The following is a 144,179-nucleotide window of genomic DNA, read 5'->3' as shown; positions in this document are numbered from 1 at the left end:
CATTTACTTAAGGATGTCATAATATTAGACGGGAAAAAATCACGAATGAAAAATTGTCCTTTGAAAAATCAATTAATATATTATAAAGAAACAATTTCCATGTTTATTTTTTATAATATATTCTCTCTATAAGGATAAAAAAATAATGTGAAGGGTAATATGTTGAAGAAATTCTCACACATTGGTGCAAAATCTAGAGTAAAGTGTTGAAATGATTACCTTCAATAACTTCATGGGACATTTGGTTAGCTAGAAATGCAAGGATATTTGAGAACATCGATATCCTTCTCATCCAATGTGCTTCTCACGTTAAATCCATTTTTGCATATTTAAAATCCGAGATGCAAACCCTTGTAATGAGATACTTATCCCATGCTAAAATTAACAAAATAGGGGCTTGGGGGTACTTTGACAATGGAAGTCAAGGTAATCTCCCCAAAAGGAGGAGTTGGTGGTGCTATTTTCCTTAGTGGTACACATAAATCCTATTTAAGATTGGTTTAGGAGATGTTACAAACAATATTGTAGAACTACTTATTTTGAAGATCCTCTTAAGATTGGTTACTCAACTAAGAGTATAAAAAATGTAGATGTTTATTAACTCAATTAAAGTAATCAATTGAATGAATGGCTAGAATAGAATAACAACTTTGATTTTAATATAGTAATTTGATATAATAATAGTTTCTTTTTTCAATCTCCATTTAAGAACCTCGTAAACAACAAGACTTGTAATAAAACTATGCTTGTATCCTTAGGAAACTCAAACTTCTAGAGCTATACATATTTTTACATAGATCTTCTCCACAATTTATATAAGAAATATGTTTTTTTTTTTACTGGACATTAAAAATGCTTGCGTTTCTTTATAATAAATGTTTATATTTATATTAATTATTTACATATAAAATTGGTAATCAATAATAAATATCTTTCATTTAAATATTTTGGAATCCATATTCCTCCTAAGCTCAATTGGAGTTATAGTATTGAAATAAATGGAGGGTGAACAACTTATGATGAATTTGAAAAAAATTGTAAATTAGCAAACCTTTACACATGTGATAGAAAAATATTCATATTTGATACTTTTATCACTCTTTTTATCTTATACGATATGAAGCTTGGTGATGAAATATCTCTAAATTTTTTTGGAGAAGGATACGCGAAAGAAAAGTAATTTTATAATTTGTAAATTACTATTCAAAGGAATGCACGCTATTTTATCCTCCTTATAAAAGCTACCCTCTCCCCAGTGAGTCCAAAGTCATGGTTATGCCTTAAATCTACAAGAAAAAATAAACTACATGAATGACAAGAGGTTCCCCAAAATTGCTTCCAAGGCTAGCCATAATCACTAACAACTCATGTTAGAATAACATACGAGGCTAGGTCTTAGCTAAAAATATCATTACATTTGAATTAAAACACATATCCTAAACCCAAATTAAAATTCAATTTAAAAATATTTGTTACAATATAATATGGTAATCTTGAAAGGCTCTTTTTTTTCCTAGAAATAAGATTTTAAAAAGTTTTATGTAATCTTTATCTCTTTTAAATTTCTATAAACTAATTATAATCTCAAAAACTTGATGATAATTAACATCATAAATTCAACATATTACATTAATTAATTACTAAGGTACTTATATAAATTAAATCATTGGTAAATGTCCAGCTACATCAATCCATGAAAGAAACTCTTGGCAAGGGTTTTTATGGAGGTGAGTTGCATTTGAACCACTGGGTGATGGTCAATAAAATAAAAAAATTTACCTTTAATATTTTTGGACATTCTACTAAATTGCTAATGATGAATGTTCCTTTACATCAAACCTAATTTTTTTTATTATTAAACATTAAACAAGACTATGTATTAAGTGAGTTTCCTGCTTTTTCATCCATGAAAAAGTTATAAATGTAAGCAATTATATCCAAAAAATCAAGAAATTTACCTTTGATATTTTGGACATTCTACTAAATTGCTAATGATGAATGGTTCTTTGCATCAAACCTAAAAAAAATAAAAAAAGAATTAAGCATTAAACAAGACTCTGTATCAAGGGGAATTTCTGCTTTTTCATCCATGAAAAAGTTATGAACGTAAGCAATTATATCCATATAAATATTTTCACATGTTTTGGAATATATTTAATTATATTCATAGAAATATTTTCAAGTTTATCATATTCACTTAGGTAAATAAGATTTCTTATCAATATTTTCTAATCTTAAAATTTATGTAAAATTTGTCTAAGATAAATATAAACTTAAATAGTTAAAGTTTCAAATTTAATTTTAAGGACTAAGCAACTTTACACCTTCTTTATATTCAGTTAAATAAACATATTTACTGAAAGTTACTGGTCTACAAAATTTAAGTAGAAAAATTATTGAGGTAATTAATTTTGGTATAAATTTAAAATTTAACAATTACAATTAAAAGTAAAGATAACGATTGATTAAATGAATCTCTTTTTCAGAAGAAAAAAGCGTAATATATTCATTAAAGAAGATTACATAGCGCATATGCAAGAAGCAAATGCAGAAATGTGGCCCAAGCCACATGCAAATTTGCTAAAAACAAATCCCAAATAAAGTCCCCAAAGGCCAATATTGCCCCCCAGAAGGCAACCCATAGACATGGACCGAACGACATGCTAATCTGTTAAAACAGATCCCAAATAAAGCCTCGAAAGGCCAAATGTTGCCCCCCAGACAAGGCAACCCATCATAAGTTGCAGAAAAAGCACCAAGAAACCAAGCAGACAAGCAAAAGAAGGAAGAGCATCATGATCTGACCGCCCAATGTGGAGGGAGAGGCACGAAATGAGGAAGAGAGCAACAAAAGAAGCCACTCCTTTCCCGCCCCCTCAAACTCTCCATCCAAATCAAACGAGAAACAGAGGAAGAATGCTGACGCAATCCTCAGCATCTGCCTGCAGAAAAGACCAGCAGAGTCATCCATAGAAGCGGCACGAAACAGGGCAGAAGCACCGCTGTTCCCTCAACGCTCCAAAGGATGTGCCGTGACGAGATCAAGCCTGACTGCCGCCGAGGAGAAAAAGACCCACCGGAGCAGAGGCAACTCCGGGGGCAGAGGCGGCAAGGGAAGCCACCTCGCCCCCGCTTTGAGAAAACTAAAAGACCAGAGGAAGAAACGAGTCTTCAGATGAAACCCTCTCTGTTGCCTTTCGCCGCTCGACTCAGGAGTCCCCGGAGAAGCCCACGCAGATCCCCACTCGCCTTCTGGTGTTGACCTTGCTGCTTCGCCGAACGCCGCTCAGGAGAAGCCCAGACCCGCCTCTAACCGCTGAGCTGTCCGCTGACCCCTGTCTGCAAAGTTACTTAGTAAACCGCTGCCCCTGTCTGGAAACAACCCCTGCTCACCGCTCCTGTGAACGCCGCTCCTCGCCGCTCCTGCTCCTTCAGCCCATCTAGCTCGCCGCTTCTGCTCCTGCACCCAAACCCCTGTTCGCTGCTCCTTGCTTTCGCCGCTTCTGAATGTTACAGCTCGCCGCTCCTGCTCCTTCAGCCCCCTGCTCGCCGATCTAGCTCTAGCTCGCCGCTTCTGCTCCTGCACCCAAACCCCTGTTCGCTGTTCCTTTCTTTTGCCGCTCCTGAAAGTTACAGCTCGCCGCTACTGCTCCTGCACCCAAACCCAGCACCCAAAACCCTGTTCGCTGCTCCCCAAGTTCGATGCTTGCTCTACCCATTCAATCTTCCTTCGAATTTTTAGAAATACACTGGTTCTATAAAATTTAAATACAAATACGACCTCCCTCACAGTAAAGGAAATTAAAATAGTTACGGATAGATTGTGATGAGTTTTCGCTGGTAAAAAATTGTGGACACAAACTGCTTGCACTCATTTCTTTTTAATTTAAATACAAATACGACCTCTCTCACAGTAAAGGAAATTAAAATAGTTACGGATAGATTGTGATGAGTTTTCGCTGGTAAAAATTGTGGACACAAACTGCTTGCACTCATTTCTTTTTAATCCTTCTCGTTTAAGATTAAATTACATAGACTCAAACTTCTGAAGATTACCTGTCCAGCATGATTTTCCCTAAAACATGGGACATTCCAAAACCCTACTGTCATTAGTTCTTTAAACTCTAGCACTCGGTTTTTGAATACTCCCCCTGCTTTGGATCAGTATTCCATCAGAAATGAGACCAATAATTCGTAAACTGTTAGTTGTTAGATATTAATGTGGATTGAAAAGCAAGTGGGCACGGCCCGCTGGAAGTGAAATTGTGAAACAACATGGGACCCTTTGGGAGAACAAACACATTGCAGCCCCGCAAGTCAAGTTGTTTCGTATGAATGATTAATTCTCTGCGTTATGTCAAGTTGCTTCCCAGCGGATTCGTACGAAGGTTTTAGTTGTCCCTTTGACGTCAATATCAAATTTCAGAGCCGAATATTACAAATATTGCTTAATTTATTTGCTGGACCAAGGACCGCGTAGACATGTCATTCCAATGTCGAAGTCCATGGTGACAATAAGTCAGAAAACAAGACAATCGACTTTGGCGGCAACGCTCATTGGCCACCGGCCCGGCATCAACACGGAGGGCCGTCAAGGACACTGGCCGCCAAGGACACTGTCATGAGGGCCGTCAAGGACACTGGCCGCTAGGGACACTGTATGATGGCATCAACACGGTGAGGGCCGTCAAGGACACTGGCCGCTAGGGACACTGTATGATGGCATCAACACGGTGAGGGCGAGGGCCGTCAAGGACACTGGCCGCCAAGGACACTGTCATGAGGGCCGTCAAGGACACTGGCCACTAGGGACACTGTATGATGGCATCAACACGGTGAGGGCCGTCAAGGACACTGGCCGCTAGGGACACTGTATGATGGCATCAACACGGTGAGGGCGAGGGCCGTCAAGGACACTGGCCGCCAAGGACACTGTCATGAGGGCCGTCAAGGACACTGGCCACTAGGGACACTGTATGATGGCATCAACACGGTGAGGGCCGTCAAGGACACTGGCCGCTAGGGACACTGTATGATGGCATCAACACGGTGAGGGCGAGGGCCGTCAAGGACACTGGCCGCCAAGGACACTGTCATGAGGGCCGTCAAGGGCACTGGCCGCCAAGGACACTGTCATGATGGCATCAACACGGATAAATTAACTTTTTCACTAAAGCGTTCTATTTTTCCTTTCCTAGTTTATAATGCATAAAGTTAGGAGTTGAAGTATTTTCCACTATTTAAAGTATTTTTGTATTTCTTTGGTGGGTTATCATGTAAAAAGTTAACCCTTGTGTACATTGAATGTGAACGAATAAGATTCTTCACTATCTAAACTCTTTTGTAAAGTCTTTTGTTTTTGTTTTGGTTGGTGATAATGCATAAAATTAGGTATCTGTAAAAGTGGGTAAATAATTTTTTTCACTATTTAAAATTTTTTGTTTTTTCTTTTGTAGTTTATAATGGATAAAGTTAGGAGTTTAGCCTAGGGAAAGTGGATTAATAGTAAAATAGATGAATGAAGTCTTCACAAAGAGTCTAAAAAGTAAATGTTGAGTTCATTAGAAGGGATTTGGAAAGTGCATCCTTGAATTTTCAAAGAATTAGCTCTCCAGAAGAAGTGTTGAAGTTTTGAGTCATCCCATCATTTTGTTGATATTCTATTTCATAATATAAGTATTAAGTATTTGTGTTCATATTTATGTTATGATAACACTCTTATATGATGTTTGGATAAGATAAGACTTATATATTCTTATTTATTATTTATATTTTGTGACATAATTTTGTTTTGTTATAATTTGTATATATATATTTTTAGTATAAAAATAAATTTATATGTTAATTTTTATTTTTGGGTTCAATTTATCTTCATAAATTGATATCAAAGCGAAATGTTGTAATTTTCTTGCCATATCTATATGTTTTAATGTTTCCTCATTTCAATTTATCAAACTCAATTTTTTCTCTTTTCCCTAATACTTGTTGGTTTTCAAAGTAGTTTTGTATCATTTTATATATTCTCTAATCCATTCACTTTATGTTTCCCAAATTGGTATTAAAGCTAGATGTTGTAACTTTCATGGTCTACTTTTACCTCCTAGTCATATATATATATATATATATATATACCAAATAAAATTTGAAGTTTTCATTTCTTTTAAACAATATCAAATTTGAGTTTCACTATTTCATTTACATTTATAAATACTTCTAGGCCTAATAGTTGATACAAATATCACTTAATTTATTTGTTGGACCCAAAAGCAATGTAGACATGTCATTTCAATGTCCAAGTCCATGGTCATAAGTCCAAAAACAACACATCGCCATGTTGAGGCCATCAGGATGCGCCATGCTGAATCAACAAAGGGAGGGGCTCGTCATGTCGCCATTCTAGCATTTGTACCCGCCACTCTGCATTGTTGTCCATGCTTAATCAAATTAGGGTGTGTTTAATCATTCGTTGACTCACACTAAGGTATTTTACCTCCAGAATTCTCCCAATATCCCCTGTTATTGCCTGCTTGAACCACGGTTCTCCATCTTCCTCTATTCTGCATGCCTTGTCTTTGATAAGCCCCTGTGACCCAAACTTGTCCAAAACAAAGTCTCCAAAAATGAAAATATCGTGGTTTACCCTCAAATTAATCACAAACAAATGAGAAAAATTATTAGAGACTTACTTGTGTCAAGATTATTTAATCCTTTGCTAAAAGGGTCTATCAAGATCTTAGTGAGTTGGATCGAAATAATCAATACCAATTCACTAATGCCAACATTGATAGGATTTTAATGATTCAGACTAAACCTTGTTGAAGCACTTTTTTTTAGTTGTTGCACCATATCCACCATTCGTACTTGTCCCATACCCTGGTGTACTTCCATACCTAGTAGGTCCATAGCTAGGGGTTGCAACATATGGAGGATATCCAGTGCCTGCAATAGGCAAGCGTGCTCCATAAACCCCAATAGGAGTTGGTTCATAGCTTTGCATCTATTGTGCACCAAAACTATCTCCACGTCCTACATAGCCTCTTGTATTTCCAGGAGACATGTCCTGGGGAATGACCAACTTCACCTCCATAGTCTTTTCCTCGAGCTGGTGAAATATTTGTTGAAGAAATTTGTCCACTGTATCCTCTTAATCTTAAGTAATAAACCCAAAACTACGATGTGTTTGTGTAATGTGATCATGCCTTACAACTACATCTATTTTATTACCAAACTGCTCAAAATACTTTCTGAAGTCATCCTTAGTAATAGTGGGTGCTAACCCACCAACACAAATCTTCTTAGTCCTAGGTCCCACCATATTACTATTCCTCTAAACATTTTGTTGTTCATCCCTTGGTACAACCCTTTTAGCTTCAACCTACGCACAACTATACTACTTAAGCAAGGAAAAAACTAACAATGCAAACCTCTTGCAATCAAAGAGGCAACAACAAGCAAACATTGAAAGAAGAAGTACCCACATTGCCCTTCAAAAATTCATAAAACTGATGGGAAGATGTATATAATACATAATTGAGAAATCAAACAACTTTTTGAAGGCCAATTTACATAGTGATATAGACACAATAACTACAGTGAAAGGGCCAAGAAGAAGCAAGCATTCACATAGGAAGCACCCACACCCCACCCTTAATTAGTTGAACCAGAAATTGATGGAAGATGTATAATACACATAATTAGAGAAATTGAACAACATTTTTTAGGGTCAACATGTATATTGACCTAGAGTCTAGACACAGTAACTACAAACATTTTGAACCACTAAATGTTGTAGGTTGCACACTTTTGGGTTTCTTCTGACTTCTTCTCAAGAGTCAAAACTCACTAGAAATAACCATGTTGGAGATATGAAGCACTTGAAGCAAGCTATCATCTAAATATAATGACTATCTTTTGAGGAAAACAATATGAATAACAAATTTGAAATCTTTAAGATCTTGTGATATTTATGGAAACCCATCACATTTGAGAGATTCAATAAATTCCAAAATAGAAAATACTAGGAAATTACTTCCATACTGAATTTTAAACATCTACATTGAAAGAGATTCAAGAAAATTATATATTAGAGGATTTTGGTATACAAAAAATTGATAGTCAAAACCTAAGTGTGCTTTATTGATGCCAATATACTTTTAACATCTTTTCCTACGTGATTAAGTGATGATTGTGGCAATATTTAATTATAAGCTACAATTTTGGAAAGCACAAAGACACAACCAACTAAAAACCTCACAATTTTATGGGAATATCAGCATTGAGGTATTGAAATTATGAGGACATTGTTAACTTAACAAATGCAATTTGAAGACTCAAGAAGAGCGTAATGGGTACTTGACGGAACCTCAAATGCATCTTAGTGAGAAACAACTAGTCCTCTCTCAAATTTCTGGAATTTGTATTGCGATATTGAAATTATCAAGGCTTATACAACTTGGAGACTAAAGAAGAATGTAGTAAGTACTTAGAGGAACCTAAAAAGAATCAGTGAATAAAATCTCGTCCTCATTATTAAGATCTTCCAAAAGATTATAATTTTTCAAAACCACACTTACCTTATGAAAAACAACATCTTTTAAAGAAAAATTTATTTATTTCCCAGTACAATGTTTTAATAACTATAATTTCAGGCATTGTGAGGTCGTGTTAGTAATGTCACATGTAAATGTTAGTAGATAAAATCAGTTGACTACTTAGTGGGAAGCCACTGTGAATAATGGAAATCAACAATTTGGCCAAGCTCATTATTAAGTGCTTCCAAAAACTAAAACTTTATGAAACTATACTAAATTTATGAAAGCCTACATCGTTTAAAAGAAATTTTATTTATTTTCTAGTACAATGTTTTGACAACAATATTATCAGGTGTTGCTAGGTGTTGATAGTAACGTCACATGTAAGTGTTGGTAGGTAATGTTCATAGAAGTCAGTTGACTACTTATCCAAAAACCTTCCATTTGAAAAAACAACTATATGGATTAGCAAAAAACCTAAGGTTTGAGACTTTGAGTTCCCCTATTCATTTTCCAATGACCTGTGCTACCTCTACAAGTATTCTTAGCTTTTCCTATTTTTCCATTGCCCTCGTGACTCTTCTACTTTTCTTATGTGGGGTCTTGTCAGTTTTTGGAGCTTATGGTACTTATTTTGTTAACAACCCCTCCTTATCTCTAGCAGGCCCTACTTCATTTTCATATTTAATGTGAATAGGCTCCTTAAGCTTGGGATTCAATTTAACTTTCAATCCCTACCATAGTTTGTTTGTGGGTATGGTTCTTGGCCTCCTTGAATATTTTATTATATGGACACATTCCTTAGGATCTTCACCCTTATTTCTGCCTTCCTCCATGGTCTCATCTTCCTTAGTCTCTTATCCTTCTGACTGGTGTCCTTTAGTGCTCCTTCTATAAACCCTAGGGATTTTTATCCTATTAGGGTTTTCTTATGTTTGTCCAACAACTTGTTGACTGCTCTTAGCCTACATATCAAGAGTCTTCTTCTAATTATTCCTTCTAGGAAAGGGGTGTCCCAATGTCCTCCTCCTCGACTGTTATGCTTTCTTGTTCATTTCATGGGTGTATAGGATCCATATCAAACTGTGGTGTTGTACATTATGCGGGTACCAAACCCTCCTTTTTCTTGCACAAGACACCATCTTAATCAAACTTTGATGTAGGTAAAAAGGCATGTCCATCCTGTTAAAACCAACAAAATGTACCAGAAATCTCATATGGTATAAGAAAACTTTGGAGAAACAACCATCACATTAAAAAAAAACCTAAATCATCCTCATAGGATGTTATCATTCCAATTTTAAAATTATTGTTGTGCACCCCAATGCTCCAACAAGGATCATGGGAATCGTCCTTTAAGAATAATTGAGATTTACTCCTTGCACCATATTTTTCTTATACAATCTTCCCCCACAACCGATGTTTTCATTTCCTCCATGATGCTTTCTTCAATTACTTGAAACAACATCCTTGAACCCTAGCACTAGTTCCATCAAACGAGTCAATGAAATTAGAGGTGAGCTCAAGATCATACTCAGTGAACAGGTGAAAAATCGGCTCCAAGCTTGCTTCTTTGAAAATTGGCAACACTTCAGCCCCATACTCCTTAAAGAGTGTTGCTCCATCTGGCTCATACTTTCTGAGGTTCCCACTTTTTCCCATATGTCCAACTAGCAACAGGTCCCGAGAATTGACCGACTGAACTGTTTCCCTGACGCTGCAAACTAGCCCTTGCGTGCTCCACTTCCTCAGAAATGGTTACCACCGTTTTGAAATTTCGTTAGAATGAGACCCCTCTTTGATCTAACCTTGTTTTCTTGTCATTTTCTTTTGTTCTTCTTCCTTGGCTTCCTTTCTATAATGCTACAGTGCTCCAAGAATTCTCTAAGTGTGCAAGAGTATGAGAGAACCAAACTAGAACCGACAAAAGCTAACAAAAATCTATGAAATGATCATGAGAATCCTTTTTATCATTGACGCCTCTAATTTCTTCATTTTCCTCTATTTTTCCTTCAATTTCCTCCTCATGCAAATTTGTGACCCTTCATCTCCCTTTTCTCCTATTTTCCTTTGTTTTCATAAATAAATGCCAATTAACTCCTCTTTTCCTTTCCAAAGCCTTTGCAAATGCCTTTGCCAATTTCCTTTGCCAATTTTTTGCATTCACTTTTGGTGATTTTAAGAACAAAATTTTCACTTTTAGTAGTTATGTGGAACATGGCGGTTCAACATATGATTTTGTAATTCTAGTTAAGGAACTACAATTGTATTATAATCCAAGGATAATGGACCGGGGGTTTATGAATATTGCAGTATATGCATATTGTATTGTAACATTGTAAAATAGAATATACTGAAAAATATTTATGGTTTTCCGAGTTTGGGTTTCTAGGGTAAAATATCTATGTTAAATGTCTGTGTGTGTGCATGGACAACATTGCATCTTTTATAATTTTATTAATAATTTACTTGCATCAATTAATTTTACATGGGTAAAACCAAAAATTGGTATTAGAGTGGTTTGGCTTCAAGGGGACACCTTTATGGCTAAGGATTTTGGCTCGATCTTGTGGAAAACCTTGTTAAAGTGGAAAATCTACAGTATCAATTATTGTGGTGAAAGGAAATCATGATCAGTTCAAAGATAGAGATTGATAAATTCAATGGGCAAAGTTTTGAGTTGTGGAAGCTCAAAATGGAATATCTTTTGGTGGAAAAAGATCAATGGATCATTATGGATCCATGCACCATATCGACAAAGATGTTGGCAGAAGACCGGACCAAGTTGTATCAAAAGGTAGAGAACACAATACAATTATGTCTCCCAAATTTGGTATTATGGAATGTTTTAAGAGAAGTTATAGTAAAGGCATTGTGGAACAAGTTAGGGGCTTTGCAATAGTTTAAGTCCCTGGTGAACAAATTGTTCTTGTGGAAGAAGTTGTATAAGTTGAGGATAAAGGATGGAGAATAGAGCATATGAATGCCTTCAATACTATGGTAAGTCAACTATTATTTGTTGATATTAAGATTTCTAATGCGTATTTTTATGAGTTTTTTGTGTTCTTTATTAGAATCATGGGATAATCTAATTTTTGCCATAGGTAGTAATGCGACTACTTTAAGTTTTGATGAAATAATCTCATCCTTTTTATAGAAAGAGATGAAATGAAAAAATATGGAAAGTTAGAATGCAAATGCCTTATCTGTAAGAAGATGCTCTCGGGATAGAAATAAGAATATGTCCATAAGAAGGAGATCTAAATCTCTTTGAAAAATTGTAAATCTATACTAGATATGTGGAAAAGAAGGGCATTACAAGAAACATTGTAGATTCAAAAGTGTTGCGAAAGGGAAGGGATTCATTGGTGCTCCTTCTGAAAAAAGAAAAAACCTCCTTAGATGAAAAAGTGGATGTGTTCTTGGCTTCTTCAAGAACACATACAAATCATGAGGCGTGATTGGATGAATTAGTTTCATTTTTTCATATAAACCATCATAAGGAGTGGTTTTTTGAATAAGAAATGTATGATGGCGGTGATGTTTTCGTAGGAGATGACTCAGAAAATAGAATCATTTGACAATGAAAAGTCAAGTTGAACTCATGGATGAAAGGATTAAAACACTCCTTAGTGTTTTGCACATCCCACTATTGGCCAAAAACATTATTTTTTTTGTAAGCAAGATGAGCGGTGCATGTGTAAAAATAGTGTTCGAAATGGAAACTTGTAGGATGATTCGAATTACAATGGTATTACCATTGTAAGGTATACACAACCTACTATAGTGGATTCCACGATTAAACTACAACACAGGGCCTACATAGGAATATGTCCTAGGCCCACACTAGAAATGATTCTTAGATCCATGGTTGAGGTTCTTTAGCATCTGAGTGGGACTCTTCATGTTAAGGTTCACTACTAGATGCCTAGTTTAGGGAAAAGTATAACAAAAGTATTCGACCAATATCGGTTACCAAGAGGAGTAATTAGTGACCAATATTTTCCTTTCTTACCATTAAAAGGATGAAAATCTCTTCTTTGATATAAGATCAAAAATTGATTAGTATTCCCTTATACTTTCTTTCCCAAATTTGTGACAAATTATTTCAAATCATGAAAGGAGGAGAATCAACATATACTTCAAGAATACTAAAACTAGGATGAAGAATGGAAGGAATGATAGGAAATTGATAGTAAACATGTGATCTTATCCAACATGGGAAAATATATCAACATGGATAGTTGGAGAAAAGCAGGGAAGAGAAGATGAGTAGGTTGCTCAGAGGGTGAGCAACAATTTCAGCAAGGGGCTATGATGGGCCTCCAAATTACATACAAATTAAGACCCATATAACCTTTATTAGGAACATAAAGGCTATATTAAATTTCTCCTTATGCACTTAATATTTTTTTTAGCTCTAAGATGTTCATTAGGAAGGTTTAGAGATAATTGCATATTATGTGCCTAATATTATTTATTTTTGTAGAATATTGTGAGAATATTAGGTAGATTCTGAAGATTTGGAAAATGAGATAATATAGGGACTTTCTCCCTGCTATAAGATGGACCAAGATTGGATAATAAATGAGCAAGATGTGATGAAATAATTGAACAGATTCTAGAGATCCAATGATTTAGAATATCTAGGAATGATTGAGAAAATCTAGGAGATCCCTGTCATTGAATGAAGTTTCCTAGTGTTGGGAAGTATATCCACTTTTTGATAGATTTTGGAGGGGAAAGATGCTTCCTTTCAAGGATGATTATTCCTCACCAATTTTTATAAGTACCAATTCAAATTAGCCTCTAGGGGCATATATTTCTTAGTCTTCTTGTGAAGAACACTTGTTATTTAGCAACTCTAGTTTCATTTCTAGCAAGGATGTACTTGGATTGACACTGATAATGAAGTTTGTTATCATTTTCGACTTATAAGGCTCAGTTTACTTCATAAATCCTTGAGCTTAGCCATCCCATGAGCCTCATAGTCTTGTTGTACAATTTCTTTATCTTTTATGAATGTCTTTTTCACTTGCATGTATTATTTATGTATTTAATATTCATGCTTCCTTTGTTGTAGGTTATATTGGTTAAATGATTGGAGTTATTTTTTTTGTAGATTATTTACAGAGTCACAAGCATGATTCATCCTTAGAACAACCTTGCAAATTCATATCCATGGTTGATCTACTTGGATTGGTTTACTAGTTCATAATTCTGGAATTTCTGGAAGTTTCCTGTAATAAAATAGTAGTAATATTTTTTTGAATTTTAGCACATGTTAATGAATCTATTTTGATTTGTTTCCACTTGGATTGAGTCCTAAAAACATTAAAATTAGTAAAAAAAATTATCCCACATCATTTCACTTGATTAGCTTAAGCATATGGTCACTTAGATTGGCTTAATAGTTCATTTTCCTAAAATTTCCAATTTTAGTAATAAAATTTTAGCACGTGTTGATGAGCTTATTTTGAGTTGATTCCACTTGGATTGAAGCCTAAAAAAATCCAAATTAATAAAAAAAAATTACCCCATAGCATTTTCAATTGATCAAATTAAGAATTTGGGTGCTTCGATCAACTTACATGTGGGAGATTCAATAAATTCCAAAATATAGAATACTAGGAAAGTACTTCCATACTGAATTTTAAACATCTACATTGAATGAGATTCAAGAAAATTATATATTAGAGGATTTTGGTATACAAAAAAATGATAGTCAAAACCTAAGTGTGCTTTATTGATGCCAATATACTTTTAACATCTTTTCCTACATGATTAAGTGATGATTGTGGCAATATTTAATTATAAGCTACAATTTTGGAAAGCACAAAGACACATCCAACTAAAATCCTCACAATTTTATGGGAATATCAGCGTTGAGGTATTGAAATTATGCGGACCTTGTTAACTTAACAAATACAATTTGAAGACTCAAGAAGAGCATAATGGGTACTTGACGGAACCTCAAATGCATCTTAGTGAGAAACAACTAGTCCTCTCTCAAATTTCTGGAATTTGTATTGCAATATTGAAATTATCAAGGCTTATGCAACTTGGAGACTAAAGAAGAATGTAATAAGTACTTAGAGGAACCTACAAAGAATCAATGAATAAAATCTCGTCCTCATTATTAAGATCTTCCAAAAGATTATAATTTTTCAAAACCACACTTACCTTATGAAAAACAACATCTTTTAAAGAAAAATTTATTCATTTCCCAGTGCAATGTTTTAATAACTATAATTTCAAGCATTGTGAGGTCGTGTTAGTAATGTCATATGTAAATGTTAGTAGATAAAATCAGTTGACTACTTAGTGGGAAGCCACTGTGAATAATGGAAATCAACAATTTGGCCAAGCTCATTATTAAGTGCTTCCAAAAACTAAAACTTTATGAAACTACACTAAATTTATGAAAGCCTACATCGTTTAAAAGAAATTTTATTTATTTTCTAGTACAATGTTTTGACAACAATATTGTCAGGTGTTGCTAGGTGTTGATAGTAACGTCACATGTAAGTGTTGGCAGGTAATGTTCACAGAAGTCAGTTGACTACTTAGTGGGAGGCAATTGTGACAATTCCCAGTGTATTGTGTTTTTATGTGAATGTGCTTGGTAGAGAAGGCACATTTTTTGGGAGGATAAAATCACTTTTTCGGCTTACACACTACTTTCCATCTCCTTGCTCAAGCAAGAAGTGTAACATTTTTGCTGGAGGAACATTCATCACTGTGTTCAATGATTTGACTGACGACCTTTTTTGGTCTATTCAAGCTATTCATTATTGATATTTTGGTACATATGGAGAGTAGAAAATGTTCCAACTAATATATAGATACTCATAGAATTTGAGTGACTACTTATCCAACTATTTATCCATATTTTTTTCCTCAAAACTAACACAAAATATATCTTGAAGAGTATATACGTTTTTATTCTCTTTGTAATTTCCCAAAACTAACACAAAATATAACTTGAAGAGTATATACAATGTTCATATAACCTTTTATTCTCTTTGTATTTTCCCCAAAAATGACACAAAAGATAACTTGAGGAGCATAGGGACCCTTATTGGTTCAATGTCAAGGTATAGATTGCTATTTCCAATACAACTTGATTAGTGTGAGAAACCAACATGTCCAACTTATCTCCACAGGAAATTTGAGCAACGACATTTGGAAATCATAATTTAGCATTGAAATTTATTAAAACATAATTGATAACAATTTGAAGTACTTTTCAGAATACATTAACAGTTTAGATAGCAATCTTCAGGACTTTGGTAGAAATGCTAATATATCCATTGATAACAATATGAAACACTTCTCATAATACATGAACATTTCATTTAGTGATATTCATAACTTGCAGAAAAACAATTATATCCAAAAATTGATTTACGAAGAGAGGGAAATATGTCATTCAATGTAGCAATATATATGACTTGGCCTACATCCAAGTCTGCTAGATTCAACCTTTATTTGTAAAAATCATGCCAATTTGCTTCACTCCAAATCATTAGAGAAAATAATTTAAAGATTTTTAGAATAGTTATTGTGTGAAAAATGCTCTAACCTACAATAAAATCACAGTTAGAGGAGGTATGAACTGACCAAAAATATATTTTATGTAGCCCATGAATTGTATCACATAACCAGAGATAAGAGCAGGACCAACATAACACCCACCAATCAAAATATTCTACTAAGAAAAAGAGAGAAATCCAACTGCATATCTTATTCATTGTATCACATAAAAATAGATAAGAGTAGGTCCAACATAACACCCATTTGGGAATTACAAATCCTTAATAAAAAAAGGAAACTAATGTCTTCGACAATGCAAACCTTATGGATCCTTAATAAAAAAAGGAAACTGATGTCCTGGGAAATGCAAATATTATGGATCTTGAATGGAACTGGTGACGACAATGTAACCATTATCATTAGTTTTTATCAAAACCAACTATTGTTACAAAGAAAGATAATAGCAACAACTCTTGACACCATTCACAAAGAGGAAACACAATAGTTTGTAATTATCAAATTCCTAGATTAATATACCACCAACAACACATTCTACCCACCTAGAGGCAAAAGCCTTTTCAATCTTGATTGGTATATTGTAGGTCAACACCCAAATAGAGGAAACAATCTTTAGACATACACAATTATGGTTGTTTTATCCAACGTGCATTTAAACAAGGGTGTGTACCTTATTTCTCCTTGAAACACTCTACACGGAGCACAAAACCAACAAATATAGTTCTTAGCATCAAATTTGAACACGAAATGAAAATAAGAAAATCATATAATTATAGTAGTTTCACTGACATCCACAATATTCGGAAAGATAATTCTAGTTTCATAATACATAACTTTGTACATTCTTAAAATAGTGTTTTATTCTTGATCTAGTGAGATGTCAACATGTACGAGATAAAACCTGGGAATCTAATTGAAGGAGAACCATTAAAAATTCTTCGATACATTTTGAACTGATCCAAAACCTTCCATTTGAAAAAACAACTATATGGATTAGCAAAAAGCCTAAGGTTTGAGACTTTGAGTTTCCTTATTCATTTTCCAATGACCTATGCTACCTCTACAAGTTTTCTTAGTTTTTCCTATTTTTTGATTGCCCTCGTGACTCTTATACTTTTCTTATGTGGGGTCTTGTCAATTTTTGGAGCTTATGGTACTTATTTTGTTAACAACCCCTCCTTATCTCTAGCAGGCCCTACTTCATTTTCATCTTTAATGTGAATAGGCTCCTTAAGCTTGGGATTCAGTTTAACTTTCAATCCCCACCTTAGTTTGTTTGTGGGTATGGTTCTTGGCCTCCTTGAATATTTTATTATATGGACACATTCCTTAGGATCTTCACCCTTATTTCTGCCTTCCTCCATGGTCTCATCTTCCTTAGTCTCTTATCCTTTTGACTAGTGTCCTTTAGTGCTCCTTCTATAAAACCTAGGGATTTTTATCCTATTAGGTTTCTCTTATGTTTGTCCAACAACTTGTTGACTGCTCTTAGCCTACATATCAAGAGTCTTCTCCTAATTATTCCTTCTAGGAAAGGGGTGTCCCAATGTCATCCTCCTCGACTGTTATGCTTTCTTGTTCATTTCATGGGTGTATAGGATCCATATCAAACTGTGGTGTTGTACATTATGCGGGTACCAAACCCTCCTTTTTCTTGCACAAGACACCATCTTAATCAAAATTTGATGTAGGTAGAAAGGCATGTCCATCCTGTTAAAACCAACCAAATGTACCAGAAATCTCATATGGTATAAGAAAACTTTGGAGAAACAACCATCACATGTCAGAAAAACCTAAATCATCCTCATAGGATGTTATCATTCCAATTTTAAAATTATTGTTGTGCACCCCAATGCTCCAACAAGGATCATGGGAATCGTCCTTTAAGAAATAATTGAGATTTACTCCTTGCACCATGTTTTTCTTATACAATCTTTCGCCCACAACTAATTTTTTCATTTCCTCCATGATGCTTTCTTCAGTTAATTGAAACCACATCCTTGAACCCTAGCACTAGTTCCATCAAATGAGTCAATGAAATCAAAGGTGAGCTCAAGATCATACTCAGTGAACAAGAGAAAAATCGGCTCCAAGCTTGCTTCTTTGAAAATTGGCAACACTTCAGCCCCATACTCCTTAAAGAGTGTTGCTCCATGTGGCTCATATTTTCTGAGGTTCCCACTTTTTCCCATATGTCCAACTAGCAACAGGTCCCGAGAATTGACCAACTGAATTGTTTCCTTGACGATGCAAACTAGCCCTTGCGTGCTCCACTTCCTTAGAAATGGTTACCACCGTTTTGAATTTTCATTAGAATGAGACCCCTCTTCGATATAACCTTGTTTTCTTGTCATTTTCTTTTGTTCTCCTTCCCTGGCTTCCTTTCTATAATGCTACAGTGATCCAAGAATTCTCTAAGTGTGCAAGAGTATGAGAGAACCAAACTAGAACCGACAAAAGCTAAAAAAAATCTATGAAATGATCATGAGAATCCTTTTTATCATTGACGCCTCTAATTTCTTCATTTTCCTCTATTTTTCCTTCAATTTCCTCCTCATGCAAATTTGTGACCCTTCATCTCCCTTTTCTCCTATTTTCCTTTGTTTTCATAAATAAATGCCAATTAACTCCTCTTTTCCTTTCCAAAGCCTTTGCAAATGCCTTTGCCAATTTCCTTTGCTAATTTCCTTTGCCAATTTTTTGCATTCACTTTTGGTGATTTTAAGAACAAAATTTTCACTTTTAGTAGTTATGTGGAACATGGCGGTTCAACAAATGATTTTGTAATTCTAGTTAAGGAACTACAATTGTATTATAATCCAAGGATAATGGACCAGGGGTTTATGAATATTACAGTATATGCATATTGTATTGTAACATTGTAAAATATAATATAGTGAAAAATATTTATGGTTTTCCGAGTTTGGGTTTCTAGGGTAAAATATCTATGTTAAATTTCTATATGTGTGTGCATGGACAACATTGCATATTTTATAATTCTATTAATAATTTACTTGCATCAACTAATTTTACATGGGTAAAACCAAAAATTGGTATTAGAGTGGTTTGGCTTCAAGGGGACACCTTTATGGCTAAGGATTTTGGCTCGATCTTCTGGAAAACCTTGTTAAAGTAGAAAATCTACAGTATCAATTATTGTGGTGAAAGGAAATCATGATCAGTTCAAAGATATAGATTGATAAATTCAATGGGCAAAGTTTTGAGTTGTGGAAGCTCAAAATGGAATATCTTTTGGTGGAAAAAGATCAATGGATCATTATGGATCCATGCACCATATCGACAAAGATGTTTGCAGAAGACTGGACCAAGTTGTATCAAAAGGTAGAGAACATAATACAATTATGTCTCCAAAATTTGGTATTATGGAATGTTTTAAGAGAAGTTATAGTAAAGGCATTGTGGAATGTTTTAAGAGAAGTTATAGTAAAGGCATTGTGGAACAAGTTAGGGGCTTTGCAATAGTTTAAGTCCCTGGTGAACAAATTGTTCTTGTGGAAGAAGTTGTATAAGTTGAGGATAAAGGATGGAGAATAGGGCATATGAATGCCTTCAATACTATGGTAAGTCAACTATTATTTGTTGATATTAAGATTTCTTATGCGTATTTTTATGATTTTTTTGTGTTCTTTATTAGAATCATGGGATAATCTAATTTTTGCCATAGGTAGTAATGCGACTACTTTAAGTTTTGATGAAATAATCTCATCCTTTTTATAGAAAGAGATGGAATGAGAAAATATGGAAAGTTAGAATGCAGATGCCTTATCTGTAAGAAGATGCTCTCAGGATAGAAATAAAAATATGTCCTTAGGAAGGAGATCTAAATCTCTTTGAAAAATTATAAATCTATACTAGATATGTGGAAAAGAAGGGCATTACAAAAAACCTTGTAGATTCAAAAGTGTTGTGAAAGGGAAGGGATGCATTGGTGCTCCTTCTAAAAAAAGAAAAAACCTCCTTACATGAAAAAGGAGATGTGTTCTTGGCTTCTTCAAGAACACATACAAATCATGATGCATGATTGGATGAATTAGTTTCATTTTTTCATATAAACCATCATAAGGAGTGGTTTTTTGAATAAGAAATGTATGATGGCAGTGATGTTTTCGTAGGAGATGACTCAAAAAATAGAATCATTTGACAATGAAAAGTCAAGTTGGAACTCAAGGATGAAAGGATTAAAACACTCCTTGGTGTTTTGCACATCCCATTATTGGCCAAAAACATTATTTTTTCTGTAAGCAAGATGAGCGATGCATGTGTAAAAATAGTGTTCGAAATGGAAACTTATAGGATGATTCGAGTTACAATGGTATTACCATTGTAAGGTATATACAACCTACTGTAGTGGATTCCACGGTTAAACTACAACTTAGGGCCTACATAGGAATATGTCCTAGGCCCACACTAGAAATGATTCTTAGGTCCATGGTTGAGGTTCTTTAGCATTTGAGTGGGACTCTTCATGTTAAGGTTCACTACTAGATGCCTAGTTTAGGGAAAGGTATAACAAAAGTATTCGACCAATATCAGTTACCAAATCCACATGAAAAATAACTTTAATCTCTTCCAATTGATATGATAGTTTGGGCATGGACTGAAAAGAAAGAAGATTGCAAGAGGATCACGAAAAACAAATGTGGCATAGATGTTGTAATTCATCTACTTTAGGATGTCATGATATTAGATGGAAAAAAATCACGAATGAAAAATTGTCCTTTGAAAAATCAGTTTATATATTATGAAGAAACAATTTCCATGTTTATGTTTTATAATATATTATCTCTAGAAGGATACAAAACTACTGCGAAGGTGAATATGTTCAAGAATTTCTCACACATTGATGCAAAATCTAAACCAAAGTGTTGAAATGCCTACCTTCAATAACTTCATGGGACATTTGGTTAGCTAGAAATGCAAGGATATTTGAGAACATGGATATCCTTCCCATCTAATGCGCTTCTTAGGTTAAATCCATTTTCTCATATTTAAAATCTAGGACGCAAACCCTTCTAGTGAGATACTCATCCCATGCTAAAATTTAAAAAATAGGGGTTTGGGGGTACTTTGACAATGGAAGTCAAGGTAATCTCCCCAAAAGGTGGAGTTGATGATGTTATTTTCCTTAATGATACACTTAAAATCCTATTTAAGATTGGTTTAGGAGATAGTACAAACAATATTGTAAAACTACTTATTTTGAATATCCTCTTAAGGTTGGTTGCTCAACTAAGAGTATAAAAAATATAGATGTTTATTAACTCAATCAAAGTAATCAACTAAATGAATGGCTAGAATAGAATGACAACTCTGATTTTAAGCCTTATATTTGATGAAGTAAAATCATCGTTATAGTTTTCTAAACTCTATCTACTTGAAACATATTTCAATGAATTTAATAAAAAAATATAATATGTATACAAAATTATTACATTAATATAGTAACTTGCTGTAATAATAGTTTCCTTTTTCAATTTCCATTTGAGAACCTCTGAGACAACAAAACTTGTAATAAAATTATGCTTGTATCCCTAGGAAACTCAAACTTCTAGAGCTATACATATTTTTAAATGGATCTTCTCCACAATTTACATAAGAAATATGTTTTTTTCTTTTTTCTTTTTTTCTTTTTTCTTGTCTATGCGGCATTAAAAATATTTGTGTTGTTTATAATAAATATTAATTGTTTTTATACAAAATTGATAATCAATAATAAATATCTTTCATTTAAATATCTTGGAATCCATATTTTTCCTAAGCTGAATTGGAATTATAGCGTTGAAATAAATGGAAGGTGAACAACTTATTATGAACTTGAAAACAAGTATAAATTAGCAAACCTTTACACGTGTGATAGAAAAACACTCATATTTGATAGTTTTATCACTCTTTTTATCTTATAAGATGTGAAGCTTGGTGATGAATTATCTCTAAATTTTTTTGGAGAAGGATAAGCAAAAGAAAAGTAATTTTATAATTTATAATATTACTATTCAAAGCAATGCACCCTATTTTATCCTCCTCATAAAAGCTACCCTCTCCCAAGTGAGTGCAAAGTCATGGTTAGGTCTTAAATGTACAAGAAAAAATAAAGAACATGAATGACAAGAGGTTTCCCAAAATTGCTTCAAGTCTAGACATAATCACTAACCGCTCATGCTAGGATGACATAAGAGGCTAGGTCTTGGCTAAAAATATCATTACATTTGAATTAAAACACTTATACTAAACCCAAATTAAAATTCAATTTAAAAATATTTGTTACATTATAATATGGTAATCTTGAAACATTGTTTTTTTGGCCTAGAAATAAGATTTTAAAAGAATCTATGTAATTTTTACCTCTTTTAAGTTTCTATAAACTAATTATAATCTCAAAAACTTGATGATAATCAACATCATCAATTCAATATATTATATTAATTAATTAATTCAATTCAATTCAATAGATTATATTAATTGATTATTAAGGAAATTATATAAATTAAATCGCAGGTAAATGTTTATCGACATCAATCCTTGAAAGAAACTCTTAAAAAGAGTTTTTATAGAGGTAAGTTGTATTTGAACCACTTAGTGATGGTCAAAAAAATCAAGAAATTTAGTTTAAAAGTTTTGGACATTTGACAAAATTACCAATGATGAATGTTAAACAAAATTACCTAAAAAAATTTATGTTAAACATTAAAAAAGATTATGTATTAATAGAATTTCCTTCTTCATTCATAAAAACACTATGAATGTAAGCAATTATGTTTATATAAATATTTTCATATGTTATAGAATGTATTTAATTATATCCATAAAAATATTTTCGAATTTATCACATTCATTTAAGTAAATAATATTTTTTCCCATATTTACTAACTTTAAAATATATATAATACTTGTTTAACATAAATATAAACTTAAATAATTAAAATTTCAAATTTAATTTTAATAAATAAACAACTTTACAATTAATTAAACGTATTAACTAAAAATTACTACCTCTCAAAAATTTATACAATTAAATATGGTCATTATTGAGAAACTTAATTTTCAAATAAATTTAAAATTAAACTATTAGAATTAAAAGTAAAGACCAGGAATGATCAAATAAATCTCTACCATTCAATCTACCTTCCAATTTAAAAATATGCACGTTCTATCCCAACTAAATACAAATACAACTTCGCTACCAATAAAGAAAATTAAAATATTTATGTAAGGATTATGATGGTTTTCCCAATGTTACAAAATTTGTGGACACAAACGGCTTACACTTTGTTATTTTTAATATATTTTCATTTAGAATAAATTACATCGCTATCAAATTCCAACCTGTGTAAATGCCCTCTTATTACAAAAACTCAAACTCGGAAGATTACGTGTCAAGCATGAATTTTGTCTTTTAAGCATTCTCTGGAGGTATTTTTTTGTCTTTAGAGTGGAATCATAGCTATATATTTTAATGTTCCTCTTTCCAATTTATCAAACTCAATTTTTTCTGTTTTCCTTAATACTTGTTGGTTTTCAAAGTAGATTGGCTTTTGTTTTTTCATAGGATTCAGATCAAACTATGGTGTTATACATCATTCTGGTACCAAACTCTTCATTTTCTTGCACAAGACACCATCTTAATCAAACTTTGGTGTAGGTAAAAAGGCAAGTTCATCCTGTTAAAACCAACCAAATGTACTAGAAATCTCATATGGTATAAGAAAACTTTGGAGGGATGACCATCACATGCCATAAAAACATGAATCATCCTCATATGATGTTCCCATTCCGAATTTAAAATATTGTTGTGCACCCCAATTCTCTAGCAAGGATCATGGGCATCGTCCTTCAAGAAATAATTAAGATTTACTCCTTGCACCATTTTTTTCTTATACCATCTTTCCCCCTCAACTGATGTTTTCATTGCCTCCATGATTCTTTCTTCTATTACTTGAAACAACAACCCTTGAAACCTAGCACTAGTGCCATCAAACGAGCCAATGAATTCAGAGGTGAGCTCAAGATCATACCAAGTGAACAAGTGAAAAATTGGCTCCTAGTATGCTTTTCTAAAAATTGGCAACGCTTCAGCCCCATACTCCTCAAAAAGCGTTGCTCCATTTGGCTCATACCATTTAAGGTTCCCACTTTTTCCCATCTGTCCAACTAGCAACAAGTATCGAGAATTGACCGACCAAACTATTTCCCCGATGCTGCAAACTAGCCCTTGCATGCTCCACCACCTCAGAAATGGTCACTACCATTTTGAAATGTCGTTGGAATGAGACCCCTCCTTATCAGATTTATCAAAAATTCACTTTATGTACTTTCTTTTCATAAAATGTTAGTATATAATTTACCAAAGTTCTAATGTTTTAGTCTATTAAACATTACTTTATCACCCTCTACACATTCATGATAAAGGTTTTTATTTTAAGTTTCACAACTAAATCTGCACCAATTTTATCAGCTTCATCATTTGCCAACACTGTTATAGGCGTTGGAAAACGATTTTCTAGTGCTCCTGTAGGTGTTGGAAAATGATTTTCCAGTGTTCCTATAGGTTTTCCAGCACTTTCTAAAATAGATTTTCAGGATTTTGGACTAGAAAACTGTTATTGGGACAACATTTCTAACTAGATGGTCGATTTCTGGTTATGAAATGAAAGAAATAATATACCCCTTGCAACCTTTCAATCGATAACTTGAACATAGTACACTCATTACCTTAGGACCTTTCAACGAAATTTCTGATTTAGTAAATAAAACAAACCTTATACTTTGGAGAAAAGTTTTATATACACAGGACAATCCTGAAGCTTCCAAGGTATCAAGACATAACCGTGGAACTTGCAAGGACAAATTACAAAACAAAGCACTTTATCAAGTATAAAAAAAGTACTTTACCAATACTCGGTGAAATTTTCAAGTGAACTAAATTTTGAATGACAATATCTTGTTGCTTGCCACTTCTGCATTGAATGCTATGGTGCTAGAAATTATGTGTGATAACAACATACAAATTTGTCAGAACTTCATGCATTGTCTTCATGAATAGTAAGAAATAAAGTATTCTAAAGGACATTTAATTGCATTTATGAGGGCATGGTCCAAATTTTCATGGTACAAATGTTTCACAACCTAGAAGCTCACTAGTAACAACACATGACTTATCTCACTTTGGACTAAGCTATCCCCATCATATTAGGCTCTCTACAATAAGGTGATTTCAATAGTCTTGATGAGACCAAATAACCATGCTAGTCAAAATTATGGCAGTGAATAGTCACACATTCAGACCTATGTCCTTAGCTTGAGGTAATATTTGATCCATTAAGAAGTGTACAGAGACATACTTGCACCCAAGGGAAGAACACAGATTGAAGTATATTTGGATAAGGGTTGTAGAATATGGCATAACATAGAAGCTTGATTTTGAGTATATAAATTTCCTAATGAATCCCCTAATATCTTATTCCCCATCGTTCAAATCATCTATTTAGCCATAATGATACTGCTGATATGTCTAACTCTACAAGATCCAAAAAACTTCCCCTAAAAGGTTGAGCCAATGTAGAACAATTGTCTCCAACCTGAAATTCCTCTTGAGAAATTGCAAGAATAGATTGAAGTGTTAGAATTACCATTCAAGCATAATTATAATACAAAGAAGTAAAATTGTACATATTCCCCTTAGTTTTCTAAATGGGCTATAGGAGATTACAAACTTACCTCAGACTTGATGCTCGAACCTCATCTACAAAGGAATGGTATGAGGAACCCAATGTCTCAATTTTAGAATCCAAACCCTATTTTTAAGAGAGAATCAAGAGTATAGGTTTTAATATTTTTATTTTAGAAGGGAGGGATCATACTAGGACATAAGGCACTGTACTAAAGAGTGTGGTTACATTAAGGTGTCCCTCAGTGCGACCCCAAAGGAATGGTAAGAATTCTATTAAGTTGTGCAACTCGAAAATTTAGTACTAGACTTAATGTTTCTAAACTACCTCTTACATTCTTGTTAGTGTATTTACCTCTCACATATTCATCTTGGCTCTTAAAGCTATAATAACCTCTGTGTTTTCTTTCTATCCTCACAACCATTATTTGGTTTAGAGGAGGTGATGGAGTAGATGAGAGTTGGGTGAGAACAAAACTAAGAGTGGGAAGAGACATTGATTAATAAGAAATAACATATAAAAGAGCAGTTAAATACTACGAGAGAAGGAGTTCAATAATGCACATGCTCCAATGAGATTTTAGACCAAGGATAAAATTTCATCACTCCAAGTGTGATTAGATATAAATAGAGGCCATGTCAGATTTCCTTCATTATGACATTATGTAAGTGATTTAAGAGAACTATGATTCCACATGGAACATGACTACATGAACTCCTTTTTCTAGTTGAAACAATTCTTGATAGTTACATGACACATTTCCAAATTTGATTTCATGATTACTTTCACCCAAAACCTTGGGGAGGGGGGATATTTTTGTAATGCTATATATATGGGTTGTATCCTTGTGATTAGGGATTGGTAACTCCTTTCTATCTATCCTCCTTTTTCTCACAACATGCTGCCCGATATTCTTTAGTTCTTAAAGTCTGACAAGATTTAGTAGGTAATCACAAGCCCCACAAGTTATCCCCTTCATCACATAACTTGTTGCGCCATTTTCTAACATCACTATGTCATACAAAAGACAACAATTTAGTGGAACAACACACTACGAGAATCCAAAAAGTAATTTATAGTTACAATTATGCCATTCTCATATTAATTATAGGCACAACTAGTTAATATATTTAAACAACATATGATATTTAATAAGTAATATTAAACCCCTTATATTATTTAAATCAAATTATTTTCAATGTTATTTGTATAGGGATTTGAGTAATGAAGAAGTGGGAGTTGATTAATGAGCTGGAGGTTGAGGACTCGTAAGATATGAAAAAGTTTTTAGTGGAAGATTTGACATGGATAGAAGTAAAGGGAGACCAAGTCACAATTATTCCATATTGTCAACTTGAGGATTTTATAAGTGGAGAGAAATTGAGGGAAAGTGCACCTACACAATTTGTTGCTAAAACTCAACAAAGTAAAGATGTGAAGGATATCAAGAAGATGAATTCTTTGACATATCTAGAATATGTTATGCAAGTCTCTCTCTCGATATATATATATATATATATATATATATATATAATTTTTATTTGAAGTTCACTATGTCAAACATGCATAAATATTTTTTTTAATTTGTTGTTAATTCTTGATATATAGATATTGTTGTGCCTATGGTATGAATCATGTACAATCCAGTAATGTAGTTGTACTTGAATCTACAAATAAAAAAATGTCTTCCATGTCACAATATTAAAGTTGGTTGCCAATGTCACTTCATTATGTGATGACTTACTCATAGACCAACTGATGTTGTTCTAATATATACATGCAGACATATTGATGACCCAAAATTTGTTTGTCATGGAAATGAGGCAACAAACATGCCCCAGAAATTCAATTATGTGTTGCATTTAACAGAGAATATACGAAGCAGTGTCGAATATTTGATTCAAGGTGGTTTGAATGCTATAATGAAATGGAATAAGTTTATCTATTATGTAAGGTATGAATCTGTTGAGTTGCTCACATGAACACCTCAAGATGCTTTTATGACATGACAATGTGTGTTAAACATCTACAATAATATCAGAATGCTAGACTATGTGAAGAATGAAAGTGATCCAAGGAGTGTGGTTTGTTGGGTTAATGAGTGCCCAGAGAGCTTTTTCTTCTACTAAAAACAAAATGTTGTTAAAAACATCACTTTCAATGTAGGCATACAAACAAAGTGGATGCATTCAAATATGGTCAAACACTTACACAACAACATGATATCAATAGAATCCACATTCAACACTAATAAATACAGAGTAAACATATTTACCAAAACTTCATTTATTCAAATTCATTTCAGTGTTTCCCTCTTGTATACTCAAAATTATGTTTTATTTTTAGTTCAATATCAATTTTAAATCTTAATGGTTTGTTATGATCATCGCAATGGGATTTCGGTAGCTTGGGGAATATCAACACGAAATAGTACATATGATATTTGTAAATGGATGTCATCATTATTTGCAATTGGAAAGAAAGAATGTCTAAATTGGCATGTCCAAGCTTTCATCATAGATGATGCGGCAACGTTAATTGAGACATTAAGGTTAATGTTTATTCTTTTTAGAAGAGATAGGAAGTAGTAATGTTTATGGATATTCTCTTTTAATGTTATTTTATTTCAGAACTTGCACAAACTCTACACTATTATTGTGTGTATGGCATGTTCATCGAGCATGGTTGCAGAATGTTGTAAATAAAGTCAAGGGAAAGGAAAATAAATTTCATATGTTTATTGCTTTAGGAGAAATTATGCATTCATGTAAAGATGATGAATCTATACAACATGCACTTGAAAGTTTTTTTGATGAATTGAAAGAATAAACTGTGTTTTTGGATTATTTTACAACCACATGGTTAGCCAACAATAAATTATGTAATTTTTTTGAAGTTGGGGGTTATTAGTTCATGTTGTAATGGACCATTTTAACTTGTTTCTTAACATATAATATATGTAATATTTTTTATTTTTTATTTCTTTTTCCAGATATGTGGGAAAAATCATATAGAGATTTCCCACACTCCAATCAAGACACAGATAATGCTATTGAATATTATCATCAATATCTAAAAAAAAGAAATCTTCGCGAGAAGAATATTGCATCCCATAGAAGGGTAGATTGGCTACTGCATTTGTTATTGAAAAAAGGTTGAACTATATTACATTCACAAGCAATGTTTAAAAAATACTGGTTTTGTATGAGCTACAAAATATGAGCAACAATTAAATGCAAGTGCAAAGAAAAGAACATCCCAGATGAAGAATGTGTGGCTAATCGAAATAGTAAATATGAGCATTTGGTTCGTTTCCGAAAATGGAGACTTGTGGTACATGGTATAATGTAATCTATAAATGGTTCGATCTACACTTTTGTAATTGAAAATGGACCCTAAATGGAAATATTTGTAAACATGTTTTAAAAGTTGAGATGCTAGTGACTAGCAATGTTTTGGGGGAAAATGTATTGCCTAATATCTCTTGTTCTATTATCGAAAGGCCTAGAATTTTATTTGATTTAAATAAATTATTGTAATAACCCTAGAAATTGAAACAGAGCTTCCACTTTATCCTTCCAATTTTATGTGTCATAATGAAAATCACATTTATGATGTGGATGATTTATCATACCATACTGATTCAACCATTGTAAGACTAGATAGTGCCATAACTAACGATGACGAAATTAGGCTTGTTATTTCATCAACTTATAAGAAAATGAGGGGTTTATGACAAATAACATCCACAACTTTGGAGCCGACATATGCACTGAAGAAATTGGTAGCAAATGTAAGCCAAGAGTACAATAAAAAAATATTGGTGCTCTAACTCCATCCAAAATCACTATAAGGAGATGACATAGTTTCATGAGCCCAATCAAAATAAAGAGAAACATGATCATGAGTTGAAAACAAGAAAAGATGAAACATAGATTCTAAAGTTTGGATGGGATCGTGGAAAGAAAAGAAGCATGAATGAACAATTGGAGATATCTTCTACAAAATAAATAAATTTAGACCACCATCTAGAAGGGTACAAAATTATATTCCACACAATATTGGTATGGAAATTTCAATTTAAGTATCCTTTTATGTGAAATGAAAAATATCATTATCTTCATCACCTCCATGCAATTGCATAAATATGTGCAATTTTTATTATTACAACTGAAGTTTCTACATCTTACAATATTTCAAGTTGTCAAGTTCAAATATTTGATGAGAATATTAGGGAGAGTAACTCTATGTTTCTAAACATCGGGAGTACATTGATTCCTTTTACATTTGATTCACTGCGTCCACCCCTCCCCTTTGATCATCAAACCCCCTCGTTGTTTCAACCATATGCACCAAGTTAATTCATTGGTCACCCTACCTCAACCCTTAACATTTCGGTTCCACACCCTAGGGTGATGCCCCCTATCATACAAAAAGTCAAATTGTGTCATTTCCCACACCCTATAACTTGTTCATTTATGACACCCAACATGCCTCCATACATTCCCCCCCCCCCCAACCCAACCACTTATCTATTACACACTTCCAATCAACGATTTACCCATGACTACACCATCTATCAAGGAAGGACAATACTCTCACAAATCCAATGTTGTAACTGTCCCCTACAATCACTTCTATTTTATTTCTCTCCAGGTTGAGTTCCATGTCCCTTCTCTACTACATTAAGCATCTTATAAGGAGGAACATTTTATTTCTCACCTACATCCTAAGGTCTTCCATTCTTCGGTGGCCACTTTCCTTTAGTCTTGTCATTCCATTTTGACTCAGAAATATGCTTTGATTTCTCATAACAATGCTTCAACTTCCCAATGACTTCCTCTAGTGACCGAGGCTCATCATAATCAATCTGATCCTTGAATGCTAATAGAAGTCCATTGATAAATCTCTGAACCCTTTTCTTCTCATCCTTAATATAAGGTACATACCTCAAAAACTCTAAAAACTTGGTCATGTACTCCTCATCTGTTATATATCCCATTTTCAATTCATAGAACTCCTCAGCCTTACCATCATATTATCTCTCTAACAAGTACTTTTTTCGAAGAGAATTTTAAACTCATGTCAAGTCAACTCCTATGTCCTTATGTCTCTGACACATTTCACATATTCCCACCATATTTTCAATTTTCCTTTAAGATTGAAAATAACTATTGTTATGGAACCAGCTCAAGAAAAAGATAGAAAAGATAGATCAACACCTTAAAATTCAGCCTCTTCGAGGGGGCAACCTCCTTTACATTACATAAATGAACAATTCTTGGATGATACAAATGAAAAGACCTACTTTCTATATATAGGAGTCTAAGGGGTCATAACATAATCATAGCCGACATAACAATAATAATGTAAGGGCACAATAATAACAATAGTGGGCTTCTATGGGGCACAATAGTAACAATATGGGCACTACATGGGTACATAAATATAATAAGTCGGTTGTACTAATAACAATAAGGGGTTACACTAGTAGTATAGGGGCCTAACATGCCTCTCTCCTTCAAAAAGCGTTGTCCTCAACGCTCTAGTAGTTCTTGATGCTTCTGTATAAAATTCTTGTCCTCCCATGTGGAATCTTCAGCGGGTAAGTTCTTCCACTTGATGAGATACTCTGAAATTGATCGATTTCGTAGCTATCGGGTTCTTGTTTCTATGACTACTCTAAGTTCCAATATGATTTTTCCTGACTCTTCAATTTCTGGCGATATTGTTTGAATTGGGATCTTTTGCAACTTTTGAATAAGTGGCCATACTTCTTTTTCCTTCTTCCATTCATCCCTTGCTTCGTTTATCCAATCTGGTTGGATAATAGAAATAGCACAAAACAATGCTTCCACATCTTCATCCTTGAAGAGTCTTCCCATTTGGTAAGGTTGCAATTTTTTAAGTGCATGTAGTATTGCCAACATTTCCTTCTCATAAATAGCTTGCTTGAGATGTAGCAGTAAAAATACCCAATCACCTACATCACAACATTTTTCACTATGATGTTGATCTACCTGTTGTTTCATTTGATTTTACACCGAAGTGGCGTTATCCTTTAAAAGTTGGAGAACTTATTGTTGATGCTCGATGTGATCTTTCACTGCTTGAATCTTTTTCTTCTTGATATGTCCTTCTATCTCTAGAGTTTGAGGAGTGGTAATTTCTTCCAATCCTTTACACGATATGGTCGGATTCATTTCTTGATGCTCGATGTGATCTTTCACTTCTTGAACATTTTTCTTCTTGATATGTCCTTCTATCTTGATAGTTTGAGGAGTGGTAATTTCGACCAATGAATTACAAGATATGGTTGGATTCATTTCTTCTTTCTCGATGTGATCTTTCACTTCTTGCACCTTTTTCTTCTTGATATGTCCTTCTATCTTGAGAGTTTGAGGAGTGGTAATTCTTGCCAATGCTTTACAAGATACAGTCTGATTCATTTCTTCTTTCTTTGGGGTGGGGTCCTGGCGTATATCCGCTTCTTTTGATGTTTTTTGATCCTTTTCTTCCTCCTCTTCATATTCTATGTAAAATAATTTCTTCTTAGCACACTTATGACCTTTAGTGCTTTTGCTATCACAATTGTAACAAAGCCCTTTTTCTCTTTTTTCTTCCAATTTTTGTGGTGTAACCCTTGTAGGTTGTGGAAGGCTAGAAGAAACAACACTTCCATCTTTATAGTTGTGAAGGGTAGACTTCCTTGCTACCATAATTGTACTTTCCATTATGTAACAAGGCTCTTTTACTCTTTCCAATTGTTGTGGTGTTGCTCTAAAGAAGTTGTTGCTCTTTGTATCCTCATAATGTGCTATCATTTCCTCCGTGAAAATTTACCACGTAACAAGTTGTTTACGAGAACAAAGCCCTTCATACCATAAAAATAGATCCGGTTCTAAATATGAAGATGCAATACATACTTTTTGTAATAGTGGTACACCATGTAGATCAAAATATTGCTCCATCTGAAGTATCCAATTTACCGGATCCTTGCCATCAAACTTACTCATCTTGCTTTTTCTTGATTTTAGGAGCTCGATCTTGAAACGACTTTAAATCTGTACTTTCGGATCTTTAAGTTCTGAAATTACAACGTGCAGTAGTCCTATGTGTCCTCTTTCCAATGTCACCAATATGATCTAAATTGGATTCTCCAAGGAAGAGTTATGCCAAATCTCCCACATTGACCTGATTATAGACTAGTTCAATAGGGCGAACTTGTACGACGTGCCACGTGTCATTGTTTCAACCTTCGGCTCTAAAAAATATATACAAGAAACAACAATCCGTCCTCTTTCTGTAACTTCTTACAAAATTTCAATATAATGCTCAGAGAGAAAGTTATGACGATTTTCCCCAGGTCACCTGTTTGGAATGTAATTCAAGAGTCTGCAAGAAGACCAACTTTCTCAGATCATATCTCTGCAAATATAGCGCAAAAATTTCTGAAATTCGGATCCAAGATTCAGCATGATTTCTTCTCAAATGGGTTTTTTTTATCTTATGAAACGTCGTAGAAAAATAGTTATAGCGAAAATGTCACGATGACCTGTTTGGAGCAGCAAAACCCTAGAATCCAAAGCTCTGATACCAAATGTTATGGAACCAGCTTAAGAAAAAGATAGAAAAGATAGATCAACGCCTTAAAATTCAGCCTCTTCGAGGGGGCAACCTCCTTTACATTACATAAATGAACAATTCTTAGATGATACAAATGAAAATACCTCCTTTCTATATATAGGAGTCTAAGGGGTCATAACATAATCAGAGCCGACATAACAATAATAATGTAAGGGCACAATAATAACAATAGTGGGCTTCTATGGGGCACAATAGTAACAATATGGGCACTACATGGGTACATCAATATAATAAGTGGGTTGTACTAATAACAATAAGGGGTTACACTAGTAGTATAGGGGCCTAACAACTATCTTGGATTTCATATTCTCTGTATAATCATGCAGCTCAAAGAATTTCTTCATCCCAAACATCCATGCCTCTACATCTTCCAGTTTCTTCATCTCTCCATTAAGCATAGGAGGTCTAGCTTTCTTGAACTCATATGGAAAGTACTCCCTCTCACTCCTCCTGTAAGGATGATAATGATGATGTCCATTATACCTTTCTGAACCAGAACTAGAGTAGAACCCATAGCCACTACTTCTCCTGTCAGGTGTATCCAACCATCTACCACCTTTGACCATGTCATCCTTGTCAAACATGTGCCCTCCATTAGACATTCTACCATATTCCCCATTAGTCCTATCCTCCTATCCATAATTGATACATGGTTTTCTATGTCTTGATAATTATTATAGGCTCTGAAGGATAACTCCATTAACCTCTGCTTGTTTTTCCTATGCCCTGGCAAGTATTTCTTGTGACTAAGTTATCTTATCATTATCTTTTTTGAAACTTTTGATTTTTTCCTTTAGACTTCTCAAGGTATACGATATGTAGGAGAGTACTATTCCCCATGTTGCTTAGTTGATCTATAAAGAAAGTCACATGAATTATAAGCCACCATTCTTCTAGTAATATCCAATCTTCCTCTTCCTGCAAACATACCATGTCAGATAACCAAATATAAACAAAATAAACATACCTCAGTGAAGTTCAGGGGAGACTATCTTGTCTACAAAATCAGTCTAGATTATCACGATACATGTATATACATAATCATATCAATATATCGACATCATGCATGATAACATTAACTACATACATTGACCTCATGCATGATAACCAATACCATGACAATGCATGCATAACGACATGCATCTATCCCATCCAGTCCAAGTATTTCAACCATGCTCTGATACCACCCTGTGGTATCAAATATCACCCAAAGAGAACATAAACCCACTCTTATACTAGCCAGTAACCACCTCCTCCCAGATTTACCCACTTTAGCTGGCCTTCTAGGGTAAACATGAGCTGAGGGCTACTATGACATGAACTTAACTCCTAATTCCAGTTAAGGAAGTGGAGTAAAAATATTGAAACTTTGTTGACCTTACCAAGGAGCTACAAGACACTTAGAGGCCAGGGAACCACCCCAAATGGCCAATCCCTGAGGTGAGTCTCTTTTTCATTAAGAAAACTTCCCAAATGCATGCTTGATATAAAGGCAAGGTAATGATTGTGAGCTTATAACCACATTCATAAGTCTACTTCCCAACATTTTTGACCCAAAAGCTACAGTTAAGAGGGTACGGTTATAGATTTTGAGCCACCATTTCAAGCTAACCTCCATACCACTTCCCATAAATCAATGCAACTTTCTAGAATGATAAATAACAAAAGGGAAAAACCATTCATAAGATACTTGAACAAGAACTTGACCTAACCAAGCCTAACCATAACAATCATTTCGTCAAACACATGGTAAACATGTAAGCTACAGGTCATGAATGCATATCAGATCATCGAAGTCTGGAAATTATCTAAGAATCACCAAGAAGGTCTAATTCCCTATCATAATATCTGCAATAAAACTTTTTAGCCATGCATTCAGTAACCATCAAATACTTATCATATCCTGAAAAAAGCCATAAGTAGAGCACATAATAGATCCATGCTTATAAACAACATATAATGGAATTATTAAACATGATATAACAACCATCAAATCATCATAATCACAAGTACAAGTGCTCATAGATTACCATAAGAAAATAACTCTTATTAACTGATGCAAAATCCAACCAAGTTAGGGAATTCCATGTACCACTTTACCATGTATTAGGCTGAACCAAATATTTCTTTAAACCAATCACCCTGGTGCCAAATTCTAAGCATGAATGTGGGATCTTAAGACATAAAAAACCAGGGATTCCTGGAGATTAAACCACCTCCACCCTGATTCTACCACAATCACAAAAAAACTGGTCAAGAGATCACATAAGAAAAGAAAGACATGAACAAACAAGGCTTCTCGAAGATTAAACCACCTCCACCCTTAAGCTATCTTAATCTCACCAAAATTGATCAAGGGACCATTAAGCCCAAAACAAACTTGGATGCCTCAGAATTTCTTCAACATTACCTTGAGTAATTTTTCTATGTCCACCCACCTATTGAGGGCTTCCCAGATATTAAACCACCTCCACCCTCAACCCTTGGGAATTTTCCTAAGACCACCTCACCCATTTCCAAAACCTTTGTGCAATCCAAATCTCAACCAGAAAATAATCCCATCACACCATGGATATCCAAGAAATGACAAGGCAAGGATGAAACCACTATCTAACCAGGAAAAACACATGCCAATGAAAACAAATGTACCAAATGAGCAAATGCATGAACCATGCATTCACACCTCAGTTAGGAAATCACACATGCAATCTATTACCTGGAATATTCTCTTGTTGATGCTGCTTTATCTAACCTTCTTTTCTTATCCTTTGCTTTCGTTGTCCTCCCTTGGCTTCCTTTCTCTAATGCTACAGTGCTCCAAGAATGCTCTAAGTGTGCAAGAGTATGAGATAACCAAACTATAAATGAAAAAAAACTGACAAAAAGCTATGAACTGGTCCTCAGAAGCCTTTTTATCATTTAGACCTCTAATTTCTTCATTTTCCTCTATTTTTCCTTTAATTTCCTCCTCATGCAAATATGTGACCCTTCATCTCCCTTTTCTCTTACTTTCCTTTATTTTCATAAATAAATGCCAATTAATTCCTCTTTCCCTTTCCAAAGCCTTTGCAGAAGCCTTTGCCAATTTCCTTAGCCATAATAAACAAGCTATGCCCACTAGGATGTTTTACCCAACATTCATCTTGGAATATGTGTCCCATGACCTTGGTCTTATTTTGCCTTTATTAATATTTATTACATGAAATTTTAACTCGGGGTTGTTACAAACATGGTTAACTTATCCGAACAATAATCATATGAAAATCGTTTTCAAAAAAATAACATGGTTAACTTTTTTTTTATACACAAGAACCATGCAACCTTTTTCAAGAGGATAACACACAAGACCCATGCAATTTTTTTTGAAAGATATTAACACAATAATTTTATCTTTCTAACCATATAACCATGCAATGTTTTAAAGAAACAATAAACATATTTAACCTATGTCTTTTTACACAAGAATTCATGGAAGTTTTTCCAAGAATTTAATATAAGTAACTAGTCCTTGCGTACAAGAATTCATGAAATAATTTCAACAAAGTAAACCTAGTTTACCTATGTCTTTGTGCACATGATTTAATAGATATTTTTCAAAAAACTTAATATAATTAATGCATACCTCAAAAGTATGGTCAACTAACCTCTTCATGGATATTCATGGCATTGTCCTTGGAAGTGCTAAATGGTAGCATGTAGAAGAGAGTGGAATATGTCTTTGACCTCATCAACTAGTGTTAGATATGTTAAATACCAAATATTGTGGCATCCCAACTCTGCACATATGGGATTTATTCACACATATGACAAATCCATTACTTTTAAACCTACCCACATGCCTGCTCTATTCATCAACATCACATCTCACCTTGTACACGAGATATTTTTGTCTTTATAAATCTTGCAAATTGAGTACCCATCTGCCAGTGTAACATAGGAAAACGTGGAAGAGAAATTGGGATATCAAAGGAGTGGCTATGGAGTAACCACCGAAACCATCGAAACCCCAACATAATCACCATACTTCAAGAAAATGCAAATCTCAACTAAAAATGAATGCTTTTCCACCACTGCATGGATACTTATCATCACTTGAAGTTACTATTCAACCATTATAGCCAATAAGTCCAACCAAAATTGAATCTAATTACAAGAAACATTATCTATCCAAGGGAAATGTACCTATCATGGTAATTGTAAGCGATTAAGAACCCTAACAGATTCTTGATGCCCACCATAGCATGTTAAGGGAATGATAACATGTCAAACACACTAAAGTAATATCATTTTCTTATTATATAAATAATAAACGTTAATATGCAATTCTAGGGATATTACAACTAGTCACTTAATAAGTTTAGATAACTTCATGTTGGAGTGAAGTAGCATATTAATGAAGGCCCAACAATATTGTTACACTGAACAATCCCTCTTGTGGACAAGAGCGATCTGCCTAGATCCTAAATGGAAACTAGAAACAATCATGAAAATTGAACTTAGTCCTTCCCTAAGTTGAACTCGTTCGAATAATAAGCAATATAGCTAATGGATCAACCTATTACCTATTTCATGAAATTCCTGATGAATATCCCTTGCTACGACTTGATGCATTTCTTCAATTCTTGATAAGACCTGCAAACATAAACCACAAAAGGATCAAAATAACATGTGATATAATAATCCAAACAAGCTAGCCTATGATTAAGGAAATTAGGGATTGAATTTGACTTAATAAACATTATAAAAAATTGTAGACCATTCATCATTCACACAAGACAAAATCAATAGGATAAAGTGTTCATTTGTATTAATCAGTAAATAAGAGTAGCCTTACAACCGTCGCCTTGATTCCATGAGGTCCCTTCCAAATGCCTTCAGTCTCCTCCTTAGATGACAAGCTTTCCAATCTCAAACCAAAAACACAAGTTTGTTTTCTCTCAATTCTGACCTGCTCAATCCCTATACCCTCTAGTCATTTTATAGGCCAAGAGGAGGAAGTTTCAAATCCATGAGAGGAGGATGAGACTCCTTTATTGAGGGATTAGGTTACCATGAGAAAAGGGATGGAGATGCATCTTCTGAGGTTTATAGTTCGAATAGTCATCACCTGGAAGCTTTTAGTTGGGAAATATTCGACCAACTATGTTTCTATATAAACCCTATATACGTGTTAGTGGTTGGTATGAATAAACCCTAATTATTCATAAATCAACCTCACCACATGAACCACTACACTGTAAGGCTATACAAATCTAAATGTTAATCGTTTAGAGCCTAGAGATAAAGGGCCATGACAATGCACATCCAAGTATCTAGACATTTGGTTATATATAAGTGGGCCTTCTTTAGGGATCCAAAATAGGGATCTATCACAGCTAATCATTTAAGATGTGGCCTTGGCTCAAGTTCATGATGGCTTGATGGCTTAGCCTGGGAGTTGGTCATCAATTGAGTATTTGGGAGTTTAGGTATTATCAAGAGTGTCACCCTTTGTATACTCATTGTCTACCAAAATTTATATGTCTTTTTAAAATTGATTATTCTTTGATGATGGAACATTGGTTGAATATTGACTTGATGTTCAAATTAGAATGGATTCCACTGAGTTCATGTGCTTCACTTATGGTGATGAAGTAGATATCATCATAACATTCATCTTGTAAGGAACTAATGCAGTGACTAATTGATGCCTATGTTTTTCCATACCCATATTTGTCTTTGATCTTAACCCATTGAATTTTTTCAAGGGGCTAATCCTTTGTATCAAACTTCTTTTCAAGCTTCCATTTTTTTTCTATCTTCAAAAATTTTAATGAAAATAATAATTTGACAATCCTAATCACACTATACAATCAAAAATATTGAAACAACATTTTTTTCTAGTATATGACACTTCTTGTGTACAATGAACCTTATTTTTAAGAGACAATGTCGTTATGCATTGTGCCCTTTTATTTTATTCCAACAAAATCACACATTATTATTAACATGTGCATGCTTTTAACATGCACATATTGTTTTTATAACATATAAATTGGCCCGAAAAACATTAGAAGGAACTTTGTACAAAATATGTGGTCCAAGAATGGAATACGAGACTTATTAAAAGGCTTGGCATACCAATATTGGGTCTCTTTGTCTAAGTCTTGGTTTGGGTTAAAACTTAGTGGCTTCTAATACACTATAGATTGTTTCCTAGGGCCACAATAGCAATTATCCTTTAGGCCATGGTTAGAATTCTTCAGCATTTAGGTGGCATACCATGGGAAGTATGACATAAATAATAACCTTAGGTCCTAAACATATATTCTCATGCTTAAGCACCATGAATGTGTCCTCAGGCCACCACATGGGACATGTATGGGATACAAGTCCTTGACCATCATCAAAGAATGAAAACGACTACCTTAGCATCTCATTAAAGCTTCTCATGCTCAATAACCATGAAAAATTCCTTGAACCAACACATAGGAAAATTATAGGGGCTATTTATCCTTCAAGTGGGACACATGTGCCATTGAGTTTTGTGCACTAGAAATAGATGCCAAGGTATAAACATGTTTAGGTGGAATTTGAGTTGAATATGAGTACCATTGCGAGGCCTTTTGCATTATGGATTGCTCTCATGTCCTTAATAATTATTAAGAGAGAGAAACAAGATACTTTTGGTGTGTATGTGTTATATTCTTTGCGTGCATATCTCTCAAATAAAAACTAAAAAAAAAAGGTGATTTTTTTCATTCACTCTTGGTTATTTTAAGCACAAAGTTTTCACTTTTAGTAGTTATGTGGCACATGGTGGTTTAACACATATTTTTGTAATTATATTTAAGGAACTACAATTGTATTATAATCCAAGGATAATGGAATGGGGGTTTATGTATATTGCAGTATATGCATATTGTATTGTAACATTGTAAAATAGAATATACTGAAAAATATTTCTGGTTTTCCCAATTTGGGTTTCTAGGGTAAAATATCTATGTTAAATGTGTGTGTGTGCATGCACAACATTGAATCTTTCTAATTTTATTAAGAATTTAATTGCATCAATTAATTGTACATGGGTAAAACCAAAAAATGGTATTATATCAGTTTGGCTTCAAGGGGACACCTTTATGGCTAAGGGTTTAGGCTCGAGCTTGTGGAAAACCTTGTTAAAGTGGCATATCTACAATATCAATTCTTGTGGTGAAAGGAAATGATGATCAGTTCAAAGATAATGATTTATAAATTCAATGGGAAAAGTTTTGAGTTGTGGAAGCTCAAAATGGAATATCTTTTGGTGGAAAAAGATCAATGGATCATTATGGATCCATGCACCATATCTACATAGATGTTGACAAAAGACTAGACTAAGTTGGATAAAAAGGTAGAGAACACAATACAATTATGTCTCTCAAATTTTGTATTATGGAATGTTTTAAGAGGAGTTATAGTAAAGCCATTGTTGAACAAGTTAGGGGCTTTGTAATAGTTAAAGTCCATGGTGAACAAATTGTTCTTGTGGAAGAAGTTGTATAACTTCAGGATAAAGGATAGAGAATAAAGCATATGAATGCCTTCAATACTATGTTTTTTTTTTTCTATGTAAAGGCTAGTTCTATTATAAAGAAAGGAAAAATATGTACAATGGTTAGACCTTCCGAGGAGGCCGAGGCCAGTCCTCAAACAGTAGAAGCTGGACTATACTGTCTATCTGCTTTAACTGAGTTACAAAACACAGTCCATAATGATTTTTCCTGGACTTCAGATAACCTGGACTCGAACTGACAAAAACACCATTGCTACTGGCAGGACAGAACCAGTTTACATCATTGACTCTAATACATAGAGAGCATACCGTAATAGCCTGAGAATTACAGCAGTAGATAAACTGAGACCTTGGACTGAAATGAAAAAAAGGAAACAACAACATTGTCATCGACATAATTGCAAAAAACTAGACAGAGCACCCGAAGAGGCTTAGGCAGGCTGGCTGGGCGACGTTGGCTGCTTTCCCTTGTCCAGACTGGGCAAGTCGAGCTAGATGACCAGCCCTTCCGCGTCCTGAAACAGCTCTCCTGATCCAGGCTGAGCATGTGCGTTGAAGACTTCCCTTTCCATGGTCGAATTAGGTGGTGGCAGAACCTCTTGCACGGAAGCAACAAGACCCGAAACCTCCTGAGCCGGTGCTTGCTGAACCAGGGCGTCCTGGGCCGGGGCCTCCTCAAAACGGTGAGCTCTATACACCAGTCCATTCATGTCGCCCAGGAGAATGTCACTGTCCTGAACACTTGCAGAGGCAGGGGAGGTTGAATTGGGATCTCTGGGCTCTTCCTCAGAAATGTAAACCGTGAGATTGACAACCACTTCTGGTCTGACGAGCCGGCTAGGAAATCTGAGACGAAAAGTCTGGTAGGTGCCTTGCGGAACAAGGCATTCCTGCTCTGAGCTAGGGGACGAGGGCGGAGCGGAGGCCATGGGCGAAATTGGATGCAGTTCTTCCAGTTCAGGGCCAACTCGGATACCAGACCTCCCTCCCCGCCTGGGCACGCCTCTGCTTCTCGGCATGGTGCCTAAGGCCAGAGACCCCAAACGCTTATCAATTCTTCGAATGCTGGAAGCCTGAGTAACCCCGCTCAAAACACCAGCAGCAATGGGCAAGTTCTGTTCGTTAATTGGCATGGCGGTCCTAATATAAGGCGTGGCAACCATTATCACCGCGGGGGGAAAGCCTTGAGCCATACTCCTGGTCTGCATCGAGTCCAGAGCTACCATGCTCGGCTTGAATGCGCCGTCCCTTCGTCTCTGCTTCAAACTGAATTCAATTGCCATTTGCATTAACTGATATTCTCTTTTGCAGGCCTCCGCGTACAAGTGCCGGCCTTCCGTCCTACCCCCAGGTGTCGAGGCACGTGCCATGCTTAATGGCAAGTAAAAGCACCCGCATCCGGGTGCCTTCAATACTATGTTAAGTCAACTATTATTTGTTGATTTTAAGATTTCTAATGCATGTGTATGATTTTTTTGTGTTATTTATTAGAATCATGGATAGTCTAGTTGTTTCCATAGGTAGTAATTCAACTACTTTAAGTTTTGATGAAATAATCTCATCCTTTTTATAGAAAGTGATGAAATGAAATAATATGGAAAGTTAGAATGCATATGCCTTATATGTAAGAAGACACTCCTAGGATAGAAATAAAAATAGGTCCTTAAAAGGGAGATCTAAATCTCTAGGAAAATTTGTAAATCTATACTAGAGATGTGGAAAAGAAGGGCATTACAAGAAACATTGTAGATCCAAAAGTGTTTCAATAGGGAAGGGATGCATTGCTGCTCCTTTTGCAAAATAAAAATTCTCCTTGGATGAAAAAGGCAATGTGTGTGTTTTTTTCTTCTTCAAGAACACATACAAATCATGAGGCGCGATTGGATGAATTAGTTGCATTTTTTCATATAAACCCTCATAGGGAGTGGTTTTGTGAATAGGAAATGTATGATGGTGGTAATGCTTTCCTAGGAGATGACTCAAAAAATAGAATCATAGTGCAAGCAAAATTCAAGTTGGAACTCATGGATGAAAGGATTAAAACACTCCATGGTGTTTTGCACATCACACGATTGGCCAAAATATTATTTTTCTGTAAGCAAGATGAACAATGCATGTGTAAAAATAGTGTTCAAAATGGGAACTTGTAGGATGATTCGAGTAGCAAGGGTATCATCATTGTAAGGTATATCCAACCTACTATGGTGGATTCGATGGTTAAACCACAACATAGGGCCTACATAGGAATATTTCCTAGGCCCACACTAGAAATCATTCTGAGGTACATGGTTGAGGTTCTCTAGCATCTGAGTAGTACTCTTCATGTTAAGGTTGACTACTATATGCCTAGTTTAGGGAAAGGTATAACAAAAGCACTAGACCAATATTGGGTAACAACTCCCCATGAAAATGAACTTTAATCCCTTCTAATTGATATGATAGTTTAGGCATGGAGGGAAAAGAAAGAAGATTGAAAGAGGATCAAGAAAAAATAAATGTTGCGTAGATGTTGTAATTCATCTCCTTGAGGATGTCATGAGATTAGACGAAAAAAATCATGAACGAAAAATTGTCCTTTGAAAAATCAATTAATATATTATGAAGAAACAATTTCCATGTTTAACTTTTATAATATATTCTCTCTATAAGGATAAAAAAAAATAATGCGAAGGGGAATATGTTGAAGAATTTTTCACACATTGGTGCAAAATCTAGAGCAAAGTGTTGAAATTCCTACCTTCAATAAATTCATGGGACATTTGGTTAGCTAGAAATACAAGGATATTTGAGAACATGGATATCCTTCCCATCCAATGTGTTTCTAAGGTTAAATCCATTTTTGCATATTTAAAATCCGAGATACAAACCCTTGTAATGAGATACTTGTCCCATGCTAAAATCAACAAAATAGGGGCTTGGGGGTACTTTGACAATGGAAGTTAAGGCAATCTCCCCAAAAGGAGGAGTTGGTGGTGCTATTTTCCTTAATGGTACACATATAATCCTATTTAAGGTTGATTTAGGAGATGGTACAAACAATATCGTAGAACTACTTATTTTGAAGAACCTCTAAAGATTGGTTGCTCAACTAAGTGTATTAAAAATATAAATGTTTATTAACTTAATCGAAGTAATCAATTGAATAAATGGCTACAACAGAATGCAAACTCTGATTTTAAACCTTATATTTGATGAAGTAAAAGCATCATTATATTTATTTTAACTCTATCTACTTTAAACCTATTTCAATGAATTTAATAAAAAAATATCATTTGTCTAATTTTTTTTTACATTAATATAGTAACTTGCTATAATAATAGTTCTTTTTCAATCTCCATTTGAGAACCTCTGAGACAACAAGACTTGTAATAAAACTATGCTTCTATCCTTAGGAAACTTAAACTTCTAGAGCTATACATATTTTTAGATGGATCTTCTCCACAATTTACATAAGAAATATGTTATTTTTTATTTTTTCTTCTCTAGGCGACATTAAAAATATTTGTGTTTCTTTATAATATATGTTTATGTTTATATGAATTATTTACATATAAAACTGATAATCGATAAGAAATACCTTTCATTTAAATATCTTGGAAGCTCAATTGGAATTATAGTGTTGAAATAAATGAAGGGTGAACACCTTATTATGACCTTGAAAACAAGTATAAATTAGAAAATCTTTACATGTGTGATAGAAAAACACTCATATTTGATACTTTTATCTTATACGATGTGAAGCTTGGTGATGAAATATCTCTAAATTTTTTTGGAGAAGGATAAGCAAAAGAAAAGTAATTTTATAATTTATAATATTACTATTCAAAGTGATGCATTGTATTTTATCGCCCTCATAAAAGCTACCCTCCCGAGTGAATGCAAACCCATGGTTAGGTCCTTAAATGTACAATAAAAAATAAACAACATGAATGACAAGAGGTTCCCCAAAATTGCTTCCAGGTCTAGCCATAATCACTAGTCGCTGGTGCTAGGATGACATAAGAGGCTATGACTTGGGTAAAAAAATCATTACATTTGAATTAAAACACTTATCGTAAACCCAAATTAAAATTCAATTTAAAAATATTTGTTACAATATAATATGGTAATCTTGAAAGACTCTTTTTTTGCCTAAAATAAGATTTTAAAAGAATTGATGCAATATTTACCTCTTTTAATTTTCTATAAACTAATTATAATCTAAAAAAGTTGATGATAATTAGCATCGTCAATTCAATATATTACATTAATTAATTACTAAGGTAGTCATATAAATTAAATCATTGGGAAATATCCATCTACATCAATCCGTGAAAGAAACTCTTGGCAAGGGTTTTTATGGAGGTGAGTTTCATTTGAACAACAGGGTGATGGTCAATAAAATCAAGCAATTTACCTTTAATAGGTTGGGACATTCCACTAAATTGCAAATGATGAATGTTTCTTTGCATCAAACCTAAAAAAAATTATGTTAAACATTAAACAAGACTATGTGTTAAGGGAATTTTCTGCTTTTTCATCCATGAAAAGGTTATGAATGTAAGCAATTATATCCATATAAATATTTTCATATGTTATGGAATATATTTAATTATATACATAGAAATATTCCCAAGTTTATCATATTCACTTAAGTAAATAAGATTTCTTACCAATATTTTCTAATCTTAAAATTTATGTAAAGTTTGTTTAACATAAATATAAACTTAAATAGTTGAAATTTCAAATTTAATTCTAAGGAATAAAAAACTTTGCACATTCTTTATATTCAGTGAAATAAGCATATTTACTAAAAGTTACTGCTCTACAAAATTTAAGTAGGCAGATTATTGAGGTAGTTAATTTTCGTATGAATTTAAGAATTTAAAATTGAACAATTACAATTAAAAAGTAAAGATAACGATTGATCAAATGAATCTCTTATTTTACTAAGAAAAAAGATATATTTATATTATCAGATGGATCATGTACATCATAGCTACATTCATTTACTCGTATCATCATAAAACACCAGAAAATTTGGGTTGCGTGATTAGCCAACGCCTGTAAAGTTCCCATATAAAGAGATGTACATACAAAGAGTGTATAGCCAAATAAGTTCTGCATATTGAATAATCAAATATATGAGAGAGTACTAAATTATTTAATTACGTGAATATAGCTTTGTGATGAAACCATATCATCCTATATTCATAATGTATCATATAAAAACCATATCGCCATCTGATTCCATTGTTACCTGTTACATACAAAAAAAGAGAAACATTTATACAAAAAAGATCATTAAGTATATGCAAAACTATCTTGGAAACGTGAACTCCACAACACCCAGAATATTTCCCTCCATAAATATATCCATATGCACTTCTTTCACCATTCCTTGAAGTCCTTTATTTGAGAGCTCATCCGCAAGCTGGTTATGCTCTCTATCGATGTGATTGATTGGGGGGTTCCCGAGTTGAAACCAAAGACCTTCAATTCTCCTTAACCAACTAAGAAGAGTTGATTTCTTGATCTGTGCCTTGCCATTAACATGGTCCATGATAATCTTTGAATCCCCATATATGGATGTCGGGGATATTGAGAAAACTTGTGAGCCATAAAATGCCCCATAGAGCCATTGCCTCTGCCTTGTTATTCGATCCCATACCAGCATTCCATTGGACTCTTTATTGTAATTCATTTGACATTGCTATGTAGAATCCACAACCATAGACATTGGTTTGTGCCGCTCCATCAAAAGAACCAATCTGGCACACCATGTGTGGGTAGTTGCCCCTTTGTTGATTTTTTTGGGCATATTCACATGTATAGGAAACAGTGTGTATAATGATATGATATTCTCATATACCAGTTCGAAATCCTCGGGAGATTTCTCAAATATGTGTTTATTTCTCCATTTCCATATAGTCCAGAAAAATAGGAGCAAAATTATCCTCCATACAGGTTTCTGTTTACTCCACCACCCCATACAATCGGCAATGTCAAGAAAATGATTATAAGGAAAATCGTAATGCATTGCCAAATTTTCCCATACCTGGATCGTGCAATGGCACTTGAGGAATAGATGATCATTGTTTCCCCCTCCTGTTTGCAAATTGTGCATATGCTTGGTCCGTGTCATTTTCACTTTTGCAAGTTCTCCCATGTAATGTTTTTGTTGTGGAAAACTAACCATGAGAATAGAATGATTTTGTTAGGAATGTGAGTTTTTTAGAAAGCATACAATATCGGATCTTCCATACACCTGCCACCTCTACCACTCAGAGAAATATATATGTCAGCCACCATAATATTTATGGCCTTCATTCTTCTCGACCACACCAAACTACCACATTGTTCCTCCTGGCATATACCCATTTCTTTTAAAATGACACTAATTTGCATCCATTCCAAAGCCAGATTACCGACTATCCCCAGTTATTGTGGATTTTTCTATATAGGAGATCTTTCCCACCATGAATTAGTAAGTCGGTTCTAGAAATAAATGCCTTTTCCATATAAAAACCAATTAAAAATTTAGATATAAAACAATCCCTGCCGGATCCTAGAATTTGATCCACTCCAATGATGATAGAGTGACCAGATCCCATATTCCACACCAGGTGTTGAATAAAAATATTCTTCAACCTTTTGAAAGCTGCGCCATATGGCTGATCCACACGAAATACCAATGTTGTGCTTACAGAACCAATATAGAAAACTCGGGTCCTTCAAATATTTTTGTTTGATCACATTGCTCCATATATCAGACCCAAAGATAGCTCGCTATAAGGATTTCATCAGCAGCGAACATCCAAATGTTCTGAGGTTCATAATACCCTAGCCTCCCATTCTTTTTGGCCAAGCAATATGTGACAATTTGGTTAAGTGGAATGTATTATGTCCATTGCAGCCTGCCCAAAATAAAATTAGCAATAGTACGATTAATGCTATTAATGATGGCCTGAGGAATGTGAAATAAGTGTACCCAATATACCCCTTGTTGGGTAAGAACAACCTATGTGAGCGTCCACCCAAAGACAAGCAATGATATTGCCATCCAGAAACTCGCCTGAAAAACTAGTTTACCAACCATTGTCATTCATTGTTTCTATAGAAATTTGGTTTTATGTGATATCTGAGATATTTCATATCATTTTGCACTGGTTCTACCTCAATACCAAACATATTATTAATATATTCAATGACCTCCATATCACCCAAATCATGATAAACAATAGATTTGTGCATGTTCATATTCAAACCAGTTGCTATTGAATTTTTTTTTTTTAAATATGGTGAATATTCAGCCATGAGAGGCGATTCAACATACCCATGATGAGCACATCATCAATGAAAAAACCATGTGATATTTTTATATTGTTCCCTAATACCAGTGCCTAAAATTTATCATCATCCACCGCTTTTTTGGTTTGCAAACTTGAGCCATCCATAGTGAGGATGAATAAAAGAGGAGAAAGTGAGCAACCTCGTCTCAGTCCTCGTCCAACCTTGAAGAAGCGAGTAGGATATCCATTGATAATAACCACGTAATTTAAATTCAAGGCACAGGGCATGTCCCATTCCACGCATCTGGGTTGCATCCCGATTTTATGCAAGACCAGTTGAAGATAGCCCCAATCTAAACAGTCATATGCCTTCTGAAGATCCACCTTCATAATGGCAGCATTTAAGTGCTTTGTATGTATCGAATGCATACATTCATGAGCAATGACAATGACATCATGTATTTTCCAATCCTGTAAAAAACCATATTTCTTAGGTGATATAAATCTAGATAGAATGTTCCGCATCTAGCTGGATATGGTTTTGGAGATGATCTTATAAATAAGATTGCATAGTGAAATGAGCCTGCAGTCATTAAAAGCCGTGGATGGGCACCACTTTGGAATGAGTGCTATATATGTTGAATTAATGAGCGGGTGGATTTTCCCCATAATCCTTGACTCCTCCACCATATTCAGAAGGTCTCTTTCAAAAATATATATATAAAAAAAAATATGAGTGAAAATTTCAAGAGACCACCTGTTTGGTCCAGGGATTTTATCCCTTTTAAATGCTTTGAAAACTTCCAGTATCTCCTCTTCAGTGACTTCATTGTAAATATTTTCATTATCTTCGTCATCAAACATAGTGGGATATAAGTCCATTGCCCATAACATGGCTCTCGCATCAGCCTCCCCCTTTCGTTCATATGCATTTTGAAAATGTGCTACATCGGCCATACTTATCTCCTCTTGTGACTGTAGGAACTGACCATCTTCATCATATATTTCCCAAATGGAATTTAATTTCCACCTATGATTTGCATAGCAATGGAAGAACTTCGTGTTTTTATCCCCTTCTTTTATCCATAGTGCCATGCTCTTCAGATGCCATGTGGATTCATTAGTTGATAAAATACCCTTCTTCTTGAACTCTAATTCATGTATACGAGTCCTGATATCATCAGGAAGTACATGAGAAATCATCTAGGGCAGTAATGAGTCCAGTTCCTGCTGAATATCCCTTAGATCCTTCTGTTGTTCCTTAACCTTCTTTTTTTGCCAAGCTTTAACTTCCCTTTGAAGGATGCCCAACTTTTCCAGAATGTGTTCCATAGGGGAAGCCCCCGATATATGATCCCAACTCCATATATTATGAACAAAAGTATTAAAATCCTGGACTTCTAACCATGTTCGGTTAAATTCAAATGGCATCTCGTGCCTATAAACCTCCTTCCACCATTGCAGAGTAATGGGCCTGTGATCAGAGAGATGGTTATTGATAACTTCTGCATGAACGTTTCCCAAATGCTCCATCAAGCTCACATACAGAATGAACCGATCCAGCCTTTTCGCAACATATGTCAAACCCTTTATACCATTTTCCCATGTGGGAACCATATTCGATGGACATATATCAACAAAATTGTGCTCAATAATTTCCTCACGAATCATACCCACCAATGGGTTGATTTTCCTAGACACCCCCCATACTTTGTCCAAACCAACAGTGCAATTGAAATCCCCCACAATAATAAGTGAAGAAAGATCCATAATACCAGATGAAAACAACTCATCCCAGAAAACCATCCTATTCATATATGGACCATATAAGTTCAAGATGTGGATACAATCCCTTTGCCCACGGAAATATCCTTCAATTAAGATCCCGACCGAACATGAGAAAGACTTAGCCCGAACCCAGTGTGGATCCCATGATACCACAAGACCTCCAGATAGACCAGCTACGGCCATGGTAGCAATGTACCATTCTAGGAACATTTTCTGGATGTATGCAATAACATGTGAAACCAAATGCATAGTTTCTTGAAGTAAAATGATGCAAGGATATACAGAGAGAAAAATGTGTTTAAGAGCTAGGAACTTAGAGGGGGTTCCCAGTCCTCGAATATTAAGCGATAAAATGGAAATCATGGCACACCCTGAGTGGGCATCAGTGCTCCAAGGGCCGAAGAGGTAGGTATATCGGTGATACCACATCAATTAAGAATCTGTTAGTAGGGGAATTAGAAGTATTTTGTCTAGCATGACCCCTCAAATGACGAATTCCATGGTTGTTCTTACATCTGACAGTAATGTTTCCAGCTGAGGTGGGATTGATATGAGGAGAAGATATTCTCGATGGCTTATGAATGGTAAGAGTGCACAAGTCTAGGGTTTTCCTTTGTAGAAGATAGTCCAAATCACTACCCACAGAGTTAGTGGGAGAGTCCAGTGGGGTATTTGGAGGGGTACTACTAATGCAATGTCCCTGTGATTTAGGAATACGTGGAGGTGACAGATTATACGTAACATATGATGTAGAGGGGATTTCATGAGTCAGAAATAGTTTGGGAATGTCATGACAAGGAGGAGTGATTCCTAGGGAAGGAGGTCGAATGGTCTGACCGAGAAAGTTAGGTCTAGGTAAGACTAATTTCTCAGAGGAAAAAAGGGATGAAGGGATGGTGACGGTGAGGTGTCGTATCTCAAGGACCCATGAACAGAAAGACACAAAAGATGAGAACCATGATTTGTACCTGAGTTTCGTTGAGGACCTCTTCCACGATAAAATGCAACACCTCGTTATGTCTTCATCGACGACCCCATACAATTCCAACCATTGAATTAGCCACCCATGCATCGTGGACAATGAGCCATAACGTGCCTGGTGTGATGGCAAAGGGAACATCGAAATGGAACCCCCCAATAATCTAGTCTCTGTGTTAGATTAGTCTCCCCCCAATGTAGCACTATATGGTCCAAGAAGACTCCCCTATACTCTTTCTCAATAAGAATCCATGCTACTTGTTTATTAGGAGCCCCCAGGCACCGGGGATCCACATACACAAATTTCCCTATAGCGTTCCCAATGTCCTCCAAAGCCTGCTTCGTCCATAACTTGATAGGCAGTCTGGGCAGCTTCACCCAAATTGACTTATTTTGCGAGGTTCTCTTAAGTGAATTAAAGTTGATAAACCAAGAATGAAGTTCCAGAAAACTGCTCCCATCAATCCATGGGATAGCTTTAATCTTCTGCAAGTCTTCTTGGCTAAGGAAGTGGAAGCTATACCAGCCCCGAAGAATCTACACAACTATCGGTATGTATCCCAGGATAGTTTTCCACTTCTTTTCTACCCAAATTCTCATATCTGAATCACACCTTTCCGAGAAATGCCAACGACCAACAAGGGCACGTTTCTGCAGACTGGTAATTCGGTCGTTTAACTTCACAATGTCGAAAACCAGGGCGGGTGGTGGGGACGTTGTTCTAATAGATCGAACATAGTTCTTGGATCGTCATTCATTCCTTGCATGCGTGCCACCAAGCGAATTTAGGGATGTATGGTCACCATCTGGCACAAATACATCCCCTAAAATATTGTGCCAGTCATCTAGTGATTGAGTGCCACACCGGTGCCCGCCTCCATAAACATTCTGCATGTGTGACTCAGCCTCCATGGTGGCCTTAATGAAGGCCTCCTAGATCAACGTGTCCGAATCAATGACATCCATACCCCCAAACCCGAAAATCCATGACAAGATTAGCAAATGTGTGTAATTAAATTCAGATATTAGGAGATTGTGACAGCTAGTAGATGAACGCAATAAAGAGTAATAATACTAGTGACCCTCCCAAGTGCAATGCTAAAATACATCATAGGCTTTGAGGCATTTACACGAACATGGAATAATTCCACTTAAGGATACGTCAGCATAACATCTCCCAAAACAGAATAAAAAGGATATGTTAGGTTATAATAAAGATATCTCAGATTGGAGAGAATGCCGAGAAACCCAACATAACATGGAAGGTTGACCCAAATCACTGCAGGTATATTATGGCATGCGTATAAATATATGAGAAGATATATGGCCACCTACCACCCTGGAAATATTGAAAATTCTGAGGAGATATCGGAATACGATGCTGGAAATCTCAGAAATACCGAAGCCGAGTATCAGAGACTGTAATGGAAGTAGTAACTAGAGAGCCCAAACCACCTATAGAGGAATTAAAAGAGCTAGTCTCCGACACAGCAACAAAGACAGTAGAAACCCATACATGTCAACCATGTATCACCCAAACGGAACCCAAATTGTTTGCATGGCCGGGAGATATAAAAAAAATTTAAACACTTTCGACCAAGAAAATGTAAATAAGAAGTAAACAGACAAATTTTCTCCTCAAGTGATTCAGGCAAGCAGTAGCATGAGAAAGACTTAAATCCAGAATGCATGAGAGTGCCTAAATGTAGGATAAAATGAGAAATGTATATACAATATAGGATGAATATGGAAATGTCTAATAACAATAAGATATGTAACAATTCCAACCACAAGACACAAATACAGAGCCTAAAAAACATACCCGGATAATAATGTCGGCTAGCCAAGTAAATGTTATGGCATCTTAAATCCTAGAAAATCACTAATTTCATATACATCCTCACATATAAGACACCCATTGCCATATGTAATCAAACTTGGTCATATTAAACGTCAAGGATCTAGTAGAGTCATGACATTCCAACATCTCCATCTCTTGTTCTCATTGGCTTGGCTGCAACACAATCCTCTGAGTTACCTATTCTCTATAGTTAACCTTAGAAATATCTCTGTTCATTCACACTGACTTGACCCATTCAATATCCCTTTGAATTATTTAGAAATATACTGGTTCTATCAAATCTAAATACAAATACAACCTCTCTCACAATAAAGGAAATTAAAATATTTACGGATAGATTGTGATGGGTTTTCTAGTGTAAAAAAATTGTGGACACAAATTGCTTGCACTCAGTTCTTTCTAACTTATTCTCAATTAAGATTAAATTACATCTTCCCTCTTATTACAAAAACTCAAACTCAAAAGATTACTTGTCAAGCATGAACCTTGTCTTTTAAGCATTCTCTCCAGGTCTGTGAAGATTTCTCCCCATCTACTAACTTTAATGCATTTAGGGTATGCATTGTGTATTCTACACTTGGTAAATTGTTTGAAAAAGTATTTTGAAGTACTCGGTCTACATTATGGTCCAATTATAGTGAATCATTACATGGGACATACTTTAAACTCTGGCACTCAGGTTTTGTATAGTCCCTCTGCTTTGGATCAGGATTCCATCAGAAATACACTACAAATGAGACCAAGAATTCGTAAATAGTTAGTTAGATATTAATGTGGATTGAAAGGTGACAATTGAAAAGCAATTGAGCACGACCCGCTGGAAGTGAAATTGTCAAACAACATGGGAACCTTTGGGAGAACAAACACATTGCAGCCATTCAAGTCAAATTCTTTCGCATGAATAATTCTCGCAGTTATATCAAGTAGCTTCTCAACAAATTTGTACGAAGGTTTTTTATATAGGTGGGAAATTTATCATAACTCAGTTGTCAAATCAACAATGAATACAACCATCTCTAGCTGCTAACAACTAATGAAGGATGACTCATGATCGTTAATTACCTGGAATAACAAGCTGGTGGTTCTTAAGGGGCAAGCTTTCACTCTTGCTAGATATATCTGGATCTTGGGCCTTTAACCTGTTTCCTTACCTCCGAAAAAGACTAACTCTCAACCAATAAAAAACATTATACTCCAGGCCAAAAAAAAAAAAAAAAAATGACCCATCCCTTTGATGTTTTACATTTTTTATTTAACCATTAAAAAAAGCCTTTCTACATTATGTCAAATTTGAGAGTCGAATATTACAAATATTACTTAATTTATTTGTTGGACGTGATTCCAATGTCCAAGTCCATGGTGAGAAAACAAGACAATTGACTTTGATGATAATGCTCATTGGCCACCGGTTCGACATCAATACAAGGGTTGTCAAGGCCACTATTTTGGAGAGGCCACTCAACAAAGTGTAGGACAAGTGATCCATGTTCCAGCGATGATGAGTCATGACAATCTAGAAGAAACTTATTCTAGAGCTGAAATTGACAGCGAACTACAGGCACATGATCTGAATGATGTTTTACCGCGGAAAATATTGTGCAACGCCTAGGTGGTGTCTTGTCCTCCTACTTTGTGTCTTTTCATATATTTTGGTAGACATTCTTTATTTTAAAATAGATTAGTTGAAATTTTACTCATAAAGTTTTTCTTTCATTGGTTTTTGTTGGGTTTTTTCACCATTTAGTAGTTAAAGTTTTTTGTTTTTCTTTTAGGGTTTTTCTTCTTTTTGTTTTTTTCCTCATTGAATGGGTGGTGTCATGTTTTTTTTTGTTTTTTTTTTCCAATGTGCTTCTCAAGAATCCATTTTTTCATTTTTAGAATATGGGATGCAAATCCTTGTAATGAGATACTTGTCCCATGCTAAAATTAGAAAAATATGGGTTTGGGGTAGTTTGACAATGGAAGTCAAGATAATCTCCCCAGAAGTAGGAGTTGGTGATGTTATTTTCCTTAATGATACACACAAAATCCTATTTAAGATTGGTTTAGGAGAGAGCACAAACAATATTGTAGAACTACTTATTTTGAAGATCCTCTTAATATTGGTTGCTCAACTAAGAGTATAAAGAATATAGATGTTTATTAATTTAATCAAAGTAATCAACTAAATGAATAGCTAGAATAGAATGACAACTTTGATTTTAAACCTTATATTTGATGAAGTAAAAGCATCATCATACTTTTTTAAACTCTATCTACTTTAAACATACTTCAATGAATTTAATAAAAAAATATCATTTGTAGAAAAAAATATTACATTAATATAGCAACTTGCTATGATAATAGTTTCTTTTCTCAGTTTCCATTTGAGAACCTCCTAGACAACAAGACTTGTAATAAAACTATGCTTGTATCCCTAGGAAACTCAACCTTTAGAGCTATACATATTTTTAGATGGATCTTCTCCACAATTTACATAAGAATATGTTTATTTTTTATTTTTTCTTCTCTTTGGGACATTAAAAATATTGGTGTTTCTTTATAATAAATGTTTATGTTTATATTAATTATTTACATATAAAATTGATAATCAATAATAAATATCTTTCATTTAAATATTTTGGAATCCAAATTCCTCCTAAGCTCAATTGGAATTATAGTATTGAAATTATTGTAGGGTGAAAAAATTATTATGAGGTTGAAAAAATTATAAATTAGCAAACCTTTAGACGTGTGATAGAAAAACTTTCATATTTGATACGTTTATCACTCTTTTTATCTTATTCCATGTGAAGCTTGATGATGAAATATCTCTAAATTTGTTTGGTGAAGGATAAGAAAAAGAAAAGTAATTTATAATTTATAATATTACTATTCAAAGCAATGCACCCTATTTTATCCTCCTCATAAGAGCTACCCTCTCCCCAGTGAGTCCAAACCCATGGTTAGGTCTTAAATGTACAAGAAAAAATAAACAACATGAATTACAAGAGGTTCCCCAAAATTGCTTTCAAGTCTAACCATAATCACTAACCACTCATTCTATAATGACATAAGAGGCTAGTTCTTGGCTAAAATTATCATTACATTTGCATTATAACACCTATCCTAAACCCAAATTAAAATTCAATTTAAAATATTTTATTACAATATAATATGGTAATCTTGAAATACTGTTTTTTTGCCTAGAAATAATATTTTAAAAGAATTTATGTAATCTTTACCTCTTTTATGTTTCTATAAACTAATTATAATCTCAAAAACTTGATGATAATTAACATCATCAATTCAATATTACATTAATTAATTAGTAAGGTATTTATATAAATTAAATCATTGGTAAATGTCCATCTACATCAATCCGTGAAAGAAACTCTTGGCAAGGGTTTTTATGGAGTTGAGTTGCATTTGTGGAGGAAGTTGTATAACTTGAGGATCAACGATGGAGAATAGAGCATATGAATTCCTTCATTGCTATGGTAAGTCAACTATTATTTGTTGTATTAAGATTTATGATACGTATGTGTGTGTATGAGTTTTTTGTGTTATTTGTTAGAATCATGGGATAGTATAGTTATTGCCATAGGTAATAATGCGACTACTTTGAGTTTTTATGAAATAATATCATCCTTGTGATGAATTGAAAAAATATGGAAAGTTAGAATGAAGATGCCTTATATGTAAGAATATGCTCGTAGGACATAAATAAAAATATGTCCTTAAGAGGGAGATCAAAACCTCTAGGAAAGTTAGTAAATCTATACTTGAGAAGTGGAAAATAAGGGCTTTAGAAGAAACATTGTAGACCCAAAAGCGTTTCAAAAGGGAAGGGATAAGGGCTTTAGACGAAACATTATAGACCCAAAAGTGTTGCAAAAGGGAAGGGATCCATTGGTTCTCCTTCTACAAAAGAAAAAACCTCCTTAGATGAAGGAGGGGGTGTGTTCTTGGCTTGCTCAAGAACACATACAGATCATGAGGTGTGATTGGGTGAATTAGTTGCATTTTTTCATATAACCCCTCATAGGAAGTGGTTTTGTGAATAGGAAATGTATGATGGTGGTGATGTTTTACTATGAGATGACTCAAAAAATAGAATCATAGGACAAGAAAAAGTTAAGTTGGAACTCATGGATGAAAGGATTAAAACACTCGTTGACGTTTTGAACATCCCATGATTGGCCAAAATATTTATTTTTTCTATAAGCAATATGAGCGATGCATGTGTAAAAATAGTATCCAAAATGGAAACTTATAGGATGATTCAAGTAGCAATGGTATTACCATTGTAAGGTATCTCCAACCTACTATAGTGGATTCCATGGTTAAACCCCAACATAGGGGCCTACATAGGAATATGTCCTAGGCCCACACTAGAAATCATTTTTAGGTCCGTAGTTGAGGTTCTTTAGCATCTAAGTAGGACTCTTCATGTTAAGGTTGTACTAGATGCCTAGTTTAGGGAAAGGTATAACAAAAGTATTCAACCAATGTCAGGTACCAAATCCCCATGAAAAATAAATTTAATCTCTTCTAATTGATATGATAGATTGTGCATGGACTAAAAAGAAAGAAGATTGCAAGAGGATCAAGAAAAAATAAATGTGGCATAGATGTTGTAATTCATTTACTTGAGGATGCCATGTTTATTTTTTATACTATATTCTCTCTATAATGATAAAAAACTAATGCAAAGGGTAATATGTTGAAGAATTTCTCACAAATTGGTGCAAAATATAGAGAAAAGTATTGAAATGATTACCTTCAATAACTTCATCGGACATTTGGTTAGCTAGAAATGCAACGATATTTGAGAACATGGATATCCTTCTTATCCAATGTGCTTCTCACGTTAAATCCATTTTTGCATATTTAAAATCCGAGATGCAAAGCCTTGTAATGAGATACTTGTCCCATGCTAAAATTAAAAAAATAGGGGCTTGGGGGTACTTTGACAATGGAGGTCAAGGTAATCTCCCCAAAAGGAGGAGTTGGTGGAGTTATTTTCCTTAATGGTACACACAAAATCCTATTTAAGATTGGTTTAGGAGATGGTACAAACAATATTGTAGAACTACTTATTTTGAAGATCCTCTTAAGATTGGTTGCTCAACTAAGAGTATAAAAAATATAGATGTTTATTAACTCAATCAATGTAATCAATTGAATGGATGGCTAGAATAGAATGACAACTTTGATTTTAAACCTTAAATTTGATGAAGTAAAAACATCATTATTATTTTTTTAACTCTATCTAGTTTAAACATATTTCAATGAATTTAATAAAAAAATATCATTTGTCTAAAAAAATTATTACATCAATATAGTAATTCGTTATAAGAATAGTTTCTTTTTTAGATCTCCATTTAAGAACCTCCTAAACAACAAGACTTGTAATAAAACTATGTTTGTATCCTTAGGAAACTCAAACTTCTAGAGCTATTCATATTTTTACATATATCTTCTCCACAGTTATATAAGAAATATGTTTTTTATTTTTTATTTTTTTCTTTCTTTTCTACTAGACATTAAAAATGTTTGTGTTTCTTTATAATAAATGTTTATATTTATATTAATTATCTACATATAAAATTGATAATCAATAATAAATATCCTTCATTTAAATATTTTGGAATCAATATTCCTCCTAAGCTCAATTGGAATTATAGTATTGAAATAAATTGAGGGTGAGCAACTTGTTATGAGCTTGAAAAAAATTATAAATTAGCAAACCATTAGACATGTGATAGAAAAATATTCATATTTGATGCTTTTATCACTCTTTTTATCTTATACGATGTGAAGCTTGGTGATGAAATATCTCTAAATTTTTTTGGAGAAGGATAAGAAAAAGAAAAGTAAGTTTATAATTTATAATATTACTATTCAAAGAAATGCACCCTATTTTATCGTCCTCATAAAAGCTACCCTCTCCCCAGTGAGCCCAAAGGCATGGTGATGTCTTAAATCTACAAGAAAAAATAAACTACATGAATGGCAAGATGTTCCCCAAAATTGCTTCCAAGTCTAGCCATAATCACTAACCACTCATGCTAGAATGACATAAGAGGCTAGGTTTGTGAAAAATGCCATTACATTTGAAATAAAATACCTATCCTAAACCCAAATTAAAATTCAATTTAAAAATATTTGTTACAATATAATATGGTAATCTTGAAAGAATGTTTTTTTGGCCTAGAAATAAGATTTTAAAAGAATTTACGTAATATTTATCTCTTTTAAGTTTCTATAAACTAATTATAATCTCAAAAACTTGATGATAATTAACATCATCAATTGGATATATTACATTACTAAGGTAGTTATATAAATGAAATCATTGGTAAATGTCCATCTGCATCAATCCCTGAAAGAAACTATTGGCAAGGGTTTTTATGGAGGTGAGTTGCATTTGAACAACTCGGCGATGGTCAATTAAATCAAGAAAATTACCTTTAATATTTTTGGACATTCTACTAAATTTATAATGATGAATGATTCTTTGAATCAAATCTAAAAAAAATAATGTTAAACATTAAACAAGACTATGTATTAAGGGAATTTTCTGCTTTTTCATCCATGAAAAAGTTATGAATGTAAGCAACTATAACCATATAAATATTTTCATATGTTATGGAATATATTTAATTATATTCATAGAAATATTTTCAAGTTTATCATATTTATTTAAGTAAATAAGATTTATTACCAATATTTGCTAATCTTAAAATTTATATAAAGTTTGTTTAACATAAATTTAAACTTAAATTGTTGAAGTTTCAAATTTAATTTTAAAGAATAAGAAACTTTGCACATTCTTTATATTCAGTTAAATAAACATATTTACTAATAGTCACTGCTCTACCAAATTTAAGTATGCAGATTATTGAGGTAGTTAATTTTACCATGAATTTAAAATTTAACCATTACAATTAAAAGTAGAGATAATGATTGATTAAATGAATATCTCTCCATTCAATCTCCCTTCGAATTATTTAGAAATATACTGGTTCTATCAAATCTAAATACAAATACAACCTCTTTCATAATAAAGGAAACTAAAATATTTATAGATAGATTGTGATGGGGTTTTCCATTGTAAAAAATTGTGGACTCAAATTGCTTGCACTCATTTCTTTTTAATTTCTTCTCATTTAAGATTAAATTACATAAACTCAAACTCGGAAGATTACCTATCAAGTACGATCTTCCCTAAAACATGGGACATTCCAAAACCCTATGGTCATTAGCTCTTTAAACTATAGCACTCAGGTTTTGAATAGTCCCCCTGCTTTGGATTAGGATTCAATCAGAAATACACTAGAAATGAGACCAAGAATTCGTAAATAGTTAGTTAGATATTAATGTGGATTGAAAAGAAACTGAGCAGGGCCTGCTAGAAGTGAAATTGTGAAACAATGGGACCCTTTGGGAGAACAAACACATTGCAGCCCAGCTTTTCATGTTGTTTCATATGAATAATTCTATACGTTATGTCAAGTTGCTTCCATTAAAATATTGATGGGATAACCTGTTCAGAGTTATTTAAACCCAATGTTTCAGACTATTATGTGAGTCCATCATTATGGGAATGCCTAGATTCTTTGAGAAGATTGATATGGATTAGGGCAAGGAATAGGTAAGGATATATATACTAGATGAGAGGAATAATTTATGAGGGGAATGACTTGGAGTTGGCTGATAGGGAAAATTTCGGATTGAGGCTGTCGTCTATGCAATGCTTGAGAAAGGTTAGGTTCGATATGTATTTTTCCATGGATAACCAGAGTTTCTCAAAGAGGGTAGTGTTATCCATCATGTCCCTTCCATGGTAAGACTAGATGATTTTAAAGAGAGAATCCATACAATATGATTTTAATTTGACTCACCTATATGGATTCTCTCTTTAAAATCATCCATCCCTACCACGGAAGGGACATGATGGATAACACTGCCCTCTTCGAGAAAATCCGATTATCCAGGGAAAAATACATATCGAACCTAACCTTTCTCAAGCATTGTAGAGACAACAACCTCACTCTGAAATTCACCCTATAAACTGACTCCAAATCATTCCCCTCATAAATGATTCCTCTCATCTAGTATATATATCCTTACGTATTCCTTGCCCTAATCCATATCAATCTTCTCAAAGAATCTAGGCGTTCCCCTAAATATGGACTCACATAGTAGTCCAAAACTTTGGGTTTAAATAACTCTGAACAGGTTATTCCATCAATATTTTAAAAGTACTTCCATACTGAATTTTAAACATCTACATTGAAGGAGATTCAAGAAAATTATATATTAGAGGATTTTGGTATACCAAAAATTGATAGCCAAAACCTAAGTGTCCTTTATTTATGCCAATATACTTTTAACATCTTTTCCTACATGATTAAGTGATGAATATGGCAAGATTTAATTATAAGCTACAATTTTGGAAAGCACAGAGACACAACCAACTAAAAACCTCACAATTTTATGGAATATCAGCATTGAGGTATTGAAATTATGAGGACCTTGTAAACTTAACAAATGAAATTTGAATAGTCAATAAGAGCGTAATGGGTACTTGATGAAACCTCAAATGCATCTTAGTGAGAAACAACTAGTCCTCTCTCAAATTTCTAGAAGTAGTATTGCGGTATTGAAATTATCAAGGCTTATGCAACTTGGAGACTAAAGAAGAATGTAATAAGTACTTAGAGGAAGCTCATAAGAAAGAGTGAATAACATCTCATCCTCATTAATAATATCTTCCAAAAAATTATAATTTTTCCAAACCACACTTACTTTATGAAAAACTACATCTTTTGAAAGAAAATTTTATTTATTTCCCAGTACAATGTTTTGATAACTATAATTTCAGGCATTGCGAGGTGGTGTTAGTAATGTCACATGTAAGTGATAGTAGATAAAATTAGTTGACTACTTAGTGGGAAGCCACTGTGAATAATGGAAATCAACAATTTGGCCAAGCTCATAATTAAGCGCTTCCAAAAACTAAAAATCTATGAAACTACACTAAATTTATGAAAGCCTACAATGTTTAAAAGAAATTTTATTTGTTTTCTAGTATAATGTTATTACAACAATATTGTTAGGTGTTGCTAGGTGTTGATAGTAACGTCACATGTAAGTGTTGGCAAGTAATGTTGACGGAGGTCAGTTGACTAAGTGAGAGGCGACTACGACAATTCATAGTGTATTGTTCTTTTATGTGCTTTGTAGAGAACAAACATTTTTTGGGAGGATAAAATCACTTTTTTGGCTTACACACTAGTTTCCATCTCCTTGTTCAAGCAAGAAGTGTAACATTTTCAGTGGAGGAACATTCATCATTGTGTTCAATGATTTGATTGACGACCTTATTTTGTCTATTCAAGCTATTCATTATTGATATTTTGGTACATATGGAGAGTAGAAAATGTTCCAACTAATATATAGATAATCCTAGAATTTGAGTGACTACTTATCCAACTACTTATCTGTATTTTTTCCTTTATATTTTCCTCAAAACTAACAGAAAATATATCTTGAAGAGTATATACTTTTTTATTCTCTTTGTAATTTCCCAAACTAACATAAAATATAACTTGAAGAGCATATACAATGTTCATATAACCTTTATTCTCTTTGTATTTTCCCCAAAACTTACACAAAAGATAACTTGAGGAACATAGGGACCTTTATTGGTTCAGTGTCAAGGTATAGCTTGTTATTTCCAATACAACCTGATTAGTGTGAGAAACCAACTTGTCCAACTTATCTCCATTGGAACTTCGAGCAATGACACGTGGAAAGCATAAGTTACCATTGAAATTTATTAAAACATAAATGATAACGATTTGAAGCACTTTTCAGAATACATGAATAGTTCATATAGAAATCTTCGGGACTTGCATAGAAAAGCTAATATATCAATTGATAGCAATATGGAGCATTTGTTAGAATACATGAACATTTCATATAGTGATATTCATAACTTGTAGAAATCCATTATATCCAAAAATTACTTTATGAAGGGAGGGTAAAATGCCATTCATCATAACAACTTATATGACTTGGCCTACATCCAAGTTTGTCATATTCAACCATTATTTGTAAAAATCATTAGAGAAAATAATTTAAAGACTTTTCGAATAGTTGTTGTTTAACAAATTCTCTAACCTACAACAGAATCACTGTTGGAGGAGATCTAAACAGACTAGAAATATATTTTATGTATCCCATGCATTGTATCACATAACCAGAGATAAGAGAAGGACCAACATAACACCCACCAATCAAAATATTCTACTATGAAAAAGAGAGAAATCCAACTGCATATCCTATTAATTGTATCACATAAACAAAGATAAGAGAAAGTCCAACATAACACCCATTTGGGAATTAAGGATCCTTAATTAAAAAATGAAACTAGTGTCTTTGACAATGCAAACCTTATGGATCCTTAATAAAAAAAGGAAATTGATGTCTTGGGAAATGAAACTCTTATGGATCCTGAATGAAACTAGTGACTTGGGGAATGTACCCATTATCATTAGTTTTTATCAAAATATTCTATTGTTACAAAGAAAGATAATAACAGCAACTCTTGATACCATTCACAAAGAGGAAACACAATTGTTTGTAATTATCAAATTCCTAGATTAATATACCACCAACAACACGTTCTACCCACCTAGAGGCAAAATCCTTTTCAATCTTGACTGGTATATTGTAGGTCAACACCCAAATAGAGGCAACAACCTTTAGATATGCATAGTTATGGTTTTTCTATCCAACGTGCATTTAAACAAGGGCTTGTACCTTATTTCTCCTTGAAATAGTCTACAAGGAGCACAAAACCAACAAATATTGTTCTTAGCATAAACTTTGAACACGAAATGAAAAGAAGAAAATCATATAATTATTGTAGTTTCACTGACATCCACAATATTCAGAAAGATAATTCTAGTTTCATAATACATAACTTTGTACATTCTTAAAATAATGTTTTATCTAGTGAGATATTTATATGTACAAGATAAAACCTAGGCATCTAACTAAAGGAGAACCATTAAAAACTCTTCGATGCATTTATTTCCTTTAGAAGAAAATACCGAAAAGATCACTAGAAATCAGGAACTCTTGGAAATTTCCAACAAATTCTTCAACCGTTCCCCTACCTTGAACTAATCCAAAACCTTCCATTTGAAAAAAAAAGCTATATGGATTAGCAAAAAACCCTAAGGTTTGAGACTCTGTGTTCCCCTGTTCAGTTTTGAATGACCTCTATTGTCTCTGCAAGTATTCCTAGATTTTCCTATTTTTCCATTTCCCTTTTGACTCTTCTACTTTTCTTTTGTGGGGTCTTGTTAGTTTTTGGAGCTTATGGTACTTATTCTATTAACAACCCCTCCTTATCTCTAGAAGGCCCTACTTCATTTCCATCTTCAATGTGAATAGGATCCTTCAGCTTGGATTCAGTTTAACTTTCAATCCCAACCTTTGTTTGTTTATGGGTCTAGTTCTTGGCCTCCTTGAATATTTTGTTCTATGGCCACATTCCTTAGGATCTTCACCCTTCTCTCTGCTTTCCTCCATAATCTCATATTCCTTATTCTCCTATACTTTTGACTAGTGTCCTTTAGTCATCCTTCTATAAACCCTAGGGATTTTTATCTTATTAGGGTTTTCTTATGTTTGTCCAACAACTTGTTGACTGCTCTTAGCCTACATATTAAGAGTCTTCTCCTTATTATTCCTTCTGGGAAAGAGGTATCCCAATATCCTCCTCCTTGGTTGTTGTGCTTTTTTGTTCATTTCATGGGTGTATAGGATCCAGATCAAATCGTGGTGTTGTACATCATGCAGGTACCAAACCCTCCTTTTTATTGCATTAGATACCATCTTAATCAAACATTGATGTAGGTAAAAAGGCATGTTCATCCTGTTAAAACCAGCCAAATGTACCAGAAATATCATATGGTATAAGAAAACTTTGGAGAAATGACCATCACATGTCAGAAAAACCTAAATCATCCTCATAAGATGTTATCATTCTGATTTTAAAATATTTTTGTGCACCCCAATGCTCCAATAACGATCATGGGAATCATCCATTCAAGAAACAATTGAGATTTACTCCTTGCACCATCTTTTTCTTATACCATCTTCCCCCCTGAGCCAGTGTTTTCATTGCCTCCACGATGCTTTCTTCTGTTACTTGAAACAACATCCCTTGAACCCTAGCACTAGTGCCATCAAACGAGTCCATGAAATCAAAGGTGAGATCAAGATCATACTCAACGAACAAGTGAAAAATCGGCTCCCAGCTTGCTTCTCTTAAAATTGGCAACACTTCAGCCCCATACTCCTTGAAGAGTGTTGCTCCATCTAGATCATATTGTTTGAGGTTCCCACTTTTTCCCATCTGTCCAGCTAGCAACAGGTCTTGATAATTGATCGACCGAACTATTTCCCTAGCGCTACAAACTAGCGGTTGCATGCTCCACTGCCTTAGAAATGGTTACCATGGTTTTGAAATTTCGTTGGAATGAGACCCCTCCTTGATCTAACCTTCTTTGCTTCTCCTTTTATTTCATTGCCCTTCCTTGGCTTCCTTTATCCTATGCTACAATGCTCCAAGAATTCTGTAAGTGTGCAAGGGTATGAGAGAACCAAACTAGAACTGACAAAATATGACAAAAATCTATGAAATGATGCTCATAAGCCTTTTTATCATTGACGCCTGTGATTTCTTCATTTTCCTCTATTTTTCCTTCAACCTCCTCCTCATGCAAATTTGTGACCCTTCATCTTCCTTTTCTCCTATTTTCATTTATTTTCATAACTAAATGCCAATTAATTCCTCTTTGCCTTTCCAAAGCCTTTGCAAATGCCTTTGCCAATTTCCTTAGCCATAATAAACAAGTTATGCCCACTAGGATGTTTTTCCATACAGTCAACTTGGAATATGTGTCCCATGACCTTGGTATTATTTTGCCTTTATTAATATTTATTAAATGAACTTTATAACTCGAGGTTGTTACAAACATGGTTAACTTAGCCGAATAATAATCATATGAAAATATTTTTCAATAAAATAGCATGGTTAACTTTTGTTTTTACGCACAAGAACCGTTTTCAAGAGGTTAACACACAAGAACCATGCACTTCTTTTTCTAAGAGATTAACACAATAATTTTATCTTTCTACCCATAGAACCATTCAATATTTTAAAGAAAAAATAAACATATTTAACATATTTCTTTGCACACAAGAATTCATGGGAGTTTTTCCAAGAATTTAATATAGGTAACTAGTATTTTCATGTAATAATTCATTAAATCTTTTCAGCAAAGTAAACCTAGTTTACCTATGTCTTTGCACACAAGATTTCATGAAATATTTTTACAAAAGTTTAATATAATTAATGCATACCTCAAAAGTATGGTCGACTAACTTCTTCATGGATGTTCATGGATATGTCCTTGGAAGTGCCTCATGGTAGCATGTAGAAGAGAGTGGAATCTGTCTTCGACCTCATCAACCAATATCAAATATGTTAAATACCAAATATTGTGGCATCCCAACTCTGCACATATGGGATTTATTCTCATAGATGAAAATCCATTGCTTTTAAACCTACCCACATTCCTACTCTACTCATCAACATCACATCTCACCTTGTACACGAGATATTTTTGTCTATATAAATCTTGCAAATTGAGTACCCATCTTCCAGTGTAACATACGAAAACATGGAAGAGAAATTAAGATATCAAACGAGTGGCTATGGAATAACAATTGAAACCTTAGAAACCCTAACATAATCATCATACTTCAAGAAAATGAAAGTTCAACTAAAAATGAATGCTTTTCCACCACTGCATGGATACTTATCATCACTCGAAGTTACTATGCAACCATTATAGCCAGCGAGTCCATCCAAAATTGAATCTAATTTCAAGAAACATTATATGTCCAAGGGAAATCTACCTCTCATGGTAATTGTAAGTGATTAAGAACCCTAACAGATTCTTGATTCCCACCGTAGCATGGTAAGGGAATGCTCACATGTCAAACACATTAAAATAATATTATTTTCATATTATATAAATGTTAAACATTAATATGCAATTCTAGGGATATTACAACTAGTCCCTTAACAAGTTTAGCTAACTCCATGTTGGAGTGAAGTAGCGTGTTGATGAAGGCCCAATAATCTATTTGGCCTTGGTTTTCAATCCTTTATCTTTAATTATAATACTTTTTCATGGGTTTGACATTTTAAAAAATTGTATATGTGTGCGTTAATAATTGATTCTGACAATACATGATGGCTTACATTACAGTATTCTGAATGAGTATTCTTTCCAATTGTACTGAAGGCGACATAAAACCCACTAACAAAATGATTACTGGTCTTTGAACTTTTAAACATTCTTATGCCTAAAATTTCCTAACAATAACTAAAGTGCATAGATTAACCAAGCCAATAATAATAACTTATATCTTGATACATCACCTTTTTATTCAAAATACTCTAATATTTTTTATGCATTGCCAATCAATATTTAATTTAAGGAACCTTCTTTTAAGGATTTTTAGGGAAATTTCATTTACATGAGACACCCAAGAGTTCTTCATCATGCACTAGATAGATGAGGCAAGGAAGTTGGACCCTAATTCTAGAACCCATCACCATGACAATGTAGAAGTTCACTATGAGATCATAACAATTCATTTGATTAATATTGGGAGTGCAATATACTTGCTTGTGGTTGGTATGAAGAAAACCTAATTACTCATAAAGCAACCTCACCACATGAACCACTTCACTGTAAGGTTTTACAAAATCTAAATGTTAGTTGTTTAGAGCTTGAGCTAAAGGCCCATGACAATCCACACCCAAGTATCTAGACATTTGGTTATATAAAAGTGGGCCCTCTTTAGGGATCCAAGATATAGATCTATCATAGCTAATAATTTAAGATGTGGCCTTGGCTCAAGGTCATGATGGGTTGATGAATTAGGCTTGGAGCTAGTCATCAATTGAGTATTTGGGAGTTTAGATATTATAAAGAGTGTCACCCTTTGTATACTCATTGTCTACCAAAATTTATGTCTCTTTTTAAAATTGATTATTCTTTGTTGATGGAACATTGGTTGAATATTGAATCAATGTTCAAATTAGAATGGCTTCCACTGGGTTCACTTGCTTCACCTCTAGTGGTGAACTAGAGATCATCACAACATTTATCTTGTAAGGAACTAATGTAGTGACTAATTGATGCCTATGTTTTTCCATACCAATATTTCTCTTTGATCTTAGCACATTGATGTTTTTCAAGGGGCTAATCCAATTTATCAAACTTCCTTTCAAGCTTGCATTTGTCTTCTATCTTCAAAAGTTTTAATGAAAATAAGAATTTGAGAATCCTAATCACACTATACAACCAAAAGTTTTGAAACAATAATTTTTTCTAGTAAATGACATTGCTAGTGTATAATGAACCTTATTTTTAAGAGACAATGTGGTTATACTTTGTGCCCTTTTATTTTATTCCAAGGACATCACACATTATTATTAACACGTGCAATCTTTTAACATGCACATATTTTTGTTATAACATATAAATTGGCTCGAAAAACATTAGAAGGAACTTTGTACAAAATATGTGGTCTAAGAATGGAATATGAGACGTATTGAAAGGCTTGGCATACCAATATTGGGTCTCTTTGTCTAAGTCGTGCTTTGGAGTCAAAATTAGTGGCTTCTGATACACTATAGATTTTTTCTTAGGCCTATAGTAGGAATTATCCTTTAGGCCATGATTAGAATTCTTTAGCTTTTGGGTGGGATACCATGGGAAGTATGACATAAACAATAACCTTAGGTCCTAAACATATATTATCATGCTTAAGCACCATGAATGTGTCCTTAGACCACCACATGGGACATGGATTTGTTGCTTGTCTTTGAACATCATCAAAGAATGAAAATGACTACCTTAGCATCTCAATAAAGCTCCTCATGCTCAAGAGGCATGAAAAATTCCTTGAACCAAAACATAGAAACATTATAAGGGTTATTTATCCTTCAAGTGGGACACATGTACCATTGAGTTTTGTGAACTAGAAATAGATGCCAAGGAATAAACATGGTTAGTTAGAATTTGAGTTGAATATGAGTACCATTACGAGGCCTTTTGCATCATGGATTTCTATCATGTTCTTAACCATTATCAAGAGAGAGAAACAAGATCCTTTTGGTGTATATGTGTTATATTCTTTGCCTCAGTATCCCCTGCCGAAAAATAATAATAATAATAGTTGATTTTTTGCATTCACTTTTGGTGATTTTAAGCACAAAATTTTCACTTTTAGTAGTTATGCGGCACATGGTGGTTCAACAAATGATTTTGTAACTCTAATTAAGGAATTACAATTGTATTATAATCCAAGGATAATGGAATGTGGGTTTATGAATATTGCAGTATATGCATATTGTACTGTAATATTGTAAAATAGAATATACTGGAGAATATTTATGGTTTTTCCTGTTTGGGTTTCTAGGGTAAAATATCTATGTTAAATGTTTGTGTGTGTGTGTGTGTGCATGCACAACATTGCATCTTTTATAACTTTATTGAGAATTTACTTGCATCAATTAATTTTATATGGGTAAAACCATAGATTGGTATTAAAGTTGGTTTGGCTTCAAGGGGACACCTTTATGGCTAAGGATTTTGGCTCGATCTTGTGGGAAAACTTGTTAAAGTGGCAGATCTACAATACCAATTCATGTGGTGAAAGGAAATGGTGATCAGTTCAAAGATAGAGATTGATAAATTCAATGGGCAAAGTTTTGAGTTGTGGAAGCTCAAAATAGAATATCTTTTGGTGGAAAAAGATCAATGGATCATTATGGATCCATGCACCATATCAACAGAGATGTTGGCAGAAGACCGTACCAAGTTGGATCAAAAGGTAGAGAACACAATACAATTATGTCTCCAAAATTTGGTATTATGGAATGTTTTAAGAGAAGTTATAATAAAGTCATTGTGGAACAAGTTTGGGGCTTTGCAATAGTTTAAGTCCCTAGTGAACAAATTGTTCTTGTTGAAGAAGTTGTATAACTTGATGATAAAGGATGGAGAATAGAGCATATGAATGCCTTCAATACTATGGTAAGTCAAATATTATTTGTTGATATTAATATTTCTAATGCATATGTTTATGAGTTTTTTGTGTTCTTTATTAGAATCATGGGATATTTTAGTTGTTTCCATAGGTAGTAATGTGAATACTTTAAGTTTTGATGAAATAATATCATACTTTTTATAGAAAGAGATGAAATGAAAAAATATGGAAAGTTAGAATGTAGATGCCTTATCTGTAAGAAGATGCTCCTAGGATAGAAAAAAAATATGTCCTTAGGAAGGAGATATAAATCTCTCGGAAAAATTATAAATCTATACTAGAGATGTGGAAAAGAAGGGCATTACAAGAAACATTGTAGATCCAAAAGTATTGCAAAAGGGAAGGAATCCATTGGTGCTCCTCCTACAAAAGAAAAAAACTCCTTAGATTAACGAGGGGATGTGTTATTGGCTTGCTCAAGAACACATATAGATCATGAGGTGTGATTGGATGAATTAGTTGCATTTTTTCATATAACCCCTGATAGGGAGTGGTTTTGTGAATAAGAAATGTATGATGGCAGTGATGTTTTCCTAGGAGATGACTCAAAAAATAGAATCATAAGACAATGAAAATTCAAGTTGGAACTCATAGATGAAATGATTAAAACACTCCTTGGTGTTTTGCACATCCCATGATTGGCCAAAAATTATTTTTTCTGTAAGCAAGATGAGCAATGCATGTGTTAAAATAATGTTCAAAATGGAAACTTGTAGGATGATTCGAGTAACAATGGTATTATCATTGTAAAGTATATCCATCCTACTATAGTGGATTCCTTGGTTAATCCAAAACATGGGGCCTACATAGGAATATGTCCTAGGCCCACACTAGAAATAATTCTGAGTTCCATGGTTGAAGTTCTTTAGCATCTGAGTGGGACTCTTCATGTTAAGGTTGACTACTAGATGCCTAGTTTAGGGAAAGGTATAACAAAAGTATTCGACCAATATTGGGTACCAAATCCCCATGAAAAATAACTTTAATCTCTTCCAATTGATATGATAGTTTGGGCATGGACTGAAAAGAAAGAAGATTGCAAGAGGATCACGAAAAAACAAACATGGCATAGATGTTGCAATTCATCTGCTTGAGGATGTCATGCTATTAGACGGAAAAAAATCACGAATGAAAAATTGTCCTTTGAAAAATCAGTTTATATATTATGAAGAAACAATTTCCATGTTTATGTTTTATAATATATTCTCCCTAGAATGATAAAAAACTGTTGCAAAGGGGAATATGCTGAAGAACTTCTCACACATTGATGCAAAATCTAAAGCAAAGTGTTGAAATGCCTACCATCAATACCTTCATGGGACATTTGGTTAGCTAGAAATGCAAGGATATTTGAGAACATGGATATCCTTCCCATCCAATGTGCTTCTCAGGTTAAATCCATTTTTTCATGTTTAAAATCTAGGATGCAAACCCTTGTAATGAGATACTTGTCCCATGCTAAAATTTCAAAAATAGGGGCTTGGGGGTACTTTGACAATGGAAGTCGAGGTAATCTCCCCAAAAGGAGGAGTTGGTGATGTTATTTTCCTTAATGGTACACTTAAAATCCTATTTAAGATTGGTTTAGGAGATAGTACAAGCAATATTGTAGAACTACTTATTTTGAAGATCCTCTCAAGATTGGGTGCTCAACTAAGAGTATTATATATATATCTATATATATATATATATATATATATATATATATATATATATATATATATATATATATATATATATGTTTATTAACTCAACCAAAGTAATCAACTGAATGAATGGCTACAATAGAATGACAACTCTGATTTTAAGTCTTATATTTGATGAAGTAAAAGCATCATTATATTTTTTTAAACTCTCTCTACTTTACACATATTTCAATGAATTTAATAAAAAATATCATATGTATAAAACATTATTACATTAATATAGTAACTTGCTATAATAATAGTTTCTTTTTTCAATTTCCATTTGAGAACCTTTGAGACAACAAGGCTTGTAATAAAACTATGCTTGTATCCCTAGGAAACTCAAACTTCTAGAGCTATACATATTTTTAGATGGATCTTCTCCAAAATTTACATCAGAAATATGTTTTTTATTTTATTCTATTTTATTTTTCTTTTTTCTTATCTACCAGACATGAAAAATATTTGTGTTTCTTTATAATAAATGTTTATATCTATATTGATTAATTTGATATAAAACTGGTAATCAATAATAAATATCTTTCATTTAAATATCTTGGAATCCATATTTTTCCTAAGTTGAATTGGAAGTATAGTGTTCAAATAGATAGAAGGTGAACAACTTATTATGAACTTGAAAACAAGTATAAATTAGTAAACATTTACACGTGTGATAGAAAAACACTCATATTTGATACTTTTATCACTATTTTTATCTTATAAGATGTGAAGCTTGGTGATCAATTATCTCTAAATTTTGTTGGAGAAGGATAAGCAAAAGAAAAGTTATTTTATAATTTATAATATTACCATTCAAAGAAATGCACCCTATTTTATCCTCCTCATAAAAGCCACCCTCTCCCAAGTGAGTGCAAAGCCATGGTTAGGTCTTAAACGTACAAGAAAAGATAAAGAACATGAATGGCAAGAGGTTTCCCAAAATTGCTTCAAGTCTAGCCATAATCACTAACCGCTAATGCTAGGATGACATAAGAGGCTAGGTCTTGGCTAAAAATACCATTACATTTGAATTAAAATTCAATTTAAAAATATTTATTACAATATAATATGGTAATCTTCAAAGACTACTTTTTTGCCTAGAAATGAGATTTTTAAAAAATCTATGTAATTTTTACCTCTTTTAAGTTTTTATAAACTAATTATAATCTACTACATGATCCATGTTCCAGTGATGATGAGTCATGACAATGTAGAAGAAACTACAGCTGAAATTGACAGCGAACTATACGTAGATGATCCGAATGATGTGTTACCGCCGAAAATATTACTCAAGGACTAGGTGGTGTCTTGTCCTCCTACTTTACTTTGTATCTTTTCATATATTTTGGTAGATATTCTCTATTTTAAAATAGAGTGTTTGAATGTTTACTCATAAAGTTTTTCTAATATTTAAAGTTTTTTTTTGTTTTTTCCTCTCACTAGTTTTTGTGGGTCTGGTCAGCATTGAGCAGGTAATGTTTTTGAAGTTTAAAAACGGGTTCAAGATTATGTGGAAAGTTTCTTTACTATTTACTCGTTTTTGTTGTTTGGTGGTTCATAATGCATAAAGTTAAGCATTTTTTATAGAATTAAAAGTATAGTGAAAATGGATGAATGAAATTTTATATTATTATTTTTTGTTAGGTGATTCATTATGTGGAAAGTTAGGCATTTTGCACAGTTAAAGCAGAGGAATAAGATTTTCCACTATCTAAAGTATTTTTGTATTTTTTTGGTGGGTCATCATGTAAAAAGTAACATCTTGTATATTGAATGTGAATGAATAATATTCTTTACTCTTTAAAGTTTTTTTTTGTCTATACTTTGGTGGATCATAATGCATAAAGTTAGGCATATGTAAAACTGGATAAATAATTTTTTTCGCTATTTAAAGTCTTTTTCTTTTTCTTTTTCCTTGGTAAGTTATAATGCATAAAGTTAGGATTTTAGCACAGGGAAAGTGGATTTTTCTTTGGTAATTTATAATGCATAAAGTTAGGAGTTTAGCACAGGGAAAGTGGATTAATAGTGAAAATAGATTAATGAAGTCTTGACAAGGAGTCTGAAATGTAAATGTTGAATTCATTAGAAAGGATTTGAAAGTGCATCCTTGAATTTTCAAAGAAATAGCTCTGGAGAAGAAGTGTTGAAGTTTTGAGTCATCCCATCATTTTGTTGATATTCTATTTCATAATATAAGTATTAAGTATTTATATGTTCATATTTATGTTATGATAACACTCTTATATGATGTTTGGATAAGATTTTTTATATATTTTTTATTTATTCTTTTCTTAATTATATTTTGTTACATAATTTTGTATATATATGTTTAGTATAAAATAAATTTATTTGTTAATTTTTATTTTTGGGTTCAAGTTATCTTCTTAAATTGCTATCAAAGCTAAATTTTGTAATTTTCCTACTTGGTTGTTGCCTCTAGAGTGGAACCATAGCTATATGTTTTAATGTTTCCTCATTCTAATTTATCAAACTCAATTTTTTCTCTTTTCCCCTGTTGGTTTTCAAAGTAATTTTGTATCGTTTCATATATTCTCTAATCCATTCACTTTATGTTTCCCAAATTGGTATTGAAGCTAGATGTTGTAACTTTCATGGTTTACTTTCACCTCATACACACACACACACACCAAAGGAAATGGGAAGTTTTCATTTCTTTTAAACAATATCAAATTTGAGTTTCACTATTTCATACAAATTTATAAATACTTCTAGGCCTAATGTTTGATACAAATATCATTTAATTTATTTGTTGGACACAAAAGCGATGTAGAAATGTCATTTCAATGTCTAAGTCCATGGTAATAAGTCCAAAAATAAGACATCACCATGTCGAGGCCATCCAGGTGTGCCATGTCAAATCAAAGAAGGGAGGGACCCATCATGTCGCCATGATGGAATTTGTACCCACCACTCTGCCATGTTGTCCCTACTTAATGAAATTGAGGCTCATTCAAACATTCATTGACTCCCACCAACAATAGTCTATCAAGCCTGTGTTGCACCTATGAATCAAACTTAGCGAGGAACTCGAGATTACCTGATAGATAAAGCTCAATGCACAATGAGCATCTAGCAAACCAAGCACAACCATTCCTGTTCTTTCAACTCCGCACATCACACTGAGGTATTTTACCTCTAGAATTCCCCCAGTATCCCCTGCTATTTCCTGCTTTAACCGTGGTTCTCCATCTTTCTCTATTCTACATGCCTTGTCTTTGTTAAGCCCCTATGGCCCGAACTTTTCCAAAACAAAGTCTCCAAAAAAGAAAATATCGTGGTTCACCCCGAAATTAATCACAAAAAAATGAGAAACATTATTAGATACTTACTTGTGTCAGGATTGTTTAATCCTTTGTTAGAAGGGTCTATCCAGATCTTAGTGAGTTGGATCAGAATAATCAATACCAATTCACTAATGCTAAATTTGATAGGATTTTAATGGTTAATACTAAACCTTGCTGAAGCAATTTTTTAAGGCATTGCACCATATCCACCATTCATACTTGTCCCATACCTTGGTGTACGTCCATACCTAGTAGGCCCATAGCTAGGGGTGCAACATATGTGTTGTGGGGAAAAATGCCTATGCAGGACAATCCTATCCACCTAAGGTGTGGCAGTGCCTTAGCAACAAACAGAGACAGCTATTCTAGTATTCTTCATTTATGAAATGAGAATGAAGAGAGACAGATGGACTAACCGGTGTCTTCCGTTTGTCCCTCGATCTAGTTATCTCTTCTCTTTGGGAGTTCCCAGCTACTTGCCTTCTCGCTCGCCCAGCTTCAAGAGGTTTCTGCAAGATCACAAGAAGAGAACACTACACAAAGACATAGATTCATATTCATAACTAGTTCAGGATTAGAAATAAACTAAACATACTAATGCAACCATACATCAAAGATACATCAGTATATAGGAGAAACCAAGATAGCTTTATCGATGAATAACAAGGTTCAGGAAGAGATACAACCAAGGAGGCTCCAATCCAGCATCTCCTTCCCAACGAATGAAATTCCTATCTTCACCTTCCCTCAAAGCATTAAGCACCCAATAATTCCAGTCTCAAACCAACAACAATTCTTTGCAATAACAAAATTCCAGCCTCTAGATCTCATGGAGGAGAGATCCATATATAGATGTTTGGAGAGAGGATGAGTCAGCTTGAGATCTGACTAGTGTCCTCTCCCTCTGTCAGTTCTTGATTCCACTTGGAGGTTCTTGCTTCCACTTGGAGATTGGGAACCTCTTACTCATCACCAGTCGAATTCACTGAGGCAAGTGTCATTGAGGAAGATTCTGGAAGCTTCTTGGGTCTTGACACCTCTTGGAATGAACTTGCCATTTGTCGATTCTCGCTCAACGCACCCTGGTAGTGCTTCTACCTGCGTTGCAGTGCAGGTAGCCAGTGTTGGCTTTGACATTCAGCGCAGACAGCTAGTGGAGCCACTGAATTGATCCTGAATTGACTTGTTTTTTGAGCAGTTTCTGGTGGAGAACTTCTGTGAATTGATGTGGTTTGTTAGCCTTGTTCCTCTAGGGGTAGGAACAACATGTTTAGGGACTTTGGATCCCTTAGATTATGGACATTTCATGCTCAATGCTGTAAGGAACAAAAATTTCTATAACAGTTTCCCCCTAAAGTATGAGGCCGTTTATCGGGTGAAATGCTTTATCAGGAGGATCCGAAATTCATTCATTGCTGGGAGGAGACCTGTAATAAGATACAATACAATACATTATTTTTCATACTTCTTTCATGATCTAGCTGAGGCGGGCATTCCCATACTCAGCTTTATAAATTCATTTTTCTGTACATAGAACAGACAATCGTCTGATGGTAGACTGATAATTTTGATGAAATTATCATCCTTTGTATAGGATGATTATCTGCTGCAATGATGTACATGTCAATGTATTTATCTTTCCTGAATATATATCGCAGCCCGGATGGATGAAACTAGATCCGAGGTCTTCAAACTCGTTCGATCTTCACTCTAAGTACAAGTCGATCCATGTGAGAATTGTTCTGAAGTCGAACATGGAAAGACATCGCTTGATTATCGGTCAATGAGGTAAACCATTAACAAGCGTGAGAGGAATCACCGATAATGACAATGACCCTCAAGGTACTGCAGTACAATTCACGTGGTGTGAATAAAGGACTTGGCGTCGAACACCACGCAAAATCTTTCGGTCGAAGGTCATTGATGTATACCTGTCGCCGGAAGTGAGAAACTTGCCATTGAGGCATGCAAGCTTCAAAGTACTGAAGGGGTTGTTCCTAGATCAACTTCTTGGATAATGAGCTGATGTTGACAAGAAGCGATCCGTCAAAGGAGGGCCTTAATGAATCCCACATCAATGACACGGAACGGAGCTAATGATTTTGATGGAGGTGAAAATGATCCATGACATATGATTCAGGGTGGCGGTCATGAAAGGATGAAGGATAATGTACGGCAGTGGATGGGACACGGTTGACTTTTTCTTAACGACTTCTCTTGAACATATGGCGACACTGATGCGATGGATCGGTAGCATTACCCCAAATATGGATGGTATGGCGAGACCATGGTGATGTGACCGGTGAATGAAACAACCCAACTTGATTGTGGTACGGAGGAAAAGTGTCATGTTCAAGAGCGACTTGCTACCATCAAAGTTTTCTTGAGTTTCTCCCAATTTTCCCCAGTCATTTTTGACCAGTACCTCTTTATTTTTGTCAAGCTTGAGGAGGATAACATATGCTTGTTCTATAACTTTCCCTTCGGGCAAGCCCATCGCTATGTTTTAACGAGCCTAGCGATAGTGAAACTCGTTCTCGTCTAAAGACAAGTTTGTCGCTATTTAATGATTTTAACGAGTCTAACGACAAAGATAACTCAGTCCTTTTCATTTTTAGAGAGTCTGAAAAGGTACATAAAGTTAACTCCAAAAGTCCTTTTTCGTCATCTAATCCCTTAAGTCCGAAAAAGTATAAAACAATACAGAAAGGATGAGTTTTCGATAGTTTTAACGAGCCGAACAAAACAAGCTCTCGATCTTTTTGTGCAATAATCCCTCAGGTCCAAAAAGATTAAAATCTAGAGGAGGGATAGCTCTTCCGGTCGCTTTAACAAGCTGGAAGGCCAAAACTCGGCAATCTTTTCATATTTTACGAGTCAGCTGAAAAGAGCTTAAAGAAGACTCGTCTTTTGAGGAACGAGTGATGAAATGGGTTAGCAGCTGATTCCAGGTAAGGCTTGGAATTTTCCAATCATGGCAGTGTCACAAGGATGGCTAGTGAAATCACTCTTCGCAGCTGTTCCTCAAAATGGGTAAACAATCATATGGAGGTGAACGATCGGCCAATGGAAAAGTGGAGGTGACGGTGCAAACACGACCAAGGCTTTAATGGCTGATGATATTACATTCACTGTGGTTATTTACCGGGATAGTTCATTTTTTAATGAGCTTGAACGCGGGTGGAAACATTTGCTCGATCTTATGTTTATTTTTTAACGAGCATGAACTATGCGCTAAAACTGCTCGGATCTTGCGTTTATTTTTTAACGAGCATGAACTATGTGCTAAAACTGCTCGATTAACCCAGTCATATGATAAGAGTGTCTCATCAAGATTCTATTTTTTATGGAGCTTCATCTCACTAAGCTTTGCTCCAGATCCTTTTATTATGCAAGTTCGGAAACGACTAATCCTACGAGTTTAAAGGGTTAGACCTACAGGTTTAAAGGGAAGGACCTAAAAATTTAAAAAAATAAATAGTCATCCCTTGCTTGCACTCCAAAAGGTTTGCATGCCCCCAGGTATAAAATATGATTTCAAGGTTACCCCTCAATTTGCAGACAAAACATTTTTTCTATCGGGAGAGGCCTACCTCTTTCAGGTTACCCAAAGATTGTTTCATTAATCTTTCAAACGAAACACCCCTTCGGTGATGTCTACCGAGATAGACAAAGGTGAATGACCTTAGTGCCAAACACGTAACTTTGACAAAAGAATCTTATTCTAGAATAACCCCTCTCCAGCAAGGGCGGGGTACAGACTAGTCATATTCTCCCGCGGAAACCTACTCTATACCCAAAGTTTTCCTGCCGAAGCAGACCAGGATGCATGCCCCCTGGGTTCCAGTCATATCCTCCCGGATTACTCGCGCTCATCAGGAGGACGGACCGTGGGTTGAGACATTTCTTGCGTGAAGAGACCATTTAGGGGTGGTATATGACTATTTGCGATGCGTGATCCGGGAAATGAAAGCTGGTCCATGAGCTTGACCACTCTTCCTTCATGCGGAAAACACATTACTCTAAAGAGTGAGGAGACGATGGCTCCCATGCAATATATATAGTCTCGTCCAAGGAGTAGGTTATAATCCAAGGGTCCTTGAACGACCATCACGTTCATTTGAACGGTCTTCCCTTTCAATGTAATGGGCACATTGGGGAGGATCCCTAAAGGTCGACTGGTTCCTTTATCAAAGCCTGTCAGATTTCTCATTTCAGGCAAAAGCGTTGGCGAACCAAGCGCTTTCCAAGCAATAGAGGAAAGGATACTCACAGATGCCCCCTCATCAATGATGGTGCCAGCCATTACCATTCTGTATATTTGAACGATAATCCTGAATGGTATGCTTGCTGGCAAACGGGGTCTGCCTAGTTGGTTCTAGTCGAACGAGACAACTAGGTTGCTTGGTGGTGGGACCGAATAGACGGCCGGGTATGACTCTGACGAAGTTCCTTCCTACGATAAAAGAGTGGGCAAATTGCCCCCTTGTTCGTCGAAGTCTGTGTTAATGAAGAGAATTTGGACGGTGTCGTCTTTATTCTCCTCTGTGATGGTATCATTCGAAGATAGAGCCTCTGAAGGCAAAACCAGGTCAACTGCCATTTCAACCTTTTGACTTTCTTCAGGCATGGATTCAGACGGTTCATCTTCAATGATAGGTGCTTCGGCTGACCATCTAAGCGGGTCAGCCGGGTTCTCAACTGGTGAAGGACTTGGCAGGAGTTTTTGATATCCAGGAGGAAGTTGTGCTCGTAAAATCGGGCGATCTTCCAAAACTCTCTTAGCCTCATCTAAGAAGGGACAATGGTGGATGGCATGGTCGCCTTCACACAGTTTGCAGGGAAATCTAGCTTTCCCTCTCTGTCTTGTGGCTTCACTTTCACTAGTTGACGGTGTGCTGTCAACATGGCTATCAGAGGTTGACGCTACCGAATTACGCAAATGGGGAGACCAGTCCCTTAGTATCCGAGGGATGCAGGGACAATCTCTGTGGAAGTGGTCTCCCTTGCATATGACACATGGCGATTTAGGCCTAGTCAGTGCTGTGTGTGGATTTTTGTCAGACGACACTTGTTTGCCCCCAGTCGCTTTTGGCTCCTTCTTCTTCTTCTCTTTCTTCTTCTTTTCCTTCTTCTCCTTAGGAACTTGGTTTTTTGTTTTACCAGCTCCGTCAAGCGAAGAGGAAGGAGGAGAGGAAGAATTAGATGAAGTAGAAGGCTGGTGGGCAACTCTGGTCTGGTCTAACTGTTGATTCGACTGTTCAGGAATAGTGGTGTTTTGAACAACATTAGTTGAGAAGAGCCAGACCGGCAAGCCAATTGTCAGTCCTGGAAGCGACAATGTGGCCATGTGGGGCGCACCAACATCTCCCCAAGAGGAGAAGGGACTAGGATTTCCACCAAGGGGAATTCCTTGGTTGGTGTGCTCCATTTTCTCAACCTAAAGATCAACGCAGGAAGAAGGGGTGATTGTTCCGTTTAAAATAAATTTTAACGACGCTTTAGACACAACTTGCTTTTTCAATTTTAAAGAGTCGAGAAAAAGCTAAAGATGACTCTAGTCTCCTTCGATGTTTTAACGAGCCCGAAGTGACAAATGCTCGGATGGACTTTTTCCGTTATAGAGTCTGAAAAAGGCCAAAAGGAACTGCTCTGGAGTTCTAGGCAGAGGGTGTGCCAAACTTTTCGAAAAAACCGCAGAATACTTTTTAAGGTACGGGCGGTCGATCTTCCTGAATGCTGTGTTCAGTGCATTGTGATCAGTAGGGCAGCCGACATGGCTTCCTAAGGATAAAGGTTTTATGCCTATAGGGGTCTCCCAATATATACGCGACGGTACGTGGGAGCACAATCCGTACTGGTGCTATCGTCCCTCAGGAGGAATCACCCACCATCAACGAGATCGACAGTCACCAGGCTTTACGACGCTGGAACACGTCTCTAGCCTAGACCTCTATGTTGTGCGTTAAGTTACAAAGCGTTGTTAATTTCATTCAATTTATTTTAGGTTGATCTTTTTAGAAGTTTGCCTTTTGAGGTTCACCACGAGATGTATGATACAATTCCTAAATGCAGTCTAAAGATGATAAGCAAGCTTTATATCTTTTCAACTTATGAAAATCCTAGCTACAAAGGGAAAAGAAAGACACCATCTTTTCTCAAAGAGCAATCAGCACACTCTAATGCACTTTCCCTAAATCAAGCATGCAAACTATCAAGATGCAAATGCATAATGCAGGTGTTTGTTTTCCGCTTTCTTAGTATTGATGCCTACAAAGAAAGCTTTTTGCACAACTTTGAATTTTCTTTTAAATGACAAATACAAACAAGTTTACTTTTTCGAAATCAGAAAGGGTAGAAGAGATTACAACACTTAACGATTTTCGAAATAAACACTTGTTTCGACACTTAAAAGAGACAAACTCAAACCAAAAGCAAAAGTAAATGTATAATCAACTGTAAACAGCCAATGAACTCTCTCTTAAGATCACAATCAACAGATCTGAATCAAGGGCTACAGGATGACTATTTCACTCTTTGCAAAGGAAGACTGTAAATGACGCCACAAACACATAAAAACACTCACAGCCTTTTTGTACAAAAGGAGGCAGAATTTAAGCAGAGAAAAGGAGTTATCAGACTGGTACCTATGCTGGTTACAAGCTACAAAAATCAGAGATCAAAACAAGGCAAAAGAGAGCAGAGAACCCCAGCTGCACAAGGCTTAACTGGATCAGCGCAACCTCAACACAAAGGTTTTGACATTCAGCGCAGGTAGCCTTCACGGGACCTGCGTTGAAATGCAGAACCTCTTCACAGGGTCTGCGCTGAAGGAGAAACGAGAGTTTCTCACTGGGTTCTGGGTCACAGTTTGCTATTTAATCTATAGTTTCAGGCCAAATCAAAGCAACAAGCAAGGTACAATCAAAGGGATGCTTAGAGGAAGGGCTAAGATCTATCCCAAAGGATCATCAAATCATTTGTGAATCCATTGTTCAGATCATAGACAAATCCAGTGATTGGATCAAAGCAGCAACTGTCTACTTTGCATCTGAGAATAGCAGATGCAGTTCGATTGTTGCTGTTGAGTCTATGAAACAAACAATGATGGAAACACAAATAAAATGACTAAACAGATATCTCCAGTGGAGTCGCCAATTTGTTGTGGGGAAAAATGCCTATGCAGGACGATCCTATCCACCTAAGGTGTGACAGTGCCTTAGCAACAAACAGAGACAGCTATTCTAGTATTCTTCCTTTATGAAATGAGAATGAAGAGAGACAGATGGACTAACCGATGTCTTCCGTTTGTCCCTCGATCCAGTTATCTCTTCTCTTTGGTAGTTCCCAGCTACTTGCCTTCTCGCTCGCCCAGCTTCAAGAGGTTTCTGCAAGATCACAAGAAGAGAACACTACACAAATACATAGATTCATATTCATAACTAGTTCAGGATTAGAAATAAACTAAACATACTAATGCAACCATACATCAAAGATACATCAGTATATAGGAGAAACCAAGATAGCTTTATTGATGAATAACAAGGTTCAGGAAGAGATACAACCAAGGAGGCTCCAATCCAGCATCTCCTTCCCAGCGAATGAAATTCCTATCTTCACCTTCCCTCAAAGCATTAAGCACCCAATAATTCCAGTCTCAAACCAACAACAATTCTTTGCAATAACAAAATTCCAGCCTCTAGATCTCATGGAGGAGAGATCCATATATAGATGTTTGGAGAGAGGATGAGTCAGCTTGAGATCTGACTAGTGTCCTCTCCCTCTATCAGTTCTTGATTCCACTTGGAGGTTCTTGCTTCCACTTGGAGATTGGGAACCTCTTACTCATCACCAGTCGAATTCACTGAGGCAAGTGTCATTGAGGAAGATTCTGGAAGCTTCCTGGGTCTTGACACCTCTTGGAATGAACTTTCCATTTGGAAATTCTCGCTCAACGCACCCTGGTAGTGCTTCTACCTGCGTTACAGTTCAGGTAGCCAGTGTTGGCTTTGACATTCAGCGCAGACAGCTAGTGGAGCCACTGAATTGATCCTGAATTGACTTGTTTTTTGAGCAGTTTCTGGTGGAGAACTTCTGTGAATTGCTGTGGTTTGTTAGCCTTGTTCCTCTAGGGGTAGGAACAACATGTTTAGGGACTTTGGATCCCTTAGATTATGGACATTTCATGCTCAATGCTGTAAGGCACAAAAATGTCTATAACGATATGGAGGATATATAGTACCTGCAATAGGCATATGGAGGATATACAGTACCTGCAATAGGCAGGAGTGCTCCATAAACCCCAATAGGAGTTGGTTCATAGCTTTGCATATATTGTGCACCAAAACTAGCTCCAAGTCCTGAATAACCTCTTGTATTTCCAGGAGGCATGTCCTTGGGAATGACCAACTTCACCTCCATAATCTTTTTCTCGAGCTGGTGAAATATTTGTTGAAGAAATTTGTCCACTGTATCCTCTGAATCATAAGTAATAAGCCCAAAACTATGATGTGTTTGTGTAATGTGATCATGCCTTACAACTACATCTGTTTTATTACCAAACTACTCAAAATACTTTCTGAAGTCATCCTTAGTAATAGTGGGTGCTAACCCACCAACACAAATCTTCTCAGTCCTAGGTCCTTCCATATTACTATTCCTCTGAACATTTTGTTGTTCATCCCTTGGTACAACCCTTTTAGCTTCAACCTACGCACAACTATACTACTTAAGAAAGGAAAAAACTAACCATGCAAACCTCTTGCAATCAAAGAGGCAACTGTTGAAAATAGCAACAAGAAATGTTAAAAATAGAAATGCTAAAAATAGCATTCAGAATATTCCAATTTCAATTTGTCCTTGAATTAAAATTGAGAATTAAAATTCGAATTTAGTCTCACCAACTGCTTGAAAAATAATTAATTAATTCATCTTGAGTTAATTAGTTGGAGAAATTCAAGCTAGAAGTCTTTGTGAAGTCATGCAACAGTTATCCCTTAATTAAGGAGATAACGATGAGTTGTATTTGAGTTGTAATTAGTTAGCTCAGTTAACTGAGTTATGTCCAGTTAAATTAGTTCCAAACAGTTTCAGGAACTAATTGTGAGTTCAGTCAGTTAATGCATGCATGCACCAAACTGGTGTACTCCGGATAACTGAATATTCTCTCATAAATAACTCATGCATGTCAATTCAGACAAAGGCCCAATTAAGAATAAAGACAAGGACATTGTACTATCAGTTGGAGGAATTTTCCTATAAAGGAAACTCATCCATGAAGAAGGAGCAAGGTTCCTTGAGGATTGCGCAGTTCTAACAGTGTGTTGGAGTAGAGTGTGATATTAGTGTTACACTGGGTAACAGCTGGATCACCCAGGGAAAACTACGCAAGGAAATAGGAGGCTTGGAGGGCAGAGGAGAAGGTTTGTGAGAAGCCTTGTTTGACTGTGAGCATCCATGAGGATTGTACTAAGAGCTGGCTAGTTGTGAGAGCTAAAGCTTTGTGTAATCTTGATGTATTTCCACCTTGTATGATAATACAGATAGTGGGATTTTTTAGCTGAGGCTTTCCCCATAGTATTCTTCTGTGTTTCATGTGTATTGGTTCTTCTTCTCTATTATATGTTGTTGATTGATATTGCTCAAATCAATTAAGCTTCCGCAAGTTTGATTGTAGAAGTAGATTAAGTATTTTTCTCTAGTTACATTGCATAATCATATTAATCTACAGTGAGAATTTCTACATGGTATCAGAGCTAGCTGATCTATAGAGAAATTTCTACATGGTATCAGGATTGCGCAATTCTGACTGTGTGTTGGAGAAGAGTGTGAGACCAATGTTACACTGGGTAACAGCTGGATCACCTAGGGAAAACTGCGCAAGGAAATAGGAGGCTTGGAGGGTAGAGGAGAATGTTTGTGAGAAGCCTTGTTTGTCTGTGAGCATCCAGGAGAATTGTACTGAGAGATGGCTAGCTGTGAGAGCTAAAGCTTTGTGTAATCTTGATGCATTTTCACCTTGTATGATAATACAAATAGCGGGGTTTTTTAGTTGAGGCTTTCCGCAGAGTATTCTTATGTGTTTCATGTGTATTGATTCTTCTTCTCTGTTATATGTGTTATGCTTGATCTTGTTCAAATCGATTAAGCTTCCACAAGTTTGATTGTAGAAGTAGATTAAGTATTTTTCTTTAGTTACATTGCATAATCAGATTAATCTACAGTCAGATTTTCTACATAGATCTCAGAGGTAGATTTGTAGATAATTTGTAGAATTTCTACATGGTACTAGAGCTATCTGATCTATAGAGAAATTTTTACATGGTATCGGAGCAAAGGTGATCAAAGTTGTGAACAGTATAAATAGAAGGAAATTCAAAGTTTGAAGTTCGGGGTGCATTTACAAATCAAATTCATCTCATACTTCAGGTTGGTCAATGGCATTCTATGGCTTGAGACTCGAGTATGCCTTGGATGGCAGCTTGAATTACATAGCATGGAAGGATCGCATGGAAGAGGTATTAGAAGACAATGGTTTGAAGGATTTCATTGATCAAGAAATCCCAAAGCCAGCTGCAGCTAATGCACGAGAATTGGTTGAATGGAAGAAGTGTGTGGCGAGGGCGAGATGTATCATCCTTGAGGGAGTTTGAGACCATATTGTCTCGAGTCTCCATGGGAAGGATACTCCATATTCAATGTGGAAGACATTGAAGGACCTCTACCAGAACAGTAGCGACCAGAGGAAACTGGCGCTCAAGGATAAGCTTTGGAGAATCAAGATGGAGAACAGTGATACTATTTCCACATATCTGGAGAAGCTCACCACCTGTAGAGATGAGCTTGGAAGTGTGGGAATAACTACTGTTGATGATGATATGGTGAGCCTTGCTCTCCTCGGCCTTCTAAAGAGCTGGCATAGCTACCAAGACTCTGTGAATGGAAGGGAGAAACTACTGGATTGCGAACGACTGTGGTCGGATTTCATGCAGGAGGAGATCAGGAGGAGCACACGAGATGGTTCTTCATCCAAGGAGGATGAAGAAAATCTGGCCAGCGAGTAAGGTAAGGAAAGGGAAGGAGAAGGATTCTCATCCCAAATCGAATTCTTCTCATGGAGGGAAGAAGGGTGACAAATCTAAAGTGAGATGCTTTAATTGTCACGAGATGGATCATTATGCGACTAATCTCCCATCGAAGAAGTCCAAGAAGGGATCCTCGGATAGATCGGAAGGTAAGGCATTAGCCTCTTAGTTCGAAATGGACTTCACTCTCATTGCATGCATGGTGTCATCGATGATGGGTTGTGGTTGGTTTATTGACAGTGGAGCCTCATTCCACATTACCAACGATAAAAGTTTATTCAGTACCTTGGAGGAGAAAGACCTCAAGATACTCATAGAGATTGGTGATGATGAAAGGTATAGAGTTTCAGAAGTGGGCATAGTTGCTTTTCAGAGGGAGCATGGAGCTTCTATCACCATGAAAGATGTGAAATATGTGTCTGGACTGAAGAAGAACTTGGTATCGATCGTGATGTTGGAGGACAAAGGCTACGATGTTGTCTTCAGTAAGGGAAAGGTTTTCCTTAGACACATCACCTTGGGACAAGTGAAACAAATTGGTTCATGAGCATAGAACCTGTATTCACTTGAGGTTCAAGATGCATGCAAAGCCTTGAGGAGCAAGGCAAATGTTAGAGACTTGGTGGTTGAGAGGGAGAGTAATTTACCTCTCAACATGCAGCCCCAGAATAAGTCTCAGACAATTGTGGAGGAGCCATAATTGGAGACGCTAAGAGGAGACCGAGTGGAGGCATCCACTCATGCAGATACCTCCAGTAGGTGGAAATTTCAAGCCAAGTGGGCCGAGGGATCACATGTAGCCATACCTCTAGGTGTGAGGTGGGGCAATGGGAAGTGATAGTCTCAAGAAATCTGAAATTGGGCAGGGTTCATTGAGAGGTTTTATCTCATGAATCGTACCTTGCTACAGGAGCCCAAAGTACATAGTAGCGTGAGGAATCAGTGGGACTGATGCAGTTAGAGATCAAAGTGACAGAGGCTAGAGTAGTCAGATACTGAAGAGCGTAGAGAGGGATTGACAATAGTGTAGAAAGGTCGAGTCAGCAGAAGCGCAGAATTTTTCAGTCGACAAAGGCAATAGCAGTTAGAGACTTTGATGATAGATGCATCATACTGATTCAAGTTGGATTTTTTTTCGTTTCTATAGTTCCTGGAGCAACAACACTTGAGAGAAGTGTTGCATGCAGAACATTCCAAAGGTTCAGGATCAGGATCGAGTTGAATTCCTTTCTTGTTGAGAGGGAGTGTTGAAACTAGCAACAAGAAATGCTAAAAATAGCATTCAGAATATTCCAATTTTAATTTGTCCTTGAATTAAAATTTGAATTTAGTCTCACCAGCTACTTGAAAAATAATTAATTAATTCATCTTGAGTTAATTAGTTGGATAAATTCAAGCTATAAGTATTTTTGAAGTCATGCAACATTTATCCCTTAATTAAGGAGATAAGGATGAGTTGTATTTGAGTTGTAATTAGTTAGCTCAGTTAACTGAGTTATGTCCAGTTAAATTAGTTCCAAATAGTTTGAGGAACTAAGTGTGAGTTCAGCCATTTAATGCATGCATGCATGAAACTAGTGTGCTCCAGATAACTGAATATTCTCTCATAAATAACTCATGCATGTCAGTTTAGATAAAGGCCCAGTTGAGATTAAAGACGGGTACATTGTACTATCAGTTGGAGGAATTTTCCTATAAAGGAAAATCATCCATGCAGAAGGAACAAGGTTCCTTAAGGATTGCACAGTTTTGACAGTGTGTTGGAGCAAAGTGTGAGATTAGTGTTACACTGGGTAATAGTTGGATCACCTAAGGAAAACTGCGCAAGGAAATAGGAGGCTTGGAGGGTAGAGGAGAAGGTTTGTGAGAAGCCTTGTTTGCCTGTGAGCATCCATGAGGATTGTACTGAGAGCTGGCTAGCTGTGAGAGCTAAAGCTTTGTGTAATCTTGATTTATTTCCACCTTGTATGATAATATAGATAACGGGATCTTTTAGCTGAGGCTTTCCCCAGAGTATTCTTCTGTGTTTCATGTGTATTGATTCTTCTTCTCTGTTATATGTGTTTTGCTTGATCTTGCTCAAATCGATTAAGCTTCCGCAAGTTTGATTATAGAAGTAGATTAAGTATTTTGATTTAGTTACATTGCATAATTAAATTAATCTACAGTCAAATTTTCTACATGGTTCTTAGAGGTAGATTTGTAGAGAATTTGCAGAATTTCTACAGCAACAACAAGCAAACATTGAAAGAAGAAGCACCCACACTACGCTTCAACAATTCATAAAACTGATGGGAAGATGTATATAGTACATAATTGAGAAATCAAACATTTTTTTGAAGGCAAATGCACATAGTGATATAGACACAAGAACTACAATTAGAGAGCCATGAAGAAGAAAACATTCACATAAGAAGCACCCACCCCACCCTTCATTAGTTGAACTAGAAATTGATGGAAGATATATAGTACACATAATTAGAGAAACTGAACAACATTTTTTAGGGTCAACATATATATTGACCTAGAGTCTAGACTCAGTAACTACAAACATTTTGAACCACTAAATGTTGTAGGTTTCACACTTTTGGGTTTCTTCTGACTACTTCTCAAGAGTCAAAACTCACTAGAAATAACCATGTTGGAGATATAAAGCACCTGAAGCAAGGTATCATCTAAATAGAATGACTATCTTCTGAGGAAAGTAATATGAATATTAAATTTCAAGTCCTTGGGATCTTTGTTAGAGACATTTTTGTGCCTCGCATCATGGAGCATGGAATGTCAATAATTACAGGGATCCTCAGTCCCTAAACATGTTGTTCTTACCCCTAAAAGAACAAGGTCATCAAACAACAGCACTTCCAATCAGTTCTCCACCTGAAAACACTTCAAAACAGGCTAATTTTGGATCATGTCAGCTGCTCCACTGAGCAACTGCGCTGAATGTCAACTGCTCTTCCTTGTACCTGCGCTGAAAGTCAAAAGCAATGAAGGCTACCTGCGCTGGGCGAGATTGGCCAAGTGGCACAGTCATTCTGCAAGGTGTCAATTGCCCAGGAAGCTTCCAAACTGACACTTGGTTCATGAGATTCGCCCTGTGATGAGTAAGAGGTACTTGATCACCATGTGTAAGCAAGGATCTCCAAGTGGACTCAAGAACTGAAGATTAACTGAAGAGGGAGAGGACACAAGGCAGCTTTATGTCAGTCTCAAGCTGACTCATCATCTCTTCTTCTCTCCTATATATAGAGCTCTTCTATGAGGTCTAAGGAGGCTGGAATTTTGTGTAAAGCAAGGAGGTGCTGTTGGATTACAGTTTGAGCTATTGGGTGATTGTTTTACTAGAGGTGAAGAGGAGAGTTCTTGCTGCTGGGGAGGTGCTACTGGATTGGAGCCACCATTGGTTGTAACCTCCTCAGAACCCTGTTACTTCTATCAATAAAGTTTTGCATGTTCTCCTATATACTTGTATTGCATTGATGTATTGTATTTACATGTATATTTGATTCACTCTAATCCATGCATCAGTTATGAGTACTTGTATCTTGTAGTTTCCTCTCTCGTTTTGTGCAGGGCTTGTGTATAGCTGGACCGGCAAAGAGAGCAAGGAGCTGGGAACAAGAGACAAAGAGAGAGGATCGAAATCGACTAAGCGAAGGATACCAGGTTGGTTGATCATTTCTTCCCCCCTCTCTGTACTTTCATAAAGGAAAACACCAAAGCTTTACTTTCAGTTGTTGCTAAAGACTGTCACCTTTAGAATAGGGATAGGGTCATCCGCATCGGATACTTTTCCCCACAACAAACTGGCGATTCCGCTGGGGAGCCTAGTATCTTGTTGGTGTTTGTAGTATTTTGCTATTCATTTCTTGAAGAAAAGAGTACCAAATCGAAAAGCTTTTGACTATATCAAAAGCGAAGTAGAGGGACTGCTACTCTTGCTCATTTGCTGAGCAGATTCAAGATTTGAAGAGCTTATCTACAAAAGACTCTTTACTCTTTGTGATAGATCTTCATCCTCTTGATCATCCCTTAGCCTGTACTTAACCTATAGCTTTTTATTTCATCAAAAACAGTGCATTTTTGAGCTTTTTATGACCCGGAATTCTTTGTAGACGAAACTCTCGTGAGTCAGTGCAGGCTGCACACAGGCAGTCTGCATTACAGCGCATGTACTCCCTTCGGGAACTGCGTTGAGAGTGAAATTGGCAGACTAGAACCTGCGCTGGTCCAGTTAGCCATTGTCTTGCTTAGCTTTCCCTTTGTGTCTTGGCCTTGTTTGCACTTGTTTTTGGCTGATTGCTTGCTGGTTATTGTACTTGTTGTAAGCCACTTCTCCTTGACATTATTCCGCCTCAGTTGTGTGATGAAACTGTGAATGTTCTTTCAGTATTTCTTATTTCAGTTACAGTTTCCCATTGTGAAAAACGAACCAGTATAGTTGTGACCTCTTAGATCCTGAACTGTAAAAGTGTCTTTGTGATCTTAAGAGCTAGTTTCATTACTGTTCATGGCTGTTTGAGTTTGTTTGCTTTTCATTTCATGGTTTGAATCTATACATTTCCTGTGTTTTTAAACAAGTCTATCATAAGGTGTCTTTTTGATTGTGGACAAGCTTGTTTATTTCTACTTGAAATTAGATTCAAAGTCATACAACAGTTTCCTTTTTGTCTAGCATCAACATTAAGGATAACGAAAAGAAATACATGCATTGTGCATTTTGCATTTGACTGTATGCTTGACGATTTAGAAAGATGTGCTTTTTAGTGTGTGTTCTTTGATCTGTGGAAAAAGTTGTATCCTTCTTTTCCCTCAAGTAGATTAAGGTTTTCAAAGTTGAAAGATTGAAAGGATTTGCTTCTCATTCTTAGATTGCATATAGGAAGTTGTATATATACATCTCGTGGCGAACCTGAAAGGCAAACTGTTAAGAAAGATCAACATTAAAATAAACTCAATTTACATAACAACGCTTTGGAATTTAACGCAAACATCTAGAGGTCTAGGTAGAGACGTGTTCCGGCGTCGTTAAACATAGTGACTGTCGATCTCTACGAAGGTGGGTGATTCCTCCTGAGAGTCGGTGGCACTAACACGGACTTGAGCTCCCGCGTACCATCGCGTATATTGTGAGACCCCTATAGGTTTTTATCCTTTATCCTTAGGAAACCGTGTCGGCCGCCCTACTGATCGCGATGCAGTGAACACAGCATTCACGAAGATCGACCACCCGTACCGTAAAACGTATTCTGTGGTTTCGCGAAAGGTTTGGCACACCCTCTGCCTAGATCTCCAGAGCAGTTTCTTTTGGCCTTTTTCAAACTCTATAACTGAAAAAGTCCAACCGAGCATTTGTCACTTCGGGCTCGTTAATACATCGAAGGCGACTAGAGTCATCTTTAGCTTTTTCTCGACTCTTAAAACATGAAAAAGCAAGTTTGTGTCTAAAAGCGTCGTTAATAAAATTTATTTTAAAGCGGAACATAATCACCTGTTATTCCCACGTTGATCTTCCAGTTGAAAAGTATGGAGCCCACCAACCAAGGAAGTAACCTTGGCGGAAGTCCAAATCCCTTATCCTCTTGGGGAGATGTTGGTGCGCCTCATATGGCTACATTGTCTCTTCCAGGATTGACAATTGGTCTCCCTGTATGGCTCTTTTCAACTAATGTAGTCCAGATCGCCACTAATCCTGAGCAGTCGAATCAACAGTCAGAACAATCTAGAACTACCCACCAGCCTTCCACTTCTTATAATACTTCCTCTGATCCTTCATCTTCGCAGGGTAGAGCCGGCAAAAGTCAGCCTCCCAAGGAGAAGAAGGAAAAGAAGAAGAAAGAAAAGAAGCAGAAGGAGCCTCTGGCGAAGGCGACTGGGGGCAAGCAGAAGAAAGCTGACAAAAACCCACACACCGCACCGACCGGGCCTAAATCGCCATGTGTCATTTGCAAAGGGATCCATTTCCATCGTGATTGTCCTTGTATTCCCCGGATACTAAGGGACTGGTCCCCAAGGTTGCACAATCCGGTAGCATCAACCTCTGGTTGTCAAGTTGATTGCATTCCGTCAACTAGCGAGAGTGAAGGACGAAGAAGGGGACCAAGATCACCCTGTCTATTGTGTGAAGGTCATCATGCCATTCACAAATGTCCGTTCTTAGATGAGGCCAAGAGAGTTTTGGAAGATCGCCCGGTGTCACCGGTGCGACTTCCACCTGGATATCAAAAACTCGCGCCTAATCCCTCGATAGTTGAAAATCCGGTTGAACCACTCAAGTGGTCAGCTGAAGTGTCGGTCATTGAGAGTGAACCTACTGAATCTAGACTAGACGAAAGTCTAAAGGTCGATACGGCAGTTGGCCCGGTTCTTCCTTCAGAGGTTCTATCGTCCAATGACCCCGTCATTGAAGACCCGTCTTCAAATGACACCGTCGCCGAAGAGTCGTCTTCATGCGACACCCTCACTGATGAGAACAAGGATGACACCATCCAGGTTCTTTTCATCAGCACCGACTCCGATGAGCATCAGGGCAATGCACCCATTCCTTTATCGCAGGAAGGAACGTCACCAGAGTCGTATCCGGCCGTATATTCGGTCCCACCGCCAAGCAACCTGGTTGTATCCTTTGATTGGAATCAACTAGGCAGACCCCGGTTACCAGCCAGTGTACCATTCAGAATCATTGTCCAGATCTATAGAATGATTATGGCTGGTACTATCATTGATGAAGGGGCGTCTGTGAGTATCCTTTCCTCTGTTGCTTGGAAAGCACTGGGTTCCCCGGCGCTTTTACCTGAGTTGAGAAATCTCTCAGGTTTTGATAAAGGAACCAGTCGACCATTAGGGATCCTCCCCGATGTACCTGTTACATTGAAGGGGAAGACCGTCAGGATGAACGTGTTGGTAGTTCAAGGACCCTTGGATTATAACCTACTCCTTGGACGCGACTATATTTATTGCATGGGAGCGATAGTCTCCTCACTCTTTAGAGTAATGTGTTTTCCACAGGAAGGAAGGGTGGTCAAGCTCGTAGACCAACTTTCATTTCCGGGTTCTCGCATCGCAAATAGTCAAATACCAATCCTAAATGGTCTGTTCACTCAAGATTCGCCTCCGCCCCCGGTCCTCCTTCCCGATGAGCGCGAGTGATTCGGAAAGAAAGACTAGGACCCAGGGGGCATGCACCCTGGTCTGCTTCGGGCAGAAGAAACTCCGGGTATAAGACAGAATTTCCGCAGGAGAACATGACTAGTCCGTACCCCGTCCGTAGGAAGTGGGGTTGTTCTAGAATAATGATCTTTTGTTAAAGTTATGTGTTTGGGAATCATTCACCTTTGTCTAAAAAAGTGGGCAATGCCCAAGTAGGAATTCCCTTATTATAACAAGTAGTCACCATCTTTAAATTCAAGCCTCGCCCATCAAAACATATGTTTTGAAGGATAAGCAGGGGCAGTCTACTAAGAAGGAGACCGTATTGTTGTAACAGAGGGTAACCATCTTAGGACAACCCAATGATAGGCACCACCGAAGAAAGAGATTGATCTGCGGCAGCAAATCGAACCGTCTTTGGAATAATAAGAAGGAGGCAAGCCTCCCTCAATAATACCAATGTTTTATCTTTGAGTAGTGTTCTTCTATTGTCATAAATAGCTGTTTGTTAAAAGTGGGCCGACGGGAAGCCTGAGTACTGCGTAAGACCCCTTAAAATAACGAGAAGACAAGTATCGTTAGCATTAGATTAGCAAGATGACAAATAAATGTGAACACCCAAAGAAAAGCATAAGTAGGGGAGAGGAGGGGCAGCCTCGAAATTCTATCCTATACCTGGGGGCATGCAAACTTTCTGGAGTGCAAGCTAGGGGCGGTTATTTATCTGGTTTTAAGATTAGCCGTTTCCAAACTTGCATGAAAGAAAGCCTGTGGGGCAAAAGTAAAATTTGCCAAAAGTGAGCACAACTGTGGTAAGGCATAAGCTCTATAAAAAATTGATCCTTACGAGAGGCGTTCTTCATATGACTGGTCTATCGAGCAGTTTTAGCATATAGTTCATGCTCGTTAAAAAATAAACGCAAATCCGAGCAGTTTTAGGACTGAATTTATGCTCGTTAAAAAATAGAAAAGTGTGAGCAAAAGTTTCCCTCAGAGTTCAAGCTCATGAAAAAATGAACCGGTAAATAACCTTTTGAGATCGTAAATTCATCAGCCATAAGAACCTTGATCGTGTTTTCATCCATCACCTCCACTGTTCATTTGGCCGATCATTCACTTCCATTTGTGTGTTTACCTCTTTTGAGAAACAGCTGCGAAGAGTGATTTCACCTAGCCATCCTTGTAACACTGCCGTGATTTGAAAATTCCAACCTGTACCTGGAATCTGTAGCTATCCCTGTTTATCACTCGTTCCTCAAAAGACGAGTCTTCTTTCAGCTCTTTTCACTGACTCGTAAAATATGAAAAGTTTGCCGAGTTTTGGCCTTCCAGCTCGTTAAATGACCGGAACGCTATCCCTCCTCTAAATTTTAATCTTTTTGGACCTGAGGGATTATTGCACAAAAGGATCGAGCGCTTGTCTTGTTCGGCTCGTTAAAAGTACCGAACAGCCATCCCTTCTGTATTGTTTTATACTTTTTCGGACTTAAGGGATTTGCTGATGAAAAAGGAATTATGGAGTTGACTTTCTGTACCTTTTCAGACTCTCTAAAAATGAAAAGGACCGAGTTTTCTTTGTCGTTAGACTCGTTAAAATGATTAAATATCAACAAACTTGTCTTTAGACGAGAACGAGTTTCCCTATCGCTAGGCTCGTTAAATCATAGCGATGGGCTTGCCCGAAGGGCAGGTTATAGAACAAGCATATGTTATCCTCCTCAAGCTTGACAAAAATAAAGAGGTACTGGTCAGAAATGACTGGGGAAAAATTGGGAGAACATTCAAAGTTTAATGGTAGCAAGTCACTCTTGAACATGACACTTTTCCTCCGTATCACATCGGGTTGGGTTGTTTCATTCACCGGTCCTATCACCATGGTCCTCGCCACACCATCCATGTTTGGGGTAATGCTACCGATCCATCGCATCAGTGTCGTTATATGTTCAAGAGGGGTCATTCTGAAAGTGTCAACCGTGTCCCATCCACTGCCATACATTATCCTTCATCCATTCATGATCGCCACCCTGAATCATATGTCGCAATTTGTTTTCACCTCCACTAAAGTCATTAGCTCCGTTCCGTGTCATTGATGTGGGATTCATTAAGGCCCTCCTTTGACGGATCGCTTCTTGTCAACTTCAGCTCATTATCCAAGAAGTTGATCTAGGAACACCCCCATCAGTACTTTGAAGCTTGCATGCCTCAATGGCAAGTTTCTCACTTCTGGCGACAGGTATACATCAATGACCTTCGACCAGAAGATTTTGCGTGGCGTTCGACGCCAAGTCCTTTATTCACGCCACGTGAATTGTACTGCAGTACCTTGAGGGTCATCGTCATTATTGGTGATTCCTCTCGCGCTTGTTAACGGTTTACATTATTGACCGGTAATCAAGCGATGTCTTTCCATGTTCGACTTCAGCGTAATTCTCACATGGATCGACTTGTACTTAGAGTGAAGATCGAACGAGTTTGAAGACCCCGGATCTAGTTTCATCCATCCGGGCTGCGATATATATTCAGGAAATATAAAAGCATTTGCCATGTACATCATTGCAGCAGATGATCATCCTACTCAAAAGATGATAATTTCAGCAGAAAATTATCAGTCTATCTTCAGACGATTGTCTATCATATGTACCAAAATGTATTTATAAAAAGCTGAGCATGGGAATGCCCGCCTCAGCTAGATCATGAGAATAATGATGAATGAAAAATGATGTATTGTATTGTATTGTATTACAGGGCACTCTCCTCAGCACTGGAACGAACTTCGGATCCTCTAGATAAAGCATTTCACCCGATAAACGGCCTCATACTTTAGGGGGCAACTGTTAGAGACATTTTTGTGCCTCGCATCATGGAGCATGGAATGTCAATAATTACAGGGATCCTCAGTCCCTAAACATGTTGTTCTTACCCCTAAAAGAACAAGGTCATCAAACAACAGCGCTTCCAATCAGTTCTCCACCTGAAAACACTTCAAAACAGGCTAATTTTGGATCATGTCAGCTGCTCCACTGAGCAACTGCGCTGAATGTCAACTGCTCTTCCTTGTACCTGCGCTGAAAGTCAAAAGCAATGAAGGCTACCTGCGCTGGGCGAGATTGGCCAAGTGGCACAGTCATTCTGCAAGGTGTCAATTGCCCAGGAAGCTTCCAAACTGACACTTGGTTCATGAGATTCGCCCTGTGATGAGTAAGAGGTACTTGATCACCATGTGTAAGCAAGGATCTCCAAGTGGACTCAAGAACTGAAGATTAACTGAAGAGGGAGAGGACACAAGGCAGCTTTATGTCAGTCTCAAGCTGACTCATCCTCTCTTCTTCTCTCCTATATATAGAGCTCTTCTATGAGGTCTAAGGAGGCTGGAATTTTGTGTAAAGCAAGGAGGAGCTGTTGGATTACAGTTTGAGCTATTGGGTGATTGTTTTACTAGAGGTGAAGAGGAGAGTTCTTGCTGCTGGGGAGGTGCTGCTGGATTGGAGCCACCATTGGTTGTAACCTCCTCAGAACCCTGTTACTTCTATCAATAAAGTTTTGCATGTTCTCCTATATACTTGTATTGCATTGATGTATTGTATTTACATGTATATTTGATTCACTCTAATCCATGCATCAGCTATGAGTACTTGTATCTTGTAGTTTCCTCTCTCGTTTTGTGCAGGGCTTGTGTATAGCTGGACCGGCAAAGAGAGCAAGGAGCTGGGAACAAGAGACAAAGAGAGAGGATCGAAATCGACTAAGCGAAGGATACCAGGTTGGTTGATCATTTCTTCCCCCCTCTCTGTACTTTCATAAAGGAAAACACCAAAGCTTTACTTTCAGTTGTTGCTAAAGACTGTCACCTTTAGAGTAGGGATAGGGTCATCCGCATCGGATACTTTTCCCCACAACAATCTTGTGATATTTATGGAAACCAATCACATTTGGGAGATTCAATAAATTCAAAAACAGGAAATACTAGGACAATACTTCCATACTAAATTTTAAACATCTACATTGAAGGAGATTCAAGAAAATTATATATTAGAGGATTTTGGTATACACAAAATTGATAGTCAAAAGCTACGTGTGCTTTATTGATACCAACATACTTTAACCATCTTTTCCTACATGATTAAGTAATGATTGTGGAAATATTTAATCATAAGGTACAATTTTGGAAAGCATAGAGACATAACCAACTAAAAACCTCACAATTTTTTGGGAATATCAGCATTGAGGTATTGAAATTATGAGGACCTTATAAACTTAAAAAATGCAATTTGAAGACTCAAGAAGATCGTAATGGGTACTTGATGGAACCTTAAATGCATCTTAGTGAGAAATAACTGGTCCTCTCTCAAATTTCTGGAATTAGTATTGCAGCATTGAAATTATAAAGGCTTATGAAACTTGGAGACTAAAGAAGAATGTAATAAGTACTTGAGGAACCTCAAAAGAATCAATGAATAAGATCTGGAGCTCATTACTGAGATCTTCCTAAAAATTATAATTTCAAACCACACTTACCTTATGAAAAAAAACATATTTTGAAAGAAAATTTTGTTTATTTCCCAGTACAATGTTTTGACAACTATAATTTCAGGCATTGGGAGGTGGTGTTAGTAACGTCACATGTAAATGTTAGTAGATAAAATCATTTGACTACTTAGTGGGAAGCCATTATGAATAATGGAAATCAACAATTTGGCCAAGCTCATTATTAAGCACTTCCAAAAACTAAAAATTTATGAAACTACACTAAATTTATGAAATCCTACACCGTTTAAAAGAAATTTTATTTATTTTCTAGTCTAATGCTTTGACAACAAGATTGTCAGGTGTTGCTAGGTGTTGATAGTAACGCCACATGTAAGTGTTGGCAGGTAATGTTGATAGAAGTTAGTTGACTACTTAGTGGGAGGTGACTGTGACAATTCCCAGTGTATTGTGTTTTTATGTGACTGTGCTTGGTAGAGAAGACACATTTTTTGGGAGGATAAAATCACTTTTTCAGCTTACACACTACTTTCCATCTCCTTGCTCAAGAAAGAAGTGTAACATTTTTGGTGGAGGAACATTCATCATTGTGTTCAATGATTTGACTGATGACCTTGTTTGTTCTATTCAAGCTATTCATTATTAATATTCTGTCACATATGGCGAGTAGAAAACGCTCCATCTAATATATAGATAAACCTAGAATTTGAGTGACTACTTATCCAACTATTTATGTGTATGTTTTTCCTTTATATTTTCCTCAAAACTGACACAAAATATATCTTGAAGAGTATGTAATTTTTTATTCTTTTTGTAATTTCCCAAAACTAACAAAAAATATAACTTTAAGAGCATATACAATGTTCATATAACCTTTTATTCTCTTTTTATTTTCCCCAAAACTGACACAAAAGATAACTTGAGGAGCATAGGGACCCTTATTGGTTCAGTGTCAATGTATAGATTGCTATTTCCAATACAGCCTGATTAGTGTGAGAAACCAAATTTTCCAACTTATCTCCACAGGAAATTCAAGCAACGACATGTGGAAATCATAATTTAGCATTGCAATTTACTAAAACATAATTGATAACTATTTGAAGCATTTTTCATAATACATTAACAGTTCATATAGCAAGCTTCATGACTTCGGTAGAAATGTTAATATATCCATTGATAACAATATGAAGCACTTCTCAGAATACATGAACATTTCATTTAGTGATATTCATAACTTGTAGAAAAACCATTATATCCAAAAATTACTTTATGAAGAGAGGGAAAGATGCCACTCAACGTAACAACATATATGACTTAGCCTACATCTAAGTCTGTTAGACTAAACCTTTATTTGTGAAAATCATGCCCATTTGCTTCACTCTGAATCATTAGAGAAAATAATTTAAAGACTTTTAGAATAGTTATTGTGTAACAAATGCTCTAACCTACAATAAAATCACAGTTAGAGGAGGTCTGAATAGACCAAAAATATATTTTATGTAGTCCATGCATTGTATCACATAACTAGATATAAGAGCAAGACTAACATAACACCCACCAATCAAAATATTCTACTACGAAGAAGAGAGAACTCAAACTGCATATCCCATGCATTGTATCATATAAATAGAGATAAGAGAAGGTCCAATATAACACCCATTTGGGAATTAAGGATCCTTAATTAAAAAAGGAATCCAGTGTCTTTGATAACGCAAACCTTATGGACCGTTAATCAAAAAAGGAAACTGAAGTCTTGGGAAATTCAAACCTTATGGATCCTTAATGAAACTGGTGAATTGGGCAATGTACCCATTATCATTAGTTTATAATTAGAATCTTCTATTGTTACAAAGAAAGAAAATAGTAGCAACAGTTGACACCATTCACAAAGAGAATGATCCAGGCATATACAGGAACACAATAAAATACAGAAGTAAACATAAACGCAGAGATGCAGCAAAAATAAAACTTCAGTTTATCAATATCAAATAACTGGAATATGTTTACACATAGAATGGACATAAACTAGCTAGGGCGATGGTAGCTTATCTCTGAGAAGAGATGTCGCAACCACATGCCTCTGAATTGTGTTACAATGAGGCTTGAAGGACTATTTATTATTGAGAAACAATGGAAAATCCCAAACATCCAAAAATATAACTCTGGAAGATGAAACACTAAACTATGGGCCTCGTTGGGGTAAATTGGTGCATCAACTTCCCGGGGCTGTAACTTTGGCATACTATGTATGTTTGATGCACACGATACCTCGTTAGAAAGATCTATCTGAGGACTACAAGTGATGATAAAAAATACGAAGTTTTTTACTAGTGTATGCTACCAGTGATTTTCCCAAAAAAACGTTGTTTAGGGCCTCAAAACGGCTCTAAAAGTTCAGGACCCGAAAAATCCAAAAATAGTAAATTGTGCTACAATTAAGGAAACTAAAAAACTAAAAGAAACAATGGTGGGGGTCCAAGTGGAATAGGTGGGTGGCCACCAATATCCACCTGGATCATTCTTCCCCACTTAGGAAGAAATGGTACCCATTGCATTGAGTTCCTCCATGAGATGAGGAAACTTCCTTTGAACTTGGTCTGTAGTGAGCCACTCTCCCTGGTGAAGGATTTAGCTTGCTTTGACAACTAGATATAGTTAGATTCTTTGTTGTTAGGTGTTAATGATCTGTGTCCATGATCCGATCAATTGTGGCTTGTTCTATGCAGTTTGGGTTTAACTCTGTTGGTGTGAGTTGTTCTGTAATGTCAGATGTGTCCAACAATGGTGGAAAGTAAGGTTGAAGGCGATCCACATTGAACACTGGGTGCAAAGAAAGGAATGGTGGAATACTGAGCTCAAGGGAATTTTCCCCTACTACCTTGGTGATGGTGTATGACCCATATTGGAGCGGGCGAAGCTTGCAGTGGGGCCCAGTGAGGCACTCCTTCTACAAATGTAGCCAAACTTTGTCGCCCACCTGGAACTTGTGTGGCACCTAATGCTGATCATGTCATTGCTTGTACTTAGCATTGGCTTTGTCAAATATGTCATGGACCTATTGGCGGATGTGCTAAATGTGCTCAATGAAACTATTTTCCTCGCCAGTTTCACATTGGACATGAGCCAAATATGCCTAAGTAGCTGGAAATGGTATGGTCACATCAATGGGAAATAATGGTTGTAATCCAAACCCCACCTAAAATGGGTTGTGGCCAGTCAAGATGTGGAGAGCCCAGGTATAACTGTGTTAAACATAGGGGAGGCTCTCATCCCATGTGTGTGGATGCTTTAAGTTACACATGCACATAATGTGTACGATCATCCTGTTGACGACCTCTCCTTGGCATCAGTTTGGGGATGGAAAGCTATGGACTTAGTGAGCTTGGTGTCTAACATCAACCAAATACTCAATCAAAATGTACTGAGAAAACTTTTGTCTCGATCTAATATGATAGACTGTGGGATACCAAAGTCTACCCACACTTGTTTAAAGGAGATTTTAGTAGTGGCTTCTGTTGTGATATTTTTCTTGCAGGCCGCCATAATGGCCATCTTCGAGAATCTATGGACGACCACAAAAACACAGTTGTTGGGATGCTTAGTAGAAGGAAGGCTCAACATGTAGTCCATGGAGATGGATTCCCAAGGTTTACCATGGGTAGGCAGTGTTATCACTCAGATTTTCCCTTAGAAGTTATCAAAAGAAGGGACACTCCGAGGTAACCACAAACCAATCTTTTAAGTATAGAATCTAGCCAATCTGTACTCAGAGAGGGCTCTCTCTTTATGATTTAGCTTTGTTTTGTGAGATATTAGGCTAGTTATAAAAGCTTGGGGGGTTTTGATTTTGTTTAGTGGTGGAATTCGAGAGCAGATGGATAGAACAAGGTATTTCAGGCCATTGGGCTATGGAGTCAACTGAATGATGGCTTAATTGGATCAGGTTGATTTAACAAAGGAGAAATTTCACAGGGCAAGATAGCCAAACAAAAGACAAATGATATTTTCAAATGGGTGAAATGGTCTTGAATAGGGAGGAAGGGTAACTAAGAATCCTTCAACAGGGTCCAAGATGAGGGAAAGTGAGTGCTCATTAACAAAAATCAATGAAGTATTCTTTGTTAAATGGTCAAAGATAAACTATGAAAGTAGGGAGCAATTAAGAATCCCCTACCTATAATAGCCTGGAAGAAAACATTAAGAATATAAACGATTTTAAAGACAGAATGCAGTAAAGCTCTTTCTAAAATATAAATTTTCGTTTATCATTTAGATACGAAACACACATGAATATTTATTAAACCATAAAAACTGTAAAAACACAAGCTATAGAATACTTGTTTGTTTCTCATTTGACACAGGTATCCCGTAAAATTCCTTTGCTTTATTACTTTGTTCCAGTCAGCCATACAAAAGTTTTTCAACAGCACTTAAATTCCAAAAGTAAATTTCCTACAAAAATTTCTAAGAATCCACACCCAAAATACTTCAAATGAAGAAGTATTTATAATAATTGTAAACTGAAATATCTTGAAAAAATATCAATATTAGTTTCACAAATATCTCCAACTGTTTATATTAATAGAACTTAAATAAAGGACATTCAAAACTAATGAATCTATTTGGCACTATTTCTATGGATTTATGGTAACAAAGAAGAGAAATTCGAAGTTGATAGCAGCTCTTAGATGATGATGAGGCATCCCAATCACTAACTGCATCCTTCCTTTGTGCATTCTGCCTCAGAAATTCTACAAACTTAGGGTCCAATGATACGCTTGTATATCTCAGTCCATGATAGATATGTAAAAAGTGAAAGAGATATTTGTAGATAAGAATTATTTTGAGATAAACCTCTTTCCGTTTCCCAAACTTCAGCTTCAGCTGTTCACAATATTCTCTGCAAAAAGATGTCAAAAACAAGACTTTGCACAAACTAAAACATAGGTTGTGAAGACATGCACTTATCTCCCTTTTGGTAATACCTGTGTAAAAAGTGAGATAGGTTTTTGTAAGTTACTCTGTTAGGAACAAAAACCTCCTCTATTTCTTTGAAATACTTCTTGGATTGGCCACATTAGTTTCTGCAAAACTATGACTTCAACAGGAAATTTCTGAAGAATGTACCATTTATGCTCTGATTTCATCTTTTAATCTTAAATTTATTTCAACTGTTTTTCACTTTTACTTTAGATAAAATTCATTGTAGGTGGTGAAAGTGTTTTTATATTTGTTTAACTATTAATGTTTTCATGTTTAATTTTACTGTTTACTCTTTACTTTTTACTTTTACCACTCTGTTTTTCATCTGTCTTCACTTTGACATGAATTTGTATGCTCTGTTTTGTAATTGTCTTCCCTACTGTTTATCTTCATGCTAGCTGATTTACTTGACTTGGTCTTCAATCTGATACTCTTTAACCTGATACACTTTGATTGTTTCTTTACTGTGTCCTTTTACCTTCACTGTATATTTTAGGTTTTTACTATCTATTTCAACAGTAAATAATTTTAATTCCATGTTTTCTCTGCTTGTATTTTAACTGTATGTTTTATTTCATCTCTGTTTGAATAGATTTGATAACAATATTGGAGTAAACAGGTCTTATGACTAGTGTTAGCCTCCTGTTGCAACAGGTTTCATCTTTCATGATTGACATTTTTACATGCCAAATATGTCATACTTTTCATGCTGCAGTGTTCCATATATCCTCAAGAGGCCAAAGAAGATGCCATGAAAGTGTGCCAGTTTAAGTGCCACTGCTGTATTCCAATTTTGATGAGTTGATCCATTTTTGAAGAATTTTCAGTTAGGGGAGGTCCAAATAGCTTAATATTGGTCTCCCTAGGTTTCAATTTCCTGTTTTAGAATATAGAGTTGAATATCTGTCCAAACAGTTTAATCTTGGCAGATTTGTAGATAGGTAGAGAATCAAAGGAGCCCAACTACTTAATCTGGGCCCTTGGCAGCAATAATTGTAGATTTAGATAGGGGAAAAAAAAAAAGAATAATAAGGGTCTGCAAGTCCAAGTGCACCCATGCAAAAAAGAAGAAAAAATGTTAGGAAGGTAGGCTGGGTAGGTAGTTTTGAGGTTGCAGAATGTGGATTTATGATCAATTTTGTGTTTCAAAGTGTTATATCTTGCAGATCATAGTTACAAGGCAGTTTTCATTTGGAGGAGCTCAAGCTGGACATCACTAACTCCCCCTTATTCTTCTTTGCCCCAAATCACTTACTAACTCCTCGAAGAGGTCAAGATCTGCTGGATTCCTCTTAGTTTCATCATTCTCCATATCAGTTGCCTTCGTGAAGATCTGCTCCACTCAAGGATTGTCCATTTCTCCTCTATGAATCATTTTCCCCCTAATAGCCTAAGGTCCCTTACCTTAGCGCTTTCTTGTCATCTCCATATTTACTCCTAACTCTATTATCTAACTCCCTAGTCTTTTCCCTTATACCCTATTATGCAAAATATATAAATCCCCTAAAATATTAAATATCCCCTCCCTGGCACTATAGCCATATTTCCCTAAAGTCCGGGACATAGTAGTCCACCTCGGACTGTTATGAACCCATCCGTGTCAACGAAATTGGGATTGGTCTAAACCTCTGGTTAGACCAATAACCTATACCCACCTGTCTGCCCTTAAAACCTCCCATTTCTACCCCTCCGCACTCATTTTCCCAAAGATTAATGTTTAAAAGTTTCATTAAACATTAAGCTATCTTTTCCCCCGCCTAAACTAACCCACAAAAAACCCACATTCCCTAAGTTTAAACCCCCCCCCCCCACCGCGCTTTATGAAGATCTGAATATTCACGCGCCCGTCCTTTATCCCTCCGCCGCCTCGTCCATGCCGCCAGCCGTTCGATCTGATGCGCCCACGATCTACGGTGGGCGGTCCTTCCCGCGCGCCAACAGCCCGAAGGTTAGCGTCTGGGATATGGGCGGTTTTGTCGCCGTACTCCCGCCACGCGTCACTCTCCCGGCTGTGGCGGAGCCCCCTCCCCCGAAACCACCTCTAGCCTAAGGCGGTGCGCCTAGAAACCAGAAATCGCCTCCGCCCAATGACGTCATCTGCCTGCGTCAGCCCACTGCCACGTCACTGCCACCGTGTCCTTCTACCGTACTGCCACGTCACCTCCGTACATGCTGATGTCACCCTGGTTACATCATCCTGCCACGTCATCCTCCGTACCGGTCCCACCTGCTGATGTCATGCTGACATCATCATCAATTTTGCCGTGAAAGGCAAAATCGCGACTCTGGAAGCCCGGAATCAGTTTCTGAGGCAGTTTTTGATGCGCGATTAGCGCCTAGTTTTTGGGTAAAAATGGTCAAAATGGAATGCCCTTCCATCCTTTAGCTTCCCTCAGTCCCGGAATTCGAAGTTCGCGCAGGTTTTCCTCATTTTTAGTCTATTCAGAAGCAGTCAGCATCATTATCATTCCAGATGAACACAAAATGCATTTGTAGAGGCCATTTTACCTGGACAGGACAGGAAAGGAGCAAAAACAGTTTTAAAGAAGACAGAAGGCCGAACAGCGGCCATTAAGTGTTGATTCGACAGTTTCAGTACCACAGCAAAAAGAGAAGCAGCCCGATGCATTTGTCAAAGAGTATCAGTGAAGATTTTTTATGGGGTCGAAGCAGCTCAACATTTATGAGCCCCCAGCAAAGTCAAAGAAAGCGGTGGCGGCCATTTAAAGCTTTCAAATCTCAGCTAAAGCATTTAATGCCGCCGAACAGCCATGAAGCAGAAACCCATGCATAGTTATTGTAGAAACACTGCATCAAGCCACCAAGGACAACACATTTACTCAGTTTTGATACGGCAGCCCTCAGCGCAGCCTGAAGTTATTCTCTTGCATTTATTTCTGATAGGACTAGGTTAAAATAGTCATTTCCTTCAGACCTGTTTAGGTCAAGATGTAATAAACAATTTTCGAGAGTTTTCCCCTATTTATACCGCCCTCTGTCTTGTTTTAAGGGTTGGTCGATTGATAATTTTCGCGAGAGACTCGCACCGTATACCTGAGTTGTTTTCTCTAATCAAAGATTACTGAAAGCTTGGAGAATAGACTGTCTGATATGTTGTTATTGGTTTCTGGAGACTGAATCATGGAATCCTTGTGCTGCAATATGAATCAATAAGTGCCTCTTACCTCTGTTTTTCATTTATCACTATCTAAATAGCAGAAAGAAAGATTAGCTTAGAACTTGTTTGATTGCACTCTACGCTCAATTTCTGTTGTTTCTTTATGTTTTCATATGAACTGAATTGGTAATGAACATGAATTCCTTCTGACTCATATTTACCCTAATGCACCTGTGTTTGACAGTTATCTAGGGATTCTTTACTGCCCCTAGATAGAGCTCATTCACCCCTCTGTTAAGCCAAACGAGAGATTCTTAACTGCCTCTCCTTCCTTAGCATTCTTTCCACCCTTTTAACATGAAAGATTGTTTCATGTGCAGCTATCATGCTCCATATTTCTATCTTGTGACCAAGAAAACGCACCAACAGTCCTCCTCCGCGACTCCATGCCCAATGGTTTGAAACTCTCATACTATACTTGCCTCTTTACCTGAAAACATCAATCTTCCCACCAAAATCAAAACAAAACCCCTCGAACTCAATACCTAGCCTAAGATCATTTTCAACAAAGCTAAATCAGAAAGAGAGAGCCCTCTCTGATTGCAGGTGGGCTAGAACCTGTAGTCCAAAGTTGGTCTGTGGTTACCTCGGCCGTATCCCTTTGCTCCAACCTGAGGGACAACCTGAGTGATAACATAATGGCGACTCCACTGGGGAACTTCCTCAGTTAATTTCACAAAGAAGGTTGGAAAAAACCACTGAGAAATCAATTTTCTAATTGCTGTATATTCCTTAAAACTACAGATGAAGCCTGAATGTCAGCCAGGAAGCCTTTGAAACTGTTTTTTGCTTTGCATTAACAGGAGTAAATAAAAGCTGCTTCAGTCAATCTTCATGCTAGTTTTAAGCTATAGACAACCATTCCAAAATCTGATCAGTTCCTTGCTAATTTAATACTAAAAATATTCCCATAAAAATACCAAAAAACAAATTCGGAAGCTGGCTCCCAAAAGGAATCCACGATATACAAGGTCAAACCCAGATCCAGACCCTCCAGCTGTTTTTGATAATCCGAACTTAATCCCAAAGATCCTTAGGAAACAAGAAAGACAAGAAGATTTTGCTGATTTGAGTCCTGAAACAACTGACCCGAGTTGTGTTCCAACTTCTGTCAAGGTTCCATTTCGTTCAACCCCTGCGTCCCCTTGTTCATCATCCACATCTCAAAGCACTCCTTCCATACCCCCATTCACTGCACATACTACAACTACCACTACTGTTGTTCCAGTTACTCCTGTTATCCCTGTTGTCCCAGTTGTTTCGTTTATCCCTGTTGTTCCACTTATCCCTGTCAATATGGCTAATAGATATGCACCCCTGCAACTGCCTACTAATCCTGGGGCTTTACCTCAAGATTACCAATCTAAAATCACATATTTTGATTCCACTGGTCCTTTCACAGCCCTTCAGCATACCAAAAAGATGCAAGATTATTTTGAAAACTACGAAATAGATGATGATAGCGTGAGAATGAGAATTTTTGTTCAAAGTTTAACAGGTGATGTAAGAACTTGGTTCAAATCACTTGGTGCAAATTCCATAACTACTCCGGATGAGATTTACCAATCCTTTACCAATAGATGGGAGAAAAAGAAAGACCCCTTGCACATACTAGCTGAATATGATACAATTAAAAGAGGTCCTCAAGAGACTGTTTTGGAGTACTGTGCAAGATTCAATAATGTCTATAATGCAATACCACAGAACTTAAGACCTCCACCTGACCTTGCCTTGTACAAATTCCCTGATGGATTCGACCCGGATATGGCATACCAGTTAAAAGAAAGAGCTCCTCAGACCCTTGCAGACATGCAAAATGTTGCTGTTAGCGTAGAGGCCAACCTAATTGCCAAGAGAAACAGAGCTAGAATGGAGAGAAGAACCACCTTTAAGGAAGAACCCTCAGCCTATGATCAAAAGCTTGATGCTATTATTAGTGGCTTGCAAAGGCTGGGAGAGAGAGTAGAAAATTTTGAGAGAAAAGCATCATGGGAAGGACAGCAGTCCAATATCATAAGGAACCCAAACTTCAGGAAAATGCAGAACACAAATGCTGGCAGGTCTAGTCCAGACCATGACATAAGACCCCCTTTTCATGAGAATTATGTTGAAGCATCCACTTCTAGTCAACCCATAGAAGATACTCACATGAATTTAATGGATCTAAAGGGTGAGCATCAGACTTTCCTGTCCCAAGAAGACCAAGATGAGCATGACTGTAATCAGTGTCAGACTAAATCTGGTGAGTCTTTTGATTTTAAACAAGGTTATGATACTGCTGTGTATGAAGTACACAAACAATATAAGCTGAGAACTAGGACCATTGACATTTCTGAACCTAGTAAAACAAAGGATGGCAAACAGCCCAACAAGATTAAAGGCAAGGCTGTTATAACAGAACCAGCTGATATACCTGTCCCAAACCCGCATCAAGTGACTGTAGAAGACATAACAGAAATGCAGGCTTCTATTGATCAGCCTTTGCCGCCTTCGTCCTCTGAGCAAAACTCGAACAGAGTTCCAAAAAGCCCTCCTAAAAATTAAGAACCGCAAGCAATCAATTCTCAGAACACTGATAAACAAGAGAAAATCGCAGATAATTCAAATGAAAAAGAAAAAACTGCCATCATCAACACTAAGACTCCATTGGAAAAGCCTTTTAATTTAGAGGCAGAGATTGGAAAACTTAAGATATCCATCCCCCTCTCAGAACTTGCCAAGCATGATGTGTACAGGCAACAAATTCAAAGATCACTTCAAATCCCATAAAATAAGGATTATGTAAATGTTTTAGATGATACCCCTGAACTACTGTTTGGTCCATAAGTTAATGGAAAATTAGCACATGGACCTATTCCACCCTTTTATATTAGTTTGCATATACATGACAAAATTTTGTACAAAGATATGTTTGACTCAGGAGCATCGCACAATCTGATGCCCAAAGCAGTTATGGAAAAACTGAACCTCGATATTACAAGACCTTACAAAGATTTATACTCATTTGACTCAAGCCAAGTCAAGTGTTTAGGTCTCATCAAAGACTTGTGTGTCTCCTTAGTCCAGTTTCCCAACAAGACCATCCTCATGGATGTGGTGGTGGCTGACATCCCACCAAAGTACGGTATGTTCCTATCAAGATCATGGGGAGCAAAGCTCCAAGGATCCCTTCAACTAGACCTCTCCTACGCCACTATTTCAATCTTTGGACAACCAAAGAGACTGTACAGAGAAACGCTGATGAAATATGTGGTAAGTAGTGAGAGCAAGCCTGAAAATTTTCCCATTTACTTAATCCATTCTGATATGGATTCCTTTATTTTGTTTAATGATGATACAAATTCTCCAACTCATGATGAGCCTTTGGCTCTAGAACAACAGGCACACATCAATGAAGAATCGGTTGCACATACCCATGAAACTGTCACAACAGTTAATGCAACCAGCATGCTAGAAGGACCTCCCCAAACAGAAATTTCAAATCTGCCCAATCCTGAAATAGCTGAAACTCTTAGTACTAGCCACAAGCAAGAAATCACATGGTATTTAGAGTTTGATGGCTCTGTCAACAAATTAGGAGCAGGGGCAGGTGTCTGGATTCACAATACATATAACAATCATGCGGAAGGCCATGCCTACAGACTGAACTTCAAATGTACAAATAACATGGCAGAGTATGAGGCTCTGCTTTTAGGCCTTAAACTGCTCAAAGCTCTAGGAGCTGCAAAAGTGTCTATTTTAGGTGATTCTGATTTAATCATACAACAAATGAAAAGTAATTTTGTTCCAATGACAATAGAATGAGGGCCTATAGGACTGCTACCACTAATATACTCAATGGATTCACTGAATTCGAGCTTGCCAAGATTTCAAGAAATCACAACATTCATGCACACAGCCTAGCCACTTTTGCTAGTACATGCAAGCTTCCCTTTGAGCCAAACCATCACTTTACTGCTGAAATAAAACATAGGCCCGTTGTCCCAAATAACATTAAAGGCTGGCAAGTGTTCAAAAATGACGCCCAGATTAATAATTTCCTTACTCTTGAGCATGAGTTTTCAAACATTAACATTGACATGGATGTTGTGGATGGTTCCCAACAGCAAACAACTGAAAATCAGCAAGAAAATCAGCAAGCTGTAACAGCTGTAACAGCCAAGAAAATCCTAAACCCAACAGTTTTTGACAAAACAAACATAGAACAGCTGAAACAAATGCACTTGGAGGAAATTGCCAAAACAGAGGCAGAGATCATTGACTTAAAGGATAACTTTTTTCCTGCTGGCCTAACCCCATTAGAAGACATGTTTGACGCCAATGATGTTCCCAGAAAGCCAAAATTACAACCATTGAACGCTGCTATAGAAGAACGCAACATTGGGACAGTAGAAAATCCCAAAATGATCAAACTGTCCAAAAATTTGCCACCTGATCAAAAGCCCAAATATATTGATTTATTCAAAGAATTCCAAGATTTATTTGCTTGGAGTTATGAGGATTTGAAATCCTATGACACCTCAGTGATCCAACACACAATTCCCTTAAAACCAAACCAAAAACCTTTCAAACAAAAACTTAGAAGAATTAACCCTATGCTTCTTCCCCTGATTGAGAAGGAAGTAAAGAGGATGTTTGAAGCAGGCATAATAGCACCCATCAAATTTTCTGAATGGGTGTCCAATCTTGTTCCTACAAGAAAAAAGACAGGTGAGATTAGACTTTGTGTAGATCTCAGAAATTTAAACCAAGTCTCCCTAAAAGACCACTATCCTTTGCCCAAAATGGATCATATCCTACAAAGAGTAGTGGGGTCATCTAGAATCTCTTTGCTAGATGGTTTTTCAGGTTTCAACCAAATACTTGTTCACCCGGATGACCAAGACAAGACAGCCTTTACCACACCCTGGGGAACATTTAAGTATGTCAAGATGCCATTCGGACTTAAAAACGCTGGTGCCACTTTTCAACGAGCAATGGATATTGCCTTTGCCAAGGAAATACATGATTTCCTAGTTGTCTACCTTGATGACTTAACCCCATTTTCCAAATCTGATGAAGAGCACCTCAAACACCTTAGGCAAATATTCATGACATGTAGGAAATATGGCATTTCCTTGAATCCCAAAAAGTCTCTCTTTGGCCTTGAAGAAGGCAAATTACTTGGTCACATCATATCAAAGGATGGGATTAGAATTGATCCTGAATGAATCCAAGCCATCCTCCAAATCCCATATCCAAGAAACATAAAAGAGCTGCAAGCATTCCTTGGAAAGATCAATTTCCTGAGGAGATTTATTCCAAATATAGCTGAACCAATACGACTGTTAAGAAACATGTTAAAAAAGGATGCCAAGGTAAAATGGTCTCTTGAAACCAAGCAAGCCTTTGAGAGTATTAAAACTGCTTTAACCCAAACCCCTGCCCTCATCAGCCCGCAGTTTGACAAAGATTTTATCATATTCTCGTTTGCATCTGATCATACAATAGCGGCTGTCCTTTTGCAAAAGGATGAACAAAGAAATGAGAAACCGATTGCATTTTTCAGCCGAGCCTTAAGAGACGCCGCTTTGAAATATCCGATCATGGAAAAACAGACCTACGCACTTGTTAAGGCCATCAAGGATTTCAGAATTTATATTTTATATTCACATGTGATTGCCTATGTCCCACACGCTGCTGTAAAAGACATATTGACTCAAGAGGGATTGGAAGGCAAAAGAGGCAAGTGGATTGCAAACATCCTTGAATATGACATAGAAATAAAACCAACCAAACTGATAAAGGGACAAGGTTTAGCCAAACTGATGTCCGAAACAAACTTTCAAGCCTTAGACATTAACCAATTGGACAATGAACAGGAGCTGGCGACTCCACAGATCAGTGAAATCTTTTTGCAATCTCCATGGTATGCTGATATATGCTTTGTATTGTTAAACCTGTGTGCTCCCCCAGGATTGTCCAGAACCAAGAAAAGATTTTTGAAAATGAAGGCTTTAAAGTTTTGTGTTATAGATGGTGCATTATTTTGGAGAAATCATGAAGGCATACTGCTTAACTGTTTAACCATGAATGAAACTAACAATGTCATGAAAGAATTCCATGCAGGTGACTGTGGAGGACATCTATATTGGAAGTCCACCGCTGATAAAATTTTAAGGGTTGGTTTCTATTGGACCTCTCTTTTTGCATATGTAAAGAAGTTTGCCATGTCATGTCACAATTGCCAAATCTTTGAGGGCAAAAGAAAGCTGTTGCCCCTGCCCCTGAAACCCATCTCAACCGAAAAACCTTTTCAACAATGGGGTCTTGACTTCATTGGAGAGATCCATCCCTCTTCCTCAGGCCAGCACAAGTGGATTTTAACAGCCACCGACTATTTCACCAAGTGGGTTGAAGCCATCCCATGTAGGAAAGCCAATGATACCATCATTATCCAATTCCTTGAGTGCAATATCCTTTCTAGATTTGGCTGCCCTGAGAAAATCATCACTGACAACGCCGCTGCTTTCAAATCCAAAAAGATGATCAGTTTCTGCCATAAATTCCACATCACCTTGGGCCACTCCACAACATATTACCCTCAAGGTAATGGCTTGGCCGAGTCATCTAATAAGAGCCTAATCAGTATCATCAAGAAGACCCTAGAAGAAAACAAAAAGCACTGGCACAAAAAGCTGGTAAATGCCCTTTGGGCAGACAGACTTTCAAGCAAGAGATCCATTGGAATGAGCCCTTATGAGCTGGTATATGGCATGGAGGCCAGATTCCCTTCATCCCTGGGCATTCCCACTATCAAATTGTTACAGGAGATTCAAGCTGAACCAAATGACATCCAAAGAAGAATTAATCAGACCATTCATCTTCAGCAAACCAGAGAACAAGTTTATGACAGAGCTCAAATTCTGCAAGAAAATCTCAAAAAGATATTTGATAAGAGAGCTAAGGCTGAGGATTTCAATACTGGTGACAAAGTTCTAAGGTGGGACTGTTACACAGTAATTTGTCACCATCCCTGTTACTCCTCTTGTCGTACCTTGGAGGACTCATTCCGGGAGTTATAAGAAGCGACAAGGGCTAAAAACACTTGCATTATGTTCCCCTGAGTATGTACTCCATGTTCCCTGAAGACACCTTCTGCAGATCATCCCTAAAAAGTGCTCTTTTTCCATTGGTGCAAGTCCACAGTATCCTACCTGCGCCAATGATGGAGATCCTCAGAAGAGGGCGCGACCATTGGCGCCCTGTCTCAGAGCAACGGTCGCGCCAACCAAATTTAGTCATGCTTTTTGCCTTAATGCATGTCCGACTGTTGTTTCCTTCATTACATGGAGCTTTTCTGAGGATAGAAAATCAGTCTTTTGTCGAGCTTTATCCATCTTTATGGCTTTTGCTAATCCCACAAAAGGTGTCCCGGTTCATGACATCCTCCTCCCTTCTCCATCTATATAAGCTTGTCATTATGCATTGGACAAGCTAGTTCAAGAGTGTTGGTGGTAGTGTTATGCTAGTGATTTGGTAATTGAGTGATAGTAGTGATGATTATTGGTCATGGAGAGAATGCTAATGAGTGCTAGAGAGGTTATGCTGCCGGAGAGGAGATGCATGCCAAGACACATATAGTTACTCACCCAGCCAGGAGAAGGGTCGACGTCAGAACAATGGTTGTAACTTTTCCTGTTTATTAATTGATGAGCGACTGCTGTTATAGTTCCAATCTCATTATCTATCATGGTGATATGTTGATTTATTTCCTTTCTGACTGAAATATAGTTGTGCCTTGGTAGTTTCTATGTTGGTATTTATCTCTTCCTTTGCATGTGCAGGTGTTCGTTTATGGTCTGTTGGAGCGAGGGAGCGAGGATATCAACTCTACTTCAATCATAGCGTTGGACTCCAGGTTAGTCTTCTTGATTCACCTTTGATGCATAACTAGGAACTTGCGTAGCAGCGTGGTTTGTTTGTGGCTAGTTCTGTGATAGGCTAGTGGGATCGCCTCTGTCCGCAGAGGGGATTTACCTTACCAACAAATTGGCGACTTCGCTGGGGAGTAACTCTTTGATTTCTGTCTTGCATGTTAATTTTCTTCTGCTTGCTTGAGTGCATGAGCTTCCTGAGTCAGTTTTGAGTTGATTCTTTACTGTTTGACCCATCTGAGCACTGTCAACCCAACCTGAGGTCGTATCTTTTATCTTTTTAGTTGGCAAGCTTCATTGGCGCGGTTATTTCTCTGACAGTCGCGCCAGTTGGCGCATGTTGCTCAAAAGCAACTCGCGCCAATTCTGTGGTAGCGCAAGTTGCAGGCTAACAGTCGCACCAGCTCTGTAAATTTTGCCTGTGTGTGGGTAGAAAGCTCATTCAGTCTCTTTATATATCTCTTTCAGCCTCTGGAACTGTGTTGAACCTCTGCTTGACTAGTCTTAGCCTGTATCCCTCAGCTCTTTGCTTATTTCCAGTGACTTTGCATGTCTAGCCTTCTGTGGGAAGTTTTGGTCTCTTGATCATCCAGTCAGCTTGTTGATTGTTCTACACCTATCCAATGCTTTGTTGAAGCTTGATCTTCTATACTCTGAATACTTCACTTCTAGCCTCTTTGAAGTTCACTAGTTTTTGTGTTTTTTCATTGCTTGCATGGTTCGTTTTGTGTTTTAAAATTGGTTCTATTTCATTGACTGAACTTGGATTGTGCATATCTCTTAGAATTTTTTTACATGCATCATGCCATCTTAAAGGAAAGAAAAACAAAAAAATCTCTTGCATCATAGTAGTTAGCATTTATTGTTATTTGTTGCTATCAAAAAGAAAAGACAAAATTTTGTTTCTTGTTATTAGTTGCATTAGGATCTTTGTTCTTTGTTGAAGTGATCATTTCGTTTGTGGAAAAAGATCTCAACCCTCCTGTAGATAGAATTCATCGAATCAATTGATTTAATTCCGGCATATAGTTTGCATGTAAGAAGTTTTCGAGATATCACATACGGTAGGACCAAAAAACTGAAACATAATCAAAGATAAACTTTAAAATGAACTCAATGAACATAACAACGCATTGGAACATAACGCAAACACTCTAGAGGTCTAGGTTAGAGACGTGTTCCGGCGTCGTTAAACCTGGAAGTTTATCGTCGAGTGGTTGGGTGATTCCTCCACGGTGAAACGGTAGCTGCCAATACGGACTGTGCTCCCACGTACCGTCGAGTATATATTGGGAGACCCCTATAGGAATAAAGCCTTTATCCATAGGAAGCCGTGTCAGCCACCCTACGATTCGCAATGCAGTGAACACAGCATTCACGAAGATCGACCACCCGTACCCTAAAAAGTATTCTGTGGTTTTGCGAAAAGTTTGGCACACCCTCTACCTAGAATTCCAGAGCAGTCACTTTTGATCCTTTTCGGACTCCCTAAACGAAAAGGTGCCAGTGAGCGTCTTGTCACTTCGTGCTCATTAAATATTCGAAGGAGACTAGAGTCATCTTTTACCCTTTTCTCGACTCTTAAAAAATGAAAAGGTTAAGTTCAGTGTCTTAAAATTTATTGGCCACGATAACATTACCCAATTAGATTCTGCGTGCGTTAGCTTGAGTAGGGTTAATTCTCGTTCAATGGCAGCCATTCTGGTGCCCACCGGCCACAGTGTTCCTCCTGATGGGTACCCTCACCCATTTCCTTCTGTTGGAAATGTTGGTGTTCAGTATATCGCAACATTGTCTTTGCCTGGGTTGACCATTGGTTTACCCGTATGGTTGTTTTCAAACTCGGTGGTCCCAAGTGTGATGACTCCTATCCCACCACCACCTCCTCCACCCGAACAACACCATGTTGATTCTAAGGTGGACCCCTTCCCTTCTTCGCCTATTGCTACGTCCTCATCTTCTACTTCGCCTGGTGAAACCTTGGATTTCACTAACCAGGTGGATAAGAAAAAGAAGAAGAAGACCAAAAAGAAGAAGTCTCCTAAGGGAAAGGTCGTATCTACCACGAAGCTATCAGAAGTGGAACCACCTTCTGCTCCTCCGCGGAAGCTCCGGTCTCCTTGTCGATTGTGCAAAGGGGACCATTTTCTTTCTTATTGTCCTGGCATTCCCAGGATCCTAGATATATGGTCCCGTGACCCGACTCGTCCCTTGCTGTCGCAAATTGACGACACCTTACTAGTTGGTAACAGAAAAGGGAAGGTTCGTTTCCCTTGTCGACTTTGTGAGGGTAATCATCTCCTTCGCCTTTGTCCACTTATGGATGAAGCTTCCCGTCTTTTGGCAAGTCTGTCGAATTCCTTACCCCAACTACCCGCTGGATATCAGCGTCTTTTCACACCTGCAGAGCGTCTTGTTACACCTGCAGAGCATCTCTCTGCTAACCAAGTGGTCAAACATGATTCCTCTTTGGACCAGCTTTCTCTTCCTGAACCTATCTGTGCTCAGCCTGTTCCAGACCAGTACCTGGTCGGAAAGGGTGTTGCTCAGCCTGTTCCAGACCAGTACCTGGTCAGAAAGAATGTTGCTCAGCCTGTTCCAGACCAGTCCCTGGTCGGAACAAGTGATTTATCTTCATCATCTACGCGCTACTTGATCATCAAAGATGAACCCCCTGAGTCCAAACCAACCGAAAGTCCACAGTTCAAGCTTACAAGTAACCCGGTCTTTCAAAAGGTTTTGCCTACAGAAATTCCATCTTTAGCTGCTCTTACATCTGAATCTAAACCAGACGAAAGTCGAACGGTCCTGATTACAAGTGACCCGGTTTTGCTTTCAGAACTTCCACCCCTAGATGATCCTACATCTGAATCCAAACCAGACAACAGTCAAACGGTCCGGCTTACAAGTGACCCAGTTTCGCCTTCAGAAGTTACCTCCTCAGATGATGTTATCACTGCCAAGAATGACAAACCCACCGTCCAAATTCTATTCATTGACGTAGACGTTAATGATCAAGTGAGAATTCCTCTCATTTCTTCACAACAGGAAGAAATCCCATTAGAGGCATATCCGGCTGTCTATCTAGTCCCACCTCCGAGCAACCTGGTTGTTTCCTTTAATTGGGATCACCTAGTCAATCCTCGGTTACCAGCCTCCATACCATTTCGAATTATAGTTCAAGTCTATCGTATGGTTATGGCTGGTACAATTATTGATGAAGGATCTCCTGTGAGTATCCTTTCTTCAACAGCTTGGGAAGCACTTGGTTCCCCACTGCTTCTGCCTGAGATGAGAAGCCTTGTAGGTTTCCATCGAGAAATTACTCGACCTTTAGGAATTCTTCCCAATGTACCTATCACGTTAGAAGGAAAGACTATCCAAATGGGTCTCATGGTAGTCCAAGGTCCATTAGATTACAATTTACTCCTTGGACGAGACTATATTTACCGCATACGTGCTATTGTGTCCTCACTCTTCAGAGTGATGTGTTTTCCGCATGAAGGCAGAACGATCAAAGTCGTAGACCAACTTTCATTCCCCGGTTCACACTTCACATATAGCCATTTTCCATTCCTAAATGGTCTTATTTCCACAGGAAATTCCCCAGCACCTACCCCGTCATTCTCATGACGGCAGCTCGCCCGGGCGCGTGACTGAAGCCTGGGGGCATCCTCCAATCGAGTCTTTCTAAGTAAACCTTCATTCCATCCACTCCGTGAATGTCATGAAGGGGGCATATATCTCGATTGGTATAATCATGCTGGGGGCATGCAACAATTTTCTTTTTTCTTTTAACAAGCATAGTTTTTCGTTTCAAGCTTGTGTAAACATGAAACCGAGCCCAAGCATAGTTTTTCGTTTCAAGCTTGTGTAAACATGAAACCGAATCCAAGCAAAGTTCTTCATGGTTCAAGCTTGTGTAAAAATGAACCCAGTTACATCCCGTGATTGCCTTTTATCCGCTAAAATTCTGCTAGATGAGCCTTGGTTGTTTCATTCCATCGCCACCATCTTTTTTGACCGATCATACGCTTTCACTTGGTTGTTTCTCCTTTCCTGAGGAACCGCAGCGATGAGTGGTCTTGTTAGCCAGCCTCTTAACCTTCACGTGTTTCAAGTAAAGTTCCACCATTACCGGAACCAGTTGCTATCCCTTATACCACTCGTTCCTTCAGGACGAGTCGCCTTTACGCTCTTTTCTGACTCGTAAAACATGAAAAGATTGCCGAGTATTTTTCCCTTTTTGGCTCGTTAAAGAAAATAAAAATGGAGGTCCGCTTTCAGCTCTTTTCTGACCATTTAAAGAAGAAAAGATTGCCGAGTCCTTCCTCTTGACTCATTAAAAAGTGATAAGGGGCAGTCATTTTAAGTTCTTTTTGTCGACCATTAAAGCATAAAAAGATTACCAGGTTTTTGTCGTTTCAAACTCGTTAGTGGTTACGAAACGACGTGGTTTTGACCGCTTTTTTACTTTTTCAGGTCGAAGTCACTAATCATGAAAAGTACTCCTCGATCATACTGATCGGGCGGTTCTTTCGGGTATTATTTTATACTTTTTCGGACCCGAGAGACACAACTTTACGAAAAAGGACATCCCTGGAGTTTCCTTTTCTGCTGTCTTTTCAAACTCTCTAAACAAGAAAAGACGCTGAGTTCTTCCTTTGTCAGACTCGTTAAAACCTAATGACATCGGATTTTGTCACAACACAAGCATATGCTATCCCCATCAAGCTTGTTAAAAATAACTGGGGTACTCGCCAGAAATGGTGGGGAAAAATAAAAATTTTTGAACCATAATTATTACCGTAACGGCAGTATGTCGCTCTTGAACATGGCACTTTTTGCTTTCGTGTCCAGGGTTGGGATATTTCACCTCATATCTTTCGCTTGCTTCCATGGATTTGGGTACCCTATTTGACCTCTCATTCACTCATTGCCTCGTCATAATGACCTTTGATACATTGATGTCAAATACTGCCAATTCCGTTAATGTGCTGCTGATATGTTCAAGAGAAGTTGACCTCTGAAAATAAACAACCTCCCTCTGATAGTTCGCACAATCTTGATTCACGACATTATCTCTCTGTCTCATGTCGATGATGTGGGAAACATTATGGCCCACCTTCGATCAAGGTCACTCCCTGTCGACTTCAGCTCATTATCCAGGAAGTTGACCTAGAGACTCCCTTCCGGTGCCTTGGAGCCTGCATGCCTCAATGGCAGGTTCTTCGTGTTCGACGTGAGGTTTTCATCATTGGCCTCCAATCGAATGGTTCTACAGGTGTTCGACTTCAGCACATTGATTCACACGCTGTAGATTGTACCTGTAGTACCTTGAGGGCCATTGTCATTATTGGTGGTACCTCTCACGTCTGTTAACAGTTTCCATTATTGACTGGTAATCAGGCGATGTTCATGCATGTTCGACTTTAGCTCATATATTCACATGCTTGGACTTGTACTCTTTTTCGGGTCGAGATGGAGCGCAAGACCCTGGATTGTGTCTGTTGTAATCCAGGCGTGATTCTTGATACTTGAATCATTCACTGGATGGCTGCGACCATACCTGAGTCAAATCATTGATCCTAACCAGATGGCTGCGTCCATACTATGGATCTAGATTATTTATGTACTCTCTTATGGATGGCTGCGACCATACCACGTACATCTTGTAATTGAACTATCAGTCATGTCTCTTAATACAGCTCCTCGGCGGCGGTAACTATATGTGCTCTTGTGTGCTCTTATGTGTGTGTTCTTGTAAAGCATTTCACCCCTCTCCACCTCTCGGACTTCATGCTTTAGGGGGCATTTGTTACACAGTAATTTGTCACCATCCCTGTTACTCCTCTTGTCGTACCTTGGAGGACTCATTCTGGGAGTTATAAGAAGCGACAAGGGCTAAAAACACTTGCATTATGTTCCCCTGAGTATGTACTCCATGTTCCCTGAAGACACCTTCTGCAGATCATCCCTAAAAAGTGCTATTTTTCCATTGGCGCAAGTCCACAGTATCCTACCCGCGCCAATGATGGAGATCCTCAAAAGAGGGCGCGACCATTGGCGCCCTGTCTCAGAGCAACGGTCGCGCCAACCAAATTTAGTCATGCTTTTTGCCTTAATGCACGTCCGACTGTTGTTTCCTTCATTACATGGAGCTTTTCTGAGGATAGAAAATCAGTCTTTTGTCGAGCTTTATCCATCTTTATGGCTTTTGCTAATCCCACAAAATGTGTCCCGGTTCATCGCATCCTCCTCCCTTCTCCATCTATATAAGCTTGTCATTATGCATTGGACAAGCTAGTTCAAGAGTGTTGGTGGTAGTGTTATGCTAGTGATTTGGTAATTGAGTGATAGTAGTGATGATTATTGGTCATGGAGAGAATGCTAATGAGTGCTAGAGAGGTTATGCTGCCGGAGAGGAGATGCATGCCAAGACACATATAGTTACTCACCCAGCCAGGAGAAGGGTCGACGTCAGAACAATGGTTGTAACTTTTCCTGTTTATTAATTGATGAGCGACTGCTGTTATAGTTCCAATCTCATTATCTATCATGGTGATATGTTGATTTATTTCCTTTCTGACTGAAATATAGTTGTGCCTTGGTAGTTTCTATGTTGGTATTTGTCTCTTCCTTTGCATGTGCAGGTGTTCGTTTATGGTCTGTTGGAGCGAGGGAGCGAGGATATCAACTCTGCTTCAATCATAGCGTTGGACTCCAGGTTAGTCTTCTTGATTCACCTTTGATGCATAACTAGGAACTTGCGTAGCAGCGTGGTTTGTTTGTGGCTAGTTCTGTGATAGGCTAGTGGGATCGCCTCTGTCCGCAGAGGGGATTTACCTTACCAACAGAGACTCAAGAAGAGAAGACAAGGGCAAACATGCCAAGTTTGATTTTTTATGGAAAGGGCCATTTGTTGTTTCTGTTGTTCAGGGAAATAACACATACTTTCTCAAATCTGTAGAGGGCAGCACTGCTCAAGAAGGCCATGTTAATGTCCGCATGTTGAAACATTACCATGATCCCTTTTAAAGCGATACAATACAGTTCTGTATATATCTTTTTGTACAGTAATATTTGTATATATCATCACTTCGCTTTCGTTTTTATATAAGCAGACCGATTGTTAGAGGAGCAGCAGTAAATTTGGTGAAGACACAGCCAATGCAGGTATTCCAGTTTTAAAAGCTCTATCTCTGCACTAATCTCAGCAAAACAGCGAGAGTAGCACTGTCACATCACAAGCAATTCATGGTAAAAAGAGATTGTTTGCATTCTTCAGTCAAGAGGTATCAAAACAGAGCAGTATTTTCAGTTCATATCAGCACCCTTGCTCAAAGCAAAATAAGGCAAACACATCGGTTTTGATTCATGTTCTGAGACTGTTTCAAAGGGCATGCTCCATGTCATGCGGAAAGAGTCGATTTTGCGGACAAAACCGACCTCCCTAGAAGCTAAGGCTTTCTAGTGACAAACAAGACAAATAAACACTACCTTTCTCTAAACATGCATTTAGAATACAAGTAATCAGGTGATTATAACATACCTTTAGTCCAACGCTTTGTAGTAGTCCAGCCTCACCGATCCGGATGAGCTCCTCCTTCTCTTCGAAACATGCATTCACTAACAAGCCAAAAGATTAAATAGCACCTGATAAACTTATAAAATAACACATATCCATCATACAGACCAAGGAGTATATGAAACAAATAGTGAATAACAATCTGTTGAGAAAAATGAGTTCATTTGTATTAAGTGGAAACAAAAGAAACCATTACAACCTTAGCCTTGGTGTCGTGCAGGTCCCTCCTAGGGTCCAGCAAGAGTTTTCCTTTACTTTGATCAGCTCACCCACTTCTAAATAAGGCTAGGAAAGGATGGGAATCTCTCCTCTCAAGCTTTACAAGGGAGTCCTAATTCCAGCAGCATCTACCCTTAGGAATGTTCAGCTTTCAACCTCCCCTCCCTCTGGCCCAATGCCTATATTTATAGTGCTCTAGAGGAAGTTAATCAGGTCCACCATCAATGGGATAAGCCCCTCTTTGGATGGGATATCTCCCCTCTTGATGGGATAAGTTCCTCTTTCATAGGGATACATGAACCATCTGGAGGCACTCCATACACGTCAAACAAGCTTCTAGAATGCTCTAGAAATGACCACAAGTAACTTTTTTGGAGTGAAACTTGCGCCTTTTGACCTTTACAGGAGTACGCACCCTCCCCTTTACAGACAGAACGTACAAGTACGCAGGTATTGTGAACTTGGGGTGCGTACACGCAGGTAAGGCTAAGAGAAACTGCGTACCCAGAGATATATAGATTTTTAAAGACTTTCTCTCTTTCTTGGAGTTTGACATGAAGAGCAGAGGTATGAGACTTGCCAAGGAGGATAGTATGACAGTTGATGGAACCATACTAACTGCAAATAGTCATGGTGACAAATTTTAGTGTAACAGATTGCCCCCTAAAGTGCGAAGCCTGTAGTAGATTAGGGTTTCATATCATCTAGGAAGGGTGAAGTACTTTATCATTTCAAGGATTATCTTGTGGAGAGCCCCGTCGGAACCTGCAAGTATCCAACACAAAATACATATATAAGATCATATCATCGCTGAGGTAGGCATTCCCATACTCAGATTGAAAACTTTAACTAAGAAACTAACTACTGCTCTGATACAGGAATGATTTTGCAGTACATCATAATCATAGACTTTTGTAGACACAGTATGGACGCAGCCATTTGTTTATGATTAGTCTACTGTATAATGAATACAAAACTCCTCGCAGCCTGGATTGTGGAAACTAGATCCAGGGTCTTCATTTCTACTTCCCGAACAGGTACGATTCTATCCATGCGAATAAATGAGTTGATGTCGAACATGGTAGAAACCACTTGATTACCAGTCAATGATGTAAACTGTTAACAAGTGTGAGAGAGACCACCAGTGATGTCAATGGTTCTCAAAGTACCCAGTACAATCCATGAGATGTGAATGAATGAGTTGATGTCGAACATTTCACGGAATCCTTCGATCGAAAGTCAATGATGTAAACCGTCGTCAAAGATGAGAAACCTGCCATTGATGCATGCAGATTTCAAGGTACTGACGATTTCTAGGTCATCTTTCTAGATAATGTACTGATGTCAATAGAAAGTGACCCGTTGCAGGCAAGCCCACAACACGAAATCATAGATCAAGTTGAAGAAATATAGCTGTAAGGACTGACTCAGGGATGGTCGAGACGGATGACGAGTATTTTGCAGATGAATGGTTTATTGCAGAGACCTCTTGAACACATAACGACACAACAGATGGCTTGGTGACATTTGACCCAAAGTTAATACCCGGCTGAAGACTTTCAATGTGGTTTGATCAACTGTGAGGTAAAGGATTTCCCAACCCAGGTGAATGAAAAGTGTCGTGTTCAAGAGCGGTGATAAGGCTTCTTCTGAGACAAAGGATAACAAATAGGCTCATTTTCCTCTCTTTTCCCCCACCATTTCTAGCAAGTACCTCTTTGTTTTTTACAAGCTTGAGGAGGATAACATATGCTTGATTATAAGCTCATCCTTCGGATGAGTCCAACTTAGTTTTGATTCGAACCCTAAGAAGGAGCGGTCCGTTCCTGTTTGTAATCGAACAGGTCCTTTACTGTGAAATTTTAACGAGTCCAGTATAGGAGAAACTCGGCGTTTTTCAATTTTAGAGAGTCTGAAAAAACTTACGAAGACTCCAGGTTGAACTTTTTCGTAAATTTGTGTCTCCCAAGCCCGAAAAAGTATAAAATAATACTTGAGAGAACCGCTTGATCTTGCGACCAAGGAGTACTTTCATGATTAGTGTCTTTGACCTGAAAAGTAAAAAGCGATCAAGGACACGTCGTTTTATTTCCAATATCAAATTTGAAACGACAAAAATCCGGCAATCTTTTCGTGTTTTTACGGTCAGAAAAGGGCTGTAAGAGGACCGTCTTTTAATTCCGTTTTAACGAGTGTAAAAGAAACGCTCGGCAATCTTTTCATGTTTTAGGAGTCAGAAAAGGGCTTAAAAGATGACTCTGATGTTTTTTTTTGTGAAAAATGACATTTTCCCTGAAAATCCTTTTATCCTGCACAACAACCAACACATTACTCATACCTGTTTAAAGATAGATAAAAATATTTTGAAAAATACCTTTTCATGGTGGAAAATAAACAAATTTGACATTCATTTACTCAAAAAACCTATAAAAAGGGCTTTTACCATTTCATTTTTACCATTTTACTGTTGAGGAGAGAAAAAGGGCTTTTGGCAAGAAACTTCCCGTGGACACTGCGGAGAATCCGACCGTCGAAACCGAACACCGTCTCATCAGGTATTCTACAACATCCTCCCTTGCATTTCCATCCGTTTAGAATTTGTTTTTAAGCTTTATTTTCATTTTTTGGAGGCCTTGGGAGTTTCAAGATCCGCTTTTCGGGGTACGCAGGTGCCCCATGGGTGACCTGCGTACCCCGACATTTTCTCAGTTGGGAAAATGTCGGGCGTACACAGCTTGCCTTAAGAGAACCTGCATACATACGCCCTGTCTCTAAAGGCGGGCTGCGTACACCGCGGAATGGATTTTGAAACTTTCATTTCTCCAAAATGAACCAGAAACTTTCAATTTTATGGACTCTAACAGATGTTTTATGGTGTGTAGATTTCTCACCATGCTTGATTGGCGAAGAGAGAGAACACGAAGATGTTGATTTGGCCATGATTAATCACCAACCTTCCATTGATGCTTTGAAGGCATGCGGTCTTTACAAATACTGGGCCATACCTGGCATGAGGGCCCAGGTGCGCTTTCTAGAGTGGCTGGTCGAAAGGTGGAACGTTCAGGATCAGTGCTTTTACATTGGAGGGCACCAGCTCAAGATAGAGCCCTCTGATATTTACTTTCTCACTGGTTTTCCCAAGAGGGGCGAACAATTGACTCTGTCCGGGACTAGGCCGGGTGGCCAGTCCATTGCTAGTCTCCGACTAGAGTGGTGTAATAACCAAAACCAGGATAAGGGGATAGAAATCAAAAAGATATCCCGACCTGAACTTATGGTAATTGCCTTTACAGTTACCAGACTTTGCGAGGCTACCGCTTTGCACATTGCCACGGGATCCCAGATGCGGATGGTGATTGATTGCTATCGGGGCACCATATTCAACTGGTGCGATGTTGTGTTGGCCAACTTAAATGGCCAACTGACTAGGACCAAAAACGGACAGCTGAAGACTTTTGGTTATGGGCCTTTAGTTGTGAGTTTTGCCCTAGAGAGGGTTCCGATGCTGATCCCACAGTAGCTCACTGTTGAGGTTAGGCCTCCCCGAGAGCCTAAGTTGATTCGATGGGTTGCGGTGATGGCCCGTCATCCTGACGAGGGCACGGAGGTTGTCCTATTTAGACCGGAATATTTTCACTGGTTAGAGAACCAGGTCTTCTTGATACAGGATTTTCCGTATGCCGAAGTTGATTTTCGTGGAGATCCGGACATGACTCTTCCACCGGGAGAACAGTGGGACGACACAGGTACTTCATTTTTCACAAGTTTTTTAAATTATTTACTTTTTTTTTATTTTTATATCGTCTCAAAACTGACAGTGACAATTTTCAAAATGTAGATGTAGGCCCACAGCGTCCGGCCAATCTCCGGCCTTTCGAGAGGAGAGTACCAGTTGCACTGGCACCGACCCCACAGGACGCGGCCGCAGAGACCCTAGCTGAGTTGGAACAAGACCTAGAACATCTTACGACAGACATACCAGAGATGACTATAGATGATATTCCTATCAGACTTCAGCGCTATGTGGTCGCAGTCCCAGGACCTTTTAGGAGGTTCTTGTGTAGGGTAGCCCGTGCACTGGTATCGTATAGAGAGCACCACCATTGATTGGATGGTCACTTTTGTAGACACATGTGACATTTTGGTTTTTTGTACTTATCATTTTTGCCGATCATAAGGTGTTTTTCAACCTATGATCGAAGACGATGTATTTTTTGACACACTCCTATTTATATATATCATTATTACCGGCTTATCTTGTTAAACATGTGTGATGAAATGTTTTTAAATTTACATGTATGATTATCGCAAATGTTTGTCTAACATTCGAGAAGCAATTGCATCTGCTAATGTATTTAAAGACCTTGGAATGTGCTGATATTCAATATAATCAAACTCACGTTCCAAGAGACGCACTCTCAAAAATAACCTTAATAACACTGGATTTCTAATGGCATACACTCTATTAAGCTGTAATACAACGAGTTCAGAATCTAACCTCACTATCAAACTCCAAATCCCAAACGAAATAGATTCAAACAATAATTCAATCACTGCACTGTATTCTGCAATGTTGTTTGTTGTTTAACCGAGGCGCACCCCATGCATAGAAACTAACTCGTCAGAGGGCGAATAGATAACCCAAGCTGCGGAAGAGATATTCCGTGTACTACGACAAGCACCATCAGCGAATCCAATGTACGTTTGGAGAGGCGTCGACATCTGCAATATCAAGAGTAAAACCAAGATAAGCCAGAATAACGACGAAAAACACACTCTCTAAGCTAAGCACACTGTCTATACTAACAAACACACCAGCTAGAAAGAAAAACTTAACCTAACTAAAATCTCCATACCCATCATTTAAGCATAATACCTCTTTAGGTAAAGTCCATTTCTGGGTTTACCCAAAGAGTCCCCGTCAAAATCTACCAGCTCATAGGCCCCTTTTGCTAGCTTTCGCTTGACAATGTAGGGTCCATGCCACATAGGAACGAATTTTCCAGCACCTAATTTATCGTTAGCTTGATCATATAATAGCACTAGGTCTCCCTCCGAAAAATTTCGAGGGGTCACATTGCAATCATACTGAGCTTTCATTCGTTTTGCGTGAGTCTCAATTGCCAATGCAGCGTCACGTCGAATCTCATCTAATTGAGCTAAGTATAATAGACGATTCTCCTCTTCAGAAGTAGCTGGAAGTAATTCGACAGCCATTTGAAGTGACAGGATTTCGCATTCAATGGGCAACACTGCTTCCAAACCATAAACTAGTTGGAAAGGAGTGAACCCTGTTGATGTTTTCACTGAGGTTCGGTATGCCCAAAGCGCGGAAAATAACATGTTGTGCCAATTCGACCGATGAATACCAATGATTCGTCGGATCATGATAACTAAAACTTTGTTGATGGACTCAACCAGGGCATTGGCTTGTGGATAATAAGGAGTTGAGCTATCGTGACGCAAACCAAGCTAGCCTGTAAGTTCTGTCATCATAACGTTTCGAAAATGGCGCCCATGGTCAGTGATTATCGCTTGTGGGACACCAAACCTAGCAATAATGTGATTGAATATGAAAATTGCAGCTGTCTTGCCGTCTGCCTCGAATGTAGGCATCACCTCGGCCCACTTCGTAAAATAATCAACCGCAAGGATGATATACGCATGCCCCCCGGCCGAGTGAGGGTTACATGTAATAAAATCGATACCCCATTTAGCAAAAGGACCAACGACAATTATAGGGTGGAGAGGAGCAGGTGGTGCGCGCATCTTGCGATCAAACACTTGACAGTTGTGGCATTTCCGGACCGCAATAATACAGTCTTTAAACAAGGACGGCCAGAAGTAGCCAGTGCGCAATATCTTTTGGGTTGTGGCATACCCAAACATATGACCGCCACACGCTCCAGAGTGACAGTCATTCAAAACCCTCTTAGCTTCCTCGTGAGTTAAGCAACAACGAAAAACCAAGTCCGCCCCACGGCGATAAGAGTATCTCCAATAATTTTGTACTGTTGGGACTGGAATCGAATTTTCTGACATTCCGACTTTGAAACTTCGGGCTGAAAGGATTGGGTCTCGAGATAGACAGTTATATCTCCATACCACGGATCTAAAGTGCTGATGAGAAACAAAGATTCGTCCGCAATGGGTTCCTCTGCCACAGTCTCTGTGTCAGCACGCGGGAAGTCACACATCAACTCTGCAAAAACTAACGATTTCTTAGACTTAGATTTTTCAAATTCCAAGTTGAACTCCTGCAAGATAACGATCCATTCAGAGTACTTTCCCCCTAGAAATTGTTTAGTCAAAATGTAGATCATGGGGTTGCAATCCGAAATGACTGTAGTTTTACGGAGAAGAATGTAGTGACGAAAACGTTGGACAGCTTGAACGGCTGCCAAGGCCAATTTCTCCACATGTGAATATTTGAGCTCAGTGGGATTTAACGTCCGACTAAGGTAATAGATCACATGTTCCGTTCCGAATTCATCTTCCTGTACTAAGACCATTCCAATGGTGAAATGAGCGGCGGCGAGGTACAAAAAGTAATCCTGGTTGTAGTTGGGAGGATGCAGCAGCGGTGCATGGGTTAACGCGTGCTTGAGCGCATCAAAAGATTTCTGAGCTATCTCATCCCAAGAGAATTGAGCATTTTGTTTCAACAACCAGGTAAAACCCTTGGTAATCTTGGCGTAGTTAGGAATGAATCGGCGTAAAAAGTTTGCTTTCCCTTGCAAACTTTGGAGTTGGCGAAGACTCGAAGGAGGAGGCAATTTGATGATAGCTTCTACCTTCGAGGGATCGACGCGGATGCCGGCTTTTGAAACTACAAATCCCAGTAATCGTCCCACTTCAATACAGAAGACAAATTTGTGTGGGTTCAACCGTATACGATAATGCCTACACCTCATGAAAATTGCTCGGAAATGGACAAGGTGATCAGCTCGATGTAAGGAGTGAGCGGGAAATCATCGAGATACGATTGCACAATGTGTTTGATGTCATGAAACGCATAAGACATCGCCCTTTGAAAAGTGGCTCCGGCATTCTTAAGCCCAAAAGGTAATTTGCAATAAGCAAATGTCCCCCATGGACAAATGAAAGCCGTTTTTGGTTGATCGGCAGGTAGAATATTGATTTGGTTGTAACCGGAAAAACCGTCCATAAAGGAAAATATTTCACTGCCGGCACAATCATCAATTATTTGATCGATATAGGGTGTTGGATAGTTGTCCTTGGGACAAGCACGATTGATATCCCTATAGTCGATACATATTCTTATTGTTCCCTGTTTTTTGTTAACTGGAACAATATTCGATACCCAATCCGTTAACGGGATCAGATAAATGAAACCTGCTTTCAACAACTTCTCAACTTCTGCTTTAATCGCAGCCGCTTTTCGTGGGTGAATCTGACGCAAACGTTGCCGGACGGGTTTAGCGTCCGGGTAAGTCTTGATTTCATGGACAACAATTGCGGGATCAATTCCTGTCATTTCCTCGTAAGACCAGGCAAACACGTTGCGGAATTCTTGAAATAGGGCCTTGTATGTCTGAATTTCATCATCTGAACACGAGGCACCTATATGAATGTGCTCAACAATTCTGGGCTTGACTGAAATGTCAATGGGAATAGTGCGAGAAATGTTTCCCAAATTCAGCTCTGAATCAGGATGCTTCATTTGACTCTGAGCTTCTTTGACATATTCAGTTGTAAAGATTGATGAGAAATCGTTTTCAAAATGATCATCCTCAGGTAAAAACGAAGATCTATGATGGAGATCTTCCCATGGTAAATCTTCTACGCACAGGACTTCACAAAGTTGTTCGTCAGATGACACAACTTCGGGAAACGTTATTAACTCCAAGGTTGACGCGAAAAGGGATTCCTCACGGACCACATTCATTTGGTCGATTTTGGTTGAACTCAGGGCGGTAAAAGACTGCACGGCCTCATAGGCAATTTCATATGGACTCAAAGGCATTGCGTCACCAAATGAGTCTATCTCAGATTCAGAAGGAACGATCCAAGGATCGTTGTAAACAATGGTGTCTGAAGTAATCATATGAATAGATGCAAACGAAGACACGGCGTTGATTGGAGGAAAAGGAAAAGTTCCCAGTAAACCGGCATCTTTAACTAATCCTACGCCAACATCCTTGTAAGGGATAGTCGTTTTACCGACATGCTGGATACTCTCTGAAGAGGCTGGGTCGGATGAAAAGTAAGCCAGCTGGTCTATGGTTACGATCTTGCCATTGTGTGGAAACTTTATTACTCTGAAGACCGATGAAACGACCGCTGTCATAGTGTAAGACCAACTTCGACCCAAGAGAAGGTTGTAGTCTAGAAGGGCATCAACCACCTCCACATCTAGACTAACGATTTTTCCTTCAACCCCTATAGGCAAATCCTGTAGAATGTCAAACGGATGGAACCCACAGCCATCAAAGGCCTTAAGAATTGTCGGGGATTGATTTAGTGAAGGAGAACCAAGCGATCTCCAGAACTGTATCGACATAATACACGTGGAAGCTCCCTCATCAATTACAGTCCGATGAATAGGCCTGTTTTTTACTATCACGGGGATCTGCAAAGCCATCTGATGAGGCAAACGCGGTGTACTATTTTCTAGATCAAAGATTATTAGGTTCGGGTCCTGAACATCAACAGCTCCTATAGCCGACAAAAGTAATTTTCGCTGTGTTGGGCATGATTGCAGCACTTCTAAAGCCGACATTGCTGAGGGTGAAACAGCTAAATCCTCAACAATGTTGTAATTCTAGGCCACTCTCGCATGTGGATTGAAAGCAGACCTTCAAAGTACACCCTTGGCGGGCGATTTGATTACTAAGTTAGGGTTAGGTTTCTCGATCTGTAGTGGATCGGAACCGGGAGCTGAGGTTGATGGATTTGAATGAGAAGATTCTGCTTCTTTCGATCCATCAACAGGACTTTTACTACCATAATCTCGCGATCGAGTCGCAATCCTGACATGAGACATCATCAATATGGGTTCTTCACTGGCACCCGAGGAAGAACCTATCATCTTACTCTCCTGCTTTGGAAATGGATCTTTCAAAACAGCAGGAGTTGGGGAACCCTTGACGATTTTCACAACCTTGGCCCGATGAGGGCAATCTCTTGTAAAATGATCCTCTTCACAAATAAGACAAGGATATCGAGGTTTGCGCTTTTCGTCATTGGTTTCCGACTTTTCTGTTTTCTCCTTTGGAGTCTTGTCTACTTTACTCTTCTTCTTACCTTTCTTCTTCCCACCGTTTTTTGATTTAGCCGTAGATGACTCTACAGCGTGAATATCAGCGGAAACTTCAGGAGAAGATTCTCCTGTCGGGGAATCTGGTAAGGTTATAATGGGCGAAGAATTCTTTGAAGACTTCTTCTTGCTTTTAGTATTTACCGTACCAATCATGCCATCAGCAGCATGAGATCCCGAAGGAGCAGCAGCAATTTGATTTGACTTTGGAAGATCTGGGATCTTTTCGTGTAACGTACCTGACTGAGTGTAAACTAAGTCAAGGTACTACGCTTGAGCAATCACTTGCTCCTCAGTAACTACTCCGGCCTTAGCTACGTCTTCAGTAATCTTCGGTAACAATGATTTAACAAACCATTCAGCTAAGATTTGGTCTGGGATAAAAACTTTCACTAATCGCCTTTGACGTCTCCATTCATGTATATGATCGGAAATATAAGTGGACGTCGACTGTTTTAATGAAGTTAGTAACTCCGTGCCATTATCATATCTGACCGGCAACTGAAAATGAGTTAGGAACGAGGTAGCTAACTGACTAAAATTGTAAAAAGAGGCCCGTGGTAACTCAATGTACCACTTGGCCGCGAGACCAATGAGCGTATGCTGGAAAAGACGTAAGCGGATCGAATCATCCGAGATGGAATTTGAAGCACACTAGAGGTGGTAAGTCATCACATGATTTGACGGATCCTCTCCAGACTTACCCTCAAACTTGGGAATGTCACTAGGCAACTTATTTGGCATTGGCGGCCAAAACGGAAGATAATTTATTGGATCGTTCGTTAGGCGCGACAAGTCTAGTAAATCCAAAGTTGCGATAAATGGTAATTGCCGATTAGGATCCCTAAAACTCTGGGTCACAAGACCAGTCCCAGGAGGAGGATATCCAGGATAACTTGGAATAGGTATCGCATTCGGGATACTATATCCTCCTGGAAAACCAGGATTAACCGGACTGTACTGGGGTTGCTGAGGTTGTTGATAAGTGTACCTAGGATACGGTTGATACTGGTAAACTGGCTGTTGGACAGCAGGCCCGTATTGGTACTGTCCCTGGTACGGTTGATAAACAAATTGTGGTTGAATAGTGACAACCGTACTTAAACCAGGCTGTCCTACAGGTATTTGAACCGTAGTTTGAATCGTAGATCCAGACAAGGGTAAAGATGTCTGAGGAGTAGTTGCAGAGACAGTAGAAACAGGAGCTGTCGATACTCCAGAAGTAAGTGTGGTGGAAGGAACAGATGTTGCGGTAGTTGCAGCAGTCGTTTGATATGGAGTACTAGGTGCAATGGGCGACTAAGTAACTACCGAAGGTACAGAAGTTTGAACATTAGACTGGACTAGTTGTTGGGGTGAACCAGAAACTAAAGGTTGTCCAGCTTGAGATGACAACTGTACACTTGGCTGCAATACCTGTTGAACTTGCGATGGATCCCACACTATGTTCATTCCAGGATATTGACCCATGACAGGTTGAGGATATTGAGATCCATAACCGGATTGAGGGTAGGATTGATAATTGAAAGGTACATTTCCCGTACCTTGAACATAAGATTGACCTTGGGGTGGTTGATAACCTTGACTCGAGTACTGACCTTGAGGTAGATACCCTTGAGGTAAATACTGATACTGGGGTTGACCTTGAGCTATGAATTGATACTGAGGTTGACCTTGGGGTACATATTGAGGCTGGGGTTGACCTTGAGGAATGTATTGTACTATGGGTACCTACTGTCCTTGAGGTTGCCCCCCAGACGCAATTTGTGTACCTTGAGGTTGCCCCCCAGGCGTTAATTGAGGCTGCCCCCCAGGCGGTAATTGGCCACCTTGAGGTTGAGAACTGGGAATTGAACCTGACATCATGTAAATGTCTCCTACACCCAATGGTTTATTACCATTATTTCCAGCTAATAACCCATGTTCAATTGGTTGAGGAGATGCTCCCGCAAAAGTACCAGAAAGTAACTGATACCCAGAGGGAACAGAAGGACCGCCGTACAAGAAAGATTCAGGAGATTGAGTGAACACGGACGACTGACCAGACATATTTACAGGAGTATAAATACCTCCAGGTGGAAAAGGAGTACGAGGTGGAGAAAAACTTGACCCTGAGTTGTCTAAATAATTGGTTAACGAAAGGTACCAAGTAGTGCTTCTAGGAGGACTGTAAAAGATGGATTCACGCTCCCTTAGATCAATAGTAGGTTGATCTTCAAGGATAGCGACGCCAAATTCTTCTTCTGGAGCAAGTTCTTCAATAGCTATCAAACCAGCAGGAAGATTTTCGGTGATGACTCTTTCTACCCTAGGTGAATCAGGAGCACTAGAAGTTGGAGTAACAGGTTCAGATATTTCAGGTTCTTCGCCTATATCACTAGTAGATGAAAAACTACCAGCAAGCTTGGAAACTGCAACAGCTTCGGGATTATAACCTGTTTCTAGACCTTGGTAATCTGGATGGACTACCAATGACGACTCTCCTTCTTCAGGTGAACCTACTTTACTGCCACTAGGAGTTACAAGGACTTTCAAACCTTCGTAATGACCCGGGACGTCTTCAGGAGGTTCACCCCGAAGTCTACGGGACTTCCTCAACAAATCGGCCACGGTAACAATCTCAGGAGACTTGCCCCGAAGTCTACGGGACTGTCTCGGTAATTCAGCCACAGTTAAAAACTTTTAACTACTGCACACGCAAACAAAGTAAAATCTCAAATCAAACCACCTAAAGTCTCTAAAGAACCAAACAAATTCGAATCACACGCCTAAAGAATCTAGGGCGTCAAACCATACACAAACAGTAGCCTTCCAGACCGAAAACACTAGTTGGAGATGAAAGCCAACATCGCCAAATTCAGTACAGAAGTGGTGGGTGGAACAGTTACCCCGGCAACCTGCTTAATGAATAGACCGACACAAGTTCCTCCACTTTAACCGTCTCGAGTTAAGTGAACCCCCCGGAAAATCCAAGTGAGTCTAGCCGACGTCTGCTCCAGGTACAGTGGGATCTTCCCTCCACCGTCACCTCGGTAGAATCCTAAAGATAATGGTCACTAAGGTTACCAACAGCAACAAATATACCTGGGGGAACAGTCTACGACCCGATAGCACGCAAGGGCAGAGTAACAAGCTCAATCCCCTTGTCGGCTCCTTGACAATAATCCAAGGTTTACCGACAAGTGACCCCAGGCTCCTCGACAATAATCTGAGGTTTACCGTTTGTAGTACGTGCGTATCTGGCGTCTTTCCCAATGAAGGAGGATTGATCCCCTCACTGGTTCGGACACGGTCTCGTGCTTCTCCTTTAAGAGGAGCTTTCCCAGAGTACAAATGAAACAGTTGGATTTATCCTACCACAAGATGAGCTACTTGTTTGGTTTTACTATCTTGGAGAGTTAATTACTCTCCTACTCCAAGGCACTAGCCTGATCTATATTGGTGTTTCAGAGCCCTAGTAAATAAAAAGTTACTAAGTTGATTTTACTTTAAGCGTTAATTTTTATGGCTTTTCTTTAGGACAAAAGGTAGTGGAGATGAAATTGATGGTGTGTAGACTCGACTCAAATCCACTAAAAAGATGCACTTTGGATGATTTATACTAATTTTCGTTTTCAATGAATTCCCTAGCTAAGAGAGTTGGAGAATGCAAAATTGATATAAAGACAACTTTCTTGGCAATGAAAATCAAAGAAACAAACTCTTTATCTTTTCCAAAACATACAACACATGAACACTAATTACTTCACAAAAATTCCTTTTCTTTTCAAAGACTCAAATGCTACCAAAGCAAACTTTTCTTCAAAAGAGTTTTTTTTTTTTCCCTATATTAACAAAGCATGTAAAACTTACTTTAACAGAAATCAAAGTTAAAAAATCTATGACAATCAAATCAACTCAATTTCACACAAAAACAAATCCAAGAGAAATGCACCTAAAAGTAAATCTAATGAGGCAAAAGCCTACCAAGTATGATTCCAGAATGTTTTACTCAGTCAAAATTTAACTAAGGACTAGTTAATGCAGAATCAAAAACCAGTGAAAAACAAAAATCAAAATCTTTTGTTCTTTTTCTTAAGAATAAAATTCAAAGTTCAATCAACAAACTTTTTCGAGATTCGGCAAAGAGACAACACAAAGGTAGGTTTCTCACAAGGGTGGATTCTATGACAAGTTCGACTCCTAAGAAGACTGAAAAGACCAGGGAGATCCAAGGTTTTACAACTTCTAAAGCCAAAGTCACTACAGGACCAATGCAAAAATCAAACCCTAGGGAAAAATCTCTATGAATTTCGCTAAAACTCTTGACACTGATGAAACAAGCTTAGGTGAAGATTTATGACAGATAACCAGTGGATTTGGGCAGAAAAAACAAATTAAAAATAAAATCTAAAAGGCAAAAAAGAAGAAAATTGAAATTTTCTCAATTTTGACAGGGTACGCAGGCAACCTGTTTGCACAGGTGTGTGTACGCTCTGTGCACAAAGCTGCAGTGCGTACAGGTATGCACTGTGCTGAACGCAGAGAGTGCGTACTTCTAGCAAAACTAAGAAAAACTAAAATCTAATTTAACCCTAAGCTAGCCCACCCAAATACACAGTCAAACAGCCAAAAACCAGAAAACGAACGACTTTTCTCAGATCAAAGTTTCATACAAAGGAAAAATCATTCACATCAATGGATTCTCCAGCGGAGTCGCCATTTTGTCATGCGGAAAGAGTCGATTTTGCGGACAAAGCCGACCTCCCTAGAAGCTAAGTCTTTCTAGTGACAAACAAGACAAATAAACACTACCTTTCTCTAAACATGCATTTAGAATACAAGTAATCAGGTGATTATAACATACCTTTAGTCCAACGCTTTGTAGTAGTCCAGCCTCGTCGATCCGGATGAGCTCCTCCTTCTCTTCGAAACCTACATTCACTAACAAGCCAAAAGATTAAATAGCACCTGATAAACTTATAAAATAACACATATCCATCATACAGACCAAGGAGTATATGAAACAAATCATGAATAACAATCTGTTGAGAAAAATGAGTTCATTTGTATTAAGTGGAAACAAAAGAAACCATTACAACCTTAGCCTTGGTGTCGTGCAGGTCCCTCCTAGGGTCCAGCAAGAGTTTTCCTTTACTTTGATCAGCTCACCCACTTCCAAATAAGGCTAGGAAATGATGGGAATCTCTCCTCTCAAGCTTTACAAGGGAGTCCTAATTCCAGCAGCATCTACCCTTAGGAATGTTCAGCTTTCAACCTCCCCTCCCTCTGGCCCAATGCCTGTATTTATAGTGCTCTAGAGGAAGTTAATCAGGTCCACCATCAATGGGATAAGCCCCTCTTTGGATGGGATAAGTTCCTCTTTCATAGGGATACATGAACCATCTGGAGGCGCTCCATACACGTCAAACAATCTTCTAGAATGCTCTAGAAATGACCACAAGTAACTTTTTTGGAGTGAAACTTGCGCCTTTTGACCTTTACAGGAGTGCGCACCCTCCCCTTTACAGACAGAGCGTACAAGTACGCAGGTATTGTGAACTTGGGGTGCGTGCACGCAGATAAGGCTAAGAGAAACTGCGTACCCAGAGATATATAGATTTTTAAAGACTTTCTCTCTTTCTTGGAGTTTGACATGAAGAGCAGAGGTATGAGACTTGCCAAGGAGGATAGTATGACAGTTGATGCAGCCATACTAACTGCAAATAGTCATGGTGACAAATTTTAGTGTAACACTCCAGCAGCATTGTACATCATTATCAAGCACGCAGAAGAAAGCAGGCGATGCTATATAGTCCACTGTAGCCCAGTTGCCGAGAGAGTTGTTCATATTTCAAAGTTTCACACTTTTAGCAGCCAGTACAAAGAAGTTTTCAGTCTACAGCAATAGCAGAAGATCAAGGCAGTCTGACCTGCTGTTCTTGGCTTTTCACAAGGAAAAGCCATCCCCAAGTGGAGCCACTGTTAGCCTCCTGTTGCAACAGGTTTCATCTTTCATGATTGACATTTTTACATGCCAAATATGTCATACTTTGCATGCTGCAGTGTTCCATATTTCCTCAAGAGGCCAAAGAAGATTCCATGAAAGTGTGCCAGTTTAAGTGCCACTGCTGTATTCCAATTTTGATGAGTTGATCTATTTTTGAAGAATTTTCAGTTAGGGGAGGTCCAAACAGCTTAATCTTGGTCTCCCTAGGTTTCAATTTCCTGTTTTAGAATATAGAGTTGAATATCTGTCCAAACAGTTTAATCTTGGCAGATTTGTAGATAGGTAGAGAATCAAAGGAGCCCAACTGCTTAATCTGGGCCCTTGGCAGCAATAAGTGTAGATTTAGATAGAAAAAAAAAAGAAGGAATAATCAGGGTCTGCAAGTCCAAGTGCACCCATGCAAAAAATAAGAAAAAATGTTAGGAAGGTAGGCTGGGTAGGTAGTTTTGAGGTTGCAGAATGTGGATTTATGATCAATTTTGTGTTTCAAAGTGTTATATCTTTCAGATCATAGTTACAAGGCAGTTTTCATTTGGAGGAGCTCAAGCTGGACATCACTAACTCCCCCTTCTTCTTCTTTGCCCCAAATCACTTACTAACTCCCCGAAGAGGTCAAGATCTACTTGATTCCTCTTAGTTTCATCATTCTCCATATCAGTTGCCTTGGTGAAGATCTGCTCCACTCAAGGATTGTCCATTTCTACTCTATGAATCATTTTCCCCCTAATAGCCTAAGGTCCCTTACCTTAGCGCTTTCTTGTCATCTCCATATTTACTCCTAACTCTATTATCTAACTCCCTAGTTTTTTCCCTTATCCCCTATTATGAAAAATATATAAATCCCCTAAAATATTAAATATCCCCTCCCTGGCACTATAGCCATATTTCCCTAAAGTCCGAGACATAGTAGTCCACCTCGGACTGTTATGAACCCATCCGTGTCAATGAAATTGGGATTGGTCTAAACCTCTGGTTAGACCAATAACCTATACCCACCTGTCTGCCCTTAAAACCTCCCATTTCTACCCCTCTGCACTCATTTTCCCAAAGATTAATGTTTAAAAGTTTCATTAAACATTAAGCTGTCTTTTCCCCCGCCTAAACTAACCCACAAAAAACCCACATTCCCTAAGTTTAAAACCCCCCCGCCACGCTTTATGAAGATCCGAATATTTGCGCGCCCATCCTTTATCCCTCTGCGGCCTCGTCCATGCTGCCAGTGGTCTGATCTGATGGGCCCATGATCTACGGTGGGCGGTCCTTCCTGCACGCCAACAGCCCGAAGGTTAGCGTCCAGGAGATGGGCGGTTTTGCCGCCATACTCCTGCCACGCGTCACTCTCCCGGCTGTGGCGGAGCCCCCTCCCCCGAAACCACCTCTAGCCTAAGGCGGTGTGCCCAGAAATCGGAAACTGCCTCCGCCCAGTGACGTCATCCTACTGCGTCAGCCTACTGCCACGTCACTACCACTGCGTCCTTCTACCGTACTGCCACATCACCGCCGTACATGCTGACATCACCTTGCTGACGTCATCCTGCCACGTCATCCTCCGTACCTGGGTCCCACCTGCTGACGTCATCATCAATTTTGGCGCGAAAGGCAAAATCGCGACTCTGGAAGCCCGGAATCAGTTTCTGAGGCAATTTTTGATGCGCAGTTTCTGGGTAAAAATGGTCAAAATGGAATGCCCTTTCATCCCTCAGCTTCCCTCAGTCCCGGAATTCGCAGTTCGCGCAGGTTTTCCTCATTTTTAGTCTATTCAGAAGCAGTCAGCATCATTATCATTCCTGATGAACACAGAATGCATTTGCAGAGGCCATTTTACCTAGACAGGACAGGAAAGGAGCAAAAACAGATTTAAAGAAGATAGAAGGCCGAACAACGGCCATTAAGTGTTGATTCGACAGTTTCAGTACAACAGCAAAAAGAGAAGCGGCCCGATGCATTTGTCAAAGAGTATCAGTGAAGATTTTTTAGGGGCTCGAAGCAGCTCAACATTGATGAGCCCCCAGCAAAGTCAGAGAAAGCGGTGGTGGCCATTTAAAGCTTTCAAATCTTAGCTAAAGCATTTAATGCCGCCGAACAGCCATGAAATAGAAACCCATGCATAGTTATTGCAAAAACACTGCATCAAGCCACCAAGGACAACACATTTACTCAGTTTTGATATGGCGGCCCTCAGCACAGCCCGAAGTTATTCTCTTGCATTTATTTCTAATAGGACTAGGTTAAAATAGTCATTTCCTTCAGACCTGTTTAGGTCAAGATGTAATAAACAATTTTGGAGAGTTTTCCCCTATTTATACCGCCCTCTGTCTTGTTTTAAGGTTTGGTCGATTGATAATTTTTGCGAGAGACTCGCACTGTATACCTGAGTTGTTTTCTTTAATCAAAGATTGCTGAAAGCTTGGAGAATAGACTGTCTGATATGTTGTTAATGGTTTCTGGAGACTGAATCATGGAATCCTTGTGCTGCAATATGAATCAATAAGTGCCTCTTACCTCTGTTTTTCATTTACCACTATCTAAATAGCAGAAAGAAATATTAGCTTAGAACTTGTTTGATTGCACTCTACGCTCAATTTCTGTTGTTTCTTTATGTTTTCATCTGAACTGAATTGGTAATGAATATGAATTCCTTCTGGCTCATATTTACCCTAATTCACCTGTGTTTGAAAGTTAACTAGGGATTCTTTACTGCCCCTAGATAGAGCTCTTTCACCCCTCTGTTAAGCCGAACGAGAGATTCTTAACTGCCTCTCCTTCCTTAGCATTCTTTCCACCCTTTTAACCTGAAAGATTTTTTCATGTGCAGCTATCATGCTCCATATTTCTGTCTTGTGACCAAGAAAACGCACCAGCAGTCCTCCTCTTCAACTCCATGCCCGATGGTTTGAAACTCTCATACTATACCTGCCTCTTTACCTGAAAACATCAATCTTCCCACCAAAATCAAAACAAAACCCCTCGAACTCAATACCTAGCCTAAGATCATTTTCAACAAAGCTAAATCAGAAAGAGAGAGCCATTTCTGATTGCAGGTGGGCTAAAACCTGCAGTCCAAAGTTGGTCTGTGGTTACCTCGGCCGTATCCCTTTGCTCCAACCTGAGGGACAACCTGAGTGATAACAACTAGTATTAACACTGTTTATCCAAGGTTGTGGTCTTTTGATCACCTGTAAAACAAAGCAAACTGTTAAGAAAGCATTGGTTTGCAGGGGAGGTCGAAAAGGTTTCGTTTGAGTTTTGAAAGTTCTGTAGAGTGAGTCCAGAATGGTTTTGGGGAGGCAAACCATGCTTGAATCTATTAATGGAGTCTTTTGGTGGTGCTGATGGGTTACGTAGGGTTTCACTACACAATCAGGTGAAAACGAGCAAAACTGGGGTTTGTGTGTTTAAACAGGTAAATGGATGGTATTGGCGGGTAAGCTTTGAATGAATAGTGGACAATTTTTCATATGTGGAGAGTGGGAAGCAGGTGCGGTAAGCAGGTTTCATTGCACCGCTTATGGGAGGTAAATGGTTTTTAGGGAGGACCGTGCGCTTCCACGCATCTTTCGACATGTAGCATTGACACTATTTTGGAAACCTCTCACATTGCATGCTAAATGTCGACCAAAAGGCCTGTGCGATATGGGCGATAGCCATCAGATCTGAGGGATCCGATCGGATGGTGGTCAAGGTAATGATATTAATTAAAGGAGTTAATCATATCGGGGCGATTAGATTGGTCACTGTGTCATTAGTTAATCCTGGTGACTAATTAATTCTCATGTAGTATGGCAGGGTTTCAGGTTCTTAATTAACCACAGATTGGTTAATTAATTCTGTTTATTGATTTTGTTAAGGTTATATTTAACCATGGGATGGGATATGTAAATATTTGGGATTTTTATAATAATACAGTCGCGGGTGTTTTGTTTTTGGGGAGTTAAATAATAATACGAGTTAAAAGTTAATATGACTTTGTGGAAATTTAACAAGCACTAAAATAAAATGTTTTCGAAAGTGTATTTCATCATATAACATTTATAACTTAGGCTAAATGAATATGAGGGTTTTGAGATATGGAAATGTTTTTAATTTCCCTAAGTAAAATAGGGATTTTACTTAGGAAAATCTTTTAAAGGGGATGAATGAATTTATGAAGGGGTAAATATTGATGAAAGGGACTTAAGTACTTTAGACATTCCAAATTATTGGGCCGAGGGTCTGGTCCCTCCAAAAGTCAGAGAAATGCTGTGAGCCCCTCTAACCTGTTGTAGATACCTTTAGCACCTAGAGGAAATTAGTGAATTTCTAGGGAAAAATGAAGTAAGGAAGTTAATTAATTTGACTTTGTTTCCTTGATGTGTTGTTTCCGATGTGAGTTGTGCTTTTTCCAAGTGATGAAAGCAAAATATTTAAACATTAAACTTAACCATTCACCACATATATATTCTGCAACCATCATCTACTTGCCCTACCTACTTTATCCTAGCATTTTCACTTCTTTATTAGGGTGCACTTAGACTGGCAAACCCTCATCAAACTTTATTTTCTTTTATAATGAGGATCCTAACTAAGTCTAACCTTATTACATCTAAGGGGTCAGAGTAAATTGTTGAGCTCCTTTTATTTCCTCTACCTGTCTATCTATTTGCCAAGATTAAACAGTTTGGTCAGATTTTTATTCTCTATCTCTAAAACATGAAATTGAAAATATGAACTAATCAAGCTTAAATTGTTTGACTACTCATGGATTGTGGCATAGGTGACAAGTTGCACACAATCTTTATTATACAAAAAGTAAAATAGTAGTGGCATTTGGACTTACACATTTTCGTTATCTTTTTCCTTTTTTCTTTGGGGTTCATTTTCTTTCATTTTTTGACCTTTTCTTCATTCTTTTTGTCCTTTTATTCTTTTTCTAGGACATACCCTCTTTACATTTTTAATTTTTTGGTTTTTTACAAATATGGAAAACATTTGCAGAAATAAAAGGTATGTACATATTTTAGAGCTAAACCAAGTCAATCATGATATATGACACCTATTAGTATAGGAACCTAACAACGGCTTCACTTGGGGATGGAATTTTCTTGAGAAATGTCAAGAACATCGTCTACTAGTAGCCTGATCCATTGGGCCAATCCCACACGTGTATGCTCTATTGTATAATCTTTTGACTGAAAATCTTGAACTAAAATTGTAGCCTTTTCTGCAAACTGAAATCTGATCTAACATATACTTGCTGATGGAAACTGAATTTATTCAAACCGAAATCCTACCTACTTACTCTAATCAGTTATCTGGCTGCTGGTTAGGTAAAATGAAACAACCAATGCAACCATCCAAGCATTAGGTATATTGGTGACCTTGGTTGCTTGTGCTTGTTGGTGGTTAAAATTGAGATCTTGAAATCAAATATAGCTTTTTTAACCTTTGAGAAGATAAGGAATTCTCAATTTCCTTTGTTGACTCTAGAAATTGTACAAAAGGATCTTGTAAAATATATACACTATTCTTGAACTGATTCAAACAACTGTACATCTATTGTGTATGGCCTGCATGCCATGAAACTGAAATAATACCTTCATCTTTATCACCTTGCAGACTTTCATATGAGCTTTGTGATGATATTTATACCGATTGTAATGTTTGTCTAGTGAAACCATTATCATCTTGATTTTGACTCTCATAGTTTGTTAATGGAGAAAATTTCTGATTGCATTCATTATTTAACCTATCAGCTATTGGATCATAAAGAACTTGGAAGGATTGCTGCAACTTATTACATATAGGTTAAAATGGAACTTCATAGATTTCTACAACTTGCTCCTCCTTTTCTTTAAAAATTTTATACCACATTTCCTTTAAAAATTGAAATGATTCAAAACAAAGAGGCAGGGAATCATCTTGTATCATTTGATCATATGTTCCAGCTTCCAAGTCTTCTTCTGCAACCTGACATTGAATGGAATTTTGGGGCTGAAAATATAGATATGAGAAGTCTTGAACAAAGATTTTATTGCCCTCTACATAGTTAATATCAAGACTTGTTGACATTTGATTTCTAATTGCATGATAATTATCTTTGATAAACTGAAATGAAGCAAAAAAAATGGTAAATTTCCTTCACTGATTTCAAAATTTTCCGCACTTTCCTCCTCTTTCTCATAGCTGAAATGAACAAGCTGATCACTATTTTCAAGCTGTTGAGCCTGAACTTCCTTATTCCTCAAATTAGCTTCTGATTCCTCTGCAAGGTTAATTTGGATTTGAGAAACATAATCATTATTATAGTGATCAAGCTTAGGCACATCATCATAAGAATTAATGTCACCAAATGTACATATTAGATTAGCAGATTTCCTCTCCACATATGGTTCTATAACTCTATATTCATATTTATGGTAGTTGGAATTAACAGGGATTTTTTCATGGATGTCAACCTCTTCTTTTTGTGAAACAAATGTGTCATGGTTATTTTGAACAAAAAATTCAACTTTCACTATGATCTTATGAATCATTTCCTATGTTTTCTTTATCAAAATGTCGAGTTTTTCCTCTTTTTCTACTTTCAACTTTTCTCTTCTAATTCGCAGATTAACTTCTACATCTATTGCCATGTTCTGCATCTGTTTCATTTTTGAGGGGTCTCTTTCTCTTATATGAAATTCTATCTTTGAATCAAATGCTCTTGGATAATGCAAAAGAGCTGAACCAGGGGGAGGTCTTATATTTAATGGTATTGAATAATATATTTGATTAAATCTGTTTTGAAAATTGTTGTATTGTTTCATCTGGATGTCTTTTCAACTTATTATATTCTTCTATGATTACAAAAAGATTGACTTTAATTATCCATCTATCAAGGAAGAGTTTGAGAAACTATTGGAGATTTGAGATACTTGCCTCAGGCAGGGTTTTGAACCAACTCTTGACTTTGTCTTGCAAAGAAAGAGAAAAAAGCCTAATACTAACATCCTCTTCATCTACTTCAAATAAGTTAAGATAATCCTCAAAAGTTTGAATATGTTTTTGGGCAGTAATACCATTCTCTCCATCAAACCTAGGGAGGTGCTTGGGATAATCGTTAGGGAAAGCATGGAGTGTAGGAGGTAGTATAAGTGGTTTATATCTATTAGAAACTTTATGAGGTACTGGAATATGTACAGGGATTGCATGATTAATATTAATTTTTTGATTCTCCTCAATTAGAAAATGATCTTCATAAGAATGAGAAGGATGTTGTTCAAATGTGTAAGGAGACTTTATATC

Source organism: Pinus tabuliformis, chromosome 1_1 (assembly GCF_031772625.1).
Source record: "Pinus tabuliformis cultivar Carrire ecotype Pingquan chromosome 1_1, CPIR1, whole genome shotgun sequence".
NCBI classification, from domain to species: Eukaryota; Viridiplantae; Streptophyta; class Pinopsida; order Pinales; family Pinaceae; genus Pinus; species Pinus tabuliformis.
This window is presented reverse-complemented; position numbering follows the sequence as displayed.